Source organism: Ovis aries, chromosome 1 (assembly GCF_016772045.2).
Source record: "Ovis aries strain OAR_USU_Benz2616 breed Rambouillet chromosome 1, ARS-UI_Ramb_v3.0, whole genome shotgun sequence".
Taxonomy (NCBI): domain Eukaryota; kingdom Metazoa; phylum Chordata; class Mammalia; order Artiodactyla; family Bovidae; genus Ovis; species Ovis aries.
Window position 1 is genome coordinate 217,744,212 of NC_056054.1, and position 103,366 is coordinate 217,847,577.

General features: G+C 38.8%; 2 protein-coding genes and 1 non-coding gene across 4 annotated transcripts; 2 read left to right on the plus strand and 1 right to left on the minus strand.

The window, feature by feature from the left end:
* Nucleotides 1-22,468: 22,468 nt before the first annotated feature.
* TRNAG-CCC (transfer RNA glycine (anticodon CCC)) lies at nt 22,469-22,541 on the plus strand. Its single transcript has one exon. It is a non-coding gene; the product is annotated as a tRNA-Gly (tRNA).
* An 8,911-nt stretch (nt 22,542-31,452) lies between these two features.
* Nucleotides 31,453-101,355, minus strand: PRKCI (protein kinase C iota). Of its 2 annotated transcripts, XM_012099411.5 has the most exons (18): nt 101,012-101,355; nt 84,833-84,954; nt 65,823-65,912; nt 64,283-64,333; nt 59,509-59,594; nt 57,995-58,135; nt 55,613-55,667; nt 54,548-54,606; nt 51,415-51,591; nt 50,872-50,969; nt 50,143-50,229; nt 48,080-48,215; nt 42,836-42,923; nt 41,609-41,734; nt 40,165-40,244; nt 38,422-38,511; nt 37,551-37,666; nt 31,453-34,059 (listed from the first exon to the last, which is right to left on the minus strand). In XM_012099411.5, the coding sequence occupies exons 1-18, from the start codon at nt 101,110-101,112 to the stop codon at nt 33,972-33,974; spliced, it is 1,791 nt and encodes a 596-aa protein (XP_011954801.1). In that variant the 5' UTR covers nt 101,113-101,355; the 3' UTR covers nt 31,453-33,971. The 2 variants fall into 2 exon arrangements, with proteins under 2 accessions (XP_011954801.1, XP_042090567.1); XM_042234633.2 differs by lacking the exon at nt 84,833-84,954 and having other exon boundaries at nt 101,012-101,123.
* LOC106990881 (large ribosomal subunit protein uL22) lies at nt 77,760-78,409 on the plus strand. The gene has a single exon (XM_015092555.4). It carries the CDS (start codon nt 77,795-77,797, stop codon nt 78,347-78,349), a length of 555 nt encoding a protein of 184 aa, XP_014948041.1. The 5' UTR covers nt 77,760-77,794; the 3' UTR covers nt 78,350-78,409.
* Nucleotides 101,356-103,366: the final 2,011 nt, after the last annotated feature.

Consider the following 103,366-nt stretch of genomic DNA (forward strand, 5'->3'; position numbering starts at 1 on the left):
AGAAACCAATTTTAGAAGCCAAAATGACAGATCTTTTTAAAAGTGATTTCAAACTGGAATTAATGATAAATAAATATACAGTACTCATCAACCACAGAAATAAATAATTACTTGGTAGCGCGATCAAAGGCCTAAGCAGCAAAATCAACTGGACAGTAAATAGACTCGAAAAATCAAAACATTTTATCCTCTTCCCCTGTTCTTTTGATGTGCTCTCCCCAGGAATCTGTTTTTTTGAGTGAAGGACCTTTTGTGCCTGTAGTTTTGTGTACAATGGTTTGAGAAATAGTGACAGGCACATGTGCCTAGAACCCATCAAGCTTTGAGGATTTTTTTTTTCATCAAAGTACAAAATGTACCGAATTAAAATTCACTTTTCCCTTGAATTCCCAAGGCCTTGGCCTCAAAGGTACAGGTTAGAACTCAAGTGAAACTGAGCAGGGTACCTTTGCATAGGTCTGATGCAGGTGGGAAGGTACACACTAAACTACAGTTTTTGCAGGCTACTTAAGGATTTTCAGAAATTATCAGTAAATTGATTGTATAACATAAAAAGCCCTGAAACAAATGATAATGGTTCTTTATCTCAGAAACAGGATTGAATGGACACAGAGAATATAGACCCTAGAAAAAATAATCATGGAGAGGTAATGAAGTGTTAGTCACTCAGTCCTGTCCAACTCTTTATGACCCCACCATGGACTGTAGCTGCCAGGCTTCTCCGTGTAGGGAATTCTCCAAGCAAGAATACTGGAGTGGGTTGCCATTTCCTTCTCCAGGGGATCTTCTCAATCCAGGGATTGAACCCAGATCTTAAACATTGCAGGCAGACTCTTTACCAACTGAGCCACCAGGGAAGCCTGGTGATAAATATTATAATCCCCACATACAGATGGTTTTTATCACTTCATCACTTCATCCCATTGAAAAGTAAGTGTAAGTATTGGTTAGTAAATATCTATTACACTGGTTTTGCATGGTCTCCTCCTACCATGTTGGCTGTCAGTAAGAGCTGAGCAAGACCACAGTGTGAGTGTGTGCCTGTGTGCATGTTAAAATTCCAAATGGCTAAGAATGGGGGTACACAGGGGGCTATGGTGGCCTTAACACATTCTCAACTTCCATTAAGCAGCACAGATACTAGACGCAAACTAACTGGTACTGGGTGGTCTAGATTCAGTGGTTATAGATGTCTAATTCAGTGGTTATAGATGTCTCAAGTAATATAAACCAAGTATTTAAAGGTTATAAATTTGAAGACCAGTTCTGCCCTCTGATCTGATAAATGGTTTGAGGCAAATGTTTTCTTCTTGTCTCCATTTGATGATCTACTGATAGGGACCTACTAATACAGCCTATTAATAATAGGCCTCCCTGGTGGCTCAGATGGTGAAGAATCTGCCTGCAATGTGAGAGACCTGGGTTCAGTTGCTGAGAAGGCAATGGCAACCCACTCCATTATTCTTGCCTGGAGAATTCCATGGACAGAGGAGGCTGATGGGCTACAGTCCATGGGGTCACAAAGAATTGGACACAACTGAACGACTTTCACAAACTTGTCATACTAATATTAATTATGAAGAACATGAAAGCAAAAAAGATAGGGTGAAGCTCAAATGTTCAATGTAAATTCATTTTATTTTTATGAAGTATGGGAAAGAAAAGTAAATATTAAGCATAGCAACAGGCTTCTGTCTTTATTTATACTTTCTGCTCTTTTCTGTTGGAAAGAGAAACTAGTTAAGCTTCTTCCTGCTTCCTTGATCCACAACAACAAATATTTTTTTTAATATCAACAATTATTTGTTTGAAATATTTTTAAACAGGAAGTCAGATGCTACAAGTTTCTTCAGTTTCACAAAAGAATCGCAACTATTTTTTTCCCATCTCATTTTTCCTGTAGCTTTTCATTGATTTCTACTAGTCACGATTATGATGATGATGCTCTTTAGCTTTCTCAGAGCATTTTTATCTTTTCCTACCAATCCTCCTCCCTTGCACTTTACTCCCCTTATTAGTTTAATGCTACTATTTCTGCCAGTGCAAAGTTCCTTCCCCCTCACTGACTAGACTTCCTCCCTGGGACTTCATTCTCCTCTTAACTGCCAAATCAATACTGGGTCTACAAGATTCCAATTCCCATTTTAAATAAGATGAGAACCAGATGTTTAAAAACTAGTAACTTCCTGAATGTAATATAGCAATTCTTTTCTTCAGGTTTTAACTTGGGCTCTGTGCAGTTGAAATGGAAGTAAGAGGAAGAAAGCAAAAAGAAATAGCTGGAAAGGGTAAAATAAAGAAAAGTGATGCCACAAATGTTTGAATTTTCAGCTTAAGTTTCAATAAACTCGAAAATGAATGTAACATATATTAAGTATTTTGTCATCAAAATACTTAATGGAAATTTCATGAGTGTTTAGCTAATTTAGCAAAGTTTGACTTGCTGCAAATGTGTGTGTGTGCTGGGCGGCAGAGGGGAGGGTTTCCAAAAAAAACATGAGAAGAGTCATAAATAATGCCCAATGTTGCTATAAGGAAGCTATAATTCAAACCTGCAAGTTGAGAAGTATTGTCTAGTTTATAGGTAGTGCTGGACTATAGAGCTCTCAGAGCTTACTTGCCTTTGAGATCTGTACCAAAAAAAAAAAAAAAAATGCCCTTAATAGAGAGAAATTGAGACAGAGTTTAGGTCATGTGCCAAACCACTTTGCTGATCAGTAACAGAGCAGAGGTTAGAACTAAATGCATCTGACCCCCAATCAGTGAAGTTTCCATTCTTTATTTTCTCAGGGAAGCTCAGGTGAATGACTAAAGAGGGGAGTCTTGGGCCACCAAAAAATAGAGTGAGACTTGCATTAGCCTCCCATGGGGTTGGCTGCCAAGCTCTGTGTCTTGTCCTGGCTCCTGTCTCACCCTCTAAACCACGTGGCAATGGAACCAAGGCTTCATGTAGCTATAGTTGACCTTGCCCCCAGTCACAGCCAGTTGGACCAGGAATAGACACCTGAGCCAAGCTAGGCCAATGAACACCTTCCCAAAGACGGTTGGAATGAGCACTGAAAGAGTCTAGCCTCAGCCTAGCTGGCCTATTGAGTGGAGGAAATATAATCTCAGGGGTTATTGGTGGTCACACTTGCTGTATCATGGAGAAGAGCAGTGTAAGCTGGTCTACAGAGAGAAGCCAAAATGAGGCAGATCCAAAGAGAGGAGCAGATGGAGTGCTGATAACGCCTAAGTCTTAGGTTCTAGTTTGGTTCCAGGCTGAGCTGTTCTCCTGTCCTTGGATGATCCTGCAGCTTTGAACTGAATCCCCTTTTTTACTTGAGCTAGTCAGAGTAGGTTTCTGTTACTCTGCACCAGGGAGGCTGAAGAAGTGGGAGGTTACGGTAGTGACAGAAAGACCCACACCCTTCAGTTTTATGTATCACTGGACTTAGTTATGAACTGCCAAATCTCATTAGCAACTGAGTCCTCAACCAAACCAAACCAAACAATTAAGAAAACACCCCCTTTTTTTTTTGTCTTTGGCATATGAAATATTTAAGGATCCTCTCACTTAAATGTAGGAGTCTGTGGATCAGTACCTCCTGTTGAATAAGAACCTCCTGCCATGATGGATATGTTCTATATCTGTGTTGTCCAATAGGGAATCCCTATCTAAACCTTGAGCACTTGAAATGTGTCTGGTGAAACAAAGAAACTGATTTTTTTTTTTTTTTTTTTTTGTGGCTGTGCCATGTGGCTTGCAAGATCTTAGTTCCCCGAACAGGGATTGAACCTGTGCCCTTGGCAGTGAAAACTCAGAGTCCTAACCACTGAACTACTAGGGAATTCCCCCAGTTTTTAAAATATATCTAAATAGCCACCATGTGTGGTTAGTGGCTACCATATTGGACAACACAGCTCTCTAATTATAGAAAATAGGTTTGCTTCTGTAACAAGATACAAATAGTAAAGTCTGTTTGCAATGTCAAGATGAGCATCAAGAGGAAACTGGGAGCAGTGCAGAAACATTAGGACACAACTAGAAGCACCTGGGAGAAGCCAATGGCACCCCACTCCAGTACTCTTGCCTGGAAAATCCCATGGACAGAGGAGCCTGGTAGGCTGCAGTCCATGGGGTCGCTGAGAGTTGGACACGACTCAGTGACTTCACTTTCACTTTTCACTTTCATGCATTGGAGAAGGAAATGACAACCCACTCCAGCATGCTTGCCTGGAGAATCCCAGGTACGGGGGAGCCTGGTGGGCTGCCATCTATGGGGTCACACAGAGTCGGACACGACTGAAGTGACTTAGCAGCAGCAGCAGTAGCAGCAGCATGAAGCACCTGACCCAGTAATTGTAAACTGCCTCACTTACATCCTACTGTAAGCTATAACTTGGGAAAAGGATAATAAAAATTACCTGTAAATATATACAAAAAGAGGGAAAGGAACAAAACAAAGAAGGAGGGAAACACAGACAAAGTCATTTTGAAGGAAAAAGATAGTTCTCTGGTCAGAGTAAAACAACTGATAGCATGAACAAATCTACAAAATAAATGTATCCTTCCGTAAGCTATCCAGGCAGCAAGATTAGCAAGGCTATCTCAGCTGTGGCAATGAATGCACCAGCCTTAAGGTACCCAGAAAGCTAATTATGTATTGAACTTCCTTTATTCTGATTTCTTACCCAGGAAGCAAATTCTGATTATGATTGGACTTCCCAAAGCACTAGGGTACAAATATTCCAGTTCTTTTCTAACTGTAAACAAATATGTGGTAGGCTGGTTGTGTGTACCACCGGCTGTGACTTTGGTTAAAGTGAATCTGTCTGCTCACAGTCCAAATCCAGTCTTGTTTGTTGACAAAATCAAATATCTCAACCTTCAAGGCAAAGAGCCAGGCTCTAATTAGCCCAGATAACATCAGCCAGGTCCTTTCCTGGCAGACAGCCAAATGACCTCCCCACATACTCCTTGACCTGTGACTAGTCTTTCGAAATACTGATTCCTAAAGTAGGATCGGGAGAAACTGTAGAGCTCCTCAGTGGATTCTGGCATGGTCCAGAGGGAGAACCAGAGGATTCAAGAATGGAAGACTATGAGACAGAGGAATAAAATAAATAGGATGGATAATAGGAAAAAACCAGGGCCAATTGCATTCTTGGGCTTCCCAGGTGGTGCCAGTGGTAAAGAACCCATCTGTCAATTCAGGATCACTCCTGGGGTGGGGAAATCTCTTCACTCCAGCATTCTAGCCTGGAGAATCCCATGGACAGAGGACCCAGCTGGGCTACAGTCCCATGGGGTCACAAAGAGTCAGACAAAACTGACTTAGCGCAATTGCCATTCTTGTTTGCAAAGTATTGGAGAGACAGAGTTCAATACAAGTCTTTAAGAAAGTTGCTTGATAAGACCCAGAACTGACTTACTAAAACAGAGTAGCATAATCATTTTTTAAAATAGAACATACTCTTTTTAAATAGAAAACTTTTAATTTTCATTTCCTCTCACCCCAAAAGTACCCATTAAGTCCCTGAAGCAATTTTTCTCAAAGTGTGGTTTATCAAGCACCTGGGCCAGTTATCTGAAGAACTTTTTAAACGAATAGATCCCTGGGCCCCGGAACTACTAGTTAGACTCTCTCAGAGGTTGGGGCACAGAAGTCGCTACTTTGCATAAATGCCCAGGTGCTCCTCTGCCCTGTCAATCTGAGAAGCTCTACATAATATAAACAAAAGCACAGGGAAGAACTCTCCTCCCTGAACTGTGACCAGGGATGCCCACAGAAACAGGATCCCTCAGACCAGCCACTTGGGCAGGCAGGGCAGAGTCTTCCCTGAGAAAACAGCCAGGCTCAACTTTTCAAACTTTGTCAGCTGTTCCACCATAATGAGACCAGTTTTTTTTTTTTTTTTTAATTATTCTTTTACAAAATTTACCAAATTAAGTGAAAAAGAGCACCTGAATTTTATCTTTCCTTCTTTCTTGGATTGTAATCTCCCTAGCAGCAGTCAAGCTGTCTTAACTTTTCCTGAAGTAAAAAAAAAAATCTAGAAATAGGAATATTTCCCAAAATAATATTAAAATTCTTTCAAAAACAGTGTCATAGGAAAAAAAAAGGAAAAGCACAAGGTTGTAAGACTCAACCATATTTGTGAGTTAATTATAGAAGTGAAACTTTTATTTCTTAAATGTTTATACACATGAAGAGAGGGAGTATTATATTCTCAGCATTCAATAATTGAAATATTAAGAGAACAAGAGAAATATAATGGTAAAAATGAGACAAGATAGGTAGCAAAATTAAAAAATGTTATACCCATTGACTCAACAGTTACTCTTCTGGAAATTCATCCTAACTAAGTTAATGGACAAGTGCAAAACATGGACAAGTGTATAATAAGGTTGTGTATCAATGTTGTTTATAATACAGAAAGATTGAACCATTCTAATGTGAAATACATCAATCATGATGCATGCAACTCCTCCACCCTCTTACGACAAAAACCACCCTGCTCTTACTCCCTTACTGTGATCCCAGACTTTTCTTTGAACAAAGGGATGGATGATCACTGGGACTTTGCAGGGGGCGGTCCAGTGGTTTAGACACTGCTCATCCACTGCAGGAGGTGCCAGTTTGACCCCTGATTGGCAAACTAGGAAACTGGGATCCCACATGCCTAGTTTGGCAACCAAAAACAAAAAGATTAAGGATGATTACTGAGTGAATCAGCAGTGGGATCCAAACCACAGGCTGGTCATCAACAGTCTTAGCCTTACCCAAAAAGCCGAGTCAGAGAAGTTGATGATAATTAATTAGGCCAATTAAACTTTCTCTTTGTATGATTTAACATAAAAATATAGACTTAGCCAATTGGAATTGGCATATACATTTTTATTTATAAATTAATTATAAAGTCATATACTAAAACCTCAGAGAGTAAGATAGTTATTTGCAAATATGCCTAATATAAGTATGAAAGTTATTTTCCTAGGAAAAATATTAACAACTCTGTTGTTTTATCCATTAATGTCTCAATCATTTACCAGTTAAACTAGTTCCAATAGGTGGTCAGCATATTCTTTCAGCTGACAGCATGGGAAATAAGTGTTGATAATAAAGTCTTATATTCGTAAAGTTAAATATCTTGAATTTTAAAGCTCACTAGAATTGGTCTCTGTGGGATATGAATATTTTCTCTGTTACTGAAATCAGAGACTGGGCTTCTAATGAATAGGTTTTCTTTACGCAGGTAATACAGATTTTAAAGAAACCACATGGGCTCATTAAAGGGCAATATAAATGTGAAATTACTACCCTAAAGTTCCATTAGCCACTTTGTTGATTTTTAAATAAATCAGTTTGTCAAAAAAAAGCTCTGCGTAATATTTTCCTCATGAGCTTCTGTTGCTTTCTCCTGGATGGACAAGGGCCAGGCATTCAGTATGTTTTACACATTTAAAAATAGACAAAATCAACATTGTATTAGCATAATTGTAAGAAAATGGATAACAACTTGCCAAGAAATGTTACCAAATTACTTAGCTGTAAACAATTATCCACACCACTGAAGGCTCCTAAGGCCTTCCACAAAGTGTACACCGCGAAGTCCACAGTCAGCCCAAAAGGAAGTGAGTCCAGTCTCCAACAGGCCTCTATGACATCATCAGCACCCCCACATCTGCTCAGACATTCAACTGAGAACTTCACCTAAACTGGAAGATCTTCTGGCTTCCCCTCTCCCAAGTTTGGTCCCTTGCTTCCAGAAAGTGATGCCAACTCTGACACTAACACCATTGACGACCCACAATACCAAAATGTCAGAAATACACATCTGCTGTTGTCAGCTGGATACAATTTTTATCCTTCAGGATACAGTCTCTTTGCCACCTCCCCTTTTTCTTAATTTTTTTTAAAAAATTTTTTACCATGCTAGGTCTTTGTTGCTTTGTGTGAGCTTTGCTCTATTTGCAGCGAGCAGGGACTACTCTTCGTCACAGTGCACAGGCTTCTCATTACAGTGGCTTCTCTTGTTGCAAAGCACAGGTTCTAGGCTCACAGGCTTCAGTAGTTGCAGCATGCGGGCTTGGTCGTCACTGCTAGCAAGCTCTAGAGTGGGTCTTAGTAGTTGTGGTGCACAGGCTTAGTTGCTCCAGGCATGTGGGATCTTCCTGGACCAGGGGTGGACCCCGTGTCCCCAGCTTTGATGAGCAGATTCTATCCCTGTACCACCAGGGAAGTCCCTCTCTGCACTTTTATATGTTATATGTGTTAGTCTCTCAGTTGCATCTGACTCTTTGTGACCCCACGGACTGTAGCCCGCCAGGCTTCTCTGTCCATGGGATTCTTCAGGCAAGAATACTAGAATGGATTGCCGTTCCCTTCTCCAGATGCTCTTCCCGACCCAAGGATTGAACCGTGATTTCCTTCATTGCAGGCAGATTCTTTACTGTTTGAGCTACAGGGAAGTCCTCTGCCTTTTAATTCTTATCAAAATACAATTGTGAGGAATGCTATTCATCAAAGATTGCCTTGAGGACTGGAAAGCCATTTACTCTTCTTAGGCATGTTATGTCTTCTCCCCCTCAGATTTTCCCCCCGCCCCTTGGATCAAATCAACCATTCAAAGTCTTCATACTTGAAACAAGGAGAGATCCCCTCCTTAGCAGGATTTTTGTAAGAGCCACCTGTCATCTGCCAGTTGAGAATGGTATTCCCTTTATGAGGACCCATGAGAGAAATTTCTGTTGAGCTTCAACTGTTTTGCTTCTATCGCAAATACTAAAAAGGTTGTTATTAACCAGGTTTCCTTCAGGTACTTTGACGCTCAGAAGCAAATTTGTAGGCTACATCCAGTCACAGTTGTGTGTTCACTCTATACTTGGTTTGATTTTATTTCCCACCTAATTTCTCATTGCTCTCATTTCATCCGTGAGACAAGAAATAAAGGAGGGTGGGAAAGAAGTTGGAGGTAAAACAGAGAGAAACCCGAAGTTCTGCCTAACTTACACCATTTGTCGAATCCTCTCACATACAAATGCAAGGCCAATGTCCACCTTATAATTACTAAAATGACTTTCAAGGTATTTCTACCAAGACAGTCTCAGAGCTAAGAGAGAAAAAAACTTTGTTACTGTTTCCATTCATCTTGTCCATAGAATTTAATCAGATAATTTTGTTAAGGAACAAGTTATTCATTGCATTTACTTCAAGTCACTTAGAGATGGAGGATTATAAGAAGACCTGTTACTGGAACCAGAAAGCCCTCGTGCTCCAAGGTAACCTGGCACCACCCTTGTTCCTTCGTAACTTTGATTTACATATGGCATCCTTTTGGGCTTCCTAGATGGTGCTAGTGGCAAAGAATCCGCCTGCCAATGCAGGAGACACAAGAGAAGCAAGTTCCATCCCTGGGTCAGGAATGGCAACCCACTTCAGTATTCTTGCCTGGAAAATTCCATGGACAAAGGAGCCTATCAGATTACAGTCCACGGGGTCACAGAGTCAGACACAACTGAGCACTCTAGGCATTGTTTACCTTGAGCTCTTTTATGTTCCTACATTTACATTATCAAAAAGAAGACTTTCATGGGCTCAGAATGTCTGTCTAAGCCCAGCTGTAGTAGTCAGACTGCACTGGGAGTGACGGGAAAGCACCTCTTGCCTAAACTGCTGGATGGGGGTCGCAGGCATTGAAACATGACTGCCTAGAAGAGCCTTTGGGCAAGGCAGTTTCTTCAGAGGGAATGAAGACATTCAAGCCCTGACAACATCTAGTATACCATGGAAGAATTAGATGGGAATAGAGCTTTCTCTCCCTTTAACGCCTGCTGAAATTCAGACCACCCTTCAAAGCTAGAGTCAATCCCCGGGTCTTTAGTGAAGCTTTGTCTGTCCATCTCTGCCTTTCCTAATTTCACAGTCATTTACGTTTACCACATTATTGTCTTACAGTGTTATTTTACAATCTCAGATTTTCATCCATATTTTAAGATCTGGCAGGGTGGAAACTGCATCTTACTTACAACTGTCTTACCACAGGGGTTGGTATGGTTCTTTACATCATACTCTCAAGAAGTGTTCGTTCTTGAATGTGCAGAAGTTGATACCGTCAGTCTTTCTGCTAACTCACCAAATAAATTAATAAAAGATCCTGAAACAGAGCAAAAATCCCATTTTTTAAAAATAGTTTCTACCAACTTTTGACATTTTTCTAGTATTTAGGAAGAATCTCAGAATTGTCTTTAAATTGAATAAAAATCAATTAATCACAGAGAGGAAAGGAGGTAGGTTTTCTGCCACTTTCTTAGGCCCTTCATCCACTTCCTTCCACTCCCTTTCAGAGGCCAGGAAAGTCTCCAGTGACTGCAAAGTTTAGATATGCCCTTTGCCTGTATGTATATAAAGATGGCCTTTGGAGCCAATCAATATGGCCACAGCCTATCAGTCCAACTGGGGCACTTCTGACTCTCCACCAGAAGGAATTTCCGGTCTGGTTGACACCCTTGGTGTACAGATTCTTTATCATTAAATCAACACAGACAGACTCCCCAAGGGACTGCCTTTTTCCTGGTAGGGCATTTCCTACCAATTCTTGCTTTGTCAGTTCAATAAGCATAGTATTCTGACTAGATGCTAGAATTCTCTACTGACTGTCCAAGAGGTGGAAATGGCAGAAGTTGAATTAATACCTCTGGAAAAAAGTTGAGATATGGCTCAAGCATAGGTTCAGGTCTGCAGTGGGGATCACTACTTTGGCTAAAAGATATAGCCTAGGCTATGCTGTTTGGTCTCTAGTGTTGGTTCATACTCTCTCATTCTCTCTTTCTCTCTCTGGCACTGAATTTGAATGACTTCAGATAGAATTTACCACGGCTCCACCACTCCCTGTCACTGACCCTGGCACACATTCTCATACTCAGCAATTACAGCCACTCCATTACAAAGATCCTCATCAGTTTTCAGTAAATGATTTTAGTAACCGCTGATGATCATTGCCTGGATCCATTGTTTCCTTAGGGGCTGCACTTATTTACTCCTTCCTCATACATTAGCGGGGATGTTTTTAAAAAAGAAGAGCTCTCAGGACTTCCTTGGTGTTCCAGTAGCCAAGACTCTGTGCTCCCAATGCAGGGGGCCCAGGTTTGACCCCTGGTCAGGGGATTAGAGGATTTCCTGGTGGCTCAGACGGTAAAGCATCTGTCTGCAATGCAAGAGACCCGGGTTCGATCCCTGGGTTGGACAGATCCTCTGAAGAAGGAAATGGCAGCCCACTCCAGTATTCTTGCCTGGAAAATCCCATGGACGGCAGAGCCTGGTAGGCTACTGTCCATGGGGTCGCAAAGAGTCAGACACGACTGAGCGACTTCACTTCACTTCACTTCACTTCAGGGGATTAGATCCCACACATGAAGTGAAAGTTACCCAGTTGTGTCCAACTCTGTGACCCCATGGACTGTAGCCCACCAGGCTCCTCTGTCCATTGGATTCCCCAGGCAAGAATACTGGAGTAGGTAGCCATTCCCTTCTCCAGGGGATCTTCTCAACTCAAGGATCAAACCCATGTCTTGGTGGCCCATACTGCAAGAACTAGATCCCACATACTGCAACTAAAAGAGATCCCACATGCTGCAATAAAGATCTGAGATCCTGCATGCCACAACTAGAACCCAGCACAGCAGCCAAATTTTTTTTTTTAAAAAAAAGGAACTCTCCCTTTCCATCTGTTGCTTGACCTGAAATATAGCTTTTTGTTATTGTTTTCAGAAAAGGCAGGATATTTGATTCTTTCCTTTTATTTACTGGTTTTCAAAAGGATGAGCATCCTCCAAAGATAACCAAGGGGGTTTTAATTTCTTGTGTCCTTATGAACTCATAGATTTCAGCACATTTTAGTATCTCAATCCATTACAGTGTGGTTTTGCTCAAAATGTCCCACTCTGGGGCTGCTAAGAACCCATTGGGGTTGCTTTGGTTCTTAGAGATGAATGACCCACAATCGTGTGAGCACTTACTTTCCCATATGACTAAGAACTGCTTTCCATAACTTACAGAATGATGATAGGATGTATATAATGTGATATTTACAGCCCCAAATTAATGTGTTGCTAGAGTGTAAGAGGACCCTACACTTGACTGTGGAGTCAGCCATCATGCAGATGCTTGGAGTCAGCAACAGCTGGAGGAGATGCTTCTCTTATGTGTGTCGCTGGTGTTGCACCCATGCAGGGTCTTGTTTTTCAGATGCTGTTTCTGAGAGGCTGCTATGACCTTTACTCTACAACACTGAGATTGGAAAGTATCATTTTTTTTTTTACCAGTATCTGCATCTTCCTGAACCTTCATTAAAAGTGAAGTCAATGGAGGACTTCCCTGGTGGTCCAGTGGCTGAGACTCTGCATTCCCAGTTCAGGGGTCCCAGGTTCTGTCCCTGGTGGGGGATCTAGATCTTGCATGCTGCAACTAAGACCCATTGCTGCCAAAATAAATAAATATTTTTTAAAGATACCTCTAAAAAAATAAGTGAAGTAAATGAATAAAGTAAGCATAAAACCACAAGAACAAACAAACAAAATAAAAGAATTTAAGAAATGTGGGCAAAGGGAAATGTGAGACTGATGGGGAAAGGAAGCCCCAGAATGACAAGTGTGTGCCAATCCAGTGTAACACAGCAGCATGACAAATGACAGAAAAATGACACACTTCCTAATGTTTGAATGCACTGAGAGAGCCTTACTGTGTAGTGAGAAAATCTGATAATGAATGAGTGGTTCATAGATAAATAAAAAAGTAAGCAAAGTTTCTTGGAGACACTTACGAATTCTAGAAAAAAAATTATTCAAGAAAGGAAATTATAATACATTACTTGGCTCAGCTGTGAATAAAATTGGCATAGTAATAATGATGTAAATGCTCTATTAATAACCAAAATGATGAAATTGCAATATAACTATTAATATATTTAGAGGAGAAAGGGGAGAGAAAGTGTGTGCATGTGCATGAACTTTCATCTTGTATATGAAAAGTTCTTAGACAGTATAAAACTTAAAAACTTTAGGAATAGTAAGAACACCTTATTTAGAATTATGGAGGTAAGCCTGAGAAGAAACAGCTAAAAAAGCTGAAGGTGGTTGTTCCTAGGAAGTGGGAATCTGGACTGTGGAGGTGGGACAGGGAATTTTAATTTCATTTCTATTCCACATTTTATTTTAAAACATTTAAAAATATTTTTATGGGAGTATAGTTGATTTGCAATGTTGTATTAATTTAAGGTAAACAGCAAAATGAATCAGGCATATATATATACACACACACTGTTTAAACTATTTAAATTTGTATATTTACTAATTACAGTATTCTTCATTAAAAGTGTGTCACATTTTTATGTATCTTTAGTTCAGATAATTCTGCTGCCAGGAGATTAATCTCAGTCATGATTTGGGATTCTTCCCACCCCTAAGGCCCTCCAGGAGTCCCAGATGGTCTAGTGTACTGGTCTCTAGAGCACACAGAGCCCCATGCCTCACCCAAGCCCACAATCTTGTTGGTTCTTGGGCCCTGCTTGGGCACAGGAGTTTTTCTTTGCTGCTGGCAGATCTTACCATCTCCCAACGCTTGTCATCAGAAAGGTCTTGCCACCTCATGGGGCCCTATGTGGAGTGGGATCAATGCCTCTGCTCAGAGGACCTGAAATCATAGGCATTGGGTCTTTCTACACTCTCTTCCTCCCCAGCACTTTCCTTTCCCCTCTTCTTAATGAAGAGGAAACCCAGGATCTGCTCCTCTTTGCTGTAGGGAAGTAGTGAGAGAAGTTATCAGACAAAACTTAGGATATGCCTTAGTCCCTCCTCCATAATCTTATAAAGTTCTACATGACTCTTTGTGACCTCATGGACTGTAGCCCATCAGGCTCCTCTGTCCATGGGACTCTCCAGGCAAAAATACTGGAGTGGGTTGCCATTCCATTTTCCAGGGGATCTTCCCCACCCAGGGATTGAACCCGGGTCTCCTATACTGCAGGTAGGTTCTTTACCGTCTGAGCCACCAGGGAAACTCAGAGCTTCTGGCTAGATCTCATGACCTCCCACTTGGCCCTCCTCACTTGGCCACACCCCCAACCAGCAATTCTGCAGCTACAACTGAGGGAAGCCTACTGTTCAGGTTTTGTTGTTGTTTTTTTCTCCGTTACCCATGTTATTACATTGTTAATATTTTACTTTGGTTGTATTTGTGCAATCTGTGTTTTGTTACAATTTTTATTGTAATTTTGTTTCCTTCCAATTATGATCACCCACTGCCCCTACTCCCCAAAGGAGCCTGGGAGTCCTTTGCCTCATCTAAGGCAGCAATTTCCAAAGGGCCGGTGCACTTTACGGGATACATATGATCATCCAGGGTGAGAAGAAGATACCCAGACTTCTATCCATTTGTTTGTTTTCTACTGTTGTATGTCTCCAATGTTTATAAAATATGTGTGTGTGTGCTTAGTCGTGTCTGACTCTTTGCAACCCCATGAACTGTAGCCCGCTAGACTCTGTCTGTGGAATATCCTCTGTCCATGGGACTCTCCAGGCAAGAATACTGGAGTGGGTTGCCGTTTCTTTCTCCAGGGCATCTTCCTGACCCAGGGATTGAATCCATGTCACCTGAGTCTATTGGCAGGTGGATTCTTTACCACTGAGCCACCTAGGAATTCTGTTTATAAACTATACTTCTAAATTAAAAATTTTCCATTTAGGGATGATGCATTCTCAAATCCTTTTTCACTGATGAAGTGCATGAACTAAGCTATTCAAGAGTTATGTTCCAAGGCAACATTGCCTGATAAAAACATAATGTGAACCACAAATGTGAGCTCCATATGCAACTTTGTTTTCCCCAGCCACAATTTTTAAAAGTGAAAAGAGGTCGAATTAATTTTCATATATTTTCTTTAACCCAATATGTCCAAAATATTCCCATTTCAACATGTAATAAATATTAAAATTATGAACAAAATATTTTACATTCCTTTTCTTTTACTAAGTTTTGGAATCTGGCGTAGACTACAGTGACAGCTCATCTCTTGGATGAGCCACATTGAAAGTGCTCAGCAACTCATGGAGCTCCTGTTAGAAATGGCCTCTTGGGGATACTAGAGGGATGCGTCCTGACTCTAAAACTGCTTCCACCCAATGGCGTACCTCCTAAGTCTAAGACAGGTTGGGGCTCCTTTATGTGAAGTCAATCTGCAGTAGATTAATTAAATACTGTATTGATTTCCTGTTCTCTTGCTGCTGCTGCTGCTAAGTCGCTTCAGTCGTGTCCACCTCTGTGCGACCCCATAGACAGCAGCCCAGCAGGCTCCCCTGTCCCTGGGATTCTCCAGGCAAGAACACTGGAGTGGGTTGCCATTTCCTATTCTCTTGGGTCCTTATAAAAAAATTATATTCTTGAAAGCCCCTATCTATGTACCTGCCTCATAGCCAAGCTCACCCAAGGCAGTATACAGAAGAGAACTACAGTTCATTGAGCATCTACTCTGCTTTTAAATTCTCACATCCATTTCCTTTCATTTTCCAGCACCTCTTTGAGAGAAAGAGAGATTGTTAAACCATAAATAGATGAAGAGGAATTCCCAATGGTTAAGACTCCGTGCTTCCACAGCAGGATATGTGGGTTTGGTCCCTAGTGGGGGAACTACGATCCCTCATGTTGGGTGATGCGGCCAAGGGAAAAAAAGAGGAGAAACAGAGGCTTGGGTTATTTAGAATCGCAGTCTTCTTCATCCAAAGTCCTAAACTTCGGATTCCTCTGAATGACAGTCCATTCTGTCTTCCAAAAGTTACTGGAACTGATTCCACTTAACCACTGTGTAACACTGGTACCTATTGAGACTGCTTTCATGTCACAGGATAGCTGAGGGAAGCCTGCAGTCAGACCCCAGGGCCATCACAATGCCTGCTCCCACTTCCTGAAAGAATGAAAAATGCAGATTATACCCCAGGCCGTGTTCCTGCCCTCTTAGACTCTCCAACTGTGCACTGTCGGATTTTCTAGCAGGGTACTTTCCTGGTTGGGGCTCCTTTATGTGAAGTCAATCTGCAGTAGATTAATTGAATACTGTATTGATTTCCTATTCTCCCGGGTACTTCTAAAAAGGTTATATTCTTGAAACCCCCTCTCTTGAGCTAGTAGAACATTTATTTCCCTTTGCAAACGTGATACATGGAAATTTATCACCATCCTCCCATCCAGAAGTCATCCCACTGTCCCCAACACCTGGCATAAATTCTGACTTTGCCTTTCCCAAAAGACTGTCAGGGCAAGAAATGGGGAAAGGGGTCTTGCTGGTTTTCAGGTCATGTTGATTTAACAACTCATGATTTATTCATTCTGGCTTTCTTGTAGCTTTTCATTTTTGCATCCTGTTAAATAGCTTGCAGGGGTGTTGTTCCTCTTAATTAGCTAATGTTTGTAAAGCACGTTACAGATGAAAGTGCTGTGTCAGTGCTAAATATGAACTCTCAGGTATCCTCGAGCTGTTCTTTGTCTGTACAGAGGTTTTCAGTGTAACACAAATCGTGAGAGGTCTATCTGCCTTCGGAAAAGGGTATTCTCCCCTGAACTACTCTATTAAAATACACATACTTGGCAACGAAGAGTGGCAAGAAACATAGAGTGTTTTGCATCCACACGGTTTTCTGATCCTGAGATAACGGTGCTTTCCCCTCTTAGTCAAAGTGCTATGATGATGGAGAGTGAGAACAGAGCTTCCCTGTGAATTGGGCAGCTTTAGTGGCAGACCCTTCACCTTCCTGATATGTAGCAAGTAATAAGTCATTTTTTTTTTTTTTTGGTTCAGTGAGTGGGCGACTGAAACTATTAACAGCATTTCCAAACTCTCTGAATTGGAAAAAAGATTCATTTAAAATTACAGCATGTTAAATTGTGTTGAGTAATGTTTCAATAATAAAAATGTTTAAATACCAGTTTCATTTACTTTTGTTAACATATTCACTAAGTCTGAGTTTATCAAATTTCTAAATGTGTAAAGAACCGAGTTAAGCAACTTTATTAAGGTATTGTTTCAATGGCTCATCTATGAACACAAACAAAAATGTTTTGTTGTAGCAGATTGAGTGGTTTACCATTCTTGATTGTCTTCTAATCTTCAGCTTTTAAACTAGGTTTCTGTTTTAAAATGAGAAATATTTTAAAATATTTAAATAAATATTTTAAATAAGATATTTAAAATATTTTCTAATCCTCAGCTTTTAAGCTAGGTTTATATTTTTAAATACTTTAAAATAAGAAATATTTTTAAAATAAGAAAATTGTTGAAATGGAGCAGAGAAAAATTTGCAGGTTTCTCTTTTAACAGTGTGGGTTTATGAAAAACATGACTTTGGGGGCATCTTTCACTATTTTTCATAAATAAAAACATAAACATATAGCCTAAAGCACCTTTTATACTTCCTCTCCAATCCACAAAATGGCTGTTACCAGCAAGTGATTCACAGTGATACATGATACACATATGATGACATGTAATTATATGTACTACAATGAATAATCAGTAAGAAATTTAAAAAATGCTAATAAATGTTGTTTTGGCTGATTTGGATTTCTTTCTAAGACTACAGCAAATTATATTTCATCTTTTAATAGCTTTTCAATATAAGAAAATCTCAGGTTTATTTTTATTAATCAAAATTCCTAAAGGCTCCAACAGGATCCTCAGTCAATGTAAATTTACATAATTCATCTTCTTCCACTCAACTTGTTTTTCTATAATTAGTACAGCTGTCACCAGGGAGCCATGGTGGGCAGGTAGCTATGGGTACAGCAGGCAGTCTTCAGTCAAACATTTCCTTTTAAACCATCTATCAGTTTTCGGCCTCATTTTAGATGAGTTGGATTCTAGAAAGAAGAATTTGTCTCTGACCTAACAAACTTCCCCTTTCAAACCTGGACTATCATTCCATAACTTCAACTCCTTCTCAAGGTCCACTGTGCAAAAAGATATAAATGAAATTGTAATGAATTTTTTGGTCAAGCCAATTTATAGGCTGCAAACATATTTCTCTTTGTAGCTTCTGTATTTTTATCAAGACAGATCCTCATTTCAAAATGTAGTTATAGGATTACAGTTAAAAGCACAGCCAGACCATACTATAACTACAATGACAAAGCAAGCTTCAGAATGATATAGTACATATCTAGCTTTACTTCTTTCTTGTATGTAGTCCTTAAATGGCCTTTTAGTTTTTTAATGTAATTTTCCTCAGTAGAGGTATATGTTCAGCCCCTTCTATGATTGCTTCATTTGTAATACTTATTTTGAGAGCTAAGCAGTGGCATTTAAAATCCTCTAAATCTTCACTATAAAAATAATTTCCCTTTAAATAGTGAATAGATGGGGGAAACGCTGATACTAGTAGTATTTAGTGAGTGCTTAGTGTGGGCTAGGTGCTGCGGAGTAAACAAAGAAGTATATATGTGTCACGATACTTAGGACATAAAAAGAAATTAATTAAATATAAACCAAGGGTTTTTAACTTAGATGGGAAGAACATGGCAGATCATCTGCATTTAAAACACCACCACTGCAAAGCTGTTGACATCTGCAAAGTGACAAGTGAAAGCTTCTTACTGACTGTATTTTATGTCTCTACATCTTCTGAATTGCCTGGATCACAGATGATTTCTGGCCAGGGAGCATCTTGTAGGCAGGAGAAAGCCCCTAACACAGATGCTGTCTGGAGTTTGGGGTAGGAGCGGTGCAAAAAGCTGAGTGTCTTCCAGTGTGAAAGGGACAGCTTCAGGAAGGCCAAACCAGCCAGGATGGGGGGTCTAGAGGAGGTGAGGGAAATGAAGAGGAGACCAACGTGCCAAAGCCAGGGTGGAGGCCATAAATGACAGTGGCCTGGGGTGGGCCATCAGGACAAGGTTCAGAGCCCTGGCGCTGTTGTCCACATTAGGAGGAACAGAAAGGGACTTACAGGATGTGCAAGCCTGAAAGCCAGGGATTCCAGTGGACAGCCGAATAAGAGACCAGGAAACTCAATTATTGGATCCCAGGAGCTAGGAAAGATTGTGAGCCTGAGGCCTCCTGGGAGCAGGCCCAGGAGGAGAGCAGTTTAGGAGCTGGAAGTTTAGCTGAGCCAGGGACTGAAGAGGGAAGTGGAGGCAGGACACAGCAGTTGCAGCTGCCAGAAACAAGAGGGGCTGTGCTGTTGACCCCGTGAGCGTCATTTCAGGACTTCCCACTCCTTCCTTCTTAGTCTCAAACCTATGCTGATGCCCCTCCAAGGGTCAATTCAGGGTCTCTCATCTGATGCAATTCAGCCTGAAAGAAACTCTGCCTCAGCACGGTGGAGGCAGCTAGCAGGCCATCTATATCCACCCACCTCATCTTCCTGGACTCACAGTCCCCGACATTCCTCAGCCTCTCCTGCTTTAAGAAAAGCCAGAGGACTGAGCTCTAGCCAAACCCATGCAAGCCTATGTGAGACAAGTCACTTCCAAGCCAAGGGCCTTAGCACTTCTCATGAACATGCCTCTTAGCTTTTTCCTTTCCTGTCACGTATGACCTGGTGCCCTGAATGTCAATGGGAAACAACTTCATCCTCCCAGCTCCAGAGCTAGAGCATCTGACCTGGGCTATTAGGAGAGGAAGAAATGAACTTCCATCACCTTATGGGTCTTTTTGTTAGAGCAGTGTAGCTTGCATGTGTGCATAAGCTTTCACTCAGTTGTGTTGGACTCTATGCGAGCCCACGGACTGTAGCCCACAAGGTTCCTCTGTCCATGGGATTTTCCAGGCAAGAACACTAGAGTGGGTTGCCATTTCCTTCTCCAGGGGATCTTCCCAACCCAGTGATCTAACCCAAGTCTCTTGCATTTCCTGCACTGACAGGCACCTTCTTTACCACTGAGCCACCTGGGAAGCCCCGTAGCTTACCCTGAGTAATACTCAGTGAGGTGAGGGGTTGCCCAAGGTCCCAAAAGAATTGCCATAGAGAGACTGCTCCAGGGCGCCGCCTTTTTGTGTGTTAAGTGTATGGCCGTCCATGCGTACCCTGAGGGACTGTTTCCATGGTAACACTAGGTCCACTAGTTTGCTTGTCTGTTCTTTGTTTGGAACATAGACGATCTTTCCCCATATAGATGGTGTTAGAAATGGCATGAAGATCCTCACCCCAACCCTTGTTGAACCTATAATACCAAAAGCAGTAGCTGAGTACAGTCCACCATCATTTACCACAACTCTTTGCCTGAAAGCAGAGGGTAAAGGGAATAGAAAACTGAAAAGGGGAAATCAGACATGCTTTGTGTCAAGTCAACATTAATAGAAAGGGACTTTGTAAGGTTACTCCAGGTTTTAAAAGGAGACAAATGCGCTTTTAAATCCCAAGGGCCCAAGAACCATGCTAGCAAGGAGAGCACGAATCTTAAATGTAGACCTGGAGATGTTACCATAGGGTATTCATCTTCACCATGCAAGATGTCTGAGTTTTTTAAAAGAAATTTAAAATGACCAAATTAATAACAAATAAACCGAAAACAAAAGTAAGGCAATTTCAGTTCTTTTCTCCCCTCCTCCAACCCATGTGTTTCCCCAACCTTTTTTAGCAGCAGAGATGGGTGTGGGGTAAGAAGAGCAGTTACTCTTGTGGTAAAGAAGGTGGGTGGGAGAGGACGGGGGATTCTAGGTGGGACATTTGTTGCTCTCTTTAGAGGGCTCCCACATGAGGACTCCCACGGCCTGTGGGTGAGACCCTGCAGTTTTGTGAGCTTCTAGGAATAGGATTCTAAAGGAGAAGTGCAAAATCTCTGTTTTCAACCTCATCCCCCCTCCAACCCCCACGAAATCCCATCATAAGGAGCCTGGAGTACAGAGCTAATCAAATACTCTTCTGGGTCTGTGAACACTGATTTTAATGGAAGAGCTTCTGAACTAGATCCTTCACTCCCCTGGCCCAGAGCAAGCACCCAAGATACCTTGGGCGGCTCAGTGTAGAGACAACGGGCATGGCTTCGGGGAATCATGTTGGAAAAAATTTCTCTGGGTCATCATTTCTTTGCCCCTGAGAAGAACTGGAGTTCCTCTGTGGCCAAAGCACAGGGGCGATAAGTCCAGTTTACCTCTAGAAGTTGTCTCAAGGCATCATCCCATCAGAGACTCTTTGGCAAGGGGGTGAAGTGAGTGAGGAAGGATTAAGGTTCAGATTTCCAGAACAATATTTCCCAGTTTTGCTACCTATGTTGAAGTGGCTTTTGAGTACTTCTGGGAACCAAATCTGTCTTCAGGGCATGAAATATGCTGCCACGGAGGATTTTCAGTGGTTACAGTGACAATAGGCTTATTCACCTGGTTAAGGAGACAGGGGAAATATATACGCTGAAATTCTCCCCAAAATTCCTCATGCGAAACAGAAGACTAATAACAAGCTAAAATTAGTCTACCCTTTTCAGTCTCTACAAAGTTTCGGGGATCCCTTTCCCCTTGATTTCCATTTATTGCCTGAGTAACTTAGGACTTTCTCTAAATGCTTCTGTTTACATCAGTGCTGGGGAATCCACAAAACCCCAGAATGACTCACCTTCCCGACTACAGCACCAAGTTCTCTAGCCTAGGTCAGCATTCAGTGCGTGGGCGAAGGCCCTTCCCTGGTTCTGTTTTCCAAACTTTATTAAAGCATAAAAAGGATCTGCGTGGTCTATTAAAATATTCTGGTTCCCTAGTCCCAGCTCTGCTGGAGCAGTGAAAGTTTCCCTGCCAACCTCTACTCACAGTTAAACCACAAGCCAGTGGGAGTATAGGGCTTTTTCCAAAGTACAGGGCTAACGTTTGCTCACTCACTCATTTATTTATTCATTTAATAAATGTTTCTGGAAGGTCTTTGTGCCAAGCATTGTTCTAGGTGCTGGGACTGCAATAGTAAATGAAATGGACATGGCCCGTGTCCTCATGGAACATACAGATGGGTGGAGTTGACAGATGATGGTAAAATAAATCGGCAATACACCATTATACATTCTGAGAGAGATGCTGGGAAGAAAACAAAATGTAGTGATAGAGGACAGTGCGTGTGAGCATGCTAAGTCGCTTCAGTCATGTCTGACTCTTTGTGACCATATGGACTGTGGCCCCCCAGACTCCTCTGTTCATGGGATTTTCCAGGCAAGAATACTGGAGTGGGTTGCATCCTTTTCCAGGGGATCTTCTCGACCCAAGGATCAAATTCATGTCTTATGTCTCCTGCATTGATAGACAGGTTCTTTACCACTAACGCCACCTGGAAAGCCCAGAGGACAGTGGAGAGGGCTAGATAAGGGGCCCCTAGGTTGTCCTCCCTGGGGAGAAGACACACATGCCTGAAGGATATAAGGTGCCTACCTGAGCAAGGGGAAGAGGAGAGGAGATATTGGGACAGCATGTGTTAGACCCTTAGGTAGAAACAAGTGTGGTAGGAAAAAGATTGATTAGAGCGACTTCCCTGGTGGTCCAGTGTCTAAGATTCTGCACTCCCAATGCAGGGGACCCAGGTTCAATCCCTGGTCAGGGAGCTAGATCCCACAGGCTGCAACTCAGAGTTCACATGCCACAACCAAAAATCCTTCATGCCACAATGTAGATAGAAAATCCTGTGTGCCGCAACTAAGACCTGGAGCAGCCAAATAAATAAATACGTTTTAAAAAGGAAAAGACTGAGTCGCAAAGAGTCCGACATGACTGAGACGACTTAGCATGCTCACACGACTGTCCCCTATCACTGCATTTTGTTTTCTTTGCAAAGAAAGAAAGGCTGAAAGAAAGGATGGGATTTTGGTGTTTGATTGGATATTTGATTCCGGGTCCATTGAGATGCTGGTTGCAGCTCAATGCATCTCAGCTGGTTGAGCCAGGAACCACATCTTCCTCAGAGGAAATGGAATGAGCAGGAGGATGTTGTATGACATAAGGGCAGAACCACATAGCACAGGCCCTGAAGGAGAGGGACTTTTACATAAAGGCGGAGGAGTAATAGTGTGCAGTAGTGTTCAGGGAGGAGGAGAATGCTCAATATGCGAGCCATCAGAATGAGCAGCCTCCACTTGAGAGAGAGGCAGGAAAGGGGAAAGGGAAGGAGAGTGCAACGAATGGGCTGAGGAGCTCAATGTCGGTTTATCCAGAAAGGAGGTTCCCAGTGGGCCCCGAGAACTGTTAGGAAGGAAAGGAAGAAAGAAGGTTGAATTTGGGAAGGGCGAGAACAGAGAATGTAGATGAAGGGACAGGGCAGGCTACCTTGCTGGAGTCACATATTGGAGTGTCGCCACAAATAATAAGCATACAGGTATAACTAACTCCCAGATGTCTAAAGGAACAAACCTCCACAGTCGCCTAGTGGATTGGAGGTGTGTATGTTTTCGGGGGCACTCTGGCTTCCCAGAGCAACCCGAACGTCTTCTTTTTTTAAAAATGTACTTATTTCTAATTGAATGATAATTGCTTTACAATATTATGCTGGTTTTTGTCATACATCAACATGAATCAGCCAAAGGCACACACATGTCCCCTCCCTCTTGAAGCTTCCTCCCACCTCCCACCCCATGCCAGCCCCCTAAGTTGTCACAGCATCCCAGTTTGAGTTCCCTCAGTCATACAGCAAATTCCCACTGGCTATCCATGTTACGTATGACAGTGTATATGGTTCCATACTGCTCTCTCCATTTGTCCCACACTCTTCTCCCCAACCTGTGTCCACAAGTCTTTTCTCTAATCTGCCTCTCCATTGCTTCTGTGCAAATAGGTTCATCAGTACCATCTTTCTAGATTCCATATATGTGCATTAATATACAATATTAGTGTTTTTCTTTCTGAATTACTTCACTCTATATAATAGGCTCTAGGTTCATCCACCTTATTAGAGCTGACTCAAATGTATTCCTTTTTATGGCTGAGTAGTTAATTCCGTTGTGTATATGTACCACAGCTTCTTTATCCATTCATCTGTCAATGGACATCTAGGTTGCTCCCATGCTCTGTCTATTGCAAATAGTGCTGCAGTGAGCATTTGGATACACGTGTCTTTTTCAGTTTTGGTTTCCTCAGGGTGTATATGCCTAGGAGTGGGAATGCTGGGTCATATGGTGGTTTTTTAAAGGAATCTCCATACTATCTTCCATAGTGGCTGTACCAATTTACATTCCTGCCAGCATAGTACAAGAAGGTTCCCTTTTCTCCACACCCTCTCCAGGATTTACTGTTTGTAGACTTTTTGCTGATGACCATTCTGACTGGTGTGAGGTGGTATCTCATTGTAGTTTTGATTTGCATTTCTTTAATAATGAGCCATGCTGAGCATCTTTTCATGTGCTTATTAGCCATTTGCATGTCTTCTTTGGAGAAACGTCTGTTTAGGTCTCCTACCCACATTTTGATTGTTGTTCAGTTGCTCACTTGTGTCCAACTCTTTTGCAACCCCTGCCAAGCTACTCTTTCCATGGGATTCCCCAGGCAAGAATACTGGAGTGGTTTGCCATTTCCTTCTCTAATCCTGAACTTCTAGATCAGAGGAAGTCGTGGTTGGGTGAGGCCAGCCACAGGATTATTTCACTGGTCAGGTGTTGAGGTCCTTTAACGGATTGGAACCTGGTGGTCCGGAGTCGACCGATAAGAAAGTAAAGGAGAGAGAAAGAGGCTGATATTCCTTGGTTTACGCAGAAAGCCAATAAAGCCCCTGCACAGGGCTTGCCCTGTTCACGAAGGCCTCAGGCACCTTCTCGACGGGGTGAATGCGCAGAGCGCCTTCTCGAGAGGGTCTTAGAAGCCAGGACAGGAAAGTGAACTCAGAGAGCCTCTGCACTCCAGGGGATCAGCCTGAAAAAGAGAGAGGGGGAGAGAGAGACAGAGAGAAAGAAAAAGAAAGACACAAGGACCAGAGATCTGATGGAGCAAAGGTGTTTTAATCAACATGGTGTGGGCATATATACTGTCTTGCTGCTGCTGCTACTGCTGCTAAGTCACTTCAGTCATGTCCGACTCTGTGCGACCCCATAGACAGCCGCCCAGCAGGCTCCCCTGTCCCTGGGATTCTCCAGGCAAGAACACTGAAGTGGGTTGCCATTTCCTTCTCCAATGCATGAAAGTGAAAGGTGAAAGTGAAGTCACTCAGTTGTGTCCGACCCTCAGCGACACCATGGACTGCAGCCTTCCAGGCTCCTCTGTCCATAGGATTTTCCAGGCAAGAGTACTGGAGTGGGGTGCCATTGCCTTCTCCGATATACTGTCTTACAAGGTAGTTATTCTCAGCAAAGATGAAGATTAAAATTCCAGACTTACAAAACATAGGCGATCCATATTAAAGAGAGAGAGTTGTAAACAACCACTTTTACCGTATGGTTCACAAGAAGGAAGAGGGTACTTATCGTTGTATACAAAAACTAATGAAGGAAATGCCTGGATTCCTCAGCCGCCCGGAGAGGCTTGCCTCTCCCTTAATTCCTGAATATTCAGGAATTAATAAGGAACAGAAGATTCCTGACAGATCCAGAACAGCACACAGGAAGCCTCCTATTAAATGCTTCCTGACAGTCATGTTCACACCAAATCTTGGGCAGAAGCAACAGTTTCTGACGGACTATCACACAGTTCTGAATGCTTGAAAGAAAAGAGTCCTGCTCAAGAAAGGGTAAAACAGGTAGCTAGTGGGAAGCTTGGAAGAAAAGTTATGACTAACCTAGATAGCATATTCAAAAGCAGAGACATTACTTTGCCAACAAAGGTCCGTCTAGTCAAGGCTATGGTTTTTCCTGTGGTCATGTATGGATGTGAGAGTTGGACTGTGAAGGAAGCTGAGCGCCAAAGAATTGATGCTTTTGAACTGTGGTGTTGGAGAAGACTCTTGAGAGTCCCTTGGACTGCAAGGAGATCCAACCAGTCCATTCTGAGGGAGATCAGCCCTGGGATTTCTTTGGAAGGACTGATGCTGAAGCTGAAACTCCAGTACTTTGGCCACCTCATGTGAAGAGTTGACTCACTGGAAAAGACTCTGATGCCGGGAGGGATTGGGGGCAGAAGGAGAAGGGGACGACAGAGGATGAGATGGCTGGATGGCATCACCGACTCGATGGACGAGAGTCTGAGTGAACTCCGGGAGTTGGTGATGGACAGGGAGGCCTGGAGTGCTGCGATTAAGGGGTCACAAAGAGTCGGACCCGACTGAGCGACTGAACTGAACTGAGTGGGAAGCTACAGTATAGTGCAGGGAGCTCAGCTCATTGTTCTGTGGTGACCTAGATGGATGGGATGGGGCAGTGGGGAGGGAGGGAGGGAGGGAGATACAAGAGGGAAAGGATATATGTATACATACAGTTGATTCACTTTGTTATGTAGCAGAAACTAACACAATATTGTAAAGCAACTACATTGTTGTGTTAGTCACTCAGTTGTGTCTGACTGTTTGTGACCCTATAGGCTGCAGGCCGCCTGGATCCTCTGTCCATGGAATTCTTCAGGCAAGAATATTGGAGTGGGTTGCCATTTCCTTCTCCAAAAGCAACTATACCTCAATTTTTTAAAAAATGTATTTCATATATTTATGAAGTGGGAGGCGCAGAGCATGGAAAGACAGAGCACAGTATCTCAGGAAAAGGCTGGCAGGGTTGAGCCAACGTGGATGGTTGCAGAGAAGAGGCCAAGACCAGACTTACAGAGATGACCATCAAGGAGTTAGCTAGACAGAGTTTGAAGAATAGTGCATTGATTAGTTGTAATTTCTCAGGAGACAGAATTTGGAGCAAATGTTACATAACTGTCTTGAGAGGCCATAGGCATTGGAATCATATGGACCTTGAGCAAGTTACTTAAGCTCCCTAAAACTTCATTTCCCCCCCTGTCAGTTGGTGAACATAGGACATAATATAGGCTAGCGGGTCTCTGAATTGAACTTGAGACCACCTGAGGTGTTGGCCTCAGTTCCCACCTACACAGGCTTCAGTTCAGTAATTCTGGGATAAGAAACAGTCACTGGATTGTTAGGAATAAATGAGACGTGCGTGAAATGTTTAGCACATGCCTGGCCCATGTCAGCTATTAAAATCCATAAATAGTATTTCTATTTGGGTGGACCCAACAGCAAGGAGCAACTTTCTTTGGAAAACTTAACTTCCTTTGGCATCACTGAAAATTAAACAGAAGTAAAAATCACCAGTCCTCATGATAAGTACAAGCTTTCCTTTTATATTTTGAAACACATAAAGGAATTCTTTTTTTTCCCCCTCTTTATTTCTATCACTACAGAAATTTGTAAAAATATATTTACCTATTCCCCATTTTTTGGTAAAATATATGCCTTTAAACCTTTATCGATGTATAGTTGTGGTACAATATAAGCTATAGAGGTAAAGTCTAGTGATTCACAATTTTAAAGGTTATAGTCCACTTATAGTTAATATAAAATATTGGCTATATTCCTGTTGCACACTATATCCTTATAGCTTAATTTGTACCTAACAGTTTGTACCTCTGAGTCTCCTACCCTATCATAACCTTCCCCTTTCCCTCTCCCACTGGTAGTCACTAGCTTCTTCTAGATACACCGCATGATATCACTTACAGTCTAAGAAGGACAACAAACTACTGAATATAACAAAAAGAGAGAGAGAAAAAAAAAGCAGACTCACAAAAAGGAATTCTTATACTTTGAAGAATACTCTGTAAGTGGGCAGACTTCATACTTCCTAGTTGCTCTTACTATCAAGTTACAATGTGCAGATTATAAAGTGGTGTCAACATCACAACAAATCTAAAAAAAGTTGTTGATGAAAAACCTGTGAAGGAGGTGTGAGGTTCTTTAGCGCAACTCACAGCAACACTGTAGAGTTATTTTCAGCAGTGAAGTAAATAACTGCCTGGGACTGAAGCATTCTCCAAAATTAATTTTCAATGGAATTAGCAGGAAAATGTCTTTCCTTGGCAAACTGATTCTTTCAACTATTTACTTCCAATACAAAAGTGTTTAGTATTTGTGAAATAACAACATAGTTTAAAAAGTTTCTTGAAATCATGTCTTTCATGGGTAATCTGGGTGTTAACAAACATTCATGGGTTAAATCTGGGATGACACGCAATTGTTGATAGAAATTTCCACAACTAAAGACTAGAGAATTTCTTTCATTTTGTTTTAATTGAATCTGTATTTAAATGACTAAAAATCAGCTCTGGTTTTATTTTCAGCTAAAGGTATCATGCACAGATAGAAAATTGCCTAGACAGCACAAAATATGACATGACTGGCCTCTTGCTGGTTATATCCCCAGTCCCCAGCACATAGTGGGTCCTAATTTGTGCTGATTAAATATGGAGGATCGGAATGCATGTAAGAATTAAAGATTTTAAAATTAAAAAATAAAAAATAAAAAATAAATAAATAAATATGGAGGATCTAACACCCTAAAGAGTTTCTAAAGCAGCTTGCCAGACTCCCAGATAACTATGTGAGATTTCCTTCAAAAGAACAATTCAAATGTTGACTTTGAATAGTTCTGTAAAATCCACACACACGTTGAGCACCTGGAACCTCTTGGTAACTTGGCTTGTGACCACACTGCCTCCTTCAGAGGGTGAAAGTGCTGGTAATTCTGACCTTCCTTACAGCAAGAGACTGGCCTCTGGTGGTGGTGAAGCAGATGGAATCAGCAGCCTGCAACAGAACGCTGCTGAGACCTCCCCTTTCCACGTCAGACCTCACTACTTGGGAGATTATGTTAATTTTTATTTTAATCATAGGAAATATCCCCTACCTAAAAGGGTAGCATACATATCAACATTTTTTTTCTTTTTAAACCTAAGCCAATTTTTCTGGAATGAATGAATTCATTTATTCCTGACAATAAAACTTTTCCATTACAATATTGTAATTACTCTCTAATCAAAAATTAAAATGAAAAAAAAATTCTCCAAATCCTGTAGAATCGGCATAGTGCTAGACACATTACATAGCCTTCAATAAAGATATGAAGCAAAATTTTAAACCTAAAGACGGTAAGAATAATGTAGTAAAATATCCTCTTTAACACAGATTCAGATTTCTTCTTTAAAATAGTTTCAAATTGAGCTAACTTTCAATGATTCACAAATGCAAACATCTTCTTAAATTTAAATATCTGATTTTTAAGTAAAAATCAAGAGCCAAGAAAGTATTTTTTCTGTAAAAAATATAAAATGAGTTAGAATTGTTTCTGTACTTAACTGTCTTTATGTGACTTTTCCTCCTAAATATATCATAAATAACATTAAAAGTCATCAAGTAAAACTACCCATGTTGCAGATAGTTTACATGATGGAAGGTTTAAACCTGGTTACATGGCACTACTTCTAGAAACCCAGCAACACTTCACTTTTGCAGGAAAATCAAAGCATCGAATTTTTTAAGGATTTTGCTAGAGCCTTTCAATGGGCTCTTTCCCCCCTCCCCAACAGGGTTCTTTCTTACACAATTAGAATTTGCTTCAGACTTGCTAAACTGTCAATGGAAACGAGCTAAATCTCTCTCAAGTCTAGTGAATACCTCCAGCATGGGGTTTAACTTTTAGATAGCCCGTAAAAGATCATATGAAACAGCTGCTTTATTCTTAGAAAAACTAATTCCATTTTCTTCAGTAAAACTAGTAATTGGAGTACAAATATATGTTAATGCCAGTAAGGCACAGATTGCTATGTAAAGGTGAACTGCATTGCCACATTTCAAGCAAAAAATCATCTCAAATTCTGAGCTGGATTCATCTTAATTATAAATTTCAGAGATGAACTGTTAAAAAATCTAATCTAAGCAGAAGCATCTGACAATTTTCTCTCCCATTTTCATGTAACTTTCAACTCATATTTCTGAGCACAAAAGCCAAAAATCATCTTATATATGAATACTCTTTCTCTCTATATATTTATGTATATATTGTGTGTGCATATATATACATACTAGACATAAATATCTAAGTTATGTATATTTGAATTCATAAAGCTTTTTGGAATCTACCAAAACCTAAATATCAAGTAAAATTCATACAAGTTTTACTGGTAAAGCTGGTAACCTATCATGGCTACATATTTCATGGCATTTATTTGGCTTTTATCACTGTACTATTTTTGTGATGACAACCGTCTTTCTCAGTATGTCTGGTCTCTATCTCAAATGTCAAGGGCAGAAATTCTGTTTATAAGCCTTATTTAGCACCATGCATGGGGAATGGCAACCCACTCCAGTAATGTCTGGAGAATTCCTTGGACAGAGGAGCCTAGTGGGTTACAGTCCAAGGGGTCACAAAGAGACATGACTGAACAACAAACACTTTTTTTACATAGCAAATTCCAGAACATTCTGGAACAATGAACTTTGGATATAAACTACTCAGACTATATGCGTCTTAACTGATTTCTTAAGCCCTAGAGGAGAAGAAGGTAAATCTTATGAAGGGAGACCACCAGTTATACCAATGACTCCCCATTGGGTGCTGTCCAGAAATCAACCTGTTGAAGACTGGAGACTGACTTTTGATTTTACCTTTCATGGAGAAACCAGTTGCCCTATTGATTATTTGCTCAAATGCAAAATTTCCCAAAAGCTTCAAACTCCTCTTCGGACTCCATTTTGGTATTTTACTAACACAAAGAAAACAAATTTATGGTTTGGTACAGGGGATATTTGGGGTTTCCCGGGTGGCTCAGACCATAAAGAATCTGCCTGCAGTGCCAGAGAGCAGGGCTCAATTCCTTGGTCGGGAAGATCTCCTGGAAGAAGGCATGGCAACCTGCTCCAGTATTCTTGCATGGAGAATCCCATGGACAGAGGAGCCTGGTGGGCTAGTTAGTCCATGGGGTCACAGAGTCAGACATGACTGAGCAACTGAACACGCATGCACGCATTGGGGATATTACTATAAAATAACAGAAAAGACACAGGAGATCAGGCTTTGGTGGTTTTAATATACCAGCTCTAGCTATCTCACAAGTCAATAAAAAAGAAAAGCCCTTCGAATTTCATTCTCCTTGTAAAAGAAAAGAAAGGTTAAGTAATGTTGAAGAGGTTTGGAAGTGTGAGACACCAGGCTCATGCTTGTTTATATAAGAACACTAGCTACAACTGAGAAAGGAGAAATTCTGGAACTCTAGAATAGATCACTGGAGAACATACTGTTCTGTTTAAATTTAGTTTTAAATTCAGTTTTAAAACTAGTTAAAATGCTCTCTCTTCATCTGATTGTTTACTAATTTGTTTTCCAACATAAGAGATGCATAGACGGGTGAGTTTAAAAATACACTGAACAATATTTTATGAGTAAATGTCTACAATATGGCATGAGAACTCCCAAATTGCTGCTCTAAGTACAGCAAAATTCCAAACTCTAAAATTTTCATTTTTCTTCCTGAACCAATTTTGAATACACCTTGTTCTTACATAAAGCTCTGATACACTCCATAGAAAACATGCTCCAATCCCGATGAGTATTAAACATTTTATTTAAAGATTTTAAAGTAAAATTTTAAAAAAGGTACACAAATACAGATTACATTATACCAAGGCAGTATTCTACGTGACAAAAATCAAAACAAAAAAATTTATTGTAAGTAAATGTACAGGTACTAAACAAGCATAATACCTGAAATCCTTTTCAGGCTACATACACAGAAAATGATTCGACCACATACATGCTTATGTAAAACAAATTTTTTCTTAGAACACCAAAATTCCAACCATTCTGTCAACTGTCTTAGTCCCCTGGTGAGTATTTGAGACAACTTCTATGTAATATAAAAAGAACTGTCATGGCACATAAGGACTACAAAAAAAACAAAATACAGTTAAAAACACATTTGTAATGCAATTCTGTATAAAATATACACAGTAAATCTTAGTTTAAAAAAAATTAAAAAAAAAAAAAGGCCACCCTGAATAACAGTTAAAACCTCATCACAGAAAAACGTCTCATCATTTGTAACATTGATAGAAAACTGATAAATTTTTTTAGGAGATATCTAACTTGAAGTCAAATATTCAAAATTTATTTGAAATTACAGATAAGATAGTAACTATCTTACCCTTCTCAAAATGTTTTATCATGAATACTCTTTCTAATATAACTAAGGACAAAATAAAAGTAACTAAAAAAAAAAAACTGCTTCTCAAACTGAGGTCCCGAGACCCAACAAAATTCTAAGGTGATTCCAACAATGTGCTTTTTATAACAAACTTACTAGGTGATTATTTCACATTCTAAAATTTGAGAACAAATGTCCTAAGGGAAATAGTACCATTTAAAAGCAAGATCACAAAGTATTTTCTGATATGTCAAAAATTTTTATGAATTTATGATTTGAAGTAAATACTGTTTTTTGTCCTAAAACAAGTTTCAGGTCTTAAGAGAAACATATATACTTCTTAAATAAACATGTGAACCATATAAACATTTCCTTTGAGGTTTCACTGCTTTCAGACTTATTTAAAGAAAAGAGAGTAGTACATGGACAGAAACTTTGGAAAAATTACATTTCAAATGAAATGTAGCAACCCCGTCAAAAAAGAGACAATTTATTAAATGCCTACATATACTAAGTCATTTTAAATTTAAGACTAGGTATCTTTCCTAAAAGTTACATTTTACTAAGATTGGACATTTATAAGTCATTTAAATGATCATGCTTATTTCTTAAGTCCCTTTTCATAAAAAAATATTTAAAAATAAACAACAGGATACTATCATTGGCATCACTTTAAATAATAATTGTTAAGCACTAATATTAAAAATAATCTGAAGAACTCTGCCCCTGATATGTGTTCTACTCTGATTACATGTATTAGCTACTTAACTAAAACTCACTCAAGCAGTTGGAACTGTGATGAGTGTGAGTGTGTGTGCATATCCTGAACATTTATTCATGTTTATTCTTTCTTCCTGAATTTCACTGAAGGCTCCAAAACAGGATATGAAAGTATGGTCTGGGGAAAAAACAAGCGTGGTTAAGACACTATTTGGCATATAAATTATTTTCCTGTATATTGAATTACAAGGAAAAATTAGTATACATTCTGTGTCCATTGGATATTGGAGTGCTCTTACAAGTTTTTGGTAACAAGCTAGTGCTTCCTTATTTAGATCAAATCACAAAAAGAGACTGTGGGATTTACTTGCCAATAAAAAATAAATATTACCATTGCACTTTTGTGTGTCTAAGTTTTTATCTATATATATATATATATATATATATATATATACTGAGAAGTGTTCCAATGAACAGAAGTCTGGGTTCTCTGAACTACATTAACATTCCAGTTACAGTTCCCACTGCAGGGACCAACTCTGAAGCTAACCCCTCACTATAAAAGAAATCACTTGAATCAGTTTTTCAAAGCCAGCCAGCCAATAATTTGGAATCTGGTTCTTAATAAAATGTGTCCATTCTCTTCCTCAGAAGAATCTGTATTCCTCAATTCTAAGCAAGCAACATCTTGTATTATTAATAATTGTTGCCTTAAAAATCCATAAGTTAATCTTCTAAGGCAATGACAGAATTTACAGCTGAATTTTTAAACATGAAGAACTCAGAAAGTAACAGGTAATATAACAAGCTGTATTCTGATTTACTCTTTTATTCCAAAATTAAATACTTAAATGACCTCATGAGGAGGTTTATGATATAACCCCACCATGTCCCTTAATGCAACAGACACTCTTTTTAGTGAGTATTTCCTTTGAACAAAAGAGACAACTTTATTATTCATCAGTAGGTTGCTGGATGACCAGTGTAACTAAATTTTGACACGACTGTCTGGAAAGTAGTTTCATTTTTTTCGTAGTTACACTGAGATGTAACCATTGACTCTTACAGCCAACAACAGAAGGTACTGAGTGTTTTTTCTGTAGGTGAAAAATATAAAATGGTTCATTGCATCCAGACTGGTAACAAGTTTATCCATGCATTAAATGGCAACACAAGCAAAATGCACAGTTGAGCAGGGAGGATCAGACGCATTCTTCTGCAGACATCAAGAGAGGATTAATGTACTCAAAACCTTCAAATTCAGACTGATCGATCTTCCTCACAATGTCACTGTTGAAAGAAAAATAATGTTCACCATCAAGATTTCTTTGATTTTTTTTACTTAAATGGTAAAATAAGATTAAAAATTAAAAATAAGGCTAATTTATAAGTTATGGGGGGAAAATCTACAAGTTTTTAGATTAACCCCCAAACATTTTCTAGAAGAATCAGCAGTACTGAAAATCAGAAAAGCCTTATAATCCCACGAGCAAGTTTGGAACCAAAAGGTAGTCCAAAACTGAAGACTGGGAATAAAAAAGGCACAAATGGTCACAATCTTAGGTAATCTTAATTTCTGACCTAAACAACATTCATAATTATAGGTGAACACCCAGGTCTGAATCAGCATGCAATTTAGTGGACTGTATAGGCCATAGGGTCACAAAGAGTCAGACACGATTGAGCAACTTTCACTTCAACAACCAGATGGAAGATGGTGAAGAGAAAGCCCAGAAGTTAACCAAAACGAAAAAACTGGAGGAAGTACTCTGAAAGATTCAGAGGGCCACCACAGGGAGGCAGTGGGTCACAGGGAGCAGAGAGGCTGGCATTCTGCTACACTGGGCTTCTAGTTAAGTATACAAGAGTATTACCATCAAATATTTCAGTACTTAAATGTACCTATCATACTGCAGAGAACAAAGTTACAAAGGATATGGCCCCTTCCTTCAAGAGGGAAGGTACTTCATACAACAAAACAGTACCTGCTAAGTCTCCTACACAACAGACTAAGCCCTGCTCTAACCACAGTTCTAAAGAAAAACGTGACTTCTACTTGGCAAAATCAAGAAAGGCAAAAAAAAAAAAAAAAAAAGGCAGCATCATTCCACAAACACTAACTGAATGGAATTATGAAAGACTACAGTAAGTCTGGGGAAATATCAGTGATTTATTAGAGTTGGAGTGCAGGAATAGAAGGGTGTTGAGTGGCAGAGGATGCTGGAACGAAGGTAATGGCTAGCTCAAAGAAGCCAGTGATGTTAACACTAAAGAGGTCCATCTTGATCTATCAAAGGTCTGATTACATCTGAGAGAGCTCTGAAAGGTGGGGAAGATTTCAGCAGGTGAAAAGGAAGGAGGAATAGAGAGGAAATGTTAACAGCATGCCATCAGGGAGTGGTGGGTAACTGAGCCTGATGAAAACACGGCGCTTATGCTATAGTGAGAGATATGGCTAGAAAGTCACGCTCGAGCAGATGATGGGAGACGAATTACTCACCAAGGGGACAGATTTTACCTGCTAGGCAAGGCAGGAGTTTACTGAAGGGTTCTGATTAAAGGAGTTGGTACTTTGTATGTACTGAAAGGGTTGCAAAGTAAAGAAAGAGCCAATTAGAAATGACATAAGTGAGGAAGTAAAGGAAAAAGAGACAAGAACTTGGCAGCAGAAGGTATTATACAGCTTGGTAAGGAAAAGTTGGCCCCAACAACCACTGACTCAGATAACTGAATCTGAATAAAGGAATACATGGTGGTACGATGAGCAGAAAAGGATAAATAAAAACAAGGACCTGATTGTGAACAATTTACACTTCAGGTGTTTGAGGTGCTTATCTGACAAACTAGGAGAGAATCTGAACTATTAAGGGGAAATGAAGCTCAGGGGAGATAACAGGGTGGTGGCTCAGAGCTTTAGAGACTATTGTTCATTTATTCTTTACAGCAACCTTGGAAAGTAGGCAATATGAGCAGACACAGGCTCAGAGAAGTTATGTAACTCAGACCCAGGGTACCCTGTCGGTAAGAGGCGGTGAGGGGATTCAAATTTCCATCTTTTGATTAAATCCAGTGCTCCTTCTAATACACACTGCTGTGAGAAATAATGACAAAAGGCACTATGCTAAGTACTACACATTCAAAAATAATCAAGGCTTACTGTCTGCTAGTGTCTTTAGTCAACAATTATTTGCCAATTTAGCTGGGAGGCATTTAATAGCTGGTTTCCATGCTATGCTATGGGGCTGGCTGAAATCTCCAAGGTATAAACTGCATGTAGCAAAAAGAAGGCATCATGAATAGATGCATGGAGCATCCTAGTCTCAAGGGGACAGGGTAAATAAGACGACAAGTGGTTAAAGAGATAATGCAGAACCAGGATGGACAGCGCCAACTAAAGCAGGCCATCAGTGTCAGACGCTTTACAGACATGGGAGGAGACGGGGCAGATCAAAAAATGCTTTAAAATCTAGAAATTAAGAAGCCAACTCAACCTTTAAAAGCTTAAGGAGCAGGTTCAATTGTAAGAGGTTAAAGTGCTGGCAGCAAGAAAGTGTAAGACAGTCAATGTTGACTACTTTGAAGGAATTTAATAGAGACAGTGCTGATTTATTTTTCTTTTACCATAAGCATCTATTAACTATTTCTGAAAAAGCTTGTAGATGAAAAGAAGGTGAGAGAAAAATGTGGTGGCTCAAAGAAGTGGGGAAAATTACCGCATTTGAGCATATTTATAAGCAGAGAGAAGAAACTGGAAGAGAGAAATTAAGGGAGGTGAAGTAATGGGGATAACTGGCACAATGAATCCTGGAGGAAATGAAGGAAACAGATTGAGCAAAGTGGGAGGCTACCCCATGCCTAAGAGGGACAGCCTTCCAAGAAGCAGGAAGCAGCAAAAGTTTGGACGAGTTAGAGAGCAATTCTGAGATGCAAGGCAGTCTGGTGATGGCTGGAAAGGGAGCAAGCTCACAGCAGGGAGGTCTCAACCCTGGCAGTCCACTCAAGGCAAGGTTAATCCACTTAGAGTGATGGAGGCAGGGGGGGAGGACGGAAGGCTTCTAAAATGTAGAGAGTTTGGAACAGCTGCGGTGAGGAATGTGATAAGAACTAACCAGATGTTAAAGTAAAATGACTGCCAAGTGGAAAGGGCTTCCATGACATGACAGAATGAATCGGTTAACAACAGCTGAAGGATCAAATATCCCCAAGTTATTCTAAGCCGTATCTTTAAGAGATATAAACACAACAAGTATGTCAGATCACTGCTGCCTGGGTCTGACACACTGGTGTAAGCTTTTTAAAAAGTAATTTGACAATACATATCAACAGCTTTAAAAACTTCATCCCCTTTGACCTAATTCCCCTTCTAGGAATCTATCTAAAGGTAATACTCAGGAACTCAGACCAAGATGGTCACTATCACAGTGGGAAGCAGCGCAGTGCAGTGCAAAGAGCACAGGCCTTAGTCAGACTTGGGTCTGAATCCTGGCTCTGTCAACTCACAGCTGCATAACCCTGCTCAGTCTCTCTGAGCCTCAGTTTCCTCGTCTGTAAAATGAAGAGGACAACAATGAGGTCTGTAAGACTGCTGTGAGAATTAGAGACAACACGTGTTAGCCAAGTAGAAAATGACAAGTACTATTTTTACAACTGTATAATTCAAATGTCCTGCAACTGGATGATTAGGTAAAATAAGATAATCTGATCATGGAACACTGTGTAGTTATTAAAAAATGGGACTATCAAAGCACTTTAAAAATATTTCAGTCTACAGAAATACTTACTCATCATCAGGAGTGAGCTGGACAGGTTCATTAGTAAACTGAGAATCAAAGTTGTCCAAACCAAATTCCCCAGAAATATTTGGTTTAAACGGAGGTACCACCTGCTTTTGCTCCATCTAGAAGAGACATAATGGATGACAGCTCAAGCCCACATTCTTAGAAAAATTCCACCTCTGTGTTTCTCCTCTGTCCTTAGGTATTTCCCAGTCTTATTAAAGTGAGTCCCTGGGCCTGGTTCTACAATATTCATATGATGGAACTAATTTACAAATCTGAACACTGATGCAGGCCCCAGTACTACTACAACCTGCTCCATTAAATTAATATTCTAAGCTTTCACAGTTTTAAACGCTTTTTAAAAAGCACTTAGAATTTTGTTGTTTTCTGTCATTTAAAGTGCTTTTAAAACAACAAAATTCTGTAAAGCAATTATCCTCCAATTAAAAAAATAAATAAAATTTTAAAAAAGCATTTTAGAGAGTGGTTTTAAGTTATTTAAGCTGTGATACACTGGTTTTTCAATATTCTTTTACATTAATAAATTTTGGCCCAAGAAAATAACGAAAACTAATATTGGAAGGACTGATGCTGAAGCTCCAATACTTTGGCCACCTGATACCAAGAGCCGATTCATTGCAAAAGACTCTGATGCTGGGAAAGATTGAGGGCAAGAGAAGGGGACAACAGAGGATGAGATGACTGGGTGGCATCACCAACTCAATGGACGTGAGTTTGAGCAAACTCTGGGAGACAGTGAAGGACAGGGAAGACTGGTGTGTTGCATTCCATGGGGTCACAAAGAGTCAGACAGGACTTAGCAACTGAACAACAACAACAACAACAATATATAAAACAATCAAAATTTACATACCATATCCCAATCAACATTTCGGAAGAATGGGTGTCCCTGAATATCAGCAAATCCTGTTTGTGGATGACAACCCAATCGTTCCTTTGGGTCCTATGGTGGAAATGTTTTAAGAGCTGGGTGAATACTCTGCTTCAGAATAAATCACCTCTGTGACCTGTGTTTTGTGTCTGTTATATGATACCTTTATATCTGAAATCAGAATGGTCTATCTTTCATTTCTAGAAAATATAACACTAGATACTCAAAGGAGTATCTGATGCTTGTGACAAGCAAGATTTCCTCACAGCTCTTCTCCAGCTATCCTTGTAACTCAAGTGGAGAGATGTCACCACACCTTGCTAAAGAAAAGTGGGAAGAAGACAGACAGCAGCAGAATTATTTGGGCAGCATCCAACTCTTTCTTTGACACGGGCTGGAGTGATACTCAAAACACACAAACCCCCGAACTTCACCAGTTTGTTTCTAGCTCAGTTTAAAAGCCCTGTGTCCAGTTATAGCAACCACCGTAATTTGTGTACAATAACGATACAACCATTATCTGAATCACTGGACTGAGAAGCAGCCTGCAAATTATACAACTATCGTGAATGAGAACATGTTCCCATTTTCCTCTGTGGCAAAAGGCATTCTGCTTTGCATACTGACGCTTCTCAGCTTCATTTTTCACTGCGTTAAAGGTAAGGTTTCCAGTTTGAATCCTTCCTCACATAAAACTCATTTACAACAAGCTTGAATTTCTTATTTTATTAAAACTCATTATCTTATTTATCTCAGAAAATAAACGCACATCAACCTACTTTCTAACCTACCATTTATTTATAAATGAGATTTTTAAAGTAAGAGGATGGAAAACTTGTTGGTGGTGTGGAAAGAAACCTACATATTTGGTGTTAGAGTGTTATGAATAAGAATAATTCAGAGTTGTAATTTTAGATCCTAAAACTTTTCTAGGGACTTCCCCACTGGTCCAGTGGCTAAGACTCTGTGCTCCCAATGGAGGGGTCCTGGGTTCAATCCCTGGTCAGGGAACTAAGAGCCTACATGCTATAATTAAGACCCAGTGCAAGCAAATAAAATAAAGATATTAAAAAACAAATCTTCTAGCCTATCAACTGCAACAAACAATGACAGAATGCTGTTCAGATTTTTTAAAGAGACAGCACTTCAGCATTTTATTTTTTCTGAATATTATCTAATTATAGGGTTGTGATAAGAGAATTTACAGGGAACACTGCTGCACCAAGGACTGAATAAGTTAAAACATTCTATAATAATAATCTAAAGGAAACTGAAAAAATAGAGATGGAGGTGCAATTGAGGCTATCCCCAAAGATGCCGTTTTTCTCTAATTGAGCACATGGTATTTTTTGTTTACATTAAAAACACCACACGTATGAGCCCACACACTCTGGAGCCTATGCTCTATAACAAGAGCAGCTCTGAGTGCCACAATCAGACAAGAGTCCATGCACCGCAGTGAAGACCCAGCACAGCCAAAAAATAAACAAAACAAATACCATATGTAATATAAAGCTAGGGGTAAACTATACTGGCAGAATGGAAAGGACCACACATCTCAGGGTCTCATTCTGTCAAGGTACCCTTTGGTGAAGAGACAAGTTCCAGATCTAATGGAAAAATTATACACTTTGATGTTTTGGAATTTTATGTCGCCTGAAACTCTCCTTACCAGTGCCATTTGTATAGAGAGAAATCACTAACGATTTTATGTACAATTTATACCTTGTTGAGGAAGCTCTTCAGAACACTTGCAGCTTTTACAGATAAAGAACGCGGTATGCGAATTTGTTTTTCCAAAATAACTAGGAAGATAAAATATACAGCATTATTATAATTAACTTTTACAGGGGTTTCATCTTTATATTTTTATTATAAGATATTTAAGGCATTCCTGCAGGAAAAAATAGACATTACAAACACTATCTAAGCATCTTGTGTACCTTTCCAGTCCCAGACCTTTCCTTCCTACTCAGACAGCCTCTACTCTGAACAGTTTTGATCACTACATGCGTAGGTTTTATTCTTTGACTACCTTACTGTGTCTGTTGCCTTATCTGTAAAACTGGAATAAAAAGAATACCTGATTCATAGGGGTGTTGCTGTTGTTTTCTATTCAGTTGCTAAGTCGTGTCCGACTCTTTTGAATCCCCATAGACTGCAGCCAGGCTCCTCTGTCCATGGGATTATTCAGGCAAGAATACTGGAGTGGGTTGCCATGCCCTCCTCCAGGGGGTCTTCCTGACCCAGGGATGGAACCTGCATCTCCTGCATCGGCAGGCAGATTCTTTACCACTGAGCCACCAAGGAAGCCCTCATAGGAGGGTTATAAGGCTTAAACAGATTAGTATCTGTAAAATGTGTGGCATGCATTACTATATTCAATTGTATTAGACTTTGCCAAATTATTTTCCAAAGTTGTCATGTCAGTTTTCACTCCATCCACCAGAGTTCCAGTTGCTTCATATCCTCACCAGCACTGTTATTAACCCTTACTAGTACTGGTGTTGTCAGACTTTAAAATTTTTGCCAAATGTGTAAGTATGAGATGGAAGCCCATTAATTTTTAATGTGCACACCCCTAATTAAGGAGGTTTAAAGTCTTTCGAGGTTTTCACAGCAAGCTAGATTTCCTATTACATGAAATATCTATTCATTTTCTGTGATGGCCTTAGTCATTAAATGTAGAATTTTATGGCAATTTTTACACTTCTCTGGACGGTGTGTTTGGGGTCCTTGTGCTTGTCTGCTTGTTTCTGTTCTGTTCAGTTCTTTGTATTTCCTTCACCTTTTGACCCTTTTTATCTCCTTAAACTCTGCCTTTTCCTATTACTGCTCTTGGATTTATGCACTCAGCATTGTAGCACAGGTGAAACGACTGCCCTCTCCAGCCACACAGTTCCTTCCTCCAATCTCTGTGATGTACAATCTGAAGTCACCTCGTTGCTGTTTCTGAGTATGAGCAGGCAACTGGCAAATGGGACCAAAAACTAAGCAGTAGTAATGATAGATCAAAACAACAAAAACAAACTCAGAGCCTCATGTGTTCAGGGGTATACTGTCCAGATTATTCTTCCTCTTTCTTACTAGAAAGTAATAACTATAGCTGTCTTCATTCATGCCTTAGGATGGGTTATTCACAGAGACTCTGTAAAATACTGCAAATTACCTTGAAAAAGATAATCCTCTGTGTTTTGATCAGGGTTATCGGAGCTCCCAACAATATCAAATGGAGACCTTCCTGCCATCATCTCAAACATTAGTACTCCAAGAGCCCACCAGTCGACACTGAAACCTTCAAAATGAAATTTTAAAGCAATAAATTATCCATTCCACATTCTAAAATGTCAGTAATTTGAGATTAATTTTATTACATAATTAAAAAAATAGACATAATGAAAAAGTAAACTTGAAATACATTATAATGATCATGGCAGGCATCGAGGATTACAAGAACATTTCACTTATCAAAGAAGGGAGGTAACTAAACGATAACTTTAAAATATAGAAAATGAAACACAAGTTTCTCTTCCCGTTGGTTACACTAAGCTGCAGAGACTAATATGTCTATGCCAAGTTATACAATTATCCTGCACAGTTTGTCCCACCAAATATGTTTGTAATTATAGACTCAACAGCCTGCCTCTAATACTTTGTTTTGAGGACATAATTAAATTGTATTTGAAATAACCTTGCTAGATGTGAAACTTGATCTTCTGCTACCTGATTAAAGATCCTGAAAGGACTTTGGAACCAGATTATAAGCAGCTATCAGAAATAGCCATCCTCCCTTACAACTGCTGAAATCAAAGGGCCAGAACCCAAAGGGGCAAATGTTTTTTTAAGATAAACACAACTTCTGGTTTTTGAAAGCAGGGAATCTTTCCTCCATCTTTCAGATTCCTGGGGGAAATACCCCAGGAAATCTGAACAATCTTACAGAAGTTTATGATTCTGAAATTACCTGGTTGATTAAATCCCAACTCTGCCACTTTCCTGCTACATGACCTTGGGCAAGTTATTTAACGTTTTTGTCTACCAGTTTCCCTGTTTGTAAAATGTCAATTAATTGTGCTTATCTCATAGGATTATTAAGAGAATTAGATTAACTTAGTTAATATATGCAAACTGCTTGGCATAGTGCCAGTACTCTTAAGTGCTTGCCATATTCAAATTGGCAAATACTATCAAATACTATTGGCAAATACTATTCAAATACTATCAAAGTCCCACTGTTTCTGATTTCAGAATTTGGAGTTTTTACTAGGTTTTAAGATGATCAAGAAAGTTTATGTTAATAAGTGCAGTACTGAAATACTACAGTATACTGTAATGCAGTTGGTATCACATCTAACCACTCTTCCATCACATCGCCAAAATACCACCAAATTATTACCATAATCTTCTCCTCTTAAGATTTCAGGAGCGATGTAATTAGGAGTACCACAGAAAGTGCTAGTTGTATCTCCTGGCCGTAATCCTTCCTTTTATTTAAAAAAAGAAAGAAAGAAAGAAAGAAAATAATAAGATGCAAAATTTGTTTTAAATTAACCTCTTTTATTTCATTTTCATATAAGATTAGCATCCATAGGTAGTATATTGAGCTTAAATAAAATATCACTAGCACAGCTGCTTTTATTATTAAAACCACAGGTTGCTACTAAATACCTTAAAGAAAACTTGACCTCATTAGATATAGTAGAATTCAATTAAGATAAAAACTGCATTCAAAATAATTTATATTCAAGTAAAATTATAATATAAAAATGTAAATTGCATGAATCAAAGGAAGCATATTTTATGCAGAAAAGCTTTTAAATCCCACTTCCTAGTACAACCACGACTGGCATTATGTTGTTTCCCTTCTGGTCGTTTCTCCTAAGTCACACATTTATTGGTTTTGTATTCTAATAGCTACAGGGTAGAGGAAATTAAGGTAGAACACACTAACATGAACAAATAGAGAAACTACACAACAACAAATGAACAATCACCAAGAAGCTAAAACAAACTAGAATATAGCTAACAACACAGCCTCAGAATACAACTAGTAAAAAAGAACAAAATAATTCAGAGGATTTCAGAATCTCTGCTATTGTCTGAATGTTTATGTGCCCCTGACACATGGTGGTAACCTAATGTGACAGCTCTGGGAGGTGGGGCCTCTGGGGAGGTGATCAGGTCCTGAGGTTGGAGCCCCTGATGAGATTCATGTTCTTATAAGAGAAAGAGCTAGCTCTCTGTCTGTCTCCTCACCATGTGAGGATACAATGGGAGATAGTCATCTGCAAAGCAGGAAGGGTACCTTCAGACCCCAAATCTTCCAGAACCTTGATCGTGGACTTCTCAATCTCCAGAACCATAAGAAATAAATGTTTGTTGTTTAAGCCACCTAACCTATGGTACCCTGTAATAGCAGCCCAGACTGATAGTACAATTCCCAATCATGAAGGTGATTTTTAAAACATCTATATATACTTAAAAAAAAAAAAGAAAGATCATACAGACAAAAAATTAGTAAGCAGAGGGAGAGTTGAACAAAAGCTAAAGTTTAAAATATGTATAGTATATACACATACAGAATACATATATGTGTGTGTATGTGTGGGAAAAGGGAAAAGGAGGGAGACAGAGACTTCTTACATGCAAAACAGAGATTAAATATCCTTTCTAAAGTACATTTGGGATAGTGACCAAATACAAAGCATAAAGGAAATTTCAACATATTTCAAAGCACTATTATCATTCAGACTATTCTCTGATCAAAAGGAAATTAAATAAGAAATCAACAATAGGAAGACAGTCTACCCAAATAGCCAAAACAACTTTGAGAAAGAAGAACAAAGCTAGGGGAATCACGTTACCTGACTTCAGATTATACTACAAAGCTAAAGTAATGAACAGTGTGGTACTGGCACAAAAACAGGCATATAAATCAATGGGACAGAAATAGAAAGTCCAGAAATAAACCAAGCATTTATGGTTAATTATTCTATGACAAAGGAGGCAAGAATATGCAATGGAAAAAAGATAGTTTCTTCAATGAGTGGTTTTGGGAAAACTGGACAGTTGGATGTAACAGAATAAAACTAGAACATTTTCTCCTACCATACACAAAAATAAAATAAAAACAGATTAAAGACCTAAATGTTATGACTGGAAACCACAAAACTCCTAAAAGAAAACACAGGCAGGACCTGCTTTGCTATATACTGTACCAATATGTCTATTTTTTTATCTGTCTCCTAAGCCAAAGAAAACAAAAGCAAAACTAAACAAATGGGACCTAATCAAACTTAAAGTTTCTGCATAGCAAAGGAAACCATTTATAAAATACTACTAGAATACTACTCAGCCACAAAAAGGAATGAGATTTTGCCATAAACAACAACATGTATGGACTTGGAAGGTTCTATGTTTAGTGAAATAAGTCACACAGAGAAACAAATACTGCATGCTATCACTTATATGTGGAATTTTAAAAATAAAACTAATGAATATAATAAAACAACAAATCGGACTCACAGATACAGAGAATAAGCGAGTGGCTATCAGTGGTGTGAGTGAAGTGGCAAAGTAGAGGCAGGGGATTAAGGGGTACAATCTACCAAGTATAAAATAAATAAACTACAAGGATATATTGTACAGCACAGGGATTATAGTCCACATTTTATAACTATAAATGGAGTACAATCTTTAAAAACTGTGAATCATGATGTACAGTTGAAATATATAATACTGTAAATCAACCACATCTCAATTAAAATGAAAAACAATAAAAGTCTAAATAAAAACTGAATAATACTAAATACACAATTAAACATCTGCTTTTTTTTTTTACTTTGTAAGTATGTAATTTCCCATGTAATTGCAGATTTCCTATTATTAATGACAACAAAATTCAACTCAACATATGTACCTAGAATTTAACCATTTCCCTATTGTTAAATTACATGGTACAAAATTGCAAACAAAAAGAGGGAGAAAATACAGACTAGATATCAAGTTGTCTTCCCATTCTTGTCTGACATATCCAGCTTCAGCTTCTTAGAGACAACCACTGTTATATGAGGTTATTAGGAATTCCTGCAGAGATATTCCTGGTATGGGGTATGTATTTTTCTTCAGATTTTATACTATCACATATAATATGAATATAAATATTTAGAAGAAATACTTAGTAATATATAGTGACTTCAAGGGTTTTTTAAGATCCCTAACAGGGGTATTGGAGAAGGAAAGGCAACCCACTCCAATGTTCTTGCCTGGAGAATCCCAGGGATGGGGGAGCCTGGTGGGCTTCCGTCTATGGGATTGCACAGAGTCGGACACGACTGAAGTGACTTAGCAGCAGCAACAGGGGTATATATGTTATTTTTATATATAGGCATACCATGGAGATACTGCAGTTTGGTTTCAGATCCCAACAATAAAGTAGATATCACAATAAGTGAAGTCACATGAATATTTTTGATTTTCCAGTACACGTAAAAATTATGTGTACACTACACTGTAATCCATTAAATGTGCAACAGCATCATGTCTAAAAACAAAATGTATACCTTAACTAAAAGATACTTTAAACATAATATTGTAAATCAAATATATTTCAATAAAATTTTTTAAAAATTTTTATTGCTAAAAAATGTTAACCATCATCTAACAACACAGGGTTGCCACAATCTTCAATTTGTAAAAAACACAGTATCTGTGCAGCACAGTATGAATGGGATTTAAGTTGTTTTATATTAATGGCAATGGCTTGACATACAGTGATGGTTTATGACATGCACTTGCAAGGTTAGAGTCAGAGGCAGTCTGTTAACCTGTAAAAGAGCTGTACTAAATCATTCAGCTTTGGACTGGATATCTGAATGTAGGTCTATCAGCCAAATTATAGCGTAAAATAGATATTATTATGAAATCCCCCTGCTGATAAAAAATAGTTGGAGGCACATCAATTTATAAAATAGCTAAAGTTTTCAGTCAATTAAAAAATCAATATTCATAAAATATTTCAAACATAACTCTGAAGATGTTAACGGCAGTTTTCATATGCTTCCAGTCATCACTATTCTCTGCATTCCTTATATAAAACCATCTAGTGAGAAACTGAAGAAATTAAATAAACCTAAAGAAACCATTTCTGGAAAAACTATGGAAAAAATCTTAGTGTTTTAGATTTCCCAAAGAATAATTATAAGGAAGAAAAATTCATCCAATATTTGCCTAAGGTCAGACTTTAGGCAAGTTTAAATACTGACTCTTAAGTCATAAGATAGGAACATTCCAATTTCCAGGGGACTTATTTCCCACAAGCTTTAACACTGAGTGTAAATGTGTTAGGTTGGAAAAGAGACAAAGTACTGTTGGTAAGGTCTCTGAACACAAGTTCAAATTCTGGGATCATTCCCTACTAATAATATTAAACAACTCCTGGAGAAGGAGGCAGAAAAGGAGGTAAGTGGAACAACCAATTTAAAGAACTACTGAAAAAAAAAAAACCTCTAGAAGATTTATCAAAGATCTTGATTAAATTGATTGAGGCTCTCTGGAAAGAATGAGAGTATGTAACAAACCAGTATTATTTTTCATTAAGAGTACCAAAAGATCAAGTAATAAGTTTTCTTTAACATCTTCTAGGCAAAACAGGATGCTCAAAGTTCTTTGAATAAAAGAGTCAGGCTGGGATTTCCCTGGTAGTCCAATGGTTAAGAATCCACCTGCCAATGTAGGGCACACAGGTTCGAGCCCTGGTCCGGGAGGATTCTACATGCCACTGGGCAACTGAGCCCCTGCAACACAATTACTGAGCCCAGGCGCCTAGAGCCTGTGCTCCAGAAGAGAAGCCACCACAATAAGAAGCCCATGCACTGCAACTAGAGAAAGCCTGTGTGCAGCAACAAAGACCCAGTGCGGCCAAACATAAATTTCAAAAAATTTATTAAAAAAAAAAAAGAGGCAGGCCCTAGAGGCACTTCCCTTAGGTGAATGGGGAAAAGCAGTTCACACATCCACATTCACAGGCTTGCTACCACATTTACCGTGCGAAGAAAGTTCTGTCTTGGTTATTTTGACAAGGAGAGTAGTCCCCTGAACATTTTCTGAAAAAAGACTGGAACTTTAAATGAAACACTGTTACAAAATAAATAAAACACTCAGAAATAAAGGCCATGTCCTGAGAATATCTAAAATTCTTAAGTTTGCTCTATCGTCAGATATTTATGTCAGATATTTAAATATGAAAGAATGTTAGATTCCCTGGGAAAATCTTGAGTGCATTATAAAGAGTCACAATCAAAAGGCAAAAGCTTGGAAGATGATATGCAAGGTGTTATGCTAAAGTCTGGGATTGTAGATAGTATTTACCTACAGATTTTATATAATAGTAGCATGACTTTCAAGATAAAAAAATATAGACAATAAAAAGAAATGAACTTTTACAGCACATGTAACTTCATAGAAAATGTGGAATTTCATAAACGGATAGGAGATCAGTACAGCCATCTCTGTTTAGGATATTTTTTGCCATTTTAGCACAAAGTAGCAACTATTTCCCCAGTTTTCAATGTAAAGTTATTCGACCAAAACAATTTCCTGAGCTGCTGAGATCTTCTCAATAACTAGAAACGTCCCTCACCTTACACATGCCGTAGTCAGTGAGTTTAATGTGTCCTTCAGAGTCCAGTAACACGTTGTCCAATTTCAAATCTCTATAAATTATCCCTCGTTCATGAAGATAATTTAATGCTAGACTGATTTCTGCAGAGTAAAATCTAAAATAAAATGAAAAATTAACTCATTTGATTCAAGTTTTTAAACCGTGGTAAATTTCTAGAGGAAGGTATTTAAATCCTACTTCCATCTGCAAATCAGAACATCAAAATCACGTCAAAAGATTTTTTTCCTCCCAATGTTTTCAGAAATAATACCAAAACACAAAGTGAGGCGCCACTTTAAAATAGCTGAGCCCCAAACAGAATTATAAAAGTTCCAGTCTAAATTAAACCCATACTTTTCATAAAGTTTAATTTGAATGTCTCAAGCAGGGATTCCTAATCTGGGTCCTTGGATGGACTTCAGAATGTCCACACTCCTACAACTGGATACAAAGTTGTATGGACATCTTCTATAGTTTCCATAGTTTTCATCACTTCTCTAAGGGACAAATGACCTTTCAAAAGGCTAAGAACCATTGATTGGTCAAAAATGGAAAGAATACTGAAAGCTGGCTACTCAAATAATAAAACCCACACCAAAATTCTAAAAACTGAGTTAAATTATTCTACAACAGGAAGACATTTTCAGAACTGCCACCAACTCATTGGTGATAGGAAAATTTTTGACCTGAATAAAGCTGCTTTGGTGAGTATTATCGTGATCATGTTTGGAAATGTGTGATACACACCTTCTAGCTACTTAATTCTAAAAACAAGGAATTTGAGCCCTTATCCTGTATCTGGTTCCTACAAAAGCAAAGATGGTATAAAACCAGAATGGGTACTTTAATAAAATAAAAACTAAGCTACTTTCCCTCAGTCCAGCTGAACAAACAGGGAACAAATACTGGCTATATCCACAATTCAAAATATCATCTGTGGCTTTGCTATGAAGGGTGACCATTTGGTAAAGCTGAAATAAATAATGAACATACAGTAAATTAAACAACAAGATAGATTAATATACTTTACATCTTCCTATAAAACTGAAGGCTATTAACTCTTTTTGATAAGAAATATCAATGAACAGCAAGATATCCACTAAATAAGTTATTTTTTTAAAATGAGTCTCCAACCTTTGTTAAATACACATACAAACTCACTTGCTTCCTTTTGGCATTACTCTCGTGAAGTGCAGAAGGGTAGAATTATTTCTAATTATGAGTAAAAAACAAAACAAAATATGGCACTGACGGATTAAACTTCTTATCCAAGGCCATGATCCTTCCCCACCAAAGTCCTCGAAAAACTATTTACTATCTTGTATAATAATATCAAATTAAGGGCAAAACAAATGATATTTAATACTCTTTCTCTTATTAATCAACATATATGGAGTAAGAGGGGGGAATGCCAAAGGCAGAATAATTCAGAAACTATAACTATGGAAGAACAGTCCGAATTACATCATAGGTTAAGAGGAATTGTTTCATTACGCTCAAGTATATATGAACAATAACCTTTATTCTATTTTATTTCATTTTATTGGCTGTGCTGTGAGGCATGCCAGAGGGATCTTAGTTCCCTGGGATTGAACCCATGCCCCCGGCATTAAGGGCGCAGAGTCTTAACCACTGGACCGCCAGGGAAGTCCCAACAATCATCTTCTAACGAAAAACTGTCAGAGATCATTGCATAATAAGATTAATATGTTTATATATTCATTCATTATTTCAGTGGCTGATACTGAATAGGCAAAATATTTGAAAATAATTGAGCTTAGTCGACTGAAGGCTTCCCCTTGAATACTGTTTATACCTCTCAACTGCTTATAATTAGATTATTCTATATGTAATATATAATGCTATATATATAATATTAAAATGTAAATTAATTTTCAGCTCAGCCTCTACATAACTTACAGAGAATTAGTTGGAATCAAAATAAATGATTTATCTACTGTTTTCAACCACCGACATACAAAAAGTCCCAGAACTACTCCTACCAAAATCCAACACAAAGAAACAATAAACACAAAACTTACCTGGCATGCTCTTCAGGAAGTTTTCTTTGTCGTTGCATATGAAACATTAAATCTCCTCCATTAACATACTCTATAACAAAGAACAATCTAAAACACAGGAGAGAACACGTGAAACCAAGATCCAAAATAAGGCTGTGTTCACGTCTGCAGTTTAAACACTACAGAGACCAGTCACAGTACAGAGAGCTCTACAAGATAAACCCTCAACAAATATTCCAGGAATTTGGTGGAAACAAAGGGTGACTGGAGGAGAAAGCTGTTTAACCACAGAGGATACAAGAAAGTAAACCAGAAAGATAGTAATTTTGTAACTTGCTACTTTCATTCTGGAGTAGTGCCACTTACAATCCAGAACTCCCACCCCAATCCAATTTTAGAATGTGCAGTATAAGTCATTTCCAATCGTCATTTAAAGTGAAAGAAGTTAGGATTTACCACCTAATTAAACTCTAGGAAATTTTAAGTCCTAAAACTAGAATTTTGGTGATATTTAAAAGGTTGGATATCTACTTTCTCCTGTCATAATTCTGACTTTTTTTTGGTGTAAAGCAGGTAATTTCCTAATGCTGATCCAACAGGAGTTGCCGGCAATTATAAACACAGTACTGTTGTGTCTCCATGTGATTTCCACTTCAGGAATTACTGTAAAATAGGTTCTTACTGTATAATAGACCAAAATGTTCTTATTGTGTCAAACCCAGGAATCATTCCATTATCTTTCAATCTTACCTGCTTTCTGTCTGAAAGCAAGAATGCAGCCCAACAAGAAAAGGATGATTGGACGCCTGTTCAAAAACATGTTTCTCTGTCTGTACCCAGTCAATATCCTATTTTAAAATATGAAGGAAATTTATGTCAAACTAGAATGACAGTATCAAAACTATGGCAAATTTGTTCTTAGTAATTCTATTACCATAAATGCAACTATTGACTAACTGGGCTAAACATCAGAAACATCGATAATCATGAAATAATAATTTATATACAAAGAGAAACTACTACCCAGCAAATCTTTCAATATTATTAAAGAGTCTAGCAAACTTTTACAAAGCTCAAGTACTCTCCCTTGATAATAATATGGTTTGATGTTTATTTTTTTAAATCTAATAATCATCAGACAACTTTAAATATATCTTATATATTAAGCAGTCTGAAGCATGTATTTAGAAAAGCACACTAAAACAGTAAGGCACAAACACTGACATTTTTTCTGATATCATACACTTAAGCCAATGTAATAGTTTAGAGGCAATAAAACATCGTTGTGCTCACCTCATCATCATTGACAAGCTCTTTTTTCACAACTTTCATTGCATAAATACGATCTGTTTTTTTTAATCGCACCAACAGTACTTTAGCATAACTTCCTCTTCCTATTACTCGGAGCAAATCAAAATCCTGAAGACCTAAACTGGAAGAAGCTTTGCCGCTTTCCCTGGTGTTCATTGCCTGTTGAGAACATTTATATCAAAGAGCTATACCTGAAGTATTTTGCATAACACAATATACTTCTAACACCCAGATACACCTGTAAGATTTGTAAATATTTTCTGATTTAAATTCTTAATTATTTTCTTATATCAACCCAAATGATACAATTGCACTACTTAAGAGATAGGATAAATTCATGAGTTGAGATCAGAGGGGTGATGTTTGGAATGGAGAAGAAGCTGAAACCTGAGAAACTTTAAAAGATGTCTTTAAAAGAATCTGATAACTTTGGGGTATGGAGGCAATGAAGATAGAAGCATTAAAAAAAAAAAAAAAAGACACTAACTTTGGTGACCAGGAGATTGGAGACATCACTGATAGAAAAAGAAAGTATGCACACAGAATAAGATTGGCAGAGTTGATGAGATAATGAGCTCAGTTTTTCACACTGAAGTTAGAAGTTACAAGTGAGACATCAAGATGAGTCAGCTAGGAGCTTAATGTATGAAAGCTGAGTTAAAACTATACGCAGAAAGCAAGCATGAGGCAGCTCAGCTAATGTAAAACATTCTTATTTACACAATATCAAGGCTCCTTTGGGATGACAGCCCTGTAATTCATTCAGAACCAGAAACTTAGGCTTCTGATTCTTCACAAAGAAGACGAAAGATAATCTTTTATTAGATGCCTGCAAAATTGTCAGCATACAACCAACAGATGTACGCATGAGAATTAAGTGTGAATTCTCTGAAGTAAAGTATATAAACAAAAGCAAGGAGCAACTTTCAGAAAGAAACTAGTAAGCACCAATGCGGGGGTGGGGGGGAGAGGATTATGAAAACTGAAGGAGAATGATGATTCAAAAGAAAATGTAGAAATAATAATCTGACTTGGGAAACAAGGATAAATAAAAAGGAGTGAAAAAAACCAGATTAGGGCAGATTAAGAATGCAGAAAATGGTAAAAAAAGATAAAACAATGTATAGACTAAGTATGGTTAATAGGAAACCATAAAAGAATCAAATGGAGTGAAGGTAACAGTTTCTTCACATAAACAATACTAAGTCTGAATGAAATGACAGAGCCAGAAAACAGTGGAATGTCACCTTTTAAAGGGCCTAAACCCCCCCACTCCCGATGTTCTATAATCCTAAAGCCTGTAAAAATACCCTTCAAAATGAAAGTGAAATAAACACATTTTCAAAAAAACAAAAAATAAAGAAATCCATCACTAGTTGTTCTCACTAAAGGAAACACTGAGTTTTTCAGGAAGATGATCTCATACGGAAGCAGACACACAGGAAGGACACAGAACAAAAAGAATAAGATGTGGATAAACTAAAGCAAGGACTGACTGTTCAAAAACACTAACACACACATGCAGAATTTTAAAATAGGACAGAAAAGGCACTAAAGCCAAGAAGTGAGCATGAGTGAATTTAAAGTGCCCTAAGGTCCTTGCATATCCTGGAAAATGGTAAACATATTATTAATAATCTGTATTGAATTTAAGTAAGTTAAGGGTGTAAGATGCAATCCCTAGAACAACCAGTAATAAAACAGCAAAAGAATGTCAAACAAACTAAAAGAGATACAAGAAACTGAGATAGGAGACTAAATAGGTAACCAACAGATGTGCTTCAAAACAGTGCAGGAGTGAGGGAAGTCAAAGTCGCTTAGTATGTCCGACTCTTTTTGACCCCATGGACTACAGCCTGCCAGACGCCTCTGTCCATGAAATTCTCCAGGCCAGAATACTGGAGTGGGTAGCCGTTTCCTTCTCCAGGGGATCTTTCCAACCCAGGGATCAAACCCAGGTTTCCCACGTTGCAGGCAGATTCTTTACTGTCTGAGCCACCAGAGAAGCCCAAGAATACTGGAGTGGGTTGCCATTCCCTTCTTCAGGGGATCTTCCTGACCCAGGATTGAACATGGGTCTCCTGCCTTTCAGGCAGATTCTTTACCATCTAAGCCACAGGGAGTGAGAGTAGCTGGTAGACAAAACATGTACAGACAATTGTTTTAACTGGGTAATGGACACAGGGGGTTGTTACAGTATTCTGCTTACTTTTACTGATACTTGACATTTTCCGTAATAAAAAGGTAACCCAGAGTAAAACATAATACACTTATCAAACAATGGAAAGGGAAGGAACCCGCCTGCCAATGCAGGAGATATAAGACATGGGTTTGATCCCTAGGTGGGGAAGATCCCCTGGAGGGCATGGCACCCCACTCCAGTATTCTTGCCTGGAGACTCTCAGGGACAGAGGAGCCAGGTGGGCTACAGTTCGTAGGGTCGCAAAGAGTCGGACACAACTGATGCGACTTAGCACAGCACAACCCAGTATACTAGTTTAAACCTTTTGTGGCCAGAAGTATATAAAGTTGAAAAACCTGAAAAAGAAAGGGATAAACACATGTGGACACAACTAGAAAAGATTAAAAAAGGCTGTTTCTCAGAAGTCAAAGTGGGAGTGAAACGTGTGAGGCATGCTAAATCTTACCATAAGCTTTTTTAAAAAAATTGGTTATCACTTTAATTCATAATTTTAAATTAAACTGTTTGAAAAACTGATAAACTGTTTAACAGTCAGAAAAAAGATGGGCAGGTAAGATGTTTAATTATTTATACTTCAAATAAACCATTAGTCCATAAAATGGAAGGATCGAGATTTTAAACAATACTACCAAGTATTCTGAAACACCATTCTTAAGTATATTATAATTTTTAGATTACGCTACCTTAAAATGAAAATAAGTTATCCCACCACACCAGACTATTTAATTTAAATGATTTTAGTAATTTAATTAACAAAGAAAATCAGAATAAAACTCTAGAATCATTAAAAATCATCCCTGTATTTTTCTAGTATGACCTAAAATTTAAGCAAGTCAATCTGTCACGTTTTTAAAGTGTCACATGCTATTAAAAAGCTGATGACATAATATACCATAAGACTAATTATCTTACCTCCTTTTCTTCACCAACTTGGTCCAAACTCTCATGACTTGAAGGATTATACGGAATTACTAAAAACCCAATCCCAAACATTTAAAAAAAAAAAAAAGAAAAGAAAAACACAGTACACATTAACTAAGTTAATCAAAATTTTTTCATTTAATTTTTCTTACTTTTAATTTTTCAATAATTGTTCATCATTTAAAACTGAATATCTGTCCTATTAATAACAGATTATACATAAATATCAGTTAACTTCTAATCTCTAATGAGGGTAAAGAGAATGAACCAATCAATAGCCACTACTGATTTTAACAAACACTTTTGCTATTTTAAAATATATTTTTCTTCTTTACAAATTCCTTTTAAAAAGGTAACCCTCTAAACCCTATTTAATTATATTAGTATGACTGAGACATAAGAGACGGAGGGTCTCCAGTTTAGACTAGATTGGACTCTAGGCTTCTATTCCTTAAAGCAGCTAGGGCCAAAAAGCCTACATTTCATATAACTAGCTTCTTCCATGAAGAAGATGCCACATTCTGTCCTTCTAGAAAAAGTCCCTTTTTCTTGATTCACCCATCAGGCTGCTATGTCCCATGTAATTGCTCTCCAAATTTCTCAGAGACATACTAAAGGTTTTGTATCTACTAGACATCTGAACTCAAACGATCTTTTTTGAATTTTCTATACAGCATCTCTGTATCTTTTACATCATTTCTTCATCTCATAATAGAGTTTTATTTTAAAATGTCACTTGAATAGAGTCAACAGTCCACAAAATCAATATGTCTTCATTATTGAAAAAAAATAGATTTGGTATATGAAGAGGTCTCAAAGAATTTTATCGGAATTAAAGAAAACAGTCATTTGTTATAGTTTACATAGCTGTCTTTTTAAAATGCCAAACATATATGTTAAATACTGTGATTGATGTTAAATCCCCAAAATATGGTTACTTAGCTTTTATTTGGGAAGAATCTAAATGCCTTTACATTTAGGGGAAAGAGTCACATAAGGAAGTCTTTAGGTGACACTTTGCTAATGAGCAACGGTTTGCGCCACTGTCATCCTTACCTGTCTGTGCATGGTCTGAGTGCATGGATGACTGGTCCATGGGCATCAGTGGTTCCTACAATCATTTCCAAAGACACAGTAACTTAGTGGACTCTCTTTAAATAGCAATACTTCCATAAATCCAGGAACAATATCATTTTGATGAGACATAGCATATTAAAATTTAAATTTGAAATGTAACTTAGTAAGGATTATATTACTATATACAATTTATTTTTCATTGTATTACATGAAACAACACAACATTCCTGTGAATGAGGTGATGCCACATTTTACAGATTGCAGAAAAAACACAAAATTAATTTCAGTCCCTTTTAAATCCTTCTGCATTTATGAACTCACACAAGTCATTCCATTGACTAAGAATACTCAAGAATATATCAGTAATCTGGATAAATTTTTTTCACAATTTCTGGCTTTCTGCTGCTTGTTAAGATTGGCTTTCAACCTCTCTAACCATAAAGCCATTTGTAAACTTACATGAACTAGCTAAATAATGCTACTACCAATGAGCTACCAGTGAAAACATACTTTCACAATGTCCAGAGTAGGTACTAAGAATAAATATGTTATAATCATTCTAAAACAGTGGTCCCCAACCTTTTTGGCACCAGGGACTGATTTTGTGGAATACGATTTTTTCACAGACCCAGTGTGTGAGGGTTTTGGGATGATTCAAGCTCATTACATTTATTGTGCACTTTATTTCTATTAATATTACATCAGCTCCACCTCAGATCATCAGGCATTAGATCAGGCATTAGGAGCCTGGGGACCCCTGTTTAAAAGATAACTCAGAAAGACAAATGCAGATCTTTTTTAAAATGCTCATCTTTTAATCCAGTAATTCTACTTCTGCAGCCTTAAGGAAATAAGATTTATCTACCAGGAAGTTCACTATGATTTTCCTTATAGGAAAATTTGGAAAACAACTCAAATGTTCAATCATGGGGAACTGGTTAAATAAATTATGGTAAAGACGCAAAAAAAAGTGCTTAAAAAATGATGAATACATAGGTATAGAAAGATGAACAAAATATATTGTTCAGCAAGAAAAATGGGTTATAAAACAGTAAACACAAAGTCTTATTTTTGTTAAAAAGTATGTAAAAGAACAAGACATAAAAACATTATATGCTTTTTGATGGATAAACACACCACCTTCTATGAAGTAATCTCAAAACAACTCACAAAAAAACCAAAAATCCGAATGTAATCAAACCTCTTACATTCAACTGTAACACACAGAAAACAAAGAGGACGGGAGAACATTTTAAACATAACCATGAAGAAGCAAGAGGAAGATTCTGAAACACTTTAAATGATAACACAATTTCTTCTACAATTAAATTGTAAGGGAAAGAGACAGAGAAGGAAGAATCAGTAAATTTAAAAATATCTTAGATGTATCAGTTAATTGTAAATATGAATTTAATTTAGATCCTGATTCATAATGAAAATTATGAAAACAAAATTACAACATTTATGTGACAACCAAAATTTTGAACATCGGCTGGATGGATATTTGACAACTTCACTGCCCCCTCACAACCCCCTGGTGGATCCAGGCTGAAGAATCCAGTAGTCCAGTGAGTGCACACACAGAGCAAAAAGAGGAATCTGTTTAAAAATACTATAGGATGAGGGCAGGCTAAATGGGTAGGGGCAGAGATTGGTCGTCAGGTGGTGCCTGTTGGAGCTAGATAACTGGTATATGAAAGTTCATTATACTGCTCCATCAGGTCTTATATATGTTTACAAATTTTTTAATATAGAAGGATTTTAAATCTTTATGCATATAAATTTGCATAGCTCTGGAAGAATATGCACCAAATGACCATTATCTTTACATAGTAGATTTAATGGAGGATATTTATTTAATTTTTAAATTCATCCTCATTCTCTTTTTTTCTATGATGAACACGTTTTAAATTCATATTTAAAATAGAAAGTGAAAAGTAAAAATTTTAAGTGCAAAAGCTTCCCCATTATCTCACACTTCACATAGCAAACAGGAAGCCTCTGACTCTTCTCACCTGATTTCTGCTTAGTACAGATGCTACAATAATTGGAGCTTAGACTGAAGAGTAGCTAAAAGAAGAAAAGTCTAGCTTTTAAATGATTCTCCTTACATTTTTCTAATTTAGACCAAAGGATTTTACAGCAGGTCAAACAAAGAAGTTAACCATATCCTACAAACAAATTTGTAGTAATCTAATTCCAAATTCACAATATGTTAACTGGACTCCTAAAGTGTTCCTAGCCACATTCTGTAACAACACTGTTGAGCTTTGATTCCTTAACATTTCCGTTTTAGTCTTCGGTTCTAGCAGAGTTATAAAAAATGCTCTATTAAAGAAAAATCAGACAATGGTGTCTTACCGGTGGCAAAGAATGCCGCCCACATTCAATTGTGACAAGTTTGTGGCACTTCTTATGAACCAGGAGCTTGCAGTTGATACACTTATATCCTTGACGTCCAAGTCCCCAAATTCGGTCAGTGCAGATGGCACAGTGCGCACGCTGGAGAGATTAATTCAACAATATTTTTTTTTAATTAACAAAAAGCACATCATAAACTTTCCCAAGGGTTTGCTCATAGAACAGTGAAATAAGTAGTTTTCTTCCCTAACTCAAATTCCTTCATCATATACAACTTAAAGCCATGATGGTCACGGGAAATAAACAGAAAACAGAGCTTGCTTTAAAGAGACAGTGAAATTTGTAACCATGACGTTTCCTAAGTCCATGGATTTTCAGTCTTCATATAATTAAGTTCAGAGTAATGAAAATAGGAAAAGTGAATTAAACTTGAAAAACAAGGCAGAAAACCTGTGCAAGGACTCTCAAGCAAAACAAACCTTCCAGACTGTTCAGAGGTCAAACATGTCTTATGCAGCAACACCTAAAGTGATTTTTTACTTGAAAACTTTTTAAATACCTCTGCGACCAGCAATTGGAATTTGGGAACCTCAGGTGGTGGCTTCTACTACATTAATGAACTGAGAACTCAGCACAGTTAGAATGGAAATGGAATCCATATATTTGTAGTTGTCAAGAGTAGGTAAAAACATGCACTTCTGGAGAGAGGCTGCTTTTAAACCTTGGCTCTGTCACTTACTAGCTGGGTTATCTTGGGCAAGTTATTTGACTATTTTGCACCTTGGTTTCTTCATCTCTAAAATGGAAAACAGGGACTCCCCTGGGGGTCCAGTGGTTAAGACTCTGTGCTTCCACTGCAGGGGACATGGGTTTGCTCCCTGGTTGCAGAACTTAAGATCCCTTAAGCTGAGTGGAGCAGTACATGTCAAGCATTCGGAAGAATACCTGGTACATAGGAAAAACTAGGTAAGTGTCTGCGACGATCATTTTATAAAACAGAGAAAACTAAAGAAAAAAAAAACAATAGTAAACGGTTTGCAAACTAAACCTTGCTTATTTTTTAGCTGTCTTGAGTTACATTCAAAATATCCAGTTTTCTTACAGCTATGGTAATCATATAACTAATCATTCAATCTGGAACATTTTTAAGAGTCAAGAGATACTATTAAAAACTACTTCAAGATAGCAAATGTACTACACCAGGCAAACTGGGAATTACAGGTCACCCTACTGGTGACTCAGACAGTAAAGAATCTGCCTGCAGTGCAGGAGACTCAGGTTCGATTCCTGGGGTGGGAAGATCCCCTGGAGAAGGGAATGGCAACCCACTCCAGTATTCTTGCCTGGAGAATTCCATGGACAGAGGAGCCTGGTGGGCTACAGTCCATGGAGTTGCAAAGAATCGGACGTGACTGAGCAACTAACTCTTTACTTACTCCTTTAGAAGGGAGTAACAGTAGAGAGGAAAAAAACAGATTTCTCAAATGATCAACATTCAGCAAACTAAGGTTTACCCTGTTGAAACGCTTGGCTTGAAAAGTGTGTCCATTTGCACAATAAAGCTTTCTCCAGCGGCGTGCACCTCGTCGGTAAATGGATTCTAAACAGAGATTAAAAGTTTTTTAAAAAGAGCAAGTGTGATTATAAGTCATTTTATAATAAAGTCTATGATTTTTTTATGATGTTCACTACAAAAAAATATATTGATTAAAAACCTGGAAGTGAAAAAATAAAATAGATTCATCAAGAGATCAGATGAAAATAAAGCCCATGGAGTATAAATATTTGAAAAACTATAACTGCTTTTTTGTTATTTTTTCCCTTTTAATTTTGAAAAAATTGTAAGCCCACAGAGAAGTTGAAAGAATAGAACAATAAATGCCTGCATCTTTCAACTACATTTATCAGTTACAATCACTTTGCCACATTTGCTTTCTTCTCTATTTACACCTACACTTTTTTTCTGAATCATTTAAAAATAAATTGCAGACATCGAAACAGTTCACCTTTAAATATCCAAGTATCCATTGCCTGAGATTAAAGACACTCCCCCTAATTCTATTTGACCACAATATGGTGTCTTAGAAAGTTAACATTAATTCAATAACATCTAATATATAGTTCATATGCAAATTTCTCATTTGCCTGGAAAGTATCTTTCAGTTTTCTTCTTCTCTCCAGGGTCCAGTCAAGATTTAGGCATTGCATTTCGTTTCTATACCTTTTCTGTCTCTTTAACATATGCTAAACCAATCACTCTGTCTCATTCATTGTTTGTTTTTCATGATGTTGAAAAAAGTTTAGGCAGCTGTTTTATCTTAAGTCTTACACTCTGGATTTGTCTGTTTCCTAACTAGACTTAAATTGAATACAGATTTGTAACACTTCCCAGATATTAAATACTTTTGGCAAAAATAACACATAGGCGATGTGTATTTCTTACTACATCACATTAAGAAATTTACAAATGTGAGATTGTTGACTCCTACTAGGTATTCAATCACTCTGTTAAAGACTGTGATGGCTAGTTTTCTTCATTTTAAAAGTACAGTACTGTATAACGAACATTTTGTAACCCCAAGAATATTCTCTTCCACAACAATCTTTCATTCAATGGCTTTTATATTTTTATATACTCTAAATACTTTTCCTAAACAAGAGTTTCCGTGAGATCAAATCAACTCTACCAGTGTAGTTTTGGTTAAATCAATCACTATTACATATATTTCCTATTTAGTCATTCCACAGTAATAGAAATACTGTGGAGAGTCCATTAGCTTTCTAAACTCATTTTAAAGCAAATATAGCACTGGATCTATTATTTAAAATTAATATAGAATAAAACAGGTAAAATGCTCTGAAACAGAAATCCTGAGAAGCATGAGGGTGCTGTCCACCAGGCTCTTCTGTCTGTGGGACTTTCCAGCCAAGAATACTGGATGGGTTGCCATATCCTCCTCCAGGGGATCTTCCCCACCCAGGGACTGAACCCGCACCTCCTGTGTCTCCTGTACTGGCAGGCAAATTCTTCACCTCTGAGCCACTAATATGTGTGTGTGTTAGTCATGCTTAGTCATGTCCAACTCTTTGGGACCCCAAGGACTGTAGCCTGCCAGGCTCCTTTGTCCATGGAATTCACCAAGCCAGAATACTGGAGTGGGTTGCCATTTCCTTCTCCAGTAGATCTTCCCAACCCAGGGATCAAACCTGGGGCTCCCACATTCCAAGCAGATTCTTAACATTTGAGCCACCAGGGAAACCCTAATACAGAACCTCAAATATGTATGCTTTTGTTTTTACTTATTTTGTTAGGAATAACCAAAGCAGAAAGTTTGTTACTATCTTAAACTAAGAGTATCTTATTTAAGAAACTTTCATGAACTACAACTTGATATATCTCAGATTTAAACATGCTAATGCTGTCTAGGAATTAAAACAGCCAGGAGATCACCTTAACTGTTATCAATTTTCCTTCATGCTCTAATTTAGTAATATTAATTACACCAAGGAGGAGGATATCAAAATCTCCACCAGCGAATTTTAAAGTGGCAATGTGAGCATGAAATACAGTGAAAAGTTAGGAAATGACATTTTATCTGGGAGGTGTACTACAGACTCATAATAGATTTGGACATGGGGTTGTGCAAGCAAGACTTGCTACAATGACAAGACTTTTAAAACTCTCACCCGGACAAAGAGAGGAGAGCTGCTTTTCCAACACCTCTGTGAAGGCAGCCCACGCTGGCTGTAATCCATCTGCCACTGGAAATCCAGTGAAATACTCCTAGCTGAATCCAAACCTAAATGTTTCACTATTTCTTCAGAGCCCTACCTACTCCTTATATTTCCCCACCTTCCTATTAAGTTGTTATTGTCGTTCAGTCACTAAGTCATGTGAGATTCTTTGCGACCCCATGGACTGTAGCCCACAAGGCTCATCTGTCCATGGGGTTTTCCAGTCAAGAATACTGGAGTGGGTTGCCATTTCCTTCTCCAGTCTATAAAGTACACAGCCCCAACTCTATATAGAAACACCTAGTTCTTTAATTTTTCCTTTTTACCAAGTTGCATGAAGAGTTACAGAATTAAAAGTTTAGAGCTATTTCACTTAATAGAAAACAAAACATTTACCACTATCCCTTCTAAAGTCATGGATATGTACAGAAACCACAAATAAAAATGAGTTCCTTAATATCTATAATCTATAAATTATACCATATATCAAAAGTAATAGCGTGATTAAAATCACTGCAGATGATGCTTGCAGCCATGAAATTAAAAGATACTTATCGCTTGGAAGGAAAGTTATGACGAAACTAGACAGCATATTTAAAAGCAGAGACCTTGCCAACAAAGGTCCATATAGTCAAGGTAATGGTTTTTCCAGTGGTCATGTATGGATGTGAGAGTTGGACTATAAAGAAAGCTGATCGCCAAAGAATTGATGCTTTTGAACTGTGGTGTTGGAGAAGACTCTTGAGAGTCCCTTGGACTGCAAGGAGATCCAACCAGTCCATCCTAAGGGAAATCGGTCCTGGGTATTCATTGGAAGGACTAATGTTGAAGCTGAAACTCCAACACTTTGGCCACCTGATGCAAAGAGCTGACTCATTTGAAAAGACCCTGATGTTGGAAAAGATTGAAGGCAGGAGGAGAAGAGGATGACAGAGGATGAGATGGTTGGATGGCATCACTGACTCAATGGACATGAGTTAGGGTAAACTCCGAGAGCTGGTGATGGACAGGGAGGCCTGGTGTGCTGCGGTTCATGGGGACACAAAGAGTCGGACACGACTGAGCGACTGAACTGAACTGATATGTAAGTTTGCATTTTCAAATTCCATCAGACTGAAGAGTTGTCTGACTCTTTCAGCTCATCTCATTAATGTTAACCAGTGGATTAGACATTCAAAAGAAAGTCCCATAACAGTCCCTAAGGATTCATGATAAAGTATTTAGAGGTAAAGCGTCATGTCAACTACCTACTCTAAAACGACACAGCAAAAAAATAAAAATAAGTGTTTGTTGTGTATATACATGTATGTATATGTGTGCACAGATACAGAGATAAAGCAAACATAGAAAATGTTAATAACTGGTGAATCTACGTAAAGGATATATGGGTATCTTTGTTTTCAATGCTTCTATGTTTTTTAAACTTCTCCTAAGGTTTGATATATCAATAACCTCAGATATGCAGATGACACCACCCTTACGGCAGAAAGTGAAGAGGAGCTGAAAAGCCTCTTAATGAAAGTGAAAGAGGAGAGTGAAAAGGTTGGCTTAAAGCTCCACATTTAGAAAACTAAGATCATGGCATCTGGTCCCATCACTTCATGGCAAATAGATGGGGAAACAGTGGAAACAGTGTCAGACTTTATTTTGAGGGGCTCCAAAATCACTGCAGATGGTGACTGCAGCCATGAAATTAAAAGACACTTACTCCTTAGAAGGAAAGTTATAACCAACCTAGATAGCATATTCAAAAGCAGAGACATTACTTTGCCAACAAAGGTCCGTCTGGTCAAGGCTATGGTTTTTCCAGTAGTCATGCATGGATGCAAGAGTTGGACTGTGAAGAAAGCTGAGTGCCGAAGAATTGATGCTTTTGAACTGTGGTGTTGGAGAAGACCCTTGAGAGTCCCTTGGACTGCAAGGAGATCCAACCAGTCCATTCTAAAGGAGATCAGCCCTGGGATTTCTTTGGAAGGAATGATGCTAAAGCTCAAACTCCAGTACTTTGGCCACCTCATGCAAAGAGCTGACTCATTGGAAAAGACTCTGATGCTGGGAGGGATTGGGGGCAGGAGAAGGGGATGACAGAGGATGAGACGGCTAGATGGCATCACCGATGCCATGGATGGACGTTGAGTCTGAGTAAACTCTGGGAAGTTGGTGATGGACAGGGAGGCCTGGCGTGGTGCGACTCATGGGGTCGCAAAGAGTCAGACACGATTGAGCAACTGAACTGAACTGAACTGAAGGTTTGAAAATTTCCACAATTAAAAAATAAGAAATGACTTATAATGAACTTAGTTTTCCTTTCAAATGCACAATAGACAATTATCAGTAAGCTGTAATAAAAAACTACCTGCTTTTTTTTTTAACTGCCTGATTTTGATTTAGCAAAAGTAGAGAATTTAGGCAGTGTGCTAATATATTCTCAATTAGACTTAAGAACGGAAAAGAAAAGAAATGAATTAAAAGTTCTAGTTCTGATTTCATTTCACTTGTGCCATTTTATCATAAATAACTCTACTCAAAGGTATGATATAGATAAACACTTACTATCTTCCCCTGGACAGGGCATTCCAGGACGTTCTGGTACACAAGGGAATACTGAAAGACAAGAAATTAAAATTAATACAGCATGTTTAAAAACATATAAATTATACAGAATTTTAAATTAAAAAATCATATAAGCTGATTGAAATATGGTCAGTATGATTTTTGGAAGGGATCCATTTTACCAAGGCTATAATGAAAGAAGTTCTTATGAAAGCGACATCCATAAACAATGGACATTAGAAGCTCAAATTACTCATTCCTGTCCCTATTACAGCACCAACTAACTTTTGTTATAAGAGAAATCATTAACTATTTCCTTAAATCTTTATTGTAGTGACAAATCTTCTAGGGTGAAGAATTAAAATTACAAGATGTATTCAAATATAAACATAGTTTATAAAAGATGGTTTATAAAAACGATAGTTTTTAAAAGATACATATATCAAACTTCATTGAAAACCACATCCAAATACAAAAACATAAGCTTTGTCTAAGGAACTACACATTCATAAACATGCTAATTCAAAACATTCTTATAAAGATTATGTAATGAAATAGCACATTAATGAACCGTTAGTCAACTCTTTGTGATGCACAAAAAGGACATGGTTCAGAGCACAGAGTATGGGAAGCACAGCTCCTGAAATGTTTTTAAAAGTTGAAATATAAGCTAACTTCTGAAAACAGATCTGTGACACAGCATGAAAAGCAACAACACTTAAACCGTTCAAGACTATGGAGCCATAGTATCTTTAAACATCCACTGTAGTTTTATTCTAGAAACAGACGACCAAAGAATGACTTCTAAAGTTCTTCCAGGGTCTCAATAAATTAAGAGTATAAAACCTTTGGGAGTCACTATGTCAAATTCCTAAGGGAGACAAAAATCAAACGATTGCTTTTTAAGAAAACACACTGTAAAGGAAAGTAGAAAGGAATAACAACAAAGTGATGAGATGAGTCACTACGTGAAGGGAGATGTGTTTTTGTTTCCAGTTTTAAAGAGTTTCCTAGGTTTGGTCTCCTAAGGCTCCCAAAAATGTTACACGAAATACTACTAATGTATTACAATTATATTAATCATATTAACTGGGTTCTACATGACATAAAAAATTTGAGGGGCAGGATGGCAGAATGAAAAGAACACATTTGGGATGAAACTATCTGGATATACAACCCAGGTCTACAGTGTACCAGTTACGTGATGGCTGAGTTTCAGTCTCTCTATACCACTGCCCACCTCTGAGGCTTGTTAACATTTAACATATTAAAGTTTATGATAACTACGTGAACCGTTTCATGGTTAACCCATAAACAAAAGAAAGAACATTTAAGATATCTTACTTCTAGAAATCATTATTTGAATACAATACAGAACTGCAAGAAGATGACAGGTTCTGCTGAGCACTCAATTCTTAAATTTTATGCTAAAACTTGGCTGCGAAACAGTGATATGATCACAGTTTAATATCCAGGAAGGCATACATAAATAAGAAACTTCCCAAGATTACAGGAAGAGTAAGAAATGACTACTTCTTACCATGAATCAACAGTTCAGAATCCTTGTTTAGCTCATAAAGCCTAAAGGCTTCTTCTAACTCCAACTGAGATGATACTGTACATGGGTCTCCTACAAAATATAAAAAGGAAAAGTAAAGCTCATATTTTAAATCCTGTAAATGTGATTAGTAAATAATTTCTACTATATAAAATCTTGAGGAGAAACAATTACATACACACAGAGAAATATTTAACAAGGACAACTGTTTAGATATTTATTTAGACAATTCTATTCTCTGAAGCAGGTAATGTAACTTCCATTCCTATTTCTACAAAATATTAAATGAGGCTCATAGGTACAAACTTTATATATATATAACCGTTTAATTCTTAACAATGTTTATATTCAAAATATAGCAAATCAAATCTACCCTGATCACATTTTAGATTGTCACTGCAATATGATTAATGGCCAGGGATAATTTACTTGTTTCTTTAAAAGAGGAAGTGAAATGATTTTATCGACACATGAGGTCTCTCATCATTTTGTCAAATTTATTGTTCACTTGACAGCCTTCTCAAGAGGCTCACAGAAAGAAGAACAACTACTAAAGTATTCTGGACTGAAGACCGCTCCTGCTTGATTGCTTTTAAATGTCTGTTCAGTTCAGTCGCTCAGTTGTGTCCGACTCTTTGTGATCCCATGGACTGCAGCACGCCAGGCTTCCCTGTCCTTCACCAACGCCCAGAGCTCGCTCAAACTCATGTCCATTGAGTTGATGATGCCATCCAACCATCTCATCCTCTGTCATCCCCTTCTCCTCCCCTTCTCCTCCTGCCTTCAATCTTTTCCAGCATTGGTTTTTTCCAATGAGTTAGTTCTTCACATAAGGTGGCCAAAGTATTGGAGTTTCAGCTTCAGCATCAGTCCTTCCAGTGAATATTCAGGACTGATATCCTTCAGAATTGACTGTTTAATCTCCTTGAGGTCCAAGGGACTCTCAAGAGTCCTCCCCAACATCACAGTTCAAAAGCATCAATTCTTCGGCGCTCAACTTTCTTTATAGTCCAACTCTCACATCTATACACGACTATTGGAAAAACCATAGGTTTGACTAGATGGACCTTTGGTCAGCAAAGTAATGTCTCTGCTTTTCAATATACTGTCTAGGTTTGTCATAGCTTTTCTTCAAAGGAGCAAACGTCTTTTAATTTCATGGCTGCAGTTACCGTCTGCAGTAATTTTGGAGACCAAAAAAATAGTCTGTCACTGTTTCCATTGTTCCCCCATCTATTTGCCATGAAGTGATGGGACTGGATGCCATGATCTTTGTTTTTTGAATGTTGGGTTGTAAGCAAGTTTTTTCACTGGTATTATCAATCACCTAGAGCCAGACATCCTGGAATGTGAAGTCAGGTGGGTCTTAGGGAGCATCACCACAAACAAAGCTAGTGGAGGTGATGGAATTCCAGCTGAGCTATTTCAAATCCTAAAAGATAATGCTGTTAAAAGTGCTGCACTCAATATGCCAGCAATTTGGAAAACTCAGCAGTGGCCACAGCACTGGAAAAGGTCAGTTTTCATTCCAATCCCAAAGAAAGGCAATACCATTGAATGTTCAAACTACCACACAATTGCACTCATCTCACACGCTAGCAGAATAATGCTGAAAATTCTGCAAGCAAGGCTTCAACAGTACGTGAACCATGAACTTCCAGATGTTCAAGCTGGATTTAGAAAAGGCAGAAGAACCAGAGATCAGATCGCCAACATCTGTTGAATCATCAAAAAAGCAAGAGAGTTCCAGAAAAAATATCTACTTCTGCTTTATTGACTACTCCAAAGCCTTTGACTGTGTGGGTCACAGCAAACTGTGGAAAATTCTTAAAGAGATGGGAATACGAGACCACCTTGCCTGCCTCCTGAGGAATCTGTATGCAGGTCAAGAAGCAACAGTTAGAACCAGACATGGAACAAAGGACCGGTTCCAGATTGGGAAAGGAGTACATCAAGGCTGCATATGGTCACTCTGCTTATTTAACTTACTTGCTGAGTACATCACGCATAATGCTGGATCATCATGCATAATGAACTACAAGATTGGAATTAAGATTGCTGAGAGTAATATCAATAACCTCAGATATGCAAATGAAACCACCCTTATAGCAGAGAGGGAAGAGGAACTAAAGAGCCTCTTAATAAAAGTGAAAGAGGAAAAAGCTGGCTTTTAAATGTAAATGCACAGTTTAGTAAACTTACACGCAGAGAGGGGAAGGAAGAAACAGCTCCCTTAGTCAACCAGCCAAAGAACTGAATCATCCTTGGAAATTAATGAGATGGCACATCCCCGTGCATCATGGCATTCCTCAATGAAAAAGTCATTTTGAATATAGGTGGGGCCTGACCTGGGTTCTGCATGCTGCCATTATTTTGCTCATTCCTGTGGCTACACCAAGACATGCCATCAACCCTGTCCAAACCTCAGTCACTCACAGCAAGGACCAGTCTACGACCTGAGAGAGAAAAATGAAGTGATCTCCTTTCCTTCTGACTCAAAGAAATGAGTGCCCCTGTTCTTTTTTCCTACTTGGCCACTGAATCCCTCCTTCCTTTTATCTTTTCTGGCAGTTATTCCACTAGTCCTCCCCAGTTTCACTGTTATTTTTTTCTTTCCTTCCACTAGCTCTTCTCAGGCAAAGCCAGGTTTGAGCCTCCTCCTCAAAAATCTCTCTGCTGCCCAGGCTGCCATTCATTCTGTAGCCACAATGTAGTCTCAAGAGGAAACTGCAAAGTAAGCTGGAAGTGGTGAGCGAGAAGCAGCAGAAGGCGGATAGGGTCTTTGAATTTTGACTTCATACTTTTATATTTTTTCAATGATAGGTTTATAATCTTTTAGAGTTATTAGTAGTAACTTTTCTTACTGTCAAGAGTGACCCACCCTGCTTTCTCTATGTCCCTATCTTCCAAGCATTCCTCCCAATTTTGCTATCAGGTTTTAGTCCAAACACTACTAAAACGGCTATACCTAAGGTCACTAAAGCAGCTGCGGAAATCAATGGCATGTTTTGTCTTTACTCTCGTTGACCTCGGTATACCATCTAACGAAGTTACCCACTGATTATTATAGAAACTCTGTCTCTGGGTTTCTAAAACACCATTCTCCTGGCTTACCAACTCTTCTTTTAACTTTTTAGTTTGGAAATTTTCAAACGTATTACAAAATCCTGTCCCACCTGCAGTACTCACTCACTCACTCCCCTCCACCATATCATTCTGAGCAAATCCCTCTAATTCTAGATAAAATTTTCTTAATATATTCACAGTATCATTATAAACCCATAAAAACTGACAACAACTCACCATAAAATATCTAAACAATCATAACACTAATCGAAACCCCATCTCAAAAAAACCGCCTTCCAATTAAATAGTAATCACTCCCCATTACCCCCCAACCTCTCCTCCAACTGTCAACCTAGGCAACCAGTGATTGATTACTGTCAGTCTGTATAGCTGTGCCTTCTCTGGACATTTCTTATTAGTGGAATCACAAAATATGTGGTCTTTTATGTCTACATATTTTTGCTTACAATGTTTTCAAGGTTCATCTGTGTTGGTGAGGATGCAGAGAAACTGGAATCCTCATCCCCTGCTAGTAGGAATGTAAAATGGTACTGCTGCTTTGGAAAATAGTTTGATAGTTCCTCAAAAACTTGAACACAGTTAACCATATGACACAGCAATTCCACTCCTAGATATGTATCCAAGACATATGAAAACATATGTCCACACAAAAAGTGGTAACCAAATATTAATAGCAACATTACCGGGAGAAATATCAATAACCTCAGATATACAGATGACACCACCCTTATGGCAGAAAGTGAAGAGGAACTCAAAAGCCTCTTGATGAAAGTGAAAGAGGGGAGCAAAAAAGTTGGCTTAAAGCTCAACATTCAGAAAACAAAGATCATGGCATCCGGTCCCATCACTTCGTGGGAAATAGATGGGAAAACAGTGGAAACAGTGTCTGACTTTAGTTTTTTGGGCTCCAAAATCACAGCAGATGGTGACTGCAGCCATGAAATTAAAAGACACTTACTCCTTGGAAGGAAAGTTATGACCAACCTAGATAGCATATTCAAAAGCAGAGACATTACTTTGCCGACTAAGGTCCATCTAGTCAAGGCTATGGTTTTTCCAGTGGTCATGTATGGATGTGAGAGTTGGATTGTGAAGAAGGCTGAGCGCCGAAGAATTGATGCTTTTGAACTGTGGTGTTGGAGAAGACTCTTGAGGGTCCCTTGGACTGCAAGGAAATCCAACCAGTCCGTTCTGAAGGAGATCAACCCTGGGATTTCTTTGGAAGGAATGATGCTAAAGCTGAAGCTCCAGTACTTTGGCCACCTCATGCGAAGAGGTGACTCATTGGAAAAGACTCTGATGCTGGGAGGGATTGGGGGTAGGAGGAGAAGGGGACAACAGAGGATGAGATGGCTGGATGGCATCATGGACTCAATGGACGTGAGTCTGAGTGAACTCTGGGAGACGGTGATGGACAGGGAGGCCTGGCGTGCTGCAATTCATGGGGTCGCAAAAAGTCGGACACAACTGAGCGACTGAACTGAACTAAACTCATAACAGCCAAAGAATGGAAATAACCCAAATGTCGACCAATTGATGAATGGATAAATAAAATGTGGTATTCACACAACAATGAACTATTAACCAGTCATTAAAAAAGGATGAAGTATTGATACTTTATATATCATGTCTAGATTAGGCAAATCTGTAGAAACAAGAAGTAGATTAGTGGTTATCTAGGTCTGGGAACTCTAGGGGAAGGAGCTTGGGGAAGACAGTAACTGCTCATGAGCATGGAGTTTCTTATTTGAGTGATGAAAATGTTATAAAATTGATTGTGGTGATGGCTGCACAACTTTCTGCACAAATACAGGAAAAAACACTGAATTGTACATTTTAAATGATAAATTATTTCTCACTAAAGCTGTTAAAAAATTTAGTGTAGCATTTTTATAAAAGTGAGTCCAATAACAAGTTAATATTCCAGTCCAAAAGCAAAGTTTGTGTTCACTTGTCTCAAAGAACTAAAGTAATTCTTTTATACAGACTCACTTTCTCAGTTACTCAAATTTCTCCTAATTTGCCATACACATGAAAGTCATAATTATATTCCATTTTAAACATAGGTTAAAAAAATAACTTGCTTCTACAGAAGCATATTTAAGTGCAGGTCAAAGTTTAAAAAATGGAAAAGCAACATAAAAGAGAGTAAGAAAATGTCACATTTCAGTCAGTACGCAAATTATTCTTCCAGTTAGACAAATAAGCCAGTTTCTAAAAAATGAAAAACAAACCAGTTGACTAAATAAATTCCAAATAATGAAATAGTCAAAGAATTGTAGAAATAGAATGAATCTGAAACATAATTAATGCTTCATTTCTAATTTTCCAGGTGAGGGAACTGAGATAAATATATAGATATACATATCTCTATATAATACAGATAAATCATATATAATAAATTATGTTCTTAGGAAACGCCTGAGTTCTTATGAAAGGCCTTTAAAAAGCATCAAAAATCTCCCAAAGAGATGTCCTATCGTGCTTCATACAAAGATTCTCTCCCAGACTCCAAATCCCGTCACTCTTACGTGATTTCAGCAAAGTTTACTTCTTTGAGCTTTCATTTTCTCCTATGTTAAAACAAGGGCTATTACCTGTATTGCAAGGACAATGGGAAAACTAAAGATCTTATATTAAAAGTGACTCATAGAATGCTTAGTTCATTATAGGTGTGGCTTTTATTAATGCACCTTGATTAAAAGCCATGAGTGGACTTAATCATTTTTAAAGGTAAAATAACCATATTTTTAAAAGTCAGTCTTTCCCTTCTGCTAGACAGTTTTCTTGCTATGCCAGTATCTGCTTGCTGTTGGTTGAAATCTAAGCCAGGTCAAGTACCTGTTTTCAGTATGTACCTAGTGATGGATGCTTTTGAATAACCACAAGGAAGTGTGAAAGTAAGAGTTAATCACTGACACTGTGTATACTCAAATCTATTTTGTTTTTATTGGATTGAATGTTTTTTGTTCAGGTGTTACCTTTTCAGGCCAGGTGCTTAATGCCTGATAAAGCAAGACATGTAACTCAGAAGTAAAACATTCCATGCATAGCCATCATGAAACAAAGATGAGACAGAAAGCTATTTTCCAAGGCCCACTCAGTTACTAAAGTCCAAATTTATATCCTAAAACAGGCAAATACCTAGAGTGAGATCAGCTCAATTTAATGAATTTCAGCATAATAAAATCTATATATTAGTCAGCAGGCCTGGCCTTTTTTCAGTGCATATACATTTCCTTTTCATCTATAAAAACAAAGAAATTAGAGCAGAGAAGCTCAAAGTGTTTGGTAAATATGCAAGATTCAATTATTTATGAGGTAACTTCACGAGGTATAGAACATGACACAGGAATATAACACTAGCTATATTAGATATTTTAGCATATTGCCGAATTCAGTGCCACACATCTGGAAGAACCAGCATAGCCTAAAACCAAAGTTGGCAACCTTTAATACTTGCCTGAGATAGCACCACCACACTTTTCTTGATCTTGGAGCCTGCCATAGATTTACAGATTCACTCACTCTTCCCACCAAGATGTTACAACCGCTCTCCCCCTCACCCCTCGCTTCTGAATACTGGGTTCAAGACACTGTATGCCACTTATGAAAGTCATGGCACTCCCTACTCTAAATGGCTACACTGCTTAAAATGTAGACTTGCAAAAATTTTCCAAGAATACTATGGTATTTAGGTGGTCATGCTTTCACTATCAGGCCCAGTCACAGATATTAACAGATTTCTGGTTTCTTGCTTCCTTTTTCTGGGAGGTAGAAACCAGTGGTTTCAGAAGTATGTACTATCCTATCAAGCTACACATGCTCAACTTCCACTTCTGGAGAAGATAAACTAACAAGAACTGGATTTAACCCTCCACCTAAAACAAAAGAAAAATTAGACAAAATTAATGACAAAAAAGTGGTTCAAGATATTGGAAATCAAGCAATGAAGGATCAGCTATTTCCAAGTAACTTAAAATGCATCCCAGAACAAAGATGAGAAACTTTCATACAAACACAAACATATTCAACATTCAATAAGGCAAAAGTTCACAATGTCCAGAATCTGATAAACCAAAACCACGCATGTGAAGAAGCAGGAAAATATGACCCATAACAGGAGAAAGATCAATGGGAAGTGACCCCAAACTGACAGCAATAAAAGAACTTGAAGACAAGACATTAAAAGTTATTATATCTAAAAGGTTCAGAAGCAAAGCATGATAAGTATACATGGAAGATATTTTTAAAACACCCAAATTTAATGTCTAGAAATAATGCTACAATGTCTGATATGAAACATGCTTTAGAGGGAATAAGTGGCAGATTAGATATCACAGGAAAAAAGACTGATGAACTTAAAAACACAGCAATAGAACTATATCAAATAAAATGCAGAAAAAAAGACTGAAAAAGGAAAAAAAAAAAAGAACAGAGCATCAGTGAGCTTTATCACAAGTTGAAGAAACCTACTATACATGTAACTGGAGTCCCTGAAAGAGGAATCCGGCCAAAATTTTTCCAAATTTGATGACAACTATAAATCCATGGATCCAAGTAGATCAACTATACAAAATGTATACAAGACAAGGAACATGGAGAAAACTAAACTAAGGCCTATAATTATCAAATTGCTTCATCCAGCAATAAAGAGAAAGATCTTCAAAGCAGTCAAAGAGACACATTACATACAGAGAAACACAGGTAAAGACAACAGCCGATTCTGCATCAGAAACAACGCAAGCAGTACGCAACAGTGTACTGAGTGGAAAAAAAAAATTATCAACCTACAATTTACCCAGCAAAATTATTTTTCAAAACCAAAGGTGATCTGGAGGCAAATTCATAGAGAAATTTATTGAGACAGAACGGCAAATTCATAGAGAGAGGAAGTATAAGAGAGGTTATTACCAGGAACTGGAGGAGGAGAGTTATTGCTTGATGGATATAAAGGTTTTGTTTGCGATGATTAAAAAGTTCTGGAAGTGAGTAGTGAGAATGGTTGCATGACACTCTGCAATGGCACTGAACTGTACACTTTAAAAAGGTCAAACGGTAAAATTTTATATTATATACAGTTTGGCGCAATTTTTAAAAAAGGAATATACTAGAATAGACCTCAAGCCATAAGGCCTAGGAAAAAAGAGGGGGAGGAGAGTTTCAAAATACGTGCTGAATAACACCACTGATACGAATTTAAAAGCCTATAAAGGGAATTCCCTGGCAGTCCAGTAGTTAAGGCTCAGCACTTTCACTGCCAGGGGTGGGGGGTTAGGAGGGTGGGGCCAGGTTCAATGCTTGGTCAGGAAACCAAGATCATTCAAAGTGTGCAACCTGGTCAAGAAAAATAAAATTAAATTAAAAAACAAAAGTACATAAAAGTACTATACTTTGTCATATATATATATATATATAATAATGAAAGATTAGTGGTTGCTTGGGCATGGCGGGATAGGAGTAAGAAAACTGTTTAGACTGTAAACATATTCTATGATAGCAGCTGCCTCTTACAGAGGGAAGGAAGATAATGCAATTGGAGATGGGGGTGCCAACAAGAAGGACACATGCTCCCAGAGACCAGAGCATGTCTGGAAGCCCTGCTGCCCTACTGGGCTCCTATGTCCTTTGTTGTTCAGCTCTCACCACATCTCCACTCCACCACTCCAAGGGGTTTCTCTGAGGTGGGTCCCAGCCTGATCCTTTTGCCTCTCAGGCAGCACCACAGCCTGGTATATAAACAGTAGCAGCCAGAATCTACCGGGCACAATGTCTGGAGCATGGAGCTGGGGCAGAGGCCAGAGCTGAGAGAACTGCTCGGGATTTCTTAAAGTTAGCTACCTTTTCATGGGATCCTCTACCCCAGTGAGCACAGGAAGACTTTCCAGGGACTACCATGCTAGACAGTTTATTAAAGGCATCCTCTTCCTCAGCTTCCATATAAACCCCTTTCCAGAAACCATCTGCCTGAGTACATGCCTAGAATGTAGGACCTCACCTCACCTCCTTTTCAAATTTTTCTTTTCCTATTTTATTTTTACAGAAGTGTATATAACTACCATATGATCCAGCCATTCCACTTTTAAGTATTTACCCAAGAGAAAAGGAAACATATATCCATTCAAAGACTTGTATGTGACTGCCACAACACTTTTATTTATAAATAGCTTATTATAAACTATTATTTATAATGGCCCCAAACTAGAGACAACCTCAGTGTCCATCAATAGATGAACAGAAAAACAAATTGTGGTACATCCACATGTTGGAATACCACTCGGCAATAAAAAGAAATGAATTACTGACACAGAGAGCACATGAATCAATAATTATGCTGAGTGAAAGAAGCCAGACACCTGCTCTCAAAAAAAGGGGCACATGTTGTATGATTCTATCCCTATAAAGCCCTAGAAAATGGAAACTAATCTATAGGAACAGAAAGCAGATCATTAGTATCATTAGTTGCCTGGAATGGAGGAGTAGAAGTGAGGAATCGCAGAGCACAAGGAACATTTGGAGATGACAGACATGCTCCCTACCTTGCATCCGATGGTGGTTTCCATGGTGTCAAAATTCATCAAACAGTATGCTTAGAATACGTACAGTTTATTGTCTTAATTACACCTCAATGAAGAAATTTTTAAAGAAGAAACAAAGGGTTGGAAAAGCTGAAAGAATTCATTACCAGTAAACCTCCAATACAGAAATGTTCTCCAATACAGGAAGTCCTCCAAGCGATGGAAAAATACCAGTTACAAAACAAGGTCTGCTCAGAGATACTTGGAATATTTTTACTTATTTATATTTATTTTCATTTTTTAATTTTCAGGTTTGGAATCGCAATACTGCTATCTAAATAACTGAAGTTATACTGAATATACATTCAGTCAAAAAGTTTTCACTCACTGTTTTTTTTCTGATATGATTACCATCATCAGTACCTAGTGTTAGGGATAAAGAAGAAGTATGAAGAATGATTTACTATTTTAGCTCTTAACATATCAGCTAAAATTACACCAGACTAGAGATGTTTAGAAAATATCACATAAGAGAAATATGTTTCTTCCCATACTCAGTGTGGTTCTGTTAAACTCGGGCACTCTATTTTCTCTCTGTGAATACATCAGATTTTATAATGCAAGATGTTTAATCTAGAATTCAGAAATACTCCATACTCTTTGTGTCAAAGAACATTTATTCTCATTTTAAGTTTCCGTGAATCTCACCTATTGAAGCCAACAGGATGTGAATTGAACTATATCCAAAAAACACCTTCTCCCACTCTTTGCAAATCAACTACATTTCAGCTTTTTCCCTCACATAGTCTTTTACAGGGTGTGAGGAAAAGAAGTTCACAAATGCCACTGGTGAAAGTATAACAAGGGGTACAATATTTACCGCTTTGGAGGTCAATTTATCATCAAGGACACATTTCATTTTAGGGACTTTACAGACAATATAGTACAAGTGTTCCCAAAATATAGGCACAAAGGTATTTACTGCACCAAAATTTTTGACAATTAAACTGCAAACAATCCAAATATTCATCAAAAGGGGATTATTATATAATACTATATATACAGGCTTAAAGAGGAATACGATATATCTATTTGCACTTATGCGAAAAGAGATGGTACATTTACAAGATGCTAAGTGAAAAGCAGGTTAAATAACAGCTTGTAGGGAACTCCCCTGGTGGTCCAGTGGCTAAGACTCTGCTTGCAATGCAAGGGGCCTGGGTTTGATCCCTGGTCAGGGAACTAGATCCCATATGCCCACATGCTACAACTAAAAATCCCACATGCTACAATGAAGATCAAAGATCCTGAGAGCCACAAGCAAGACTTGGTGCAGCCAAATAAATAAATATCTTCTTTAAAAGAAATAATAGTTTGTATAATATTAGTCTATTTGTAAGATAGAAAAAAATTGTTACCCTATCCATTCGAGTTGTATATTCTCAGATAAACAGACATTGATTTGTTCATAGCAGCTATTTTTGGAGATTTGAAAATCCCGAGATACTTTTTTCTTCAAATAAATCAATATTTTTGTTAAAAAAGCATGCATGACTCTCAATAAAAACTTTAACAAGAAACAGAATACCCAAAAGCTAGTGACAGAAGTTAACTAGTTTCCAGTAAAAGAGAAGTGACACTGTTAAATTTAAATCAGATAATCAGACCCTGAATAAGTTAGGATTTACAGAACTAGAAATTTAGAAAACACTTAATACTGGGTTGTAATATTTTTAAAGTACATCCTTGGGAGTTCCCTGGCAGTCCAGTGGTAAAGACCTGGGTTTTCACTGCCATGGATCCGGGTTCAGTTTCTGGGCAGGGAACTGAGATCCGCAAGCTGGGCTGTGCCACCAAAAAAAAAACAAAAAAAGGCAATAAAGTACATCCTTAAGGAAAAACAGTCACACATATAAGGAACTAAAAGCCACATTTATTACTTCCTGTCCCACACTCTCACTGCATATGAGAACCAGGATATGACTATTACAAACCTACTATTCATTCTAAAATGTTTAGTTAGATTGAGCAAACCAGCTTTTCTACATGCACATCAAAACAAATCAGTAAAACTGGCTTTGAACACAAAGAAAAAAAGCAGCTGTCATAAGTCTGTTTAAAGAAATGAAGCGTGTGATCCTTATTTGCTCTGATATAAAATCCCACAATTAAACGTTTAGTTTCTAGAACGATGTCTCTCATAAACCAGAGAAATCAAATTATAGTCTTGTCTTCCACTGATCCTAGAGAAAATTTTTTCTCCATGTAAGAATGCCCCAATACCTACATGATTAAAAATAAAGGGGAAAAATCCTTTTTCCGGTAAGCGGCCTGAGGTGACTCCTAAAAATGGTGCGCTATTCACTTGACCCAGAAAACCCCACAAAATCATGCAAATCAAGAGGTTCAAATCTTCGTGTACACTTTAAGAACACTCGTGAAACTGCCCAGGCCATAAAGGGTATGCATATCCGAAAAGCCACCAAGTATCTGAAGGACGTCACCTTAAAGAAGCAGTGTGTGCCGTTCCGCCGCTACAACGGTGGAGTTGGCAGGTGTGCACAGGCCAAACAGTGGGGCTGGACTCAGGGTCGATGGCCCAAAAAGAGTGCTGAATTTTTACTACACATGCTCAAAAATGCAGAGAGTAATGCTGAACTTAAGGGCTTAGATGTAGATTCTCTGGTCATTGAGCACATCCAAGTGAACAAAGCCCCCAAGATGCGACGCAGGACTTACAGAGCTCACGGTCGGATCAACCCCTACATGAGCTCTCCCTGCCACATTGAGATGATCCTTACTGAAAAAGAACAGATTGTTCCTAAACCAGAAGAGGAGGTTGCACAGAAGAAAAAGATATCCCAGAAGAAACTGAAGAAACAAAAACTTATGGCCCGGGAATAAATGCCGCAAAAAATAAATGCAAATAAAAGTAAAAAAAAAAAAAAAAAAAAAAAAAATAAAGGGGAAAAATTACAACTGAAAAATAATTGCAAGAAACTTAAGAATAATTACTACTGGCTCTGTAGGCCTAAATTAAGAAAAGACTGGTATCAGAATTAACCAGGGTAAGAAGGATCATAGGGGAATCAACAGACCTTAATGAAAAGTTTAACCTTTTATGTGAATGAGGCAAAGGCTACAGTTTTATAGATTTCCCTGGAAAATTAGGGCACTTAGTAACTATTTAGGGAGGAAGAACTATGAGTTATACTATAAAAGGATAGGCTGTTTCATCAAAGAACTAATTTAATTTACTACGTGACTCCTTTAATTAAAAGACACTATTAGGTTAAGAAAAAGCAGAATACACTGCAACTCCCAATGCTTAAATCTCTAATAAGTGATATAAAACTAACCCTGGAAAGCCTTACTACCACCCTTTGTACAATTTACAAATATTTTTTGAGCATGCTATAAACAGTGAGACTTTACTCTGGGGGGCTCCACAGTCACTGCAGACGGTTACTGCAGCCATGAAATTTAAAAGACGCTCCTTGGAAGGAAAGTTATGACCAACCTAGACAGCATATTAAAAAGCAGAAAAAAATAAAAAACTAAAAATAAAAAGCAGAAACATTACTTTGCCAACAAAGGTCCATCTAGTCAAGGATATGGTTTCTCCAGTAATGATGTATGGATGTGAGAGTTGGACTATAAAGAAAACTGAGCACCGAAGAATTGATGCTTTTGAACTGTGGTATTGGAGAAGACTCTTGAGAATCCGTTGGACTGCAAGGACATCCAACCAGTCCATCCTAAAGGAAATCAGTCCTGAATATTCATTGGAATGACTGATGTTGAAGCTGAAAACTCCAATACTTTGGCCACCTGATGCGAAGAACTGACTCATTTGAAAAGACCCTGATGCTGGGAAAAATAGAAGAGGGGAGGAGAAGGGGATGACAGAGAATGAGATGGTTGGATGGCATCACTGACTCAATGGACATGAGTCTGAGTAAACTCTGGGAGTTGGCGATGGACAGGGAGGCCTGGTGTGCTGCAGTCCATGGGGTCGCAAAGAGTCAGTCACTACTGAGTGACTAAATTAAACTGAACTGATTACTGAGTACCGCTCTAGACACTGGAACGCCACAGAAAAGCCAGGATCTCTGCTTTCATGGAGCTTATAGTCTACACAAACAAGATACAAAGTGAATAGGGGTTCAGAAGAAGAATAGGGGTTCTTGAAGAACACAACATCTGAATTAAGACCTGAATGACTAGAAAGAGACAACCATGTGACAATCTTGGAAGAGAACTCTTCAGGCAAAGATGATACAAAGTATAAAGGTACCAAGACAATTCAAAATGGATGGCTCTAAACCAATTTCATTCATTTATTTGTATTTTTATTTATTTTGGGGAGCACATCACATGGCATGCTGGATCCTAGTTCTCTGACCAGGGATTGAACCTGTGTCCCCTGCAGTGGAAGCTTGGATTTTTAACCACTGGACTGCCAGGGAAGTCCTAAAACCAATTTCTTCTAAACAAAACACATTATCTAGGGAATTCCTCAGTGGTCCGGTGGTTAGGACTCCCTGCATTCATTGCTGAGGGCCCTAGTTCAATCCCTGGTTGGGGAATTAAGATCCCACAAGCTATGCGGCATGACCAAAATAAACAGATAAAATAAATATATGTCTTTAAAAAAAAACAAAAACCCATATTATATAGAGACTTCTATATGCACTACAGTTTGAAAATCACTGAGTGCAAAAGCACTACATGGCAAATAAATAAAAAGAAATGATCAAAACAGGATTAAACTAACACTGAGTTGGGTAAGAAACAGTACATTGATGCTAACTATATTTTCCTTTTGCTTTTCCTTTTTTCTTGGCCATGCTGTAGGGCTTAGGGGATCACAGTTTCCTGACCAGGAATTGAATCCAGGCCATGCAATGAAAGCGCCAAGTCCTAACCACTGGACCCCCAGGGAATTCTCTATGCTAGCTATATTCTATGCACTGTGCTAAATTATATAGTCTCACTTTCAGGCTGAAGACATATTATGAAACATCCACATCACTTATAATTGACAATATTTAAACAAACCTTTAGATAGAGAAGGTCAAAAAGTCGTTGAATAGATGAGAAAACTCAGTCTTACTCTTAAATAGTACAAAATATAAAATACAAAGCTAGCATTTCACTCATTAGATTTTTAAAAATGTTCAGTTCAGTTGCTCAGTTATGTCTGACTCTTTGCGACCTGAAGGACTGCAGCACACCAGGCTTCCTTGTCCATCACCAACTCCCGGAGCTTGCTCATACTCATGTCTATTGAGTCGGTGATGACATCCAACCATCTCATCCTCTGTCGTCCACTTCTCCTCCCTCCTTCAATCTTTCCCAGCATCAGGGTCTTTTCCAATGAGTCAGTTCTTCACATCAGGTGGCCAAAGTACTGGAGTTTCAGTTTTAGCATCAGTCCTTTCAATGAATATTCAGGACTGAGCTCCTTTAGGATGGACTGGTTGGATCTCCTTGCAGTCCAAGGGACTCTCAAGAGTCTTCTCCAACACCACAGTTCAAAAGCGTTAATTCTTTGGCCCTCAGCTTTCTTCAGAGTCCAACTCTCACATCCATACATGACTAATGGAAAAATCATAGCCTTGACTAGATGGACCTTTGTTGGTAAAGTAATGTTTCTGCTTTTTAATATGCTGTCTAGGTTGGTCATAACTTTTCTTCCAAGGAGCAAATGTCTTTTAATTTCATGGCTGCAGTCACCATCTGCAGTCATTTTGGAGCCCAAATGTTAAAGACATAATATCTGAGGCTGGTGAAGGCAAGGGTGAAGGGATGTTCTCATTCAATGTAGCTGTGCCATAAACTGGTTTAACTTTCTTAGACAGCAAACTGTCACTAGCTACCAAAATTTACAAGGTGCATACCGTGTGCATTTGCTACTGAGAGAGTCCCATACAACAGAAGAAATTCACATATAAAAATGTTTATTATATAGTAGCCAAAATTTCAAAACAGTCCAATGTCCATCAATCAAAGATTAAATAAACCATGAAATATCTACAATATGGAATATTTCACAGGGTTATAAAAAAGATAATGATATAAACTGATACATACTGAAATGAAACAATGTCCAACACTCATTATCAAAGTTCACTGGCTTGCATATATTTCTTTTTATGTGAAATAAGCTGTTTATTAGTGATGCATAGAAATAAGAATATTTATATATGCATAAGATATAAATGAATGATATATACTAAGCTGTGGTTTCCTTCCCTTAGGTGAGGGAAGAGAGAGGATAAAGGGCAAACAGAAGATTTTTAAAATTTCATAATCATCTCTACTACTTTCTCCCCCCAAACAGTAAACATGGATTACTTTAGAGGAACTTTAAAAAATGTCTTAAAAAGTGAGAATGGGCTTCAGTTTATCCATAGCTTGAAGCTAGAAAAACATCTTTTCAGGGCTCTTCGTATCAGTGAATACAGAAATAGCCAGCCCCAAATATTGAATTAAATATTAAAATGCCATTCCTTAAGATCAAATTCCATGAGTATTACAATTAATTGAGAACCATTACACAAAACTAGCATATTCAGGCATCCTTCAACTATACTTCAGTGACATTCCATCATGTAAAATAAAGGCTAATGTGGTTTGCAAAGCCTTCTGGGATCTAGTCCTATGCTTCTCAAACTGTAATATTCATGCAGCTCACATGTAGATCCCGTTAAAATGTAGATTCTGATTCAGTGATGCGGCTGGAGAGCCCCCTTTTCTATTAAGTACCACAGACTGTACTTCAAGTAGCAAGGATCTAGCCCAAGTTCCTTAGCACTCCCCATCCTTAACTTTGAAAATTAACTGATTTAAAAAATAATTTAGAAACTAGCTTTATCTTAAGCATCTCTCCCTCAGCAGTCATTTTTTTAAAGTGAATTAACATTAAAATCTCAATATTTAAAAAGCCCTTTTGGGGCAGCAATAATAGCCCTTATGAATAATCAGCATCTGATCTGAATAGCAATTGAGTAGTATTTTAATTATTTGCTGGCAGGGGGAGCTATATTTTAAAAAGCAGCATTAGTGTAACTAGGCCTCCATGGCTTCTGGTTAACACATTAAATATAAAAACTCTCCACCACCTCCAAAGTTTCCACCACAACCCACAAAGTTGCCACATCCACCTTCACGACCTCTTTGTGATCCACGGACTGCGTTTCTTGTTTAGGAAGGGCCTTTTTCATGTCACAGGTCATCCATAGTGTGTTATTTCTGAACACCAATTTTATCAACTGTATCATGATCACCAAAAGTTACAAAAGCAGGGACGTCCCTGGTGGTCCAGTGGTTAAGAATCCACCTTGCAACGCAGGAGATGCAGGTTTGATCCCTGGTCAGGGAACTAAGATCCCACATGCCGAGAAGCAACTAAGCCTGCACACTGCAACTACCAAGCTCACACGCCTCAACTAGAGTCTGTGCACCGCTATGAAAGATCCCCCATGCTGCAACTAAGGCCCGATGCAGTCAAATAAATAAGTAAATAAATACTTTTTAAAAGTTACAAAAGCAAATCCTCTCTTTTCTCCACTCTACCCGTCTTCCATAACTTCTATAGTTTCAATCTTGCCATACTTTTCAAAGCAGTCGCTCATATTCTTCTGTATCTTCTTTAATACCTTCAACAAAAATTTTCTTTGCTTTCAAAAGGGCATTAGGCTTTACAGAATCCTCCAGAAACAACTCTGGTTTCACCAAACACCTAGCAACTTCATGTGGTTCTGCACTTGTTGCCACATCCACCTCTTTAACACTTAAGTAAGTCATCAGACTATAAGTCCTAGAATGTTTTGTTTGGGCATCTCTCATCACTGCTCGATCTGTCAGTGTGCCCCATTTCTCAAAATGTTCTCTTAAACTATGATCTGTAGTTTCAGAGCAGAGTTCTCAACTACGCTGGTTCCTCTGGATCATGGCCCCCCTCCTTCTGGTGGTGGCCAGCTGGGGGTGATCTGGTAGTGGTTTCACCTCTGTTCCCTGGTGGCTCAAATGTAAAGAATCCACCTGCAATGCAGGAGACCCAGGTTCAATCCCTGGGTTGGGAGGACCCCCTGGAGAAGGGAATGGCAACTCACTCCAGTATTCTTGCCTAGAGAATCCCATGCACAGAGGAGCCTGGCAGGCTACAGTCCATGAGGTCGCAAAGAGTCAGACATGGCTAAGTGTGACTAATGCTTTCACTTTCACTTTGAGACCAGACTTGCCTCTTCCAACTCAAGTTCAATAATGGGACCAAGAGGAAGAGGCCTCTCCATTATTTCAACTTAGTGAATTATTGCCCTTCCCCACATACCATGTTCTTCATACCTTCATGCCTTTTTATATCTTATACTTTCTTTTTTCTCTATTTTTTTCTGGTTCTCCCCTCACCTACTCCCCTTCAAAAGCTTTTACTCTGTTAGAGGTTTAGTTCAAACTTTACAGATATTTCAGGCATATGTGAATGCTGTTTCTTTCTTATTCTGAGACTCCTATGCATTCAGGGTTGACTGTCACACTTGTTTTTCCTAAGTCCATCTCCCTGTAGAGTTTGAGGATAAAAAATATCCCTTCTCAGCACACAGATATAAAATAAATGCTGTGTACAAGTCATTAAAGAATTAAGTTTCTAGGACCTCCCTGGTGGTTCCGTGGTTAAGACTCAGCTCCCAATGCAGGGGACCTAAGTTCGATCCCTGCTCAGGGAACTACATCCCACATGCTGCACCCAAGAGATTGCCAGCAGCAACTAAAGACGCCATGTGCCCCAACTAAGACTCTGCACACCCAAATAACATTTTTAAAAAAAAAAAAATTAAATTTCTGCCACCACCTTTGAAATAATGGTTGTCACAATCACTTTTACATTTAATTAATTAATAAATTAATTTTGGCTGTGCTGAGTCTATGCTACTGTGCCAGCTTTTCTTTAGTTGCAGCAAGTAGGGGCCACGCTCTCTGGTTGTGGTGTGATGGCTTCTCATTGCAGTGGCTTCTCCTATTGCTGAGCACAGGCTCTAGGGTATATGGGCTTCAGATTGCAGCTCACGGGCACTAGAGCACAGGCTCAAACAGTTGGGGTGAACAGGCTTAGTTGCTCTGTGGCATGGGGGATCTTCCAGGACTGGGAACAGAACCTGTGTCTCCTGCATTGGCACGCGGATTCTTTATCACTGAGCCACCAGGGAAGCGCCTCTCTGGTACTCTTTTAAACGCTTGAGGAAAAATAAGAATGCCATCAAATTTCTAATATACCTTTCCCTCTTTATATTAATTAGAATTTTTACTACACTTTAAAAACAAACAACAGAATGGCATCTGAAATCGAATGCTCACACAGGCAGCCCTCTCTTTGCCACTCACCTTCCTCATCTATCCATTTCATGGTGAAAAGTTGTTCATTGTCAAAAGAACACATGTCTCGAACCTCATTACAAAGACCCTCGAAGGATATTGAAGGTTCAAAATGTGTTATCATGATATCCCTGAAAAACAAAAAGGAGTTTTAAGTTAGAGAGTGACTAATAATGCCTGATGATTTGATGGAGTTCAGAGATTCTGTGTGGGCATCAACACGTGTCACTTCCAGTAAACTATCTCTGTAAAAAATAAAACACCAATACTTAATAATGCTTAAAAATAAAAACAGTGGTTTTGTGAGAAATCTTAATCTCCCCTCCTCATTCAAGAAGCCCACCCTACGTGCTTTAACAAACAGGAGGTCCACTTTTGCTCTAATGCTGGTTACCAGAAGCTCACTCTTCTGTGAGCATTATACTCCGAAGGCAAGCAGCTCTAGATTATACTTAACTGAAACAGCTTACAGTCTCTAATTGCTAATCTCCCCTTCCCTAGAAGTCTATCTTCATCAAAGAGATGGCCCTTCAAAAATTTAATAAGGATCTGTCACGCCCTCTTTCTCAGTCTGGTGGTTAGGATTAGCAACCACCCAGATTCACAACCCAATCCCCAAAATTGGCTTTAAAATATAATTCCTATTATAAGGTAGACACACCAAAAAAAAAGGAATAGACACAAATGTGCATTTATTTTCATATTACTGTTAGATAGATCATAACACCTAAATAAATCCACTGAGCAGCTATTTACTACAAGAGTCAAAAACACAACAAAATGTTTTAGAACAAAAGCCTGGGTGTTCCTCCAAGGAACCATGAGAAGACTCCCTGTGATCTAATCCCCACGGAGTAGCCAGCCACAGGCATCCTTTCCAAGGAAAGTCAGATAGACCCAATGACTAATTCAACAAATATATAGTGATCTCCATGTGCCAGGCTCTGTCATAAGGGTTTTACAAAATTAAGGTCGTTCATGTCTTTCCTTTGCTTTAAACTCTCCAAATGCCTTTCCCAAAAGTAAAGGGAAACCCAAAGTCCCAGCAGGGTCTACAAGGCCCTGTAGGAACTGGCCCTTGCTGCCTCTCTGACCTACCTCTTCTACCACTGGACAGATAAACCAATGTTTAGAGTCCACCATCTACCCCAGCTAAAAATGTAAGCTTGATGAAAAGTAGGAATTTTGTTCATTATATTCCTAGTGGCCAACACAATGTCTAGTACAGAATGGGTATTCAATAAGTAGCTGCTGAAGAAAGGAAGGAAATCTGTTAGGGACGGTGTGAACTGACATGGGTAGTTGGAATACAGAAAGTGGAGTAAGAAGTAAGGTATTAAAATTGTTGGTCATCTGCAAACAAAAGTTAAAACTCCAGTCTTCAGAGGCTCTACAGAAGCTTAGCAGAGAGCCACACATGTAAAGTGAGTGGCCTTTTCTTGAAAGTGACGCTCTTCCCAAGCATATCATGGTTTCATGCCCCTGCCTCTTGGAACTCTCTTGCCGTGGCTTTCGTAGCAGTCTGTTTCCCTGTCTCCCTTTCTACCATTCTGAACACTTATTAAGCCTCCTCCTGTCTTCAATCATAAGACATTCTTCACACCTTCTCTCATATTCCTTCTCTTTCTCTTCCTGAAACCTAATTCACTTTTAGTGTTTTATCTATTAACTCTATGTAGTTCAGTTCAGTTCAGTCACTCAGTCGTGTTCGACTCTGCAACTCCATGAATCGCAGCACGCCAGGCCTCCCTGTCCATCACCAACTCCCGGAGTTCACTCACACTCATGTCCATCGAGTCCGTGATGCCATCCAGCCATCTCATCCGCTGTCGTCCCCTTCTCCTCCTGCCCCCAATCCCTCCCAGCATCAGAGTCTTTTCCAATGAGTCAACTCTTCACATGAGGTGGCCAAAGTACTGGAGTTTCAGCTTCAGCATCATTCCTTCCAAAGAAATCCCAGGGCTGATCTCCTTCAGAATGGACTGGTTGGATCTCCTTGCAGTCCAAGGGACTCTCAAGAGTCTTCTCCAACACCACACTTCAAAAGCATCAATTCTTCGGCGCTCAGCTTTCTTCACAATCCAACTCTCACATCCATACATGACTACTGGAAAAACCAAAGCCTTGACTAGATGGACCTTAGTCAGCAAAGTAATGTCTCTGCTTTTGAATATGCTATCTAGGTTGGTCATAACTTTTCTTCCAAGGAGTAAGCGTCTTTTAATTTCATGGCTGCAGTCACCATCTGCAGTGATTTTGGAGCCCAAAAAATAAAGTCTGACACTGTTTCCACTGTTTCCCCATCTATTTCCCATGAAGTGATGGGACCGGATGCCATGATCTTAGTTTTCTGAATGTTGAGCTTTAAGCCAACTTTTTCACTCTCCTCTTTCATTTTCATCAAGAGGCTTTTGAGTTCCTTTTCACTTTCTGCCATAAGGGTAGTGTCATCTGCATATCTGAGGTTATTGATATTTCTCCCGGCAATCTTGATTCCAGCTTGTTTCTTCCAGTCCAGCGTTTCTCATGATGTACTCTGCATAGAAGTTAAATAAGCAGGGTGACAATACACAGCCTTGATGTACCCCTTTTCCTATTTGGAACCAGTCTGTTGTTCCATGTCCAGTTCTAACTGTTGCTTCCTGATCTGCATACAGATTTCTCAAGAGGCAGGTCAGGTGGTCTGGTATTCCCATCTCTTTCAGAATTTTCCACAGTTTATCGTGATCCACACGGTCAAAACTCTATGTAAGTATCTCCTAAATCTGTAATTTCAGCTCTCTTTGTGGTATTTAATACTCTAGATAAGCTGGTTCCAATTTCTATTCTCAATGTGATCCCACCATTTCCAGCACACTGTATTACAGACCTCTGTACTCACAATCCCCATACATAAGACTGTGATGATCCATGTTTTAACCCTGTCACTTTCTCAGTTTAAGGAGGGAGGTGGAAATTTTTCTTCAACATCATCTTTTTTCTTCAACATCAACTTCCATTAAACCTTTTTTAACCACATAGGCCCAATGGTCTACACTTCTAAACCTGCTCAACCTGTATCTTATGCTCCATTTTTTTTGTTATTCAATTAATTATATACACACATTCTTAGCTAAATTATAAACTGGAAGATAAAAAATTCTTGACTCTTTACTACATTCATATAACTATTTTATATACACAATAGGGACTCAAATATTCCTTAACTGAATGTAGAAGATTGCCAGGAGAAATATCAATAACCTCAGATATGTGCATGACATCACCCTTACGGCAGAAAGTGAAGAACTACTAAAGAGCCTCTTGATGAAGGTGAAAGAGGAGAGTGAAAAAGTTGGTTTAAAGCTTAACATTCAGAAAACTAAGATCATGGCATCTGGTCCCATCACTTCATGGCAAATAGATGGGGAAACAGTGGAAACAGTGGCTGACTTTATGTTTTTGTGCTCCAAAATCAATGCAGATGGTGACTACAGCCATGAAATTAAAAGACGCTTACTCCTTGGAAGGAAAGTTACGACTAACCTAGACAGCATATTAAAAAGCAGAGATATTACTCTGCCAACAGAGGTCCGTCTAGTCAAGGCTATAGTTTTTCCAGTAGTCATGTATGGATGTAAGAGTTGTACTATAAAGAAAGCTGAGTGCTGAAGAACTGATGCTTTTGAACTGTGGTGTTGGAGAAGACTCTTGAGAGTCCCTTGGATTGCAAGGAGATCCAGCCAGTCCATCCTAAAGGAGATCAGTCCTGAATATTCATTGGAAGGACTGAGGCTGAAGCTGAAAACTCCAATACTTTGGCCACCTGATGCAAAGAACTGACTCATTTGAAAAGACCCTGATGCTCGGAGGGATTGGGGGCGGGAGGAAAAGGGGACGACAGAGAATAAGATGGTTGGATGGCATCACCGACTCAACGGACGTGAGTTTGAGTAAACCCTGGGAGTTGGTGATGGACAGGGAGGCCTGGCATGCTGCAGTCCACAGGGTTGCAGAGTCGGACACGACCGAGCGACTAAACTGAACTGACAAGGAAATATCACTGTTTATGTTTCCTTAGTCTATAAACGTGTACAGATTCTTTAGTGTGTTTCAGGTGTTTGAACAAACAGGTTATATGATTTTCATAATAAGTGTCAAACTAATCCTGTTTTAGAGATTTGAAAAGCAAAAGCACACAGGAATATTTGCCAGAGTTTCACAGGAAACAGAAAATTAATTCAAATCCACATCTCCTAATGACACTTGGGGATGCTGTGACTGACCATTCCCCTCTCCACCCCACCTTCAGAATTCTCCATTAGCAACAGAGCACCTGTCATACCAGCTGCCTAGAATACTACCAGCAGACATCCCCAGTCTTCAGCTTCTTTCAGAGATTTGACTTCTCATCTATAGTCAAAGCCCGTTCCTGGTCAGCCCACAACCAATGACCAATTCAATATAAAGGTCCTACATGTGACTTGCAAAAGCTATGAAGTGCCAATTCATCTTTAGTACTCCCAAGAGGGTGAGCGAAGGTTTCTGTTGAGACTTCACAGCATCTTGATATTTTCCTACCTAAGCTTGCTTCCTTCCCTCCCCTTATCTTCCATAGCTATCAACCCCAAAAGTACTCCTGAAAAACCACCTAAATGCTCATCTCCAACACTACCTCCCACAACAGCATCCACCCAAAGCACAGCTACCATCAGATGTTATTTTGTGACAAAAGCATAATGCGTATGCAAAGGCAACCCACTCCAGTGCTCTTGCCTGGAAAATCCCATGGATGGAGGAGTCTGGTAGGCTGCAGTCCATGGGACTGCTGAGAGTCGGACATGACTGAGCGACTTCACTTTGACTTTTCACTTTCATGCACTGGAGAAGGAAATGGCAGCCCACTCCAGTATTCTTGCCTGGAGAATCCCAGGGATTGGGGGAGCCTGGTGGGCTGACATCTACAGGGTCGCACAGAGTTGGACACGACTGAAGCGACTTAGCAGCAGCAAGTCAATCTCACTTTTAAGAGACTGGCTAATAAAAACTATAATCCTTGTTTCAGAGATTTAATGAGTCTAATTTAGTACATGGGCTTCCAAGCTGGCTCAGGTAGTAAAGAAGCCACCTGCAATGCGTGAGACTTGGGTTTGATCCCTGGGTCAGGAAGATCCCCTGAAGGAGGGAATGGCAACCCACTCCAGTATTCTTGCTGGGGAAAATCCCCAGGGACAGAGGAGCCTGTACGATTTAGTAGATGAAACTAATTTTTTTTTTTTCAGAGAAAATACATTGCCAGCACATAAAAATTATACATATTCCCCCAACTAAATGTAAAATTCATGAGAGCAAACATTTTGTTTTGCTCATTGCTGTATCACCAATATCTAAAACAACATCTGGCCCAGAATTAATATACGTTGAGTGAACGGAGGTGTCATATGTTGGACTCTAAAAAAAGCATGAGGAAATGTAAAATAAAAAGCATTCCACAAAGGAGGAATGACATATTTGAGGTAGCCATAGTATACTGGTTAAGACATGAGAGCTAAAGCCAGTATGTTTGGGTTTGAATCCAGGCCCTATCACTTACCAGCTGTATGGTCTGAATTATTTGACTTCTAAGAATGTTGGCTCAATTTCCTCACCTATAAAATGAGAATAATATTATCTCCTATGATATTTTAAGGATTTAATGTGTCAAGTGAATTCACACTTGTAATACTTAGAATAATACCTAGTATAGTGTTTGGTTTTTAGTCGCTAAGCTGTGTCTGGCTCTTTTGTGATCCCATGGACTGCAGCCTGCAAGTCCTGGGATTTCCCAGGGAAAAAATCTGGACTGGTTGCCATTTCCTCCTCCACAAGATCCTCCCAATCCAGGGATCAAATCTGAGTCTCCTGCACTGGCAGGTGGATTCTTTACCACTGACGCACCAGGGAAGACCAACCTAGCACACAGCATACCCTTAATGTGTTAAACAACTTTTAAAACTTTATGTATTCATATAACACTTTAAATACAAATGGAACCTTATGAGATGAAAATAATCCAGCTTTCTAAAGACAACACACAGATTGTTCAATATGGTGGAGGGAACAAACATCTATATCCTTTCTGAGTGAAAATATTAGTTTCTCAGTCGTGTCCAACTCTTTGTGACCCCATGGACTGTGGCCCGCCAGGCTTCTCTCTTCATGGAATTCTCCAGGCAAGAATATAGGAGTGGTTTACCCATTCCCTTCTCCAGGGGATCTTCCCGACCCAGGGATTGAACCCAGGTCTTTCACACTGTAGGCAGATTATTTACTGTCTAAGCCACCAGGGAAGCCCCTTTCATTCTAAGGGCCCACGGAAATTACAGAAAATTATAAATGACAAGTTTATCAAAGTCTTAGAAAAGGCATCAACAGCAGACCAGAAAGTATGAAAAACTCCTGGATGACTGAAAACAGATGAGATAAAATTGATGGAGAAAACATACCAGCCCCTAAAATTAAAGGTAACTGGAACCCTTTAAAGAGAGAAGTTTTACTGACACAAAATTACTTTTCCTTCTCTAAACATCTAACCACAGGTTTTCAAGTACACCACACTTACATAAGCGTTCATTATAACTGCTTTTTAAAAACTGCTTTAAAAATATGAGTTAAAGAACAGAATAACAGTTATATACCCTTACAGTGTAAAAATTAACAAGAAAAATCAAGACGTGAGAAAGAAAAAGGAAGTATAAATTCAAAAACATGTCTTTCCTAATGGAGAGTCAACACTCTTATCTAAAACTAATAATTAAATATAAAAGCAAAGAAAAAAAAATAACCTGAATTTAAAAATAGTCAAAGGACTTGAACAGACACTTCTCCAAAGAGTATATAGAAATGGCCAACAAGCTTAAGAAAAAATGTTTATCATCACTAATTATCAGAAAAATGCAAATCAAAACCATAATGATAGGGCAGAAATTAACATAACTAACTATACTGTAAATCAACTACACACCAATAGGAAAAAACACAATAAAATGTCACTTCATATCCATCAGGATGGCTATTGTCAAAAACCTAGAATAACAAATGTAATCAAAGATGTGGAGAAACTGGTGCCCTGTATACTACTGGTGGGAATGTAGAATGGTGCAGCAGCTATAGAAACCAGTGTGGATGTTCCTCAAAAAATTTTAAAAAGTATTTCCATATGATCCAGCAATTCCACTTCTGGCTACATATATCCAAAAGAACTGAAAGCAGGGAATCCAATAGATATCTGTACACCCACATTCACAGCAGCATTATTCACAATGGCCAAAAGGTGGAGGCAACCCAAGTGTTCACTGACAGATGAATACATACACTAAATGTGATATACAAACACAAAGAAGTATTATTCAGCCTTAAAAAGAAAGTAAATTCTCATACATGCTACAACAGGAATGAATCTTGAAGGTGAAATAAGCCAGTCGCCAAAAGACAAATACTGTATGACTCCATGTATATGAAGTATCTAAGTACTAAGGACTAAGGATTCGCTCAGTTGTGTCCAACTCTTTGCGACCCCGTGGACTGTAGCCCACCAGGCTCCTCCGTCCATGGGATTCTCCAGGCAAGGTTGCCATTGCCTCCTCCAGGGGATCTTCCCAACCCAGGGATCGAACCCAGGTCTCCCGCACTGCAGGCAGACGCTTTAACCTCTGAGCCACCAGGAGTCAAATTCATAGAAACAGAAAACAGAATAGTAGTTGCCAGGGGTTGGAGGAGGACAGAAGAATTGTTAATATGTAACTTCAGTTTTGCAAAATGAAAAAGTTCTGGAGATTGGTCACATAACAATGTGAATATAGCTAACGTTACTCAACTGTACACTTAAAAATGGTTAAGATAATCAATTTAAAACATTTTACTATAATTATAAATAAAAGAAAAAGCAGGAGGAGGTATATTATTTAAGTTTTACATGTGAGGCAATGAAAAAGTGCTAAATTCCTCATCTTTCATACTGATCAACAGATATAATAAAAAGAAAGCAAAATTTTAATAGTAGTTAAATCTAGGTGGTGGAACTGGGGATTAGGAGGAGACAAGAGATAGAAAGAAGAGGTACTTTGTAAATATTGAAACCCTTCTGAATGGCATAGATTATAAGTAATTTTTCTACCATGTAAAGGTATGATTTTATGATACATGTTACTCTATAATAAAATAAATATAAATAAAATATAAAACAAATTTTAAATTACTGTTATACATAAATAAAATTATTGTTCTAATTATTTTTAAAATTTGTATTTTAAAAAGAAAATTAGAGCAGAAAATAGTTCCTTCCTCTAGTGACATTAAAAGGCAACTTGCTTACCTTAAAGCAATCTTTCTTTCAAATTATCTCCCAGGTTACTAGTATGAGGGGGTGAGGACTGGGAGAATACATTTTAGAACTAAATCAGAAGAGAAGAAAAGGCTTCCACTGAACTTCCCTGGCAAAGAACAAGTGTGACATTATCTCTTTGAATGCAAAGAGAAGAAATTAGTATGATCAGATGTCATCAAAATATGAATTTCTTATTAAGGTCCAGTTCAGTTCAGTCACTCAGTCGTGTCTGACTCTTTGCGACCCCATGAATCGCAGCACGTCAGGCCTCCCTGTCCATAACCAACTCTTGGAGTTAACTCAGACTCATGTCCATCGAGTCCGTGATGCCATCCAGCCATCTCATCCGCTGTCGTCCCCTTCTCCTCCTGCCCCCAATCCCTCCCAGCATCAGAGTCTTTTCAAATGAGTCAACTCTTCACATGAGGTGAAGAGGCCACATGAGGTGGCCTAAGTATTGGAATTTCAGCTTCAGCATCATTCCCTCCAAAGAAATCCTAGGGCTGATCTCCTTCAGAATGGACTGGTTGGATCTCCTTGCAGTCCAAGGAACTCTCAAGAGTCTTCTCCAATACCACACTTCAAAAGCATCAATTCTTCAGCGCTCAGCCTTCTTCACAGTCCAACTCTCACATCCATACATGACCACTGGAAAAAGCATAGCCTTGACTAGACGGGCCTTTGTTGGCAAAGTAATGTCTCTGCTTTTGAATATGCTTTCTAGGTTGGTCATAACTTTTATCCCAAGGAGTAAGCGTCTTTTAATTTCCTGGCTGCAGTCACCATCTACAGTGATTTTGGAGCTCCCCAAAATAAAGTCTGACACTGTTTCCACTGTTTCCCCATCTATTTGCCATGAAGTGATGGGACCGGATGCCATGATCTTCGTTTTCTGAATGTTGAGTTTTAAGCCAACTTTTTCACTCTTCTCTTTCACTTTCATCAAAAGGCTTTTTAGTTCCTCTTTACTTTCTGCCATAAGGGTGGTGTCATCTGCGTATCTGAGGTTATTGATATATTAAGGTCCACTCATAGTTAAAATTAACACTATGGAAGCATATTTGTAAATAATGCAGATTTTCCAGAAACTTATTTTTCAAGAGCTGTAAAATATTTACCAGAATGTGCAAATATTTTCAAAACATGCTTTAAAAATCCTTTAGAAATCATAAGTACATACATCCTAAAGAGACTCAGTGAAGCAGTCAGGCTTTATCAACTGCCACTCCTTAAGTTCCAGGAACTAAAACCTTTAAGGGACTTTTTTTTATAAATACCCCTCTAAGTAATTGGGTAAGCACCATGTTCATATATCCCACAATCACCAGATCCTTATTATAGTACCAAAACTAAAAATAAACTGCAAAATAAAGATATTACTTCTAAGGTATAAAACAAATTATCCGTGGAAGACTTTTTTCCTGGTTTTAACTTCAGTGTTGGCATAAATTAGCTTACCACTGGTCTTCAACAATACAGTCTGCTTCACCACAAAGATGCCCCAAATGGTAAATTTAGATATAGTTTTAGCTGAATTTAAAAAAGAAAAGAAAAAAAGCATTTTTAACTGTGCTTCACCAGTCAAACAGTTTTAAGCATTCATTATGTTCCTATGTTCTAAAATAAAGAATCTAAAGCTTTTCCTTAGGAGTCACTGCTTAAAAAAAAAAAAAAAAAAAAAAAACTGAAAAAAACCCCCCATATTCAGTCCTTTCGCTATTTCAACAAAAGTTTTTTTCCTAAATTAAATATAGCAGAATCAGAAAAAATTTTTTACTTGTGTTCACCAATATAACAGATTTAGGCACAATTATCCATGGATATAACACCACTGGGTGAAAGGTGGTGAGGAAATATTTGTACAGTCTCAAAGTATCACCCCTCAAATTAATTGTTAATTATAAGAAAGCCATAATGCAACATCTATTTTTTAATAGTCAAGGAGATAGAAAAGAACTATGAAATATGAATTTGACAATAAAGAAAAAGTAATCTCAAAAAGGCCCATCAATATATTAACAGGGCAAAGAGAAACTTCTCTGAAGAGTAAGACTCAACTTTGTATTGTGGTTTACTAAGGCTCAAGTATTATCACCCATAAAATAGAAATGATATCTATGTCTCAATATTGTTTAAAAAAAAAGTTAGCGTTTTTTGCCAATTGTATTTGCAAGAATTTAAAAGACTGATAAGATATAAGGGAATCATAAGGAAAAATGCTTCATTTGTACACTGTTATTGGGAATGTCAATTGATACATTTTTGGAGGATAATATCAAGTTTTAAAATAGGCATATCTTCAACCACTCAAGAATATATATTAAATATAAGGATATTCCTTCAACATGACTTGACAGAGCAATTTAATGAAAATTCATCAACCAGAGAAAAAGATTATATAAATTATGGTGTAACAATAGTACGTAACACTATGTGCCAATTATACAGAAAGGGGCAGATTGCTCTATCTATATGTATCTACCTGTTTATCTGTCTATCCTGACATGGAAAAATGATCATGAATGAAAAAACTCAAGTTAAAGAAACACATATAAACATATGAACACATTTATAGGAAAAATAAACATGTGTGTATATGTATACATATATTGATATGATGTAGAATATCCCCAACTGTTAACAATGCCCCCCCTAGGAAGTGAGGGTGAGAGGTTATGGGGGAACTTTCTACTTTATATATTTCTGTATTTTAAAAATTAACTCTGGTGCCTTGTCTTTATGATGTGTAGTCGGCTGCTGGTGGCATTTTTGTTCCTATCGTTGTTCTCAGCCATGTTCCTACATAGGTTAGCTGTCTGTCACATACAGTGCTGGGGACACAGAGCAGGCACACAAGAAACAGCTGTTCAATTGCTTCTGGACGTTTCCACCTGGATGCCCCCAAAGCAAATTTTGATTACTTGTTCCAGGGAATTAATTACCTTCTCTAATAAATCTCTTCTTTCTCTATTTCCTAGTCTATCCAAATGAGAAAATCCAAGTCAGACTCAGACCCTCTCTCTTCTCCACAAGCAATCTCTCTCTAATTCATAATGATTCCACCCCCTGAAATCACCCCTGAATCCACATCCTCTTTTCCATCTCAGAATCTCTCACCTGGACTCCTTCCAAAGCCTCCAGATAAAAGTTCCATCCATTGCTCGTTCATTTACTACACTGGTTCCAAGAGTGATCCTTCTAAAACAAAAATCTAACTCATGCATCCCTTACTTAAAATCTTCACCAGTGAGAAATAATCTGAAGTCCAAAGTATGATATTCAAGTCTTCCTCATCCAGTGCCTGTAACCTTCTTACTAGCTCACTTCTTATCGGTGCCCACTATACACTTTATGTCCTAATGAGGAATGACTATGGGACTAACGACTAAACCCATCTTAACTCCCCAAGCATATCATGCAGCTGTGCAATGCCTGGAATGACCTCCCACCCAACATCGTAGTTCACCAGACAAACAAACTTATCCTTTAATAGCCTCAAACACCGCATCCTCTAGGAGGGCTTCCCTCAACCCAAACTCCTCCCCAAGAGCCATCCGTACACACAAACACACAGACAGACAGACACACACACACCACTTTATGCACTTTCTAAAATCTTTTCTCCTACAAGTCTCTTGGTTCCTTAAAGGCAGAGCCTTATACCCACCTTGACATCCTCTGCGACCACGTACCTGGCTTAGAGTACTTGTTCAACAGTATTTATTAGACTGAGTAGAAACACACTGTGGTAAAATGTGAAATCCTAAACAAGACTGGGTTTTCTACAACCTGTGTTTTGATTAGGCTCATTTGAACCATGAAAGAAACAAACACTCAAGTAATCTTAGAAAGAGGTCCAGGAGCTGTATTAGAAAGCTATCAAGAAACACTGCTTTTTTTTCTCATTTCCTCAGCCCTTCAGTTTGCACATGGCGATCCTGGCCTCACCAGCCTCTCTGGTAACTCTTGAGCTTCAGTCCTCGCTGCTGACAAGCAGTTTATCTCCACATTATCTAATCCAAATTTCTGAGAGGGTTGTTTTGGGCTTGGCAGCAGGCCACCATGCCCTTTCTCTCTCTCTGGTGAAGCTATGGAGCTGCTGCCTCTGCTCAGGTGCGGGCCAGACGGTCTAGGACCAATAACCGACCTTCCCCTACCTTTCAACTCAATATATCATTCTTATTTCCATAGAACCCATACTGGAAGTATATCTCTAAAATTGTTTTGTAATACTTTTTAAAACACATCTTGCCAAGACTTGTCCACAGTGAGAAAATCCTGCATACTTCATCACTGAACCAGCTATACTTTCCAAATATGTAAGGAGCTCATCCCACTTTGTTTGCAGCTGTGCACTGAAAGAATCCTCTGGATTCATAACTGCTCAACAGCGGGTGGTTTACAAAGATTTTCACAAAATTTCTCTTATGTTTATTATGCAAGGAAATGAGTAGTCCAGATATTTCCTTGTTAAATTCTACCCCGTAATATTTAGTAACTTTATATAAGGATAGCACACACAATAGCAATCTACCACTAACCCACAAAACCTGTTTCTCCTCCTCCAAACTAACAGTAGGTAATGATTGAAGAAAGGCAGGCTACTCAGTGACAAGCTCATGGAAAGAGGAGTACAGGCCAGGAGACAGGCACTCTTAGGTGGTATCCAATAAACTCACATTCCCAGGGCTATTAATCTTCTGCTTAAAAACTAGAAAAGGGCTAATTAAATATCTTTTACATCTAGGGAGACAGCACAGTTGCACTAAGAACAAATTTAACAACATGAGAACACTAAACATCGTTGAAAGGGGCAGCAATTCATTCACTAAAAAATTCTGGTTATTCCAAGATTTCAATATTCACTGGAAAGAAATATTGTTAGAAGGGGATAAGGGAAAAACTCTCCCCTAACAGCCGTTCTGATGATGTGAAAGAAAAGAAATTTTTTCAAATGCAGATTGTCCTCACACTTCTTGATAGTAAGGGAAGAATTTTCTACTTAAAAATCAGGCAGGTGTTCTAGACAGCCAACCTGTTTATTTAACTATCCTCATTGGTGACTCATTTTAGTTTCATCTGTAGTAATGAGCAGCTGACTACACAATATAATAACCATCAGTTTGGGCTATTGTTAATAAACATATAATCTTTACAGATCTAATTTCAGAGGTCAGAAATTGGAACAATTTGGAGTGCTGATGTTGTCTTCAAATGAGGCTTGAAATGAAGGCACTATTAGAAAGCTTTCATTGAATAAAGGCACTAAACGGCAAGAGGTTGATTTACTACTAATCAAAATTCATAGGTTTTTAAAAATAAGCAAAAAGATGTTAAACTGAGTGTCTTGGAGACATTTCAGTCAAGCATTAATAGGGTTATAAGTGACTTGCTTAGCTGCTGCTAAGTCACCCCAGTCGTGCCCGACTCTATGCGACCCCATAGACGGCAGCCCACCAGGCTCCCCTGTCCCTGGGATTCTCCAGGCAAGAACACTGGAGTGGGTTGCCATTTTATCCTCCTTTAAAAAAAAAATTATAATTAGAGCAGTACCTACATTCTAAAGTATACCAGACTTAGATTTCTTTGCAAAGGAGAAGCTTACAATGATTTTTAATTTGTATACTTGTGAGGCCTATTTGGGCCTGTATGGTATCAGCGGTAAAACATCAGCCTGTCAAGGCAGGAGTCACTGGTTCGATCCCTGGGCAGGAAAGATCCCCTGGGGAGGGAAATGGCAAACAGTATTCTTGCCTGGAAAATTCCATGGACAGAGGAGTCTGGTGGGCTACTATCCACAGGGTCACAAAGAGTCCAACACAACTGAGCAATTAAGCACAAGGCCTATTTGCAATTGTCAAACTAATAAAAACAGGAGAAAAAAGGAAGAAGCACTATTTTCATGTTTCATAGTTGGAATCATTGAAAACTACCTAAATTTAATGTCAAGAATCAGAAAAGTAAACCGATGAACTAAAATTAATAGCTTAACAATAAAAATTGAGAGGCATAAGGGAGCAAGGAAGCAGAGTGTAGGGTGCACCCAGTTTCTCATCCTTCAGAGGAAGGGATCACTAGATACCATCTAAAGTTGATAAGTCACAAAACGGAAGTATAAAACTTTAAAGTAAGAAATAAAGGCAATCTCCAGAAGAACAAGAAATGAACTATCAATCATAGTTAACTCTTGAGGTTGGGAGGACTGGATGGGGAACACTTTTCATTTTATCAATTATAGTTAACTCAAGGTAGGAAGGACTGGATGGGGAACACTTTTCATTTCATATTTTTGAACAATTTGCCTGTTCCTACTGTGTGTGTGTGTGTGTGTGTGTGTGTGTGTGTGTGTGTAAATCTAGCTTTTTAAAACTGTCAATAATCAGACACTATAAAAAAACAAAACGTACTATATTTCGTTCTCTGTACCTAACAACTCACAGGCCGTCAACTTTATAAAAGAGCAGATTCTAAAGTGAAATATCTCATCTGTCAAATTAAAGATAAGGTAAAGGAAACAAAGCATTTTTTTTCCAGTGCAAAGTACAGAGCTATTGTTTTCAAATCAAGACTTCCTTGATCAATTTAAGCAAAACCACTGCTACTGTCCAAAATAACTCCTTTAACTACTTCTGAATACAGTCAAGCTAATAAACAGAGCCCGAGGCTTCACTGCAGCAAACAAAATAATAAATCCTTTTATCAAATCAATAAGACACATAGAAGCTTATATTTTCTTGAAATCAAAACAAGGGAGGCATTTTGAAAGTTCGCTATCTTCACTGATCCTCTCAGGAATGTAAAAGTATGCACTGCAGTTTCAAACCTCCTAGTGCTTGAGTTTTTGGTTTTGTTTTTTTTTAAAGCAATTTACTTCTGCTTGGACAAGCAGTTAAGACAGGCCACAGAAGCTGGGTTTTCTGTTAGCCCTCAGTTTCAAACTTTTTTGCTCACACTAACAGTTGTTCCTAAGTGTAATTATCTCAAAAAAATTTCACACAGCAACTGAATTCAAAGGAAGGGGGACACTTCAGATTACTGATTACAGAATATGATTTAATACTGTGATTTTAGGACTGGGTTATTTTTGGTAACCACAGTAGTTGTAACTTAGATGATAATATGAGTAAAGATCACAGATTTTAAAACTGCTTACTCTCACCCTCTTCTCTTCTTGCAGTTATCTCACCCTATCGGACAAGACTTAGAGCAATGACAAAGAAGAGTTCACGGATTTTAATTTACACATACACAACCTAACCTAGGCAAGACCTAGTACCTAATGCATATCCCTGAAAACACATCAACTTTACTCAAATATAACCCCTACGTCTAATATATTGGCAGCCTGATCATATTCCTGATACATGTCGGGAACTCTTCTATACCAAGACAAATCTGACTTAGAAAACCAAAGGCTATAGGCCTGCTGGTAATCACAAGGATCAGCAAGTGGAAGCAATCCCGTCTTTAAAACCTAATAGTAAACTTAGTTAACTAAGGCATCACTCAGAATCAACTTTCAACCCCCAATACATCCAGACTTAAAACACGTAAAGCTCTTTGTAAATCTTAGTAGGCGAGTCTCTCAAACCCACCAAGGGGACCTACTTACTCCAAGGCTCCTCCCCAGGACCCTACTCAGGATTCTCAGCCGTGCGGTTCCAGGGCGTCCTGCACCACCACTGGTCGTCCTCCCCCGACCACTCGGCCATCCATCCCAAGTACCCCCGACTAGCCCGCCCAAACCATTCCTCCCACATCTCCAGCCCCACATTCGCCCCTCCTCCAGGCCAAGCCGAGCTGGTCTTTCCCCACCCCTGCCACCCCCGCCGCAGAACACTCACCCGCGGTAGTAGGCTTTCACCCGGACCTGGTGAGAGTGGTCCCCAATGCCGCCGCCTGCGATCGGGTGAGACATGGTACTGCTGTCTCTCTGGGTCGGCATCTCCTTATTCCCCCGCCTCGCCGGAGGCCGAGGGTGCGGGGGGCGCGCCGGGCGCCGCAGGGGACTCCGCAGCTCGAGCCTCTCGCGGAGCCGCGGCTGCCCTTTCGCCTACCTGTCGTCCCCGCCCGCGGCGCGGACCCAAGTGTCGCCTCGCCTGGGCAGCCGGAACCGCACGGCTCCTCCCACCGCCGGCGGCCGACTCTGCCTCTACAGCAGCCCGGGCCCTGCACGCCTCCCGCCTCCGTCCCTCCCACCTCGCTCGCTCCAAAGGCCCACATTCCGGGGGAGGGCGGGTGCAACCATTGATCCAAATCAAGGAGCCTCAATGTCCGGCTGAACCATTCTTAGGGGAGCAAGGCAAAGGGGAGGGAGGATGGGGACTGCTGAACATCATATCAGATTCCCCGGCAGGGGGCCTTGTGTGGGAGCTGTAACTGAGAGAATGTGAAGATTCAAATAACTATACTTTTGTAAAAAGCCCTCCCTACGAATATGGTTGGAGACAAGTGCTGTGGCATCTCACCCCAGTTTCCTAACTTGGTCGCGTCCGCGGTCAGCCGACTGGGGACTCGGAGAAGATTTGGAGTGCGGGTTTCTGGGATTTGGAGTCCCCGTGGAATTCTGGGACTTGAGGTTCCTTACAAGTAGAGAGCCCCGCCTTCTGTCTGTCTCCGGCTCCTGCCCCAGGAGACTTTGGCGTGCAAATCCTGAATCCACCTTGGGCATCCGAGGACATTGGAAATGATTGGGATTCGTCACACTCTAGACTTTCTTCTCTGCTAAATTCTCCTTCCAATTGCATAAATCATCTCAATTATACAGTACCTTTTTGGGAAAGAATTTGATTAAGGGCTCAGGATAGCGTCTTTTCGGAGAAGGCAATGGCAACCCACTCCAGTGTTCTTGCCTGGAGAATCCCAGGGACGGCGGAGCCTGGTGGGCTGCCGTCTATGGGATCGCACAGAGTCGGACACGACTGAAGCGACTTAGCAGCAGCAGCAGCAGCAGCATAGCGTCTTTTATGGAAGGAATGTAGTATAATATATGTAACAAATGTAATGATAAATGTAATGAAACTCAGAAGGTATGATGGAAGACTTGACTTTTCTTCCTTCTGCTGCCCCCCATATCTTGGCCCTTGTATATTGCCCTTGCATGGAACAGGTGCACAATGAATATTTAGCCAATCAGTCAAGCCATCCAACTAGCCATGCATCATCATTTATTTATTTATGGCTGCACTGGGTCTTTGTTGCTGCATGGGGGCTTTCTGTAGTTGCAGCAAGCAGGGGCTACTCCTCGTTGAGGTGTGGTGGCTTTTCACTGCTGTGGCTTCTCTTGCTGCAGAGCCGTGGCTCTGGGTGCAGAGCGGTGGCTCTGGCTCTTGGTTGCTCCCTCTGTCTGTGGGATCTTCCTGGACCAGGGATTGAACCGTGTGCTCCGCATTGGTAGGCAGATTCTTAACCATTAGACCAACCACTAGGGGAGCCTACATCAGCATTTTTTAACATCATTAAAACATTGTTAACATCGACTGTTGTTCATAGTAGCTTTGCCAACTTACATTCCCATCCTAATACTATTTTTATTATTCATTGCTAATGTATAGAAATGCAATCGATTTGGTATATATCTGAATCCTAGGTTGGATTGCTGCATTCACTCATTAGTTCTAATAGTATTTTGATGAATTCATTAAAGTTTCCTTTGTACAAGATTATGCCATTTTAGAATACAAATAGACTTACATCTCCCTTTCCAATCTGTATATCTTTTATTTTTTCTTGTCTGATTGCATTAGCTAGAAGCTATTGTATTATGTTGAATAAAGACAAGTATGTGAACATTCTTGTCTTATTCTCAGTCTTCTGTGGATAGTTTTCAGTCTTTCACCATTAGATGTGATTATTGCTCTGGATTTTTTTGTAGATGCCCTGTATCAGGTTAAGGAAGTTCCATTCTATTCCTAATTTTTTGCCTATTTTTATTATGAAGGGTGTTGGGTTTTGTTTAGTGCTTATTCTGTGTCTATTGAGATTATCATGTAGTTTTGTGCTTTATTCTATTGATGTGATATGTTACACTAATTTTTGGATGTAAGTCAATGTTGCATTCCTGGGAAAAAAATCCCTCTTGGTTGTGACATATCCTTTTTATATTGTATGTTGCTAATATTTTGTTAAAGAATTTTGAATCTACTGTGGCTGTGTTGGGTGTTTATTAATGTGTGCAGGCTTTCTCTAGTTGCAGCGAA

Coding starts and splice junctions, on each gene's coding strand:
- LOC106990881 (XM_015092555.4), top strand. CDS start 77,795: ATGGTGCGCTATTCACTTGACCCAGAAAACCCCACAAAATCATGCAAA.
- PRKCI (XM_012099411.5), bottom strand. CDS start 101,112: ATGCCGACCCAGAGAGACAGCAGTACCATGTCTCACCCGATCGCAGGC. Junction 59,595..64,282: donor GCCCTGTCCAGGGGAAGATA/GTAAGTGTTTAT, acceptor ATCTCTGTTTAG/AATCCATTTACCGACGAGGT. Junction 50,970..51,414: donor AGCTTGTCAATGATGATGAG/GTGAGCACAACG, acceptor ATTTTAAAATAG/GATATTGACTGGGTACAGAC.